The sequence below is a fragment of the Dendrobates tinctorius genome, unplaced genomic scaffold, assembly GCF_039654945.1.
Source record: "Dendrobates tinctorius isolate UK_male_01 unplaced genomic scaffold, ASM3965494v1 ptg000158l, whole genome shotgun sequence".
In the NCBI taxonomy this organism is placed as follows: domain Eukaryota; kingdom Metazoa; phylum Chordata; class Amphibia; order Anura; family Dendrobatidae; genus Dendrobates; species Dendrobates tinctorius.
In genome coordinates, this window is record NW_027361825.1 from 22,164,728 (window position 1) to 22,305,695 (window position 140,968).

At 46.0% G+C, this 140,968-nt stretch overlaps 2 protein-coding genes and 1 long non-coding RNA gene across 3 annotated transcripts; 1 reads left to right on the forward strand and 2 right to left on the reverse strand.

The window, feature by feature from the left end:
- Positions 1-636: 636 nt before the first annotated feature.
- On the reverse strand, positions 637-8,296 carry EIF3K (eukaryotic translation initiation factor 3 subunit K). Its single transcript, XM_073549096.1, has 8 exons — positions 8,159-8,296; positions 7,311-7,409; positions 5,828-5,948; positions 5,202-5,276; positions 5,033-5,099; positions 2,024-2,101; positions 1,623-1,748; positions 637-747 (listed from the first exon to the last, which is right to left on the reverse strand). Exons 1-8 carry the CDS (start codon positions 8,215-8,217, stop codon positions 716-718), a joined length of 657 nt encoding a protein of 218 aa, XP_073405197.1. The 5' UTR covers positions 8,218-8,296; the 3' UTR covers positions 637-715.
- Positions 8,297-14,473: 6,177 nt separating this feature from the next.
- TSPAN15 (tetraspanin 15) lies at positions 14,474-42,710 on the reverse strand. Its single transcript, XM_073549097.1, has 8 exons — positions 41,377-42,710; positions 29,953-30,138; positions 29,795-29,869; positions 29,599-29,694; positions 28,703-28,819; positions 28,259-28,306; positions 27,039-27,155; positions 14,474-18,220 (listed from the first exon to the last, which is right to left on the reverse strand). Exons 1-8 carry the CDS (start codon positions 41,461-41,463, stop codon positions 18,050-18,052), a joined length of 897 nt encoding a protein of 298 aa, XP_073405198.1. The 5' UTR covers positions 41,464-42,710; the 3' UTR covers positions 14,474-18,049.
- Positions 42,711-42,747: 37 nt separating this feature from the next.
- Positions 42,748-96,413, forward strand: LOC141051946 (uncharacterized). The gene is made up of 3 exons (XR_012220716.1): positions 42,748-42,778; positions 88,437-88,530; positions 95,661-96,413. It is a non-coding gene; the product is annotated as an uncharacterized lncRNA (long non-coding RNA).
- The last annotated feature ends 44,555 nt before the right edge of the window (positions 96,414-140,968 follow it).

The following is a 140,968-nucleotide window of genomic DNA, read 5'->3' on the forward strand; positions in this document are numbered from 1 at the left end:
CTTCATGCAAACAGAACACATCTGTAAAAAGCTGAAGGTGAAAAGGATGGTGTCTACAAATGGATAATGCTCCTAAACACAAATCAAAATCCACAATAGACGACCTCAAAAGGTGCAAACTGAAGGTTTTACAATGGCCCTCACAGTCCCCTGATCTGAACATCAGTGAAAATCTGTGGGTAGATCTCAAAATAGCAGATGATGCAAGATGATCCAGGAGTGTCACAGAACTGGAATAATGGATGAAAATCCTTAAACAAGAATTGTAAGACTCTTGTTTGGCTACAAAGAGCATTTACAAGCTGTGATACTTTCAAAAGGGGGTTCTACTAAGTACTAACCATTCAGCGTGGCCAAACTTTTGCATTGGCCTATTTTCCTTATTGTAATTTTTAAAATGTAAAAGATGAATATATATTATATATATTGCATAAAAGACAAAGGAAATGTGTTATCTTTAACTTTAGGCCTGTTAGAGATCATTTCAACTTGCTTAACTGTTCACAATAACAGTAATTTTGACCAGGGGTGCCCAAACTTTGTGTATGCACGCACACACACATTCTCAAACTGAACCTTGAAACCTTGCTTTTAGCCTATGTGTCCTGTGATACAGAAAAGATTATGACAAGTGACTAATTCACTGCAATTTATTCAATGGATGTAACACTCGGGACTGTACATAAAATAAAGTTTATTTTCTTCAATTAGAAAATCACTGAGAAGATTGCATGATTCCAGAGACACCTGTGGATACAAACAGAAGGAAATAATTCCAGCAATCATATTTAATTTAAAACACACACACTTGACTTTTCATGTCTAAACATACAATATGAAACTACCCAGGGGACTAGAATCGCTCAACAGCCTAAAATTAATACTTCTCAGCCTCACACAGTCTACATATCTAAATATTGCACATAGATGTCTTCCACCTTGGTGGGTTTGGGAATGTAATAAGATTTTACAGCTGGAAAAGTAAAAAATTAGCTCTAAATTAGGAGTAATCAAATGCACGTTTAAAGTGTGACCGTCGTTAAAAAATTTCATAAATCAATAGTCCACATGAAAATAATCATATTCATAATATAACGAATTATACAGATCTGCTTCTTTCACCTCCTGGACTGATCTTTCACTCTCATGAATTGTGAATACTGAAAGTGATACATCATTCCACAAGAAGAAAGAAGCGGATTTCTCTGATGAGATATATTACAAAGTTGCTTATCATCATGTGTATTATTGATTTCTGAAATAAAAATTAAATTGATGGTTACACTTTAAGTATAGTTTAATTATCTCCTCTTTTATCCATAGGCGATATGTGCGGGGTGCATGCATTAAATTACGTCCGTATGGAAACTGCCTTGTGACGTTTTAGATCTGCAGCTTGTTAATTTATGCTGCAGAGTTTCTCCCTTTGCAATGCGCAGCCAAAATCCATAAAAATCTGAATATAACTCACAGATTTTTTTTTTTTTTGACAATTTGTGGGGATGTATTTTAAAAGTCTGATTTACTATAATGATGTAAAGTGAAAAAATAAATAAAAGGGAGCGGTCGCTCATAATCAATGAGATTGGAGCTTTCGTTCTCCCCAGTTACTTATAACTTACTGTCAAAATCTATCTTCTCCACAATATTTTTGGGTTTGATGTTCTCTTCCTGGTTACAGATGAAGATTTTGCCGTTTTCGGCTTCTGTCCAGCCATATTTGCTCATCCAGACTCTGAGTTGGGGTTCTGGGAGAGAAGTAATAATGAACTTGTAATCCACAGACAGAGGGGTGTATAGAGCTACACAAACCCCTTGTAGTAATATCTTAAAGGGGTTGTAAGAGACAGCAGGCATCCACAACCATAGGCCGTGTCTGGTACTACAGCTTGGATGGCGAATGGAGCGGAACTGAAATGCTAACCTCATACAACCTCTTTAATACAGAATGTCAGAAGGTGTCACATGGATGCAGACACATGAGCTGCCATATGCAGTATTCATCTACCTTCCTGCCACGTACCTGACAAATCCCCAAGCATCTCGGCCAAGAGCCACCGGTCAATGTGCTGGTAGGTGATCCCCACAACATGGCAGATAACTAATGTAAACAGAACGAGAAGCTTAGAATAGGACGTGATTGGATTAATGCTTTCGCAGAGAAAAGCCCCTGAACTACAATCAGGGGTCCAACTTGGGGGTGGCTGCAGTGTAACTAGCATTTAGTTTGCACAAACTATTTCCAAAATTCTGTTCTAAATAACATTTCTTGATGGTTGGTACAGAGAGTGGTATTCCAGCCGTAGCAAGTGATGAGTGTTTTTTTTTTTTTTGGGGGGGGGGGGGGGAAATCGGGTACCACCAACTAAAACAATATGAAGTCACGCACTTCAACCTATATACTCATTCACAGCATAAAGGAAAAGTTTGCCTTTAACCTCTTCGAGATCAGGCTATGATTTTTTTTTTTACTCCTCACGGCCAAAGATATTGAGGATTTTTTGTTATAACGGCGCTCGCTATTGCAGAAGAAATGTATTTTTTTCATATACAGTATGTATTTGCCCTTTAGGCCTCGCTCTCATCTGCGCAAGATAAATAATAAAAAAAACAAAACTCTGATGTTGTTCCAGAGAATAAGGCCAGGGTCACCCTTTGCTAGTGTGATACGAGAAACTCACGTGAGTCTCTTGCATCAATACCTGGAACTGCCGCTGGCACTCGGGACCGGAGTGTGCAGCTGCATGTATTTCTATGCAGCCTCACACTCCAGTCGGAGTGCCGGTGGCAGTGCCGGGTATTGCGAGTTTCTCGCATCGCACTCGCAACTGTGACCCCTGCCTTAGGACAAGTGTCATGAGAGTGCAATGTTATTTTTCTGAACTAGCATCTGTATGCAATGCGTTTTTAACATCAGCGTTTAGACACTGTCATTCTCTTTGTCATTTACAGCTAGTTTTCAGACTAATAATGCAATCTTATATGCAGACATAGATAGATGGATAAATAGTGGTCGGTGGGATATATAATCAGTGCTTTGCGTGTCTAGTCTTCTGTACTTGTATTTTACTATAAATTAATTAGAAAAATGGTGTGGGGGTCCCGATTTTTAATAATCAGATAAGGAAAAGCAGATGGCTGTGAGATGGTCTTATTAGTCTGGGAAGAGGCCAACATCCATGGTGCTTCACAGCCTATTAATATCAGCCCCCAACTGTCTGCTTAGCCTTAACTGGATATTTAAAAGGGGGATTTAAAAAAAACGACGTGGGACCCACGAAATTTTAATAACCAGCAAAGCCTGATATTAATAAGCTGGTAAGGTTCATATATATTGGCCCCTTCCCAGACTAATAAGACCAACCCTCAGCCGCACCAGAAATCGCACAACCATTAGATGTGCCAATTCTGGAACTTAGCTCCAGTCTATGGAGCTGTGCTCCCTGAACGGGGCTCCATACACTGGATTAAGACAGGGATTGTCGTGGGACCTACATATGGACTTCGGCAGACCACTGTCATTATTTATTTATTTTTTTAATTAATAAAAAAAAGAGGGTTATTGTCTGGGAGTGCTTTTTATAAATAAAGGACATTTCTGTGTGTTTATTTCTTTTGGCTATGAGGTTAGTAATGTGGGTGTCTGATAGACACCTCTCCCATTACTAACCCCTGGTCTTGATGTCAGCAGACATTACACAGCTAACAACTCCAAAACCATTAACCCGATTGACACTGCACCAGGGCAATTGGGAAGAGCCGGGGAAAAGTGCCAGAATTGACGTATCTATTGGATGGACCATTTCTTGGGCAGTTGAGGGATGCTCTTAGTCTGGGAAGGAGACCCTATCCATAACCTCCCCCAGCCTATTAACATCAGCTCGCAGCTGTCTGCTTAGCCGTTGCTGGTTATTAAATATAGGGAGTACCCCACGTCATATTTTTATTAATTTACTAGCTACAGTAAATACAAGTACAGAAAACTACACACGCAAAGCACCGATCATATATCTCACTGATATCCTTCCATCTATTCTTTTCTGATGGTTCGGGCTGTGAATTTACTGTACTTGGCTGATGAAATGTTGAATTTCTTTTTTTGTGTGTGTGTGTGTGTGTGTGTGTGTGTGTGTGTGTGTGTGTGTGTGTGTGTGTGTAAAAATCAGACAGAACGTGCATGCTTCGAGTGCCCTGCAATTTTTTCTCATGCACTGGCAAGTCTCGTCCGGTATACGCGGCCACTCGCAGCATGCTGCACTTTTTTTCCTCTGTCCAATCTGAGCTGAGAAGAAACTAGCAGACGAGCACTGACTCATTGAATAGCATTAGTCATCAGAGTGCAATGCGATTTTTTTTTTTTTTTCCTGGATTACACTCGACTGATTTACACACAGTAGAAAACAGAGCCATTAATTTTTGCCTCAACCCAAAAAAACAAAAACATGGGGACTTGTAGTTTTTACACCCTTCGGGGATGTATATATGTCAGTGTGTAATGGGACCCTGATGTAGGGGCAGTCTCTGAGTAATTACCTGGATGTAATAGTAATGCAAGGCGCTTTAACTACCTTGGTCCCTAGACTTACTGTCACATTAAGGGTTAAAACTATTCTTACATGTCACGGGCATATCAGAAGGCATCCCTGATGGTGGTCTATGCTCGCCAGAGTGAAAATCATTGCATCTCTGACTCCACCTTCAGAATCTTACATTTTTGGGAATGGGAGAGACGAAGCTTCTGCATTGCTCCAAGTCACCAGATGTTTAATTGTGAACCTTCCCTTTAAATGATACAAATCTGTCACCACCATAGGGGGGGGCGCTCTCTGATGTGTTTTTACAGCCTCCATTGAATTCAATAAGCCGCCTTCAGTGAGCGGGTCCTGGAGGAGGTAGCGGTCGACAGAATTTTATCATTTAAGAGGAACAGAGAATCTGTGGCTTGGGGTTGGAAACGAAGCTCAACTCCCCCAGATGATATTTATCAGTACAGAATTTTGTAGACATTTAAATACCTTTTAACAATACTTACATTTTCTAACAGAGTCCTCAAACCCAGCGATACCGTCAAGAAGATCGAGATTCTCGTCCAGCGCTTGCTGCGGAGATGTCGCAGAAAGGAAAGAGAAAGCATCAGAGCAGAGATGAACCGAAGACATTCACACCTGACCAATGATTTATAGAAAGGGGGGGACACTTACCCAAAATGCCTGGAAGTGGCAGGTCTCTAGCAGATCCCCCAGATACAGGATCTGTCTGATTGGACGCTCTTCTTGCTGAGAGTCGATATATTAAAGAAAAAGTAAAAAAGGCAGAAAACATGGTGCCACATGGCAATTCCAACTCATAACCTATCCATGAGACAAGCGAGAAGTTGCTGATCACCGTGGTCCTACCGATCACAAGAACGGGGAATCCGATATCTTCCGCTTGAATGGCGCTGCGGACACTTGCACAGGTTGCAATGACTATGGGACTGACAGAGAAAGATAATTACAGGGCTCGACAACGACTGAAGAGGCAGCGCTTCATGCAAACGCAAGCCCTGATCTTGTGATCGGTGGACTTGAAGCGATCAGACGTTCATAACCTATATGGTAAATGATGACTCGGCCCTCTAATAGATTCCGGTCCCGTTGCACACATCATTCAGCACGTAAACATAGTTGCCTACCCAAATGCTTTAGGGTTGCATTTTTGTTGGGGGGGGCACACTTGGTTAGCACCCGAGCATGCTCAGATAACACCTTATCCCAGCAAGTTCACTCATCACTAGTGCTGAGCACACAGCCATGTACTCCGTGTGCAGAGGCTCCAGGAAGGATACATGGGTCTGATCTATCATACACTTGCACAGGGTGAAGTCTGTGTGCGGGAGGTTGGTCAGAGCTTTGAGCAGGATCTGAGTGGTGACTGTGGTCTGGAAGAATGCTGGATTGAACTGATAGCTGCAAATATAAAAATTAAAAAAAAGAAAACCAAAAAGATTAGACCAGTTAGAGGTAAAGCAAACTGACATTTAATGGGTCAGCCCATTACTTGAACAACTGCTTCTCAATTACTATATTCCTCCATGTAAACATCCTGTACTCCCCCTCCAGTGCACTCGCTGTTCCAGCGATGTTGGCCCCTTGGTCTCCTGTGACACTGTTATGTCATATGAGCCCTGCAGCCAATCAGTTCCTGCTGACGAAACGGAGATCCAGAGGAAATGAGAGCAGCAGCAGTTTTCCCTGGGAGACCTGACTCCAGCCCCGAAGAGGAGTACAGGAGAATTGTATTTTACATCGAGGGATATAGAAATTGAGAAGAAGGAGTTGTTAAAGTAGTGGACAACCGCTTTAAGAAATTTTGAATGTGAGGGGAGTCACAGCGCGGAGCACCGTTCACATTCACTTCAATAGGAGCGGAGCTGCAGTCACTGAGAACGGCCTCTGCACGGTGCGCTGTCCGGTCCTGCAAACAGCTGATCAGTGTCATCTAGAAATAAATAAAATGCAAGAAAAAACATTTTTTTTATATCATTGCAGTCTATGGTATGGAAGAAGATGTTTACATCCATTTTTCCCCAGAAGTCACATGAGCTCCTGAAAGACGTGATTATATATATATATATATATATATATATATATATAAAATAAAAAAATAATCCAGAAATAGCAGGCGGGTTTCCTCCATTTTTAAATCATCAGTTAATAAAAATCTAGAAGAAATAAAATACACTTTCCTTTGTGAAAGAATTATAATGTACCCATAAAAATCAGATGTGATACAGTTGATCCGTATGGAATTTTTTTTTTTGGCGTGCCCATAGCGAATCTCATCCGACACAAGGAGGAAACTAGTGAATAATGCAATGTTTTTAGTCCATTTACAAAAAAATAAAAACTGCTCATCTCAACACCCCAAATGAATAACCTTGGTCAGTTTTTATACAGATCGGTCATGTGAACTTGGCCGTACGCAGTGATTAGTAGTGAGGAGCGAACATGCATTGATGGTGTTATCTGAGCATGCTCGGGTGCTAACCGAGTGTCTCCGGTGTGCTCGAAAAATGTGTTTTGAGTCCTCGCAGCTGCATGTCCCATGGCTGTTCGACAGCCGCAACGCATGCAAGGATAGACTAAAACAGGGAATCCCTGCATGTGCTGCAGATGTCAAACAGCCATGGGACATGCAGCCGCAGGGACTTGAAAATATTTTCCGAGCACTCACACTCGGTTAGCACCCGAGCATGCTCAGATAACACCTTATCCGAGCATGCTCGCTCATCACTAGTGATTAGCTTGTGACGCGCAGACGACACTCACAGTTTTAATACAGCCAGATTTGCTTCTAGGTCATAGGCGTTCTCCTTAGCCTGGGTCTCCACGTAACGCTCTAAAGTGGCCAAATTTTCAGGATTGTACCTGGGGAAAAAAAAAAAAAAAAAAAAAAAGCTTCTTGTAAAGTCATTTGATCCCCTTTTGCTGCCAGGAGGAACAATAGTGGGTACATAGGAGCCTATTCCCCTCCTGGAGCACTTCACAGTACATCAACTTTAGTCATTATTTATCTTTGTTAAAAATCAGTGTTCCGTCCCACCCCTCCAACACCAAAAAGCGACTGTGGCCAATAATCCTCCTCCTGCCGCTGATTATAGCACCTTATAGGACCCCATCGATCACCAAAACAGGGGTCTCAAACCCTTGTTCCAAAATGGAGCGGTGGTCACTTCTCCTAAATAGGGGCTGGAGACCCCTTTTCACTAATCAGTGGAGCCCCCCACCATCATCGCATTTCCTGTGCACAGGGGACGCCCCCTTTAAAGTCACTTTTTTAGAAATAAGTCTAACTTCTTTGTAACTTTTCATGGATCCTGAAGTCTCGGTAGTTAATGATCCATTTTGTCCGTAAAACACCGGTCACTTCCAATAACACTTTTGCATTTCCTTGTCAAGATCTGTGCTTGCTGTCAGTGAATGGGAAGCACTAAATATTTCCATTCACTGACACCAAAGAACTGAAACACAAGGTGCACTACTCAGTGATAACTAGTATACGGTGCTGGGAGGATGGCAGTAGGCTCCAGACTGTGGCAGAAAACAGAGAGTAATAGCATCCAGCATCACAAGGTGTTCAGGCTCTACCCAAAATACCACACTGCCCCGGTAATCACCTGTCGATTCCCCGCAGTAATTTCCCCACATTTGCTCTCATCTGCTCAAACGAGGCCATGTTGCTTTTAGATAGAGGAGGGAGGAGGAGAGAAAGACCGGAAGCGGAACCGGGTTCTCACTTCCTGTTTCCACCCGGCTCTCTTTGCGTGTAACTCTTCCGCCCTCATTGTAGTCACGTGAGGCATAACCGTAGGGGTGCTGGCACTGAGTGTACGCATGCGCAGAATGTTTCTTTTTTTTGTTTTGTATTCCTTTGATTTGCGTCACCTTATCAGGGCAGAGGAGGTGGTGGCAGGCGAAAGTCTTCACGCCCTTGTGCTACGATAGGTAAAAGTTCATCCATAATAAAGTGACAGATGAAGTGGTGGAGCAGGAGTTTTCAAGGCCACTAAAAAGTGTTTGTGCGTGCAGCCTTCGATCCGCATGTGTCATTGGTGTATATATTTAACATGGTGTATGCAGGAACATGCGTCTTTTGTGTGCATGCGTCGTTTCGCGGTGTGCGGCAGTGCGCGGAAAACACAATATGTTGCATTTTTTTAGGCATTAAAAATCCATCAAATATCTGCAGGCATGCGGATGAGTGCGTCAAAAAACGCATTACTGTCTATGTGTACGCATGCGTTATTCAAAATACATATAGAAATCCCATGACATGCCCATTTTTGTCTGGTGTCATATCTAACGCCTGTACATAACGCAAACGCATGCACACGCAGCGTTTTATTCCATCATGCGTAAGATGACGCATTTAAAAAATACTGCGTAAACATGCGTTTTTGCATGCTGATGATACTCTGCGGACTCAAACGCTAATGTGAACCTAGCCTTACTGATGACTTTTTGCCCTGAAGCGTCTTTTTGGTTGTTTTTTTGCATCATTCTGCAGGGTTTTTTTTCACCTCTCTTATGTAGAGTAGCGAGCGTCATTGAAGCAAAAAATGCCTGAAGCACGGTCAGGTCATTTCTTTTAATCACTTTGTGGTTTTGGAAACCTAAAGTGGTTAAAAGAAACTCAAAATCCTGAACATAATGCACAGCAACTAATAACTGTGCCTTATTATAGAGTGCGGTCTCTATAGCGTCCACCACACAGCCCCCCGAGGAAGCCCTGTCTGGCGAAACGTGTCGGGCATCGGTGCCGTACACCTGGCTCCCACATGGGTATGATTTTCTATGTTCAAAATCTGCACTTGGTATAGCACTTTATCTGGGTGGTAAATAGGTCGGGAATATGTGGATATGATTTGAATCTATGAAGCTCTATATATTTATTACATTTTCTAATATGCTTCCCTGACTTTTCTGCTTAGGCTAGTGGTGGCATGGATATTCTTTACGGCATTACTAGATGATATTGTATGTGCCACCACATCGCTGGTGTATTCTACTTGGCCACAGAAAGGACCAGTGTATTTATCCCTTCTTTACTACCATTTTTTGGTTTTTACTGTATATATACTTTTTGTGTTTTTTTGTACATTATATTAGCCTGATGATCCGCTGTTCTCTCACCATAAGTAATACTCATTTTTAGATGTGATGTTCTTAATAATGTATGTGTCTAATAAATGATTACTTCTTTTTTTTCACTATATATGTATGCAGTTTTTCATTTTTGGCACATTTAAATGAATTACTATAAATTTTGGGCATTTGACTCATGTATGAGTTATAGGTTGTTCTAATGGGATAGGTGATCAGATATAGGTATGACACCCTTTGTTAAATTAACATAATGCACCGCAAGCAGATTTCACATAGAAATTAGTGATGAGCGAGTGTGCTCATAGTATCCGACCATGCGGAAGACAACTACGTTCGAGTCCCGGTGGCTGCATGTCTCGTGGCTGCTCGACAACAGCAACACGTGGGGATTTTATATATATATATATATATATATATATATATATTAAACTAATAGCAATATAGAAGGCGCAACACGATCAGAAATATCTAATACAATTGTTACAGTGGGGAAAAAAAGTATTTAGTCAGTCAGCAATAGTGCAAGTTCCACCACTTAAAAAGATGAGAGGCGTCTGTAATTTACATCATAGGTAGACCTCAACTATGGGAGACAAACTGAGAAAAAAAAATCCAGAAAATCACATTGTCTGTTTTTTTTTTATTTTATTTTCATATTATGGTGGAAAATAAGTATTTGGTCAGAAACAAGCTATCAAGATTTCTGGCTCTCACAGACCTGTAACTTCTTCTTTAAGAGTCTCCTCTTTCCTCCACTCATTACCTGTAGTAATGGCACCTGTTTAAACTTGTTATCAGTATAAAAAGACACCTGTGCACACCCTCAAACAGTCTGACTCCAAACTCCACTATGGTGAAGACCAAAGAGCTGTCAAAGGACACCAGAAACAAAATTGTAGCCCTGCACCAGGCTGGGAAGACTGAATCTGCAATAGCCAACCAGCTTGGAGTGAAGAAATCAACTGTGGGAGCAATAATTAGAAAATGGAAGACATACAAGACCACTGATAATCTCCCTCGATCTGGTGCTCCACGCAAAATCCCACCCCGTGGGGTCAGAATGATCACAAGAACGGTGAGCAAAAATCCCAGAACCACGCGGGGGGACCTAGTGAATGAACTGCAGAGAGCTGGGACCAATGTAACAAGGCCTACCATAAGTAACACACTACGCCACCATGGACTCAGATCCTGCAGTGCCAGACGTGTCCCACTGCTTAAGCCTGTACATGTCCGGGCCCGTCTGAAGTTTGCTAGAGAGCATTTGGATGATCCAGAGGAGTTTTGGGAGAATGTCCTATGGTCTGATGAAACCAAACTGGAACTGTTTGGTAGAAACACAACTTGAAGTGTTTGGAGGAAAAAGAATACTGAGTTGCATCCATCAAACACCATACCTACTGTAAAGCATGGTGGTGGAAACATCATGCTTTGGGGCTGTTTCTCTGCAAAGGGGCCAGGACGACTGATCCGGGTACATGAAAGAATGAATGGGGCCATGTATCGTGAGATTTTGAGTGCAAACCTCCTTCCATCAGCAAGGGCATTGAAGATGAAACGTGGCTGGGTCTTTCAACATGACAATGATCCAAAGCACACCGCCAGGGCAACGAAGGAGTGGCTTCGTAAGAAGCATTTCAAGGTCCTGGAGTGGCCTAGCCAGTCTCCAGATCTCAACCCTATAGAAAACCTTTGGAGGGAGTTGAAAGTCCGTGTTGCCAAGCGAAAAGCCAAAAACATCACTGCTCTAGAGGAGATCTGCATGGAGGAATGGGCCAACATACCAACAACAGTGTGTGGCAACCTTGTGAAGACTTACAGAAAACGTTTGACCTCTGTCATTGCCAACAAAGGATATATCACAAAGTATTGAGATGAAATTTTGTTTCTGACCAAATACTTATTTTCCACCATAATATGCAAATAAAATGAAAAAAAAAAACAGACAATGTGATTTTCTGGATTTTTTTTTCTCAGTTTGTCTCCCATAGTTGAGGTCTACCTATGATGTAAATTACAGACGCCTCTCATCTTTTTAAGTGGTGGAACTTGCACTATTGCTGACTGACTAAATACTTTTTTTCCCCACTGTATATTTTACTATATCAAGTAAAAACATATCACATATAAATACAAAAGTGAAAAAATCTATACTCCAAGCTGATTTATAAAGTAAGGACAGGGGTACTATATGACCTGTCACTCATGGAGCATGTAGACAGTGACGGACTAATAAAACATCAGACCATTACATCAAGTGAGAATAAATGCTTAACTAGCACTATGAGTATATATGGTAGCACACAAGGGTGTGTGCACACGGTGCGGATTCTGCCGCAGATCCGCAGCGGATTTGGCCCTGCAGGTCCGCAGCAGATTTGGCCCTGCGGATCCGCAGCAGTTTCTGCTGCGTTGTACAGTACCATTATAGTCTATGAGGAAAAAAAACCGCTGTGCACATGCTGCGGATTACAATCCGCAGCATGTCAATTCTTTGTGCAGAATCCGCAGCGGTTTTACACCTTCTACATTGTAGAGGTGTGAAATCGCAGGGCTAAACCGCAGGGTAATTCGCAGATAAACCACAGGTCTTTTGACCTGCGGATTTACCTGTGGATTTTACCAAATCCGCAGACCAATGCGCAGCGTGTGCACATAGCCTAAATGTATAGCACATATAGTCACCAATCAAATGCTGTTAAACACGTTTATAGATATATACAGTGGTAATGATATGTGCACAGTTGTCATAGTATTTCTCGCTAGTGCAGGTATAAAAGTTAGAAATTGAACTGGCACATTTAAGTCAGAGACACTGTACAGTAAGCAGCGAATTACCTGTAGCCATGATGTGAAAAAGATGTATGGTCCGTGACCGCACCTAACTTGGGATTGCCTGCGAGACATGCAGCCGCGGCGACTCGAACATAGTAGTCAAGCATGCAGACGATACTCTGTTAGCACATGAGCACACTCGCTCATCACTAGTAGAAATTCATGTGTCCATTCTTGTCAGCATTTATTAAAGGGGTTGCCTGAGACTTACTGTAGGGGTACGACACCCAGCACTCCTGCCAAGTGCTGGCAGCAATCGATGTGCAGTACCCAGCCACGGCCACAATACAGATGATGGCGCTATGCTGTGCAGCTCCACAACTGAGCACTTCTGGCCAGCACAGAAACAGCTGCTTAGCCAGGTGTGGCACCCCCGCCAGATATTGGATAGGCCATCATTGTTAAAGACCTGGGCCAACCCCTTGGCCCTTTTTCAGACCGGTTTGGAGCGGACTTGCCTAAAAAACATTGTGCACATTATCGATAAAAATCCTGTTCTCAAAACAGGTATTTTAATTCTATAGTTTACAGCTTGTTGCCTAAGCCTCCGATCTCCTCTGTGGTCTATAAAAAGTGGCCTGTTTCCTAGGCAGAGTATGCTCGTACGGGCGCTGGATTCAGCCAGTTTTAGTCCCCCTGCGTTCCGCTGCAGAGTGAAAGTTGTCTCATCTAGCAGCATGGGATAACACATAGTTTGGGCTAGTGGTCTAAACTGTCAATCATCAGAGCACCACCTCCTCCAAGGAAGAAGCCAGTAGGCAGGGGTGCGGTGCGTTGCAGCAGATAACACAACCCCTTTCTTGTTTTTGTTAGAATTGCTACTTTTATAGAGCTTTTTTTTTTTTTTATAAACAGCATCATCAAATAACTTTAGATTAGCATGTTTTTCACAATACTTTTTTTTTTTTATCTATCTTGAGCTTCGTTTGCATAATACTGACATACATTTCATTCCCATCGATGGAGCTGTGTGAAGCCTTAGTTATTTGCAGTACAAGTAGTAGTTGTTTTTTTTTTTTATCAAATTTTATTCCTCTTTTCATTTGGGTGTGGGCGTTTGGGGAATGAAGACAAAATAACCCCACAGTATCTTCATTTACAAGGTTTACTACATTGGAAATTTATTGTTGGAAAAATTATCTTCAGAGGTACGGTATCTGGGGAAAAAAAGTAGTATTCTATTGTCATCTTGCAGCAAGTGGACAAGGCATTGGTCATAATCATTGTTTAACTTATTGAACATCATCGGACTTCTTATACTCTGAGAGTACAATAGAGTCACTCAGCTATACGTTATTTCCTATTGGTGAATATCTGTTTGCGTAATCAGAATGTTAGTTATTATACAAAAGATACTTGAAGTGATGAGGTTGTCTTGGACTGTCTCTCCCCTGAATATGCCTGCTTATCTTACCCATTAGACCTGTGCAAATCCAAGGTCGCAGTCTCATTCCCTATCCCAGAAACAGATGTTTAATAAGAGAGAATATGGTACATGCCTGGATCACAACCCAAGGCTCAACCACTTTAGCAAAGGCCATTTTTATAAAGTTTCTCAAGAGCCGCTGTTCTGTACCACAACATCAGACCACATATTGCTTGTGCTACTGTGGGCAGCTTGTGTGGCTTAAATGTGCTACTATGTGCTCTGAAAATTGCAAAGGAAGCTGTCAGCAGCGGATCTTGATGATTTGTGCGCCCAAGTGCATTCAGTGTGGCAGAACATTCCTCAGACAGCCATTAATAATCTCATTGATAGCAGCCAAGCCATGCATGTGGCGTTCATTCATACACCATACTGAATAAAGCGAGATGTTTTGCAAATTTTTGTTTCCATATTTTTCACGATTTGCAGATCAGTAACGTCCATCCATCCCGTGATTTCCGTAATTCTTATCAGTTTTCTTTCTCGGTTTCCAATCTCAATGCTGACAATTGTAAATCTGTGTACACCCCATACAATGAATCTTAAGCAATTAGAATACACCATGTACCATACATAATGTTTATTAATCATAAATCATATTTATTAAAATATTTCAATGTTAAAGCTCATTAAACCAAAAAAATATATTTTACATATACACATTTCCATATGCCAACACACTGGCCTAATACAGTGCCATAATAGCAATACTCTTATTGAAATGCACACTATTAACCTGCTACCTCCCAGTATAGGGTGTCTACGGCTCTGTTCACATCTGCGTCAAAGCTAATGTTCGCAATAGAAACCATGATGGTGTGTTGGTCAATAAACCCGAAACATACCTGACCGACCCTTGTTGAGTTATAATGGGATTTCACCATATGCTGGACTAATATTTACTGCAAAAATGATGGTAACCTTTGCGAAACCTTCAAAAGTAGTAGTGATGAGTAAGAGTGCAGACAGACACCTGTATTTCTTGTGCGAGGATCGCATTGCAGTGCACGGACTAGCTCAGCACCTCTCCTGGCCTGAGCATGACACGCTCAGGTCAGGAGTGTCGATGGCCAGTCCAAGGATTGCAATGCGATCCTTGCACAAGAATTAAGTCCGTCTATCTGCCCCCTAAGAGTATGAGCCGCGTTGCTGGGAGTTGTACACAGTCACAAAACCCATAGGTTAAAGGGTTTATCCATGCTTACGATACTGATAACCTATCCTAAGGGTATGATATATCCGGACCACCCTTTTAAAGACCCCTGGTCTAAAGCATCGTTTCCATGTTTTGCTGTACAGTGGTTTTCCACCTATTGATATAAACTGCAATTTTTAAAAATGCTATTCTATTAGTTTTTGCCTTTTTATCTGAGCCCAGTATTTTTTTTTTTTGTTCATTTACACACCATATTGGTGCAACAATTTATTATGTTGACAGATGGGGCTAAATATTAAACATTTGCAGAAACAAAAACATTCTTATTTTTTGTGTGTGAATTAGGCACAGAGCCAGCAGGGCCCCAATGCAAAATCTCCAACAGGACCTCTAACTTTACCTACCTGTCTTAAGGACAGGTGCAGATGACCGTGTTTTCGGTCTGAGTGCGATATGACAAAACATAGGATCGTATCAAACCAATTATATTCTATGAGGCCGTGAATATGTCTGAGAAAAAAAAAATTGCTGCATTCCTGAGTTTCATCTGGTATTCAGATTGCATTCGGCCATGCCGGTCATTGGGTCTGTGGAAACCATGGGACTGCACTTTGATGACATCTGAGTGCAGTTCGATTTCCACCGACTAACACAATGGAGACGATATAGAAAGAAAAATGTCTATCTTCTCCACATCTGAGAAAATTGGCTCATACTTTGATAAGAGTGCACTTAGCATAATTGATCTGATTGTCTCAGATGACAAGAAAATAGGCTCGTCTACACCTGCCCTTAATAGTACTAGTCTTATAAAAAAAATAGTCAAAATATGGCAGCGTACAGACATGGGAGACTCCATGTTCTTCCATACAGGGACTTTGTTATGTCCATGGAGGCCTAATAAATCCCAAAACATAAATAAATCTCTAAATATTAGGCTGAATTATGTACAAGTATTAAAGACCTGGTATATATTCCTAAATTACTTACTACAGGTATTTTGTTAGACGTATGATATTTCTGCCATACAAGTAAACAATTACTGATGGCAGCCATTTTGTGCCCAAGAAGTTGTCCATAGCAACGAGTAAGAGCTTATGTAGTGCTTGGCTGCTGCAGGCGACAAGGCCTACTTTGCTAATTGAGGCCTTGGATTCAGACCCAGAAAATATAATTTCTTTTAAATTCACAGGCTACTAATAGTGGTTGATATGAGGAAAAGCCTGGGCCAGAGGGCTGCCTCAAGTATGGCAGCTACTGGTGACAGAAAAGGGAGCTGTTGTCTATAGCAACCAGTGTTGGTTCATGGCCCTTGCTGGATTTGCTGTAAGATAAAAGTAATATATTACTTTATGTAAAAAGGATGTCCTTCAGCTGACAGACCCTTTAATAAATCGGGCACCTAAAAAGCAGAGGCTCTGGCTAACAGAGATGGCAAACCTAAAAATATGGCAACAGACCCCCTTTATGTTACACATTAGGAGTAGAAATCAATATGGAGAATAGCTCAGCTACAGAAAGTCATTCCTACATGCAGTACAGGTGTCCATTTTGCACAAATGGAACAGATAGTTGAACAAATAGTTGTAAGGGCACGGTATACCAATACATTAGTATTTGCAGCTCGGCTGCCATCTTATAGGCCATAGTACATATTAAAACAATCAAGGCAGCCATTTTGTGGGCTGTGCAAATTTTCAGTTAATTTCTTGTCAAATGAGCTTTGTGTAAGCCGTAGAAATACTTAAAAAAAATAAAATAATAGTATGGTTATTGGCACATTACACCTGAGCACAGACCAGTTAGTCTAGTCGCAAAGTTATAAATTCTGTATGTAAACACGACGGGAGACAAAACATACAAAATGTCAATTTTACAACAAAATCCCTGCATTTTTGTGAGGTTTCAGGATTATAGCACCATAAGTATATCATAATATGATTAAAGTCTGAAAATAAGTCACCATTCTGCCAAAGCAAAAATACATCTGGTTATGTGCCGTCCACGTCGATGGGTTACAATGCACAGTGCACACAGAGTTACTTATAAAGAAGGGTTCAGACTTTTATAAAAAATATATAATTATATATATTGGAACAAGTATAAGAGATACTCATTCCTTCTAATAAATGCCCATCACCATCTAGTCCCCCAGAAGAGGTATTAGGGGGTCGCTGCTATTAAGAAAATTGCTTTCATTGACAACCTATGTGCACATGGACCAGCTTTTGGGGCCCAAATTAGTACAGTAGTTTCTTAGATTATGTGCGCATTTCAAATAACCATTTAGTCTTGTTGGGAACCCCATTAGAATATTAGGACTTCTCTAGTTTGGTCACTCTCTCTGGAGGACTTCATATGTCCGTGCATTTAAATGACATCCTATTGATTATTGATTTCAATGTGCTCCATGTAGTACTTTGTTTCACCTCTAGAAGTGCTGTTGGATAATTGAACACTTGTGATTCCCAGCAGATCACAGTCGATCACTTGGAATACCAGCACTGGTATACCCTGTGATCTGCTCATCTTTGGGGTACTTTTTAAATGAAAAGGGATTCCATTCTGCAAGATCTCGGAATACCGTGGGTGAAATTTTCCCTTTTTCTTCCCAAATGGAGAACATAAAATGCAGATTAATGTTGAAAATTTATGGAGCAATCTCCACATGAGTTGATATTGTTCTTGCCACTGAATTTTAGGTAATTCGCCTGGAAACCATAGAGCGCAGTATATTCACGGCAAAGTTTCCATTTGCCGTACGTAACTGAGATGAGTACTGCTTGGAGGACACATCCAGAAAGTCCTTAACATTGAGAACCAATACAGTAATGTGCTTTACCAGTCACAATATGGTCCTGAACATCACCAGTCAGCCATAGCAGAACATGCAGCAGAGTCCATCACCTCCAATGTTCCAGGTAAGCTCTTGGGGATTAATATTTAGTGTCTGTTAGCATGGCAATTAATGCGAGATGAAGACGCTCAGGCTGTCGATTCCTGGCCTGGATAGCACCGGCAACAACCCACAGTGGAGAACTCAATCTCTGGTTTTGTGGTCTCACCCTCCAGGAGAACATCAGCAGAACTGTTCCAGTCCCTTATCATATCTTCTACCCGGGTCACATAAAGAATTGACAGGAGGACTCCAAGGAACTAGAAGAAAAGTAAAGTATCAATGTAAAGATGCAAGGATACAATATATTGTATGTGGAAAAAGAAAGTTACAAGGTCAAATGCTCTCAATAAAGGGGACAACTGTCATGGCACCCGGTCACGTGCCACCTGTCCTGTTAGGGAACATCCACAATACTTGCCAAGAGGATGACTTAGGCAATGTTGATGGCTCCTTTAAACAGCACTTTTTGGCATATGCAATAATAGTATGGATATAAAAGTGCTTATCCCCAAAGTAAAAAGGACATCTTTTTTGTAGAAACAAAAAAAAACTCTTGCCAAGCTGAATTGATAACATGTATTAGAAAATTAAAATCCTTAAGAAGTTTGCCAGATCTAAATAAAAAAACAAAACGTAGTTACTTACCGATAACTGTGTTTCTCGGAACCCATGACAGCACCACGGAGAGAGGGGATCCGCCCTTCAGGGACAGGAACCTACAGATAAAAGGGTGGTACTTCTCCTCCGCCCCAAGTTGGTTACAGAGCATCAGAGGGCCTCGAGGTTAGTTAAACAACAGAATTATATAACATTATAATATTGCTTATTATCAAAGAACACCGCGCCTAAACGAAAACATTCTACGAACCGTAAAACGTGCCCACTGCACACGTGACGGGGGGGGGGGGGGGAATAAGCGGGTGCTGTCATGGGTACCGAGAAACACAGTTATTGGTAAGTAACTACGTTTTTCTCTCTCACTCATGACAGCACCACAGAAAGAATTACAGAGACTGGTAATTTAGGGAGGAAACACCGCTAGAAGGACCCTTCTCTCGAAGGTCAAGTCAGACATAGAGGCTAAATCTAACCGATGGTGCTTGAAAAAGGTTGAAGGTGATGACCAGGTGGCCGCCTTACAGATCTGTTCTATCAATACCTCAGATCTCTCAGCCCATGAGGTCGCCATTGCTCTTGTGGAATGGGCTCTCAATCCTCCCGGGATGGTATTCCCGCTGGAAGAATAGGCCAGGGCAATCGCATCCCTTATCCACCTTGCCAGGGTACTCTTGGATGCTTTGAGTCCCTTTTCCTGGGCCCCTGGAAACACACAAAGAGAGCCTTCCTTTCTACACCCCTTGGTGGTCTCTAGGTATTGAACTAGGTATCTCTTCACTTCTAGGGTGTGAAATTTCTCTTCTCCCCTATTCCTAGGATTTGGGCAGAAGGAAGGACTACTTCTTGGGACCTATGGAAATGGGACCCATGGAAATGCGATGCTACTTTAGATAAGTAGGCTGAGTCAGGCTTTAGGATGACTATCTTCCAGAAATTTTGTGAATAGTGGTACCGCAGATAGAGCCTGAATATCGCTCACCCTACAGGCCGATGTTAGTGCTACCAGTAGAATAGTTTTTAATGATAATATTTTTAGAGGGGTTGACTCAATAGGTTCAAATGGGGAGCCTGTTAGCGCAGACAGCACCAAATTCAGATATCACGATGGTAATCTTTGACTAATTATCGGCCTAGACCTAGCTGCAGCTTTAATGAATCGTGCTATCCACGGGTTACCTGCCACATCATGGTTATATAGGGCGCATAAAGCCGCCAACTATACTTTTAATGTACTGACTGCTAGACCTTGTTCTAGGCCTTTCTGTAAAAATGCGAGAATTTTAGCAACCTGGAACTCTTACCCCGAAGGTGGACAGGAACTTTTTCCAGGTTTTCCCATAAGCTTTTGTCGTTACCGGTTTCCTACTTTTAAGTAGTGTAGTAATTAGGTTCTCCGAAAACCCCTTTCCCTCAACAGTGTCCTTTCAATTTCCATGCTGTTAAATGAAGGTTCACTGCCCGAGGGTGCGATACCGGTCCCTGAGATAGTAAAACTGGGAGATTCGGTAGGATCCAAGGGTCGGTGATCGATAGCATCCTCAGCCAGGAGAACCAAGTTCATTTTGGCCAAAAAGGGGCTATTAACATCATTCTCGTTTTGTCCTCTGACTTTAATTATGACTGCAGGAATGAGAATAATCGGGGGAAAGGCATATGTCAGGTTCTGTGTCCATGGAAACATAAAGGCGTCCAGGGCCTGAGGACTCATAGAATCGTAGAGATGGAAGGGACCTCCTGGGCCATCTGGTCCAACCCCCTGCTCAAAGCAGGATTCGCTAAATCATCCCAGTCAGATGTCTGTCCAGGCTCTGTTTGAAGACTTCCATTGAAGGAGAACTCACCACTTCTCGTGGCAGTTTGTTCCACTCATTGATCACTCTGTCAAAAAGTTTTTTCTAATATCTATTCTGTGTCTCCTCCCATTCAGTTTCATCCCATTGCTTCTAGTCTTTCCTTGTGCAAATGAGAATAAAGTTGATCCTTCTACAATGTGACAGCCCTTTAGATATTTGTAGACAGCTATTAAGTCTCCTCTCAGTCTTCTCTTTTGCAAACTAAACAATCCCAGATCCTGCAACCTTTCCTCATAAGACAGGGTTTGCAGACCGTTCACCATTCTGGTTGCTCTTTTCTGAACTTGCTCCAGTTTGTTGATGTCTTTTTTAAAATGTGGTGCCCAAAACTGGACACAATATTCCAGATGAGGTCTGACCAAAGAGGAGTAAAGGGAAATAGGAATTTAAAAGTTCGGCCTTCTCAACATCCTGTCTTACCATTTCATCATTTTCATCCTGTAAAAATCCTATAGCATCTTTGACTTTTCTTTTACAGCAGAACTCTAGACTCCCCCTGGGGTCTAGAGAACAGAATGCTTCCACTTTTTTGTTTTTGAAGTCAGCGAACAGATTTATTTCTGGAGTTCCCCACATCTTTACAGTCTGCCTAAAAATGGACTACTTTAGAACCCATTCTCCCTGCCGCAATTGAGTGCAGAAAGTCTGCTTTTTGGTTCTCTATCCCCCGAATATGTAATGCGGAGAGGGATAGCAGATTTTCCTCTGCCAGACTGAGGATTTTGGAGGAGGTATCCATTAGGGCTCAGGACCTTGTTTCCCCCTTATGATTTATATAGGCCACCGTCACTTGGTTGTCCGAGAATATGCGGACGTGATGACCCCGTAGCGAAGGTAGGAAGTGTGATAGTGCATAAACTACTGCCCAAAGTTCCTTCTGGTTTGAGGAGGCTTCTAGTTCCTGACCTCCCCATTTCCCCATAGCCACCCTGCTGTCCATGTGTGCTCCCCATCCCATGGGACTGGCATCCGTGGTGATTATGCGTGATATCTTTGTTACCCAGGGGATCCCCTTGGATAGGTTGTCGGTATTTTCCCACCAGGCTAGGGAATGAATAGTTTTTGAATCTAGGGTTATGTGACTCTCTAAGTGACCCTTTAATACGAATTGACTTGCTAATGTATCCCATTGGAGATCCCTTGTATGTAGTTGTGCCCACTGGACTACCGGTAAGCAGGCGGAAAGGGAACCCAGCAGTGACATTGCTTTTCTTAGCGTCATGGAGGGGTTCTGTATTGCTCGCCACTATCTGCGCAATTTTTTCTCTTTTGCAGTTTGGGAGGAGACACTCTTCCTTGTTTGAGTCCAACGTGAGCCCTAGGAACTCCTGCATTTTGCTGGGCTCCAACCTTGATTTTTTTTAGGTTTAGAAGCCAGCCGAGGTTCTGTAGAGTGTCCATCATTTTGTCCCTCTGTTTGCAGTTTTGGTCCGAGTCGCTTGCTATTAAGAAATCGTCCAAGTATGGAATTATTAGGATGTCCTGCTCCCTTAGGTGGGTCATCATCTCTGCTACTAATTTTGTGAATACGGGTGGGGCGATAGATATTCCGAAAGGCAGGGCTCTGTATTGGAATTCCCTTATCTCGTCCTCTATGGAAACTGCTAGTCTGAGGCATTTCCAAGAGTCTTTGTGAATGGGGACGTGATAGATCTCAGCGACGCATACTAATACTGTCATGAAGCAGTTCGCGAACAGGATTTTGATGGTGGATTTGACTGATTCCATTTTGAATTTTTGACGTACTCGTTTAGTTTCCGTAAATTTATAATTGTTCGCTATGTGCCGTCCAGTTTGGACACTAGAAAAAGCGGGGAGTAGAACCCTTTGCCCACCTCCTGCGGGGGAACCTCCTGGAGGACTGCTTTCTTCACTAGACTTAGGACCTCGCATTCTAGAGCTTTTTGCTCTCATGTAGAGGATCTTAGTGGAGTTACCACATATTTTTGAGGTGGGAGAGAAAGTCTATCCTCAGGCCCAACTCGATCAGATTTAATATCCAAGAGCTGTTTGAGATTTTCCTCCAGGCCGGAAGGAAAAGGGTTAATCTTCCCCCTCTCCACCCCGGGCGAACTGTCACTTAAAGGGTTTTTTTGTCCCGTGAAGATCTGCCGAAGAGGAAACCTCTATCCCTCTTTCTCCCCTCATCCCATCTGTTCCCTTGATGGCCTTTTATTAAAAAACTTTTTGTTCTGAAAGGACCGTTTAAACGCCACAGGTCCCAGGTTCGGAAAGCCCTTTTTCTTATCCCCCGCTTTTTGGAAGATATCATCCAGTGTCTCTCCGAATAAGAATTTTCCTTCGCATGGGATTGAGCACAATTTCATTTTAGTTTGTAAGTCCCGTAATGCTCTCCTGGCTGCCGCTTTCCTTGGATGTTAAACGGACTGAGTCAGCCGATAAGTCTGCCAAAAAGGATGCAGCTCCCCTTATCACTGGGATAGATTCTAGAATCTTATCTCTCGGTGTGCACTCCCTCAGTTGTTTCTCGAGTTGATCAACCCATATCATTAGGACTCTGGAGGTACATGTTGCCGCTATGGCCGGTCTAAGGTTTCCTCCTGTTGATTCCCAAGCCCCCTTGAGGAAGGTGTCAGCCTTTTTATCTATGGGGTCCTTAAGAGTACCCATGTCCTCAAAGGGGAGGGCAAACTTTTTCGGGGCCTTGTTCCAAGATGTGTACGCCTCATCATCGAAGGAATATTTCCTCTTAAGGGGATGGACCGTGAAGTTCTTCCTGTCCGGCTTCTTCCATTCTTTTTTGATCAAGCCCTGTACGTTCTCATTTAGCGGAAACACCCTGCGTTTCTTTTGGCCCAGTCCCCCGAACATTATGTCCTGAACCGACCTATCAGGACGAGGGTCCGACACCCCCATGGTAGACCTCACAGCTTTCACTAGCGTGTCTACCTCGTCTAGGGGAAAACGATGACGCCCCCCCTTTCCTTGTCTGAGGACGAGGAGAAGGAGTCCGATGTATCTGAGTTAACTTCCCCAGATGTGGTGGGATCTGATTGGGAACCCACTAAGGTGTCCTTTTTTACTTTATCCCCCTGTTTTAGGGATGCAAGGGCACTCTGAACCTCTGATCTAATTACAGCTCTAAGATGAGAGGCGAAATCCGGGGTTTCCTCGCAGAGCACTTCTTGTATACAAGATTCACAGAGCTTCTTATCCCATGATTCTGGTAAGGCTCTGTTACAAGAGGGGCATTCCCTGTCCTTCCTTTTCCCCTTCTTCTTTCCCTAATAAGCGAAAAGAAGCCTATTAAAATGGTGAACAATCTCGATGACCACTCACCAGATGGACGCTGTTGCAGGTACCGGTTCGGGAGGTGGAATCAGGTCCTGTATAGGATGATCTCCTGACAGCAATTTGCACCTTGCAGCGGATCTGCTCTGCTGCGAGGAGTGACTACTGGATCGGGTGTCTCGCCTGTCCCGGTCCTTCTGCCGGTGGTGCTGCTGCTGCCGCTGCTGCTCCTGCTGCTGGTCGCTATCCTCCATTATGCACAGGACGCTACCAGCCAGGAGCATATTCAGGTTCCCATTTTTGAATTTCTTGGCGTGTGACGTCACTTCCTCCCATGCTGTACCGCGCTCCCGGGGAGCGCAGACTTTGGGACCCGGAAAGCATCATCTATTTCCGGGGCAGCGGCCATCTTGTTACACCTCTGCTAGCCCCCAGCCCCCTATCTGGAGTGACGGCTCCATCCTCCCTCCCGCTCACCCTGCAGACCCATCGTCCCCAGTGGTGGCGGCTTCGGGCACCACACCTGCCGTGACAGGGGCCTCCCCGCTGCCAGTGCCTGGACAGGTCGGCCCCGGATCTTCATTTCAGGTACCACTGAACTGTAGGTCACCCGTCAGGGACAGGAACCCAACTGGGGGGGCAGTGGAGAGGTACCACCCTTTCATCTGTAGGTTCCTGTCCCTGAAGGGCGGATCCCCTCTCTCCGTGGTGCTGTCATGAGTGAGAGAGAAAAACAAATTGTATTAAGAGTTATGCAACAGCTTACATTTTTCACCATTTGCAAGATCTCCACCTGCTGACAGTGAATTATTAAGTTCTTGTAATCAAAGCCTGTATACACTTATCACTCTTTGCAGTAAGAAGAATTATCTCCAGTCCAGACTCCGACATTCAGGCGCTTCTCACTAAATTAGAATATCATCACAAAGATAATTTATTTCAGTTCTTCAATACAAAAAAGTGAAACTCATATTATATAAAGTCATTACAAACAGAGTGATCTATTTCACGTGTTTATTTCTGTTAATGTTGATGATTATGGCTTACAGCCAATGAAAACCCAAAAGTCATTATTAGAATTAACAAAAAACACATACAAAGGCTTCTTAAATGTTTACAAAGGTCCCTTTGTCTGTTTTAGTAGGCTCCACCATCATGGGGAAGACTGCTGACTTGACAGATATCCAGAAGGCAGTCATTGACACACTACACAAGGAGGGTAAGCCACAAAAGTTCATTGCTAAAGAAGCTGGCTGTTCAGAGTGCGGTATCCAACCATATTAACAGAAAGTTCAGTGAAAGGAAAAAGTGTGGTAGAGAAAAGTGCACAAGCAACTGGGATAACCGCAGCCTTGAAAGGATTGTTAAGAAAATGCCATTCAAAAATTTTGGGGAGATTCACAAGGAATGAACTCATGACTAGACTAGGAGCCACTCATGACTAGACATGAGCGATTATCTTCGGCTCCCTCCTTATTCGGCAAGCTATAGCGCGTACCAGAGAAGCTGCAGCGGGAACCCGGATACCTGGAGCGCTCCCGATAATCAGGTGTCCAGGGCTGCAGCTGATGGTCTGATGGTGCAGGTACACTGTGTTTTATTAAGACCAAAGTCAGTGCAGCCGTCTACCATGAAATTTTAGAGCACTTCATGCTTCCATCTGCCGACAAGCTTTTTGGAGATGGAAATGTCATTCTCCAGCAGGACTTGGCACCTGTCCACACTGCCAAAAGTACCAATACCTGGTTTACAAACAGTATCACTGTGCTTGATTGGCCAGCAAACTCGCCTGACCTTAACCCCATAGAGAATCTATGGGGTATTGTCAAGAGGAAGATGAGAGACACCAGACCCAACAATACAGACAAGCTGAAGGCTGCCATCAAAGCAACCTACTGAAGAAACTGTTTGGAGAGATCAGCACAAATAGGGTCTTATCCGATGTGCAGCGAGATAAAAAATGGATTATACTCACCAGATGAAACTATTGTTGTAGCGTGTACCAATATCCGCTGCAGCAGATCCATGGGTCAGCTATTGACCATACTCTAGATAGATGAAGGGGTTAATATGGATATGTTTCATATAGAGAATGGTGGTTTACTCAATGCATTTCAAAGTCCTAATGACTTCTTCATCAGGAAATACCACACAAATACCTATCAAAGCAACCTGGGCTTCCATAACACCTCAGCAGTGCCACAGGCTGATCGCCTCCATGCCACGCTGCAATGATGCAGTAATTGATGCAAAAGGAGCCCTGACCAAGTATTGAGTGTATTTACTGAACATACATTTAAGTAAGCCACCATTTCGGATTTTAAAATCATTTTTTAAGCTGGTGTTATAAAGTTTTCATTGGCTGTAAGCCACAATCATCAACATTAACAGAAATAAACACTTGAAATAGATCACTCTGTTTGTAATGACTTTATATAATATGAGTTTCACTTTTTGTATTGAAGAACTGAAATAAATTAACTTTTCGATAATATTCTAATTTTGTGAGAAGCACCTGTATATGAGGCTGTCGAGTTTGGGTTAGGAGACCCGTGGGCAGTCTGCACATTGCGGTCCGTTAACTATAAACTGTGCATTATACAGTGATTAAGTGATTAAAGGGGATGTCAACTACTTTAAAAAAGTTAGCCTTAATGAATCTATAGATGGTGTAAGAATTAAAAAACAAAAGACTATATTCACCTACTGCATCGGTGACTCACTACAATACAGAATGTGGAGAGGTGGCACCAGTTTGGTAAAATATTTCTTACACTACCCTGGGTCCATTAAGGTTGATTTCTATGCCAGGTCGATACGTTGTGTATTTGGTGCAAATTTTAAGCCCTTGCATCTAATCAGAGGTCCCTAGCATTTCTGCAGCAAAAATTTGCACACATTTTCTGCATTTTTTATGCACTTCTTCGCATAAAAAAAACAAGCAAGAAAAACGCAGTAAAACAATGCCAAGTCAGTGAGTTTAACCTAGAGAAGTAGAATCCTCAATGAAATTAATGTGTAAAATATTAAAAAGAAGTCCAGTTTCAAGATGGATTCTGCTGCCCCCCCCCCCTGCTTCAAGATTCAGATTTCATGTGCTGAATATTCACTCCAAATATTCGACATAGTGAACCCAACCTTAAAGTAATGGACAACCCCCTTAAGCGTAAAACTGTCCTCAATATAGATTTGGTACTAAGGCATTTAACCAAAGAGCACTGACAAATGGATATCGCCACAAGAATTGCAGACCATATGCCCCATTTCAGCGTAGGTCAGAGAAGGGTTCCCCTATTGGGTCCCGCCGTCTATAAGACGAGACGGCCACTTGGCTGTTCATGTTCATACTGACCTGTGGGAGTAGGATACCCAGCAATGCTCCGGCCATGATTGTGTAATTATCCAAGAACCAGATAATGACAGCATTCGTGCAGCCTCTGACGTGGATAAACTCCTGAGCTGCTTGTCTCTGAAGAGGAGAGGGATGACATGGTGTCAAAAGAACATACATGACAGCAGTAATAGTAAAAAAAAGGGAAGAAAAAAACAATTAGTCCAGAGCTAAAAACAAGAGATTGACAATGTGGCCTCAGAAAAATATTGTTATTATACCAAAATCCATTGCACAAAAGAAAAAAAAAGGAAAAAGAAAAAGCTGCAAATGCAATGATAATAAATAGGACCCATGTGATTGACATTGCCCATACAATGTTAGAGTATGAAAGTCTTCCTAGTTAGCATTAAAGAGGTAAAAAAATGCCTTTCATTAATATTGAGAATGAAGACAAGGTCCACCTTCAGGGACATCATTTAAATGCATGCATTTGTGACAAAAAAATATTTTTGGTAATTAAGCTTCATTAAAAATTTTGTACCCTTCGGCCATGTGCACACTATGCAGATTTCCAGCGGATCCGCAGCGGATTTTACCACGCAGAAACGCTGCATATCCGCATTGTGATGTACAGTAGCTTGTTAATCAATAGGAAAAAAAAAAAAAAAGCGCTGTGCAGACGCTGCAGATTTTTCCCCGCGGTTTTCTTGTGGTTCAAAATATGCAGCATGTCACTTCTTTTGTGCGGTTTTCAACGTGCTCCATTCTCCAAATCCGCAGGGGAAAACCGCAAGAAAAAAGGAAGAAATCCGCAGGAAAAATGCAGGTCATTTGACCTGCGGATTTCTTCAATTCTGCGCGGAAAAATCGGCGTGCACTTAGCCTTAGATTTTCACAGGTTCACTGTTTCTCTGCACAGTCAACATTGAAGTTTATTTAGGACCATAAACCACACAGGACTTCAGAGAAAGATGGGTAGAAAGAGTTACAAACTCCCCGCCAAACCGGGCTGCCTGATTGATTCTCCGTCAACTCATCCTAGGCCAGGAAACACGGAGGCTATAGAAGACTCTGCAAAATGTGTATTGAAACCCAATTAAGAAAATTTTATCCCCAATTTAAGTAAAAAAATAACTAAAAATATCCCAAAAAAAAAAAAAAAAAAAAAAAAAGGACAACCCTTAAGATGCAAGACAATAGTATATAAAAGTAAAGCAATGCTCTCATCAAGTACATACGTTTAGCTTCATGGCTTGGTAACCGCACAATGTATTCATCAATACTGTCTGCAAGAAGGAATAAAGTAGTGATTGGGACTTGTACCAAACTGCTGCAATATGCAATGTTGTTAGACAGGATGCCACAGTTTCAGATTTTTGTTTTGTGGAAGTTGAATAAAAGAGCCAGACAGAAAACAATTAAGTTGTATAAACAAGACAAAAAAAGAAAAAGTGCAAAACTAGTCACAGCCCATGGCCCAGGGGTGGCGCTTTTTCTGGAAGCAAGTAGGCAAACTTTTCTGATCACATACTATCCCACGTAGGCTTTGCTTGAGCCATAGAGAGACAAGCAAAAACCAAAAATTAGACATGCTAGTATTGGGTGCCTGCATGCAGATTCATCCCCACCGCAGAATAGTCATTCATACCAGAAAGGTCTGGTCACAGTTATTATATCATTACCTTGTTGGTGATACAACATGTATAAGGCACGCCGCATGCAAGAGGCCCGGGAGCGGAGCAAGAGTGATACTCATTCTTTTCCCAGTCTGTATACTCTGCTGCGCCACAACACTTGAACTAGAAACCAAAGATTTTGTGTCATTAAAATAATCATACATCATCTATGTACCTACTACCCTCTTTTTTTTATCCCCCTTTTCAAAAATAGTGGTATACCTACCCACAGTTATTGCCGCACAGGCCCATTTAATTCAATGGAGCTAAAGGGATTTTACTGTGAACAAAAGTTGATTTTAGTCAATAGATCTTGGAATAATAAAAACTTCCACAATTGGAGGTGTGTAATTAAAATGTTCTTGTGCTGAGATAATCTTATACATGTGCCCCTGCTGTGTGCGGTGTAATGGTCGTGTTTGACCATACAGGAACATACTTATTTCTCCATCCCCTGCCCAGGAGCTGTGGTATGATCACATCATGTTCCTGTACAGTAATACACAGCTATAACACAGTATACAGCAGGGATACATTTATAAGATTATCTCAGCACAGGGACATTTTATTTAAACACATCCAATTGTGGAAATGATTATTATTATTCCAAGATCTGTTGAGTAAAACGCTGCCTAGTTTGTGTTTATCTATATGTATAAAAAAATATATGTTGTATTTATCTGCATGTGCAGTCTTCTCTCCCATGCATGTGACCTTGGAGTTATTTTTTCCCCCCTGTAAAGCTGCAATACCAAACACAACCTCTGAAGATATGTGGCACTGTTTTTGGAGGATACCAGCAATTATCTAATCTTTTATAACCTACTAATACCTATTACTATTTTTTTTTGTATACCTATGTAATTAAATGCGTGACGGAACAGAATTCAGGAAACAGTCACCTGTTTTTGCACAAAGTCCATGATATTTTTGAAGTCGAGGTCATCGTAGTAATTCTGGATTCCCTTCCGAATGTTTTTATTCAGGAAATCCATGGTCTGGTGTAAAAGAAGGACATCATTAACGGATCTGAGGATTGGATGACTGGCAGCAATGGGCAGGTAGTAGGATGGCACAATGGCAAAGAATGATACACACCTGATTTCTAAAGATTAAGCCCATGATCCCCCCAGTCAACTCCAACAGGAGGCAGACCCCCAGAGTATACATGAACTACAAAAAAGAAAAACCGTAAACGTTAAACATACAGGTACAACACGGTCACGAAAACCGGACTGAACGTCGACAACACTCACCACTTGGAGAAGGCACAGGTTATCGCGGAGTGAGGCCAAGACACCGATGAAGGACACAACAAACATGACCACTCCCAGTAGGATGAGGAGGATGGCAGGAGCAAGGAAGGTGCCTTGTAAAGTCTTGTATTTCTGCCTCTCCACCTCTGCATAGATCCCAATAGCCAGGATGACCGCACCTATGAGCTGGCGAGGAAGAGAGAATTACAGAATGGGCAACGTATAGAATACAAAAACAATCTCAAAATCGCCAATAAATATGGTTTAGCTCTCATTGTGATGGAAGTACCGGTCTACGGCTCGTTCCACTACAGTTCCATCACACGATTAGGACAGATGTAGTAAAAGTACACAGTGAAAGATCCCTAGTGATCGAGCGCAAGCAGATATTTATAATCAGTGAGAAATGGATATCAGAAAATGAACGTTGCAAGGCCATAAAAGAAATGGGGGCAAGATGAAACGTTTCCAGCGATTCTTTATCCTCTGTGACACAGACATTTCTCGAGTAGACGCAGCTCACCTTACGCTGCCTGCTTGATGTGAAGGAATGTCACAATACCCTCACATGCCTGGACCTGATGTAAAGAACAAAAATATGTCCCACAACTGAAAAAAGAAGTTTCTCATAATTATCTTCAGATAGTATCACAACAAAGGTGCTCCGAAAACTGGAGGAGGGGGAAGAAAGTCAACAGCGAGAGAAGGAAGGTGGATAGGCAAGATATCCAGTGTCTACATGTCACAGATGGAAAAAAAAAATATTTTTGTCACTCAGCTCCCCTAGGAATCCATGGAGGGCTCTATCTCAACTATTAACTTCCCATCTATGCATTTCAGGACTAGAAATGATGAAATTACAGTAAAGTGTAAAAGGTCCATTTAGAGGCGCCACAAGCATTATTGACTATATAGTGCATTGAAAAAAATATTCATATCCAGTGAACCTTTTCCACATTTTTTCATACTGCACCCATGTATTTTATTGGGATTTTACGTGATGCCAACACAAAAGTAGCAAATATTTGTGGAGTGTAAAGAAAATACAGGGTTCTCTAAATATCTTAAAAATATAAATCTGACTATTGTGACTTGCATTTGTATTCAGCCCCCTGTAGTCTGATACCCCTAAATAAAATTCTAAGTGACAATCACCTCCAGAAGTCACATAATTAGTAAATTGAGTCCACCTGTGTGTACGGTAATTTATTCCCAGCAAAACTACAGCTGATCTGTGGAGGCCTTGGAGGTTTGTGTGAGAACATTAGGATCAAACATCATCATGAAAACCAAGGAACTCACCAGACAGGTAAAGGATGAAGTTATGGAGAAGAGTAAATCAGGGTTAGATTATAAACAAAAAAAAACTGTATACTTCTGTGTTGCATTCGCACTTGGTCCCTGGAGGCTATTACGTAAAGCCCAGTACTGTTAAAAGATAGAAAAAAGCCAGGCTTACCGTAATGAACATCCTAACGTGTTCGGAACACAGGAAACGTTGTTAAGGCGTGGAGCAATCAAAAACAAGAGAAATCCAGCTCAACGAACTTGTGAACAAACTGCTTTCCTTAATCACCAAAAGTGCTCAGCAGAGGGTAAAACAGCATCAGTGATTAAGGGTGCGTAGCCTCCTGAAACGCGTCGATGTCGCATATCATGTAGCTGTCAACGCTGAAGCTGTTTTACTCTCTGAGCACTTTTGGTGAATAAAGAAAGAAGTGGGCCCTGTTGGAGATTTTGCATTGGGGCGCACAAGCTTACTACTCAATCGGCACGTTTACATGGGCGATGTCTACACAAAGCATCTCCAATATGGCAGGTATTGTGGGGTGCTCCCGATATGCAGCGGGTAGTGTCCAAGGAAAAATAACTAGTAAACCAATGAAAGGCTAATTATTGTCCAAGGATCACTGATGCATATGAGGTAGAATGGAGGCATCTGGTCCCATCCCACAGAAGAGCGACTGCAGCACAAATTGCTTAAGACGTTACTGCTAAGGCCACATTCACACATACGCAGTAAATTTAACAATTTCTGAGAAACAGAGCATTGTTTCTAAGGAGTCATCCTAGTTGTATCTCTTTTTCCCCCCCTTTAACTGAAGAAATATTTGCTCACAAGCCAAGAAAAAGACCCCTGGAAGTGTTTTTTTTCCTTTAATTCAGATTATATTCAAATTGATTACTAAGCAGTGGATTCATTAGACACAGAAGCATTTCAATTTGAATCCACGTTTCATGGATTCCCATTGAATTGTATGGCCAAGTGTTCCGGATAGATCAAAATAGGACTAGTTCTCCTTCTGACCTTAGGCCACTGGATCATCAGATCACTGGATCCAGCCCACTGGACATCAGAACTAGATCATTGAAGCAGGAGGCCTTGTCTCATTAATAAGATTTTCTTTTCCATCATGTGGACGGCCGGGAATAATATGGCACCAGGGTGGCAAGAACATGAGCTGGTGAGGGCAGTGTGATGGGGCAACGTTCTGCTGGAAACCTCATACCCTGGCATCATGTAAATGTGACATTTGTCACCTATGCAACGCTATACAGACCAAGTGCCCCCTTTATGGTTGAGGTATTCCCCAAGTGCAGTGCCTTGTTCAGCAGGAGAATGGTTGGTAAGGATTGGTCTCAGGAACAGAAGAAAGATCAAGCGGATGACTTGTCTCCATGTTCCCCAGATCTCAGTCCGATTGATCATCTCTGGGATAAGCTGGAAACACAAGTCTGATCCATGGAAGCCGCAACAAACAGAACGTATAGAATCTGCCGCTAACGAACTGGTGCCGATATTACAGGACACATTTAGCTAGGTGTATCTATAGAAAGGGTACTTCGGCTGCCATTACTGTGTGTCACCCCTCATCTATAATGCATAAAAACCCTTGCCAAGGGCCACTGCTGGAGATTTAATTTGTACCACTTGATAAATCCCCTTATAGACAGCACTTACCATATATACAGTAACACAAAAATAATGTGCTGCTAGAATATACAGACATTGAAAAGTAAGACAGCACCATACGATGCCGCAAGTTTTCTGTTCCTGACCATTTTCCAATAGACGTGTCATTAAGTTAAAAGACCGTCACTGATAACATGGCACTCCCTGCTGGAGCAGGAACTGATAAAGGGCTTAGAAGAAAATAGAACAATAAACAGCAATTAAAGGTACATGTCCACAAGTTAGCAAGCAGTTATCAATTTGCCAATATCCCCATCTTGATACTTTTAATGTATATTGTTAAAGTGTAAAGGGCCCGTTACACATAGCGATATCACTAGCAATATCGCTGTAAAGTCACCGATTTTGTGACGTAGCAGCGATATTGCTAGCGATATCGCTACTTGTGATACTTACCTCCGACCGGCTCCCCCGCTGCTCATCGCTGGTCGCGTGAGAACATCCTCGACCATTTCTCGTCGGGCGCTTCCTGCTGGCGCCGACGAGCGACGCGTGGACGCGGGCGTGAGGACGTCAGGATCGCCGCGTCTGACAGGTAAGTAGCGACCGCCGACCCCTGCTATGTCGCTGGTGAGATCTGCCTGTGTGGCAGCTCACTAGCGACCACTTAGCGATGCACCAGCGATCCATATCGTTGTCGGGATCGCTGGTGTATCGCTAAGTGTAACTGTACCCTAAGGGGGCATTTATGCAGATCAACCGCCTACTAGTGATGTGTCGGTCGCGAACGATCCGACACAAAGAGCCGGCTCCCCGCGGTGAATGATGGGAGCCGGCACCCCAGTGAGAGCCACTAAAATCCTTGAATGGCTCTCACTGGGCCTAAAATCCCGGTGTTCGGCAGATGTAAGTCCGCCCACCGGAACAAAACCCAGCCCACTAAGCAATATAATTGGTTCCTAGCGAGTGGGCGGGGTTTATGTGGTAGGTGGGCGGAGTTTAGGACGCCATAACACATATACAATAGGGATCCATTTAGGATCCAAAAGGAGTCGAAAAAGAGCCGGCTCTTTTTGGTGATCGGAGCCGTGAGAGCTGGATCACCAAAAAGAGCTGGACTGCCCATCACTACCGCCGACCGGTAAAGCAGGTGGAGGCAGCAATGGGCGGGGAATAGAGCTGGAGTGACAGAAGCTTCGGATGGAAAAATATCTCTTCAGCCTCATTTGCATATCAATTCAAAGGCTGATTGCTCAGCAACAGAGGAATGGACTGTCTAGGTAAAAAGGTATTGTTGCATTTGTCTTTGAAAGAGGTACATGCACATATAAATAGTTTGGGTGTGAAATCCTGCTGACAGATTCTCTTTAAGGGGGCATTGATAAGTGGTCAATTATCATGAAAATGTATTTCCCCTGATTATGAGCCAATGGAACAGGCTGCCGGTCACCCAAAGAATGAGCTGGCCTAAGGTCGCAGTCACACAGCTGTATAAATCGGCCATAGATTGAAATGCAAGGCTTGGACTGGCTGGCGGCTCTCCCGAGAGTGCCAGCTACATAAAAATACACGAAGCGGTCACACTCGTGTCAGAAGAGCCGCCGGCCAGTTTCAGCATTGAGTTCCGATCTACGGCCGTCTGGCTCTTCCCTAAAAATCATAGTTCTCAACAGCACATGACCCTGTGTAAACATGCTACCAAGAGCAATGACAGTTTATGGACACTGAACAATGTATTATCGATTGTTCTACGTGCATTGGAAGTGCGGTTGACCAGTCTAAGCAAGCTATGACTGCAGGTATAATGTGGCGCCCCTGAGGCTCAGTCGCCACAGAGGTACCGCACCTTCTCATAAGGTGTGGTGCCCCACCATGCAGGTAGGGTGGGAACTCCTTTCCACACTCGCACCCCACACACAACAGGGTAGTTCTGCACAACCACATTGCAGCTCAGTGCTTAGAGAGTAGCAGAGCACCTTTGGTGGTTCCCTGCTTGGAACACTGGATGTGCTGGGAGGTGGGTGGAGTTAAGATACATAAAAGAGTGGGAAAGTGTAGGATGACAGGTCAGTCTGATAGAAGGTCAGTCACGTAGGAAGTCACTCAGACAGGATTGAGGATCCCTGGAAGAAGGGATGGAGGAAGGAGTGCTGCAGCTGCCTCAGTGATCTGAGCCAGCTTGCACAGAAAAGGAAAAGAAGGAGAAAGACGTAGAACTGAAACCTAAGCTTCCATAACAAAGAAAGACAAGTACGGAACGAAGGAGTAGAGAGAACAGAGAGGACGTGGGTTGAAGAGGAACCCTGCCTATAGGCACTCAGCACAAGGCCGGGGCCCGGTCCCCGAGGTTGTATGGACACTTATGGTTCTGCAGCAGACACCGGTGGAGTAGTTGGCTGTAAATGCACTACTCCCATCTGAGACTTGGGGCACAGCAGCAATTGGATAGAGAGCTGGGACTCAGGAGAAGGGAGTCCCCGAGGCAGGCTACGGCTGTCTGTCGTACAGGTGGAGTTCTTGGGAACATCTGTCAGGAGGAACTCCAGCGTACCACGGTACTGGAGATCTTCACACTTAAAGGCGTTACAGAGGAGACGTTCAGGAAAGGCACATCAGTTGGCGGAGTGTGGAGGGGAGCTTTCCATCTTGCCTGGGAGTTGGCTGGGTCCCTGACCCGGAGGACACGGCACAGAAGCGGGCACTACTGACTGTGGGTAAAGCTTTGGAACTACATGCCCTGGTGTCCTCCATTCCTTCCTGCGTCCATCTGCCTGACACTGCTACATCCCCCTGCGCCGGACACTACACTACCTAAGTGTCCCCACATCTACACTGTCCTGGGACACAGCCCTGCCTGTGGAGGGCTATACCATCATTGCTGCACCACACCATCTGACCCGGAGGATCTGCATGCAGCGTCGGCTTAACATCTGCATTGCTGAGCACCACAGGTGGCATCACGAATTATTCCATTCCATTAACTACATTCCCCCATTACTTGGGCGCCCAGGGCCACGGACCAGGTCACCGCTGCTGTGACACATTCCCCTGACACCGGCCCGGTACAGAGTACCCCAAGGCCCTGGGAGGGCAACCCATATAATATAGCTGATTAGCGGTTATTTAATGCCGAAAGTCAGCAACCGTAAGACCAACTCTACCCAAAAGAAGACTGTAGTATTTTACACAGTCTAATCTTTGTGCAGACCCTAAAGACACTTTAGAAAACTGGTGGCTGAATAGTGGTTTAATCTGATGGGTCGCCCGACAATTATCTCATCCCACTCACCCAAACACAGGCGCACACGCCTGGTCATGCATGCCAGTACTCTCTATGAGTGAGTGGCTGCCAGACCTCTCTGGAGGTGGTTCATCTCACCAAGAGTAAAAGAATCAGCAGTCCGAAGTGAGACATGTTGGATCCTTATATCCTATATCTTCCATACACACTGTCTGCCATCTGGGCTTATATTGTCGGGTTTAGCTGACGTTAGCCTTCCAACTCCATATACATTGGACTTAGTGCACAGCTTGTTTGTGGGCCCTTCCGTTCATGACACATGACCACTGGTTCAAACTCAGCTGGGTCCAAAAGGCACAAAAAGGTATATGCGGAAGAGGTAGTGCACATATGCAATTGGTATTCCATACTTCCCCGTATGACTGCTAAGCTCAGAGCAGTCCCCATAGATAACGAATAAAGTGGTGGTCGGGCATACTCACAGCCGCTTCAATCGTATGGGGATAAAAGTACCTTGCTCTAGAGGTTTGTCAGCACCTCAACCAATCTAAAAGGTTATCGCCTATCCGGAAACAGATTCTCTCCATGAGACGACAACTTTAAATTCCACACGAACGTGTTTGGTTGGAACACGGTGAAAGATCGAAAGATTGGCGATAGGATTTAAAGTGAAGCTTGAGGTGCTAAAACGCGAGGAAAGATTCATCTCAACTCGGTCACAATTATCTGAGATTTTCAGCAGGTGAAGGTCTCTTTTCTTGGACCATCATCAGATCAAAGAATGAATGTGTGGCGCCCTTGAGTGTCCAGTCGCCACAGGGATACTGCACCTCACCCAGAGGTGTGGTATCCCACGACCAGGTAAGATGGAGGCACCCGACCACATTCCACATCCCACACACGTAGCATAGCAGAGCAACCTTTATGGCCCCTGCTTGGAACACGAAGGGTATTGGGAGGTGGGCGGAGCGTAGTTGGAGAGAGAGAGAATTGTAGGATGTGAGCCGAGTTCCCTCAGAGGGAGGGAAGGAGGAGGACATGTCTGGAGCAGCTCCTGGTAGTAGAAGCTGCTGGACAGACTGTCTTGGACAGAAAGCTCCCTGAAGGGAATGTGGTTCTTCCAGAGGCACGGGTAAAACGTGCACCCCGTGAGCCTTGTTCCACGCTGACCGACGTCAGGTGGAGGAAGGAGCCAGGTCGCAAAAGGGTCTCAGCCCCTAGCCTAGCGGAGCGTACATGAAACTCAACCAGCAAGCTGACAGTTGTGGTCACTTTATGGGCCAGAGCATCTTACCACAGTTACTCTCACCAGAAAGGCAGCTATATAGGATCAAAGAAGCGGATTGTACCCATTGTCTGACAGGATTCGCAGCTGCTGGCCTGGGACACTGACTGTGAAGTGCTGGAAAGGAGGGAAAGTGGAAAGCAGCATTGTGGAGACGGCCAGGGAAGGTACATACTGACAGGGAGTGCTGGAAGGGTGTACTTCATTTTACCTGTAAGTTGGCTGGACCCCTCACCTGGAGGACACAGCACTGAAGCAGGCATCTGTACTGCAGACAGAACTGTTAGTAAAGTATTGGAACTGCATGCAACTGTGTCATCTACCTTCTTTCTGCGTCACCAACCCAGCACTGCTACAACCTTCACTCCACACTACATCACCGCTAAAATTCCTCTCAACTGCCCTGGGACTACAGCTCTGCCTGTGGAGAGCTTTACCAACTCTGCTGCATATTATCTGTCCCAGAGGATCTGCACTGCAGCGCTGGTCACCTCTGACCAGAAACCACAGGTGGCGTCACTAATACACAAACTTTATTCCTATTCAATTCCCTTAATTTTACATGAATGCCTGGGGCCACGGACCGGGTCACTGCCACTGTGACATCCCTTTAAAAACACCGGCCTGGTACCGAGTAACCCACGGCCCCTGGGGCGCTTCAAATGGATTTTGGATATTAAAACCCCTTTGTCATCACCCAGAGATTTCTGGCATTGCACATATCACTACAATTGATTTACATTGCCCTTTTCTTGAACTGTTGTATCAAAGGGAGCAGAGCTAAAGGGAGTGGTTCACCACACGGCTGTCCAAAGTCACTAGCGTGCGGCCAACGTTAGTTTCTTTCTTTATCAAATGACCGTACTTTCCTGAAACCACCAGGGCCAAGCGATACAAGCATTGTGTCAGCAAGGAAAGCTGGGAAATTTCAGCTCTGTAGCCTGTCAAATTATGAATGCAGATGCTTCTCGAGCTACAGACAAAAATACAGATAGTACGTATGTATTCTTATCTCGTGATAGACTGATCTTTTAAGGAAATCTACTTGGCCCTTTCTGTACCTCCATATTCCACCAATTTTACAGGATCAGTTAGGAAAAAATGCATTGTGACATGTTCTATCATGAAAGTTTTTCTGGTGAGAACAGGGTGCAATACAGAGGAACATAGACCAACTACAAGTATAATGAGCCTTAGGCTGGTTTCACATTTGCGTTTAAGGCAGCAGCGTCGGCCTGCGTACGGCCGACGCTAAGCCCTGCCCCCTGCCATGCCTCTGCCAGTAGCTCCGCCTACGGGCGCATGACGCTGCATGCGTCCCCTATCTTTAGCACTGGAGACGCAGGCCGTGCGCAGGTATGCGTTTGTCGGCGCATGCGTCCTTTTGACGCGGCGAGAGCACCAAATTGCAACCTGTTGCGTTTGGCGCTGGTCGGCGCAGCGTCAAAAGGACGCATGCGCCGCCAAACGCATACCTGCTCACGGCCTGCGTCCCCAGTGCTAAAGATAGGGGACGCAGGACGCATGCAGCGTCATGCGCCCGTAGGCGGAGCAACTGGCGGAGGCACTGCAGGGGGCGGGGCTTAGCGGCGGCCGTGCGCAGGCCGACGCTGCGGCCTTAAACGCAAATGTGAAACTAGCCTTAGAGAGTTGGGAAACTTGAAGCTTTTGGGCTCCAAAGTAAACTCGTCAACATGGCCCCCCATCTATCACCAATTTCTAGAAGTATTAATCTTTCTTATAGGCCAAAGTTTACTTTTCGGCCACCCCAAGACCCAAAGCAATGGTGCTTCTGCAACCCATGCACCCACTATAGTTACACCTTAGAGGTTTTATGTGCCACCATGCAGTCTCCGTGCCTAAGCCTTACAATGTACACAATGCCTAAGATTTAACCAAATTGGCTAACTTTACAAAATTGAGGTGAAGCAGATGTTCACATTTTTATTTACCTAACCACGTCCCTTTTTGCCATTCCGCACCATATATGTACCCCCGTTCCCACCCGCTGAGTGGGTCTCTGGACCCCAGCAATTAAAAGATTGGCCAAATGCCGATTTTCTGAGAGGTGCCAGGGGAACGGGCCATCTCTAAAAACAAACTAAAAAAAGCAGAAGGGTGGAGAAACTGCAAGAAACAAGTATTACACTGTCAGAGGTATTATTCATGTAAAGTTAATAGATCATGAGTGAAGAATTGCTGCTCAAGAAAATATTGTGATACGTGTGTAATATGAATACAAAAAAATTGATGAAATGATGTAACAATCAAAGAAGAATACAGACCTGATTTTGGTGTAAGTATCCCTGAAGAAGCTACGCTAAACGTTTGTTGGAGAGCGGGAGGGCAGCATGATTTTCACACCACAACCGGGTCTGTATTCTTCTTGGATTACAAACACGACAAAACAATCAAAGAAGAATACAGACCCGATTATGGTGTGAAAATCACGCTGCCCTTCGTCCCACTCTCCAACGAACGTTTCGCATATCTTCTTCAAGGATACTTACACTGCAATCGGGTCTGTATTTTTCTTTGATCGTTTCGTCATTTTTGTATTCACATTAATACGTATGTAATATGAGTACAAATATGACAAAATAATCAAAGAAGAATATAGACCCGATTGTGGTGTGAAAATTACGTTGTCCCTCCGTCCCACTCTCCAATGAGTGTTTCGCGTAGCTTCTTCAAGGATTCCTACACCACAATTGGGTCTGTATTTACATTATGAACGTATTATCACAATGTAATTACTTTGGGCAGCAATTCTTTGTTCATGATCTACTATTTTTATATCACTAACATTGTAATAATTCTTTCTTGCTTTTCCTCTGTCCTTCTGCATTTTCTACTCAATTTTTATCTTTCTGCTCTTGTGATTTATGTTGTTTTTACACCTTATTGGTCTCTATGATGCTAGTACTGTAAATTATTACCCATTTTCATGGCGGCCCCCCCATCCCTTGTGAACTTCCATTCCTACACTGCAGTTATTTCTTCCATATGTTAGGTTCTATAGAATTTACTCTCTTTCGTGAATCCAAGAGGTCCAATCTGCAAGAATGGTTTACCCTACAGCGATCTCCATTCTGACAAACCCTAGGGGTCCAGTTTCTGTGGTTGTATATAGACAACAAGCTGGTGTTTAGAGGTGGCTATATGCCTAGTGGTTTGGGAGTGGTAGGGACGGACATATGGTGCTACCTATGCAGCCACACAGTGGTTCTAGGAGGTAAGGGGGCCACTTCCATGACTAAAGCAGGTGGAACTGTGCATTATTAACCATCGGGCTGCAATGGGCCCATATACTCTGTGTGCCCCAGGTGGTGGTATACACAGTTCAGAAAGACTTGCACAGAGGGGGGTAATCCTTAAAGGAGTTTTGCACAATTGGAAAAACATGTCTGCTTTGTTCCAAAAACCCTGCTACCCATGTCCACAGGTTGTGTCTGGTACTGCATTTACTTCACTGAAGCTAAGCTACAATACCAGATACAACCTGCAGACAGGTGTGGCGCTGTTCCTAGTAGAAAGCAGACAAGTCCAGATTCTGTATTTTAGGCTGTAGTTGAGCAAGGTGAAACACACCTTGACTACGGAAGTTAGGTAACTGCCTATCTATTGGATCCCCTCCAACTGGTCTGGCTAGTTTCATTGATCTTTGTTTACCTTTATTCAGTGATCAAATATGTAACCGCCCAAAACTATAATACCTCCCTACTGTCAGCCATACAGACAAGACGCATAGGACAGCATTCCTACAATGTGCCCATTTAAAGAACCACAAGGTATGGAAATGGTCACCTAACTGAATCTACCCAGTCTAGAATGGCCGATAACAAAACACCAGCATCCACCGCATAGAAGAGTGTACGTTACCCACTTACCAAGGGTGGGATATAGTGCACGCGTAGTGCAGACTGCTGTCCCATAAGTCATTACACCTGCCCCATACAGTTCATCCAGACAAAAGCAACTTACCCAGAATATAGTACAGTACGCAATCAGGGTGAACTTCAGGCACAGGTATGGGAATCTGGAGCAGTAACGAACCTCTTCATTAGCCATGAGCACAGGTCAGGGGTCTCCGTACACTTCAGGCAAGTGGGACCCTGGACTCTGAACAGCACAGGTGGATGGAACCTCTTCACCCAGGTGGCACTTTGCAGCTCAGGTGGAGAATGACGTTCCCTTCAGTCCACGTGGAGAAGAACTTTTCAGTAGCTGGGGTATAGGAGAGGGGCTGCTGGCAACTCAGGTGGGGTTGAGGAGAGGAGCTAATAGCAGCTCAGGTGGAATGAAAGAGAGGATCTCCTGGCAGCTCAGGTGTAATAGAAGAGAGGAGTGCCTGGCAGCTCAGGTGCAGGATAGGAACTCCTGCCAGCTCAGGTAGAGGAGGGACACTTTCTACTAGTCCAGGTAGAGGAGAGGAGCTCCTGGCAGCTCAGGTGTAATAGAGGAGAGGAGTGCCTGGCAGCTCAGGTGCAGGATAGGAACTCCTGCCCGCTCAGGTAGAGGAGGGACACTTTCTACTAGTCCAGGTAGAGGAGAGGAGCTCCTGGCAGCTCAGGTGCAGAAGAGGAGAGGAGCTCCTGGCAGCTCAGGTGGAGGAGAGGAGCTCCTGGCAGCTCAGGTGCAGGAGAGGAGAGGAGCTCCTGGCAGCTCAGGTGCAGAAGAGGAGAGGAGCTCCTGGCAGCTCAGGTGCAGGAGAGGAGAGGAGCTCCTGGCAGCTCAGGTGTAACAGAGGAGAGGAGCTCAGGTAGCGCAGGGACACTTTCTACTAGTCCAGGTAGAGGAGAGGAGCTCCTGGCAGCTCAGGTGCAGGAGAGGAGAGGAGCTCCTGGCAGCTCAGGTGCAGGAGAGGAGAGGAGCTCCTGGCAGCTCAGGTGCAGGAGAGGAGAGGAGCTCCTGCCAGCTCAGGTGTAACAGAGGAGAGGAGCTCAGGTAGCGCAGGGACACTTTCTACTAGTCCAGGTAGAGGAGAGGAGCTCCTTAACGTTAAGGTAGAGTGGGTTAATTTCTCGTAGCCCGGGTCATGCACTGGAAACTCCGTGAAGCCCTAGTAAAGCCAGAAGCCCCCATGCAGCAGGTCCTTCCTCCCTGGATCAGTGGTCAGCAGCAGCACAGCGTGTATGTGAGCAGGCAGGTGTCTGCGGTGCGTGGAGCTGCACTGGGTGTGATCAGGAGGAGGCAGTGTGTGATGGGCGGCCGTGGATGGGACTTGCAGCTGCAATCTTGTTGTTGATGACTCTTGAGTCACCCTAGGAAACAGGAAGCCGGATTATCCAGGACTGAGCCCTGGGCAGGAGACGTGCGCAGTCATCAGCTGAGCGCAATGTGCAGGAGTTGGCGAAAAGAAATCCCTGTCGGCTTATTCCAATGGGTGGGCTTCCCCTGGCAAGCGACGGGGCTTCCCTGAACTGTGGGCTGGCACTACCGAGGGATTGGTAGGCTGTGCCAGCTTGTTGCACTTGCTGAGCCTCCTCCCAAGGTGTGTCCCTGTATGAGCGCACAGCCTCAGCTGACTCCGACTGATCGTCCTCAGGCTGACGCTACACAGAACCAGCCCTGACTGGCACTGCATAGCCCTACAATCAGAGTGCCTGCTCTGCTGAGTGGCCTCATACTGTCCTGTGAGTGCCTGCTCTGCTGAGTGGCCTCATACAGTCCTGTGAGTGCCTGCTCTGCTGAGTGGCCTCATACAGTCCTGTGAGTGCCTGCTCTGCTGAGTGGCCTCATACAGTCCTGTGAGTGCCTGCTCTGCTGAGTGGCCTCATACTGTCCTGTGAGTGCCTGCTCTGCTGAGTGGCCTCATACTGTCCTGTGAGTGCTCGCTCTGCTGAGTGGCCTCATACTGTCCTGTGAGTGCCTGCTCTGCTGAGTGGCCTCATACAGTCCTGTGAGTGCTCGCTCTGCTGAGTGGCCTCATACAGTCCTGTGAGTGCTCGCTCTGCTGAGTGGCCTCATACAGTCCTGTGAGTGCTCGCTCTGCTGAGTGGCCTCATACAGTCCTGTGAGTGCTCGCTCTGCTGAGTGGCCTCATACTGTCCTGTGAGTGCCTGCTCTGCTGAGTGGCCTCATACTGTCCTGTGAGTGCCTGCTCTGCTGAGTGGCCTCATATAGTCCTGTGAGTGCTCGCTCTGCTGAGTGGCCTCATACTGTCCTGTGAGTGCCTGCTCTGCTGAGTGGCCTCATACTGTCCTGTGAGTGCCTGCTCTGCTGAGTGGCCTCATACTGTCCTGTGAGTGCTCGCTCTGCTGAGTGGCCTCATACAGTCCTGTGAGTGCCTGCTCTGCTGAGTGGCCTCATACAGTCCTGTGAGTGCTCGCTCTGCTGAGTGGCCTCATACAGTGCTGTGAGTGCCTGCTCTGCTGAGTGGCCTCATACTGTCCTGTGAGTGCCTGCTCTGCTGAGTGGCCTCATACAGTCCTGTGAGTGCCTGCTCTGCTGAGTGGCCTCATACTGTCCTGTGAGTGCCTGCTCTGCTGAGTGGCCTCATACTGTCCTGTGAGTGCCTGCTCTGCTGAGTGGCCTCATACTGTCCTGTGAGTGCCTGCTCTGCTGAGTGGCCTCATACTGTCCTGTGAGTGCCCGCTCTGCTGAGTGGCCTCATACTGTCCTGTGAGTGCCCGCTCTGCTGAGTGGCCTCATACTGTCCTGTGAGTGCCCGCTCTGCTGAGTGGCCTCATACTGTCCTGTGAGTGCCCGCTCTGCTGAGTGGCCTCATACTGTCCTGTGAGTGCCCGCTCTGCTGAGTGGCCTCATACTGTCCTGTGAGTGCCCGCTCTGCTGAGTGGCCTCATACTGTCCTGTGAGTGCCCGCTCTGCTGAGTGGCCTCATACTGTCCTGTGAGTGCCCGCTCTGCTGAGTGGCCTCATACTGTCCTGTGAGTGCCCGCTCTGCTGAGTGGCCTCATACTGTCCTGTGAGTGCCCGCTCTGCTGAGTGGCCTCATACTGTCCTGTGAGTGCCCGCTCTGCTGAGTGGCCTCATACTGTCCTGTGAGTGCCCGCTCTGCTGAGTGGCCTCATACTGTCCTGTGAGTGCCCGCTCTGCTGAGTGGCCTCATACTGTCCTGTGAGTGCCCGCTCTGCTGAGTGGCCTCATACTGTCCTGTGAGTGCCCGCTCTGCTGAGTGGCCTCATACTGTCCTGTGAGTGCCCGCTCTGCTGAGTGGCCTCATACTGTCCTGTGAGTGCCCGCTCTGCTGAGTGGCCTCATACTGTCCTGTGAGTGCCCGCTCTGCTGAGTGGCCTCATACTGTCCTGTGAGTGCCCGCTCTGCTGAGTGGCCTCATACTGTCCTGTGAGTGCCCTCATACAGTCGTGAGTGCCTGCTTTGTTGAGTGCCCTCATACAGTCCTATGAGTGCCTGCTCTGCTGAGTGTCCAAATAGTCATGGGAGTGGCCTCTCTGCTGCGTGTCCTTGTGACGTCTGCCTGCGGTCTGGACTGCAGCCAGACAGCACCCCGAGAAACACTGAGACCCTTTACCCCTATACAGGGATCTGGATTTATAGCAGAGCCCAGGAGGCGCTGTCTGAATAGGAGCAATGACCAGAGCAGGACGGTCGCCAGAAAGGTGTTCCAATACAGGACACAGAGGCAATGATATCCGAGACTAAACCAGTCAGGCAGAAATGGTATAAAAACAGTAGACAGTAGCAGAGTCAGATTCCAGGTCGAAGCCAGAGTCATAAACCGGGAGGGCAGCAGAGGTACAGAATCGTTAGGCAGAAGCAGAGTCAGAATCCAGGCCAAAGTAAGAGTCATAAACCAGGAGGGCAGCAGAGGTACAAAGTCGTTAGGCAGAAGCAGAGTCAGAATCCAGGCCGAAGTCAGTGTCATAAACCAGGAGAGTCGCAGAGGTACAGAATCGTTAGGCAGAAGCAAAGTCAGAAGTCCAGGCAAAAGTCAGAGTCAGTAAAACAGCAATTCACACAGTAACACGCAGGGGAACCAAGAATATATCCGGCGGCCTGCAAGAGCAGTCCCAAGGTATTTGAGGGATCAGGTCATCCCTTACAGGCCCGTGGCCTGATGATGTCATCCGGACCACCCCCAGGACCAGGCTGGATGGTAATGCACCAGCCCCTTCATGACTGACCGAGGAGCGAAGCCTGCGTCCAGCGGACGCCTGCGCAGGAGCCTCATGACTATCGCCGCCACCACTCGGGGTTGAAGCACAACGCCTCCCAGAGACCAAGGCCGAGACTGTAGGCCACGGGTCAGACGGTGATAGGACAGTCCGGCGCCTCCTAGTGGTCGAGGCCGGAACAGCAGGCCCTGAGTCTGACGGTGATGTGATAGTCCGGCGCCTCCTACTGGCCGAGGCCGGGACAGCAGGCCCTGAGTCTGGCGGTGATGTGATAGTCCGGCGCCTCCTACTGGCCGAGGCCGGGACAGCAGGCCCTGAGTCTGGCGGTGCCGTGACAGTACCCCCCCTCTAAGAGGGGCCTCCGGACCCTCAAAACCCGGTTTGTCAGGGTGGAGGAGGTGAAACCTGCTAATCAACCGCTTTGCACGAATGTCACTAGCGGGTACCCAGGACCTCTCCTCTGGGCCGTAGCCCTTCCAATGCACCAAGTATTGTACCGAGTTTCTCACTAGACGGGAATCAAATATGCCTTGGACCTCGTACTCTAAGGCGCCCTTGACCAAAAGTGGAGGAGGAGGGGACCGGACGGGACGAATTGGGGAGCGGTATACCTTGAGGAGGGACTTATGAAAAACGTTAGGAATTTTAAAAGACTGCGGGAGTTTTAACCGAAACGCTACTGGGTTAATTACCTCTAATATTTCATATGGTCCGATGAACCTGGGACCCAGTTTGGCTGACGGTACCTTAAGTTTGATGTTTCTTGTAGAGAGCCAAACCTTGTCACCAACTCCCAGGTGCGGCCCCTGGGATCGTCGTCTATTGGCTGCCGAAGTCTGTCTAATTTGAGCCCCTTTTAAATTAGAGTTTACTTCGGACCAAATAGTCTTTAGACGATGTATACTTTGCTCAACCCCTGGGATTTCCGACATCTTGGCCGAAAATGATCCAAAGCGCGGATGTAGACCGAGGTTACAGAAGAAGGGGGTGGTTTTGATGGAGTCTTGGTATCTATTATTGAGAGCGAACTCTGCCAATGGCAAATGTTCCACCCAATCTGACTGATGTGCTGAGACATAGCAGCGGAGGTATTGCTCCAGCGTTTGGTTGGCACGCTCAGTTTGACCATTCGTCTCGGGATGGTATGCCGAGGAAAAAGACAACTCAACACCAATACGTCTACAGAACGCCCTCCAGAACTTCGAGACGAACTGGGTACCCCTGTCGGATACGATATTTGCCGGAACGCCGTGCAGACGTACAACGTGAAGAACAAACAACTTGCTTAAGGTTTCAGAGTTGGGTAAGCCGGACAGGGGAACAAAGTGAGACTGTTTACTGAACCTGTCCACCACCACCCAAATACAAGTTTTCCCCTCGGAAGGTGGCAGGTCTGTAATGAAGTCCATGGAGATGTGGGTCCATGGACTTTCAGGGGTGGGCAAGGGCTGAAGCCAGCCGGCAGGACGGTTATGGGGGGACTTGGCGCGGGCACAGACTTCACACGCTGAGACGTACTCCTTGCAGTCCTTGGCCACCGTTGGCCACCAAAAGTTCCTGGTTACCAGCCTAGTGGTATTATTAAGACCAGGGTGGCCTGCCAGGACGGAGTCGTGAGATTCTTTTAACACTCGTAAGCGAAAAGTAGCTGGGACGAATAATTTTTTGGGGGGCGTAGAGTCAGGAACTTGTTCTGATGACCTACGGATCTCCTCCAGAAGGTCCAGAGATACTGCCGACACAACAATGCCATTTGCCAATATGGGAGCTGGTTCATAGTCCTCGGTGTGTGTGTGACAAAAGCTGCGGGAGAGGGCATCTGCCCTCACATTTTTGGTTCCGGGGCGAAAGGTGATTAAAAAATCGAACCTGGAGAAAAACAAGGCCCACCTGGCCTGCCTAGGGTTTAGTCTTTTAGCCGACTCTAGGTAGGTTAGGTTTTTGTGATCGGTAATAACAGTAATTTTGTGTTTGGCGCCTTCGAGGAAGTGGCGCCATTCCTCGAAGGCCCACTTAATTGCCAATAATTCTCGGTTGCCGATGTCATAGTTTCTCTCCGTGGCAGAGAATTTGCGGGAGAAAAAGGCACATGGACGAAGCTGAGTGAGGGATGCAGAGCCTTGTGAGAGCACTGCTCCCACTCCGACTTCGGAGGCATCCACCTCCACAATAAACGGGTGGTCCAAGTTTGGTTGAATCAACACCGGGTTGGCCACGAAGCACCCTTTTAGTGTGGAAAAAGCCCTGGTTGCCTCAGGATTCCAATTAGTCACGTCCGCCCCTTTCCGGGTAAGGTCCGTGAGTGGCTTGGCAATCTCTGAGAATCCCCTGATGAATTTGCGATAATAATTCGCAAATCCCAAAAATCGCTGGAGTGCTTTCAGCGATTTGGGTTGTACCCAATCCTTAATGGGTTGAATCTTGGCGGAATCCATGCGGAACCCCTTGCCTGAGACCATGTATCCTAAGAACTGCACCTCTTCGGCAAAAAAAACACATTTTTCAAATTTCGCGAACAAAGAGTTTTCGCGCAGTCTTTGCAGTACTGAACGGACGTGTTGAGCATGAGTCACAGGATCAGCAGAATAAATCAAAATGTCGTCCAGATATACGACGACATACACCCCACAAATATCTCTAAAAATATCATTGACGAAGTGCTGGAACACTGCAGGAGCGTTACTGAGTCCGAAGGGCATTACCAGGTACTCAAAATGGCCAAGGGGTGTATTAAAGGCCGTTTTCCATTCGTCCCCATCTCTTATGCGGACCAGGTTATATGCCCCCCGGAGGTCAAGCTTAGTAAACCAGCGAGCTCCCAGTAACTGGTTAAACAGATCAGGAATGAGTGGCAGCGGGTATTGATTTTTTACCGTTATGGCGTTCAGCTCACGGTAGTCAATGCATGGTCTGAGTCCACCATCTTTTTTCTCTACAAAGAAAAACCCAGCTCCTACAGGTGAGGTGGAAGGTCTAATGAAGCCTTTTCGAAGGCTGTCTGCAATGTATTCCTTCATGGCTACACGCTCAGGACCAGAGAGGTTGAATATTCTCCCCTTAGGGAGACTGGCACCAGGGACCAATTCGATAGGACAATCGTATTCTCTGTGAGGAGGTAGTTTCTCCGACTCCACTATAGAGAAAACATCTTCATAATCCCTAAACGCATATGGAATAGAAGGTGTTTTAGTTTTAATCTGGTTCACTGAAAAAGACATACAGTTACTCTGACACCATGCACTCCAGCGTACAACGTCACCTATGCGCCAGTCAATAATCGGATTATGTTGGTGCAACCATGGCATGCCTAACACCACTGGATCTGATAAATTGTATATAACAAAAAATGACATTTGTTCGTTATGTAACGTCCCCACTGACATAGAAATTTCGGCAGTAACGAATTCCACGCCTCCTTGGAATATAGATGTACCATTAATCGCAGTAGTCTGAATAGGCGCTTTAAGCCTTGACAGAGGTACACCAAGACTCTTAGCACATAAAAAATCCATAAGGTTGACGGCAGCACCACAATCCACATAAGCCTTCACACACAGACGTTTCTTAGCAAAAGAAAGGGAAACTGGTAACAACAGTTTGGCCGCATTTGCGGGCAATACCTGACCCCCAGCGCTGTCCAGGGGGCGATGCTCCAAGAATGTGGATTTCCAACAGCCAGCATTTTCCTTGAAGCTTCCAGGCTGCAGCATGTTTGAGCATGAGAGTGACTTCCCAGGCTGAGCAATGTAACAGGTGTTTGGGCCAAGAATCAGCTCAGTCAAGAGGAAAGAAAAAAAAAAGGTGAGGAAAACTGCTTTTATCTGTGTTAAGTATAGACACAAAAAGCCGTTTTATTTTTATGGCCGGATATAATGTGACGTCTGCCTGCGGTCTGGACTGCAGCCAGACCGCACCCCGAGAAACACTGAGACCCTTTACCCCTATACAGGGATCTGGATTTATAGCAGAGCCCAGGAGGCGCTGTCTGAATAGGAGCAATGACCAGAGCAGGACGGTCGCCAGAAAGGTGTTCCAATACAGGACACAGAGGCAATGATATCCGAGACTAAACCAGTCAGGCAGAAATGGTATAAAAACAGTAGACAGTAGCAGAGTCAGATTCCAGGTCGAAGCCAGAGTCATAAACCGGGAGGGCAGCAGAGGTACAGAATCGTTAGGCAAAAGCAGAGTCAGAATCCAGGCCAAAGTAAGAGTCATAAACCAGGAGGGCAGCAGAGGTACAAAGTCGTTAGGCAGAAGCAGAGTCAGAATCCAGGCCGAAGTCAGTGTCATAAACCAGGAGAGTCGCAGAGGTACAGAATCGTTAGGCAGAAGCAAAGTCAGAAGTCCAGGCAAAAGTCAGAGTCAGTAAAACAGCAATTCACACAGTAACACGCAGGGGAACCAAGAATATATCCGGCGGCCTGCAAGAGCAGTCCCAAGGTATTTGAGGGATCAGGTCATCCCTTACAGGCCCGTGGCCTGATGATGTCATCCGGACCGCCCCCAGGACCAGGCTGGATGGTAATGCACCAGCCCCTTCATGACTGACCGAGGAGCGAAGCCTGCGTCCAGCGGACGCCTGCGCAGGAGCCTCATGACTATCGCCGCCACCACTCGGGGTTGAAGCACAACGCCTCCCAGAGACCAAGGCCGAGACTGCAGGCCACGGGTCAGACGGTGATAGGACAGTCCGGCGCCTCCTAGTGGTCGAGGCCGGAACAGCAGGCCCTGAGTCTGACGGTGATGTGATAGTCCGGCGCCTCCTACTGGCCGAGGCCGGGACAGCAGGCCCTGAGTCTGGCGGTGATGTGATAGTCCGGCGCCTCCTACTGGCCGAGGCCGGGACAGCAGGCCCTGAGTCTGGCGGTGCCGTGACAGTCCTCATGCAGCCATGTGAGTGCGCTTTCTGCTGAGTGTCCTCATACAGTTGTGAGTGCCCTTTCTGCTGAGTACCCTCATACAGTCATGTGAGTGCTGTTGTGAATTCGCTTTCTGGTCTACCTCTGGTTACTAGCCCTCTGGTGGTTACTGGAGCTGATCTGATTAACAGAGGCTTGCCACCTGATAATGAGGACGACGATTGGAGATCCGGAGTTTCTGACTGGATTTAAGACAGCCGACTCCCTCTATCTCTGCTGGTGATTTTTTTTCCTGCCTCCTGAGGTCTTAGGACGGGGTAACACTGGCGAGGAATACGGCCGAGTGAGAGGCGCTAAAAGCACGCATTACACACGGACAAATGATTCTCTATGGGGTCCCTCGCACCAGCCGTATATTTCTCATCCGTATTCTACGCTCCGTGCCAATCGCAGCATGCTGCGATTGTCAGCGTACTACGGCCGTAGTACGCCAATGCAAGTCTATGGGTGCGCAAAAAACACGGATTACACACGGACCACACGTGACTTGCGAGAAATACGCACCCGGTGTCTTTTAGCAAAGCCGGCAATTCAGTGCGCTATACAGTAAACTCACACTGACAGGTTTAATAAAGAAACGAAAGAATAGATATAGACACATAGAAGAATATATATAATATATATATATATATACATATATATGCATTCTATGTGTCTATATCTATTCTTTGGTTTGTGTTATAAAACCTGTCATAGGGCTCCATTATATGTCCATTTTGCAAGGCGGCGAGAAAATCTCGCCATACGGATTACATACGGAGCACTGTTTAGGGGCCATTCATCCGTATTACGCATGTAAAATACTGACCGTATTTTGCGTTGGTTAGTGAGACCCCGGCCTTAGTTTCCAGCTCAGTCCCTGCATGCTTAGCTAAGTGTTCTTTTGCTATTGTTCACATTTGATGTGGTTTTGTCTATTTAAGCTTTGTGTGGTCAGTCAGCTCCGGCTGGGGCTGTGCTGAATCTCCATCCATATGTTACTGTTTGTGCCAGTTTGTTTTTGTCCCTTATTAGATTGGCCTCTCTTTGCTCTGTTTTCAGAATATACCAGAGTGCTGATATAGTGGGCGAAGTCGTGCGACTTCAATATTTTTCTATCAGACGTGTTGGACATTTTTTGCAGGGTTTTTTTGCGTGATTGCAGACAGTATCTTTCCTTTCCTGTCCTGTCTAGTTAGTGTGGGCCCCATCGTTTGCTCAGTCTATTTTCCTACCTGCGTTTGTGTTTTCATCTTGTCTCACTGACAATATAAGTTTGGGGGCTATCTATTCCTTTGGGGTCTGCTCTGGGGCAGTTTAGATTTCCCCTTTCTTGCTTTAGGCTTATTTAGCTCTTCGGCTGTGTCGAGGCGTCTAGGACCATCGTAGGTATGCTCCACGGCTACTGCTAGTTGTGTGGATAGGATCAGGGGTCTGCAATCCGCTTAGTTACCAACCTCTCTGGTTTTCTGTGGCTTAGCTTGGTCTTGCTTTCCTCCTCGGTGGCCCAAAAATAACAAAATCACCAGCCTGAACCGCAGACTTTAGGGTACTCAAAGGAAGAAAAGAATTGTAAAAAAATATTTTTTTTTAATATATATATATATATATATATATATTTTTTTTTTTTCCTCTGGGGCTGTAGGAGGATTTTTTTCTTTAATGGAGATTAAGCAATTGTCTGATCGTGTTGAGCAGCTCGCTGCTGAAGTGCGGGGAATTTCCGCCTATCTCGCCCAATCATCTGCTGTTGAACCAAGAATCCCTACTCCTGATGTGTGTTCTGGGGATTGGTCTAAATTTTTGAATTTTAAGAATAATTGTAAACTATTTCTTGCCTTGAAGCCTACCTTGTTGTGAACTCATTTTCTGCTCTGCCTCTGGTTTCTGGTGAGGGAGCTGGTTGTGCTGACAGAGGAGTGGTGAGTTCTCTTTCTGGGCTCCTTCTGGTGGTGGCAGGAGGTAATGAAGCTGATCTAATTGGCAGAGACCTGCCACCTGATAATGAGGAGGAGGAGTGGACATCTGGAGTCTTAGACTGGATTTAAGACAGCCGACTCCCTTGCTGGTGATTTTTTTCCTGTCTCCTGAGGTCTTAGTTTCCAGCTCAGTTCCTACCTTCTCAAGCTAAGTTGTTTTTGCTAATGTTCACATTTGATTTGGTTTGGTCTATTCAGTTTTTTGTGTGGTCAGCCAGTCCACTCTTATGTCACTGTATGTGCCAGTTTGCTTTTTGTCCCTTATTAGATTGGCCTCTTTTTGCTCTGTTCTCAGAATATGCCAGAGTGCTGATATAGTGGGAGAAGTCTAGTGACTTCAGGGTATTTTTTGCTATCAGAAGTGTTGGACATTTTTGCAGGGTTTTTTGGCGTGATTGCAGACAGTATCTTTCCTTTCCTGTCCTTTCTAGCTAGTGTGGGCCCGATCGTTTGCTCAGCCTATTTTCCTACCTGTGTTCGTGTTTTCATCTTGTCTCACCGTCAATACATGTGTGGGGGCTGTTTATTCCTCTGGGGTCTGCTCTGGGGCAGTTTAGATTTCCCCTTTTCTTGCTTTAGGCTTATTTAGTCCTCCGGCTGTGACGAGGCGTCTAGAATCATCGTAGGTACGCTCCACGGCTACTGTTAGTTGTGTGGTCAGGATCAGGGGTCGGCAATCCGCGTAGTTACCAACCTCTCTGGTTTTCTGTGACTTGGCTTGGTCTTGTTTTCCTCCTCTGTGACCCATTCATAACACTAACTCATCAGGGAGCTCTGTGCAGCAGGTTAAAATTGTCATCTCCTTGCAGCGCGGTGATCCCCAGGATTGGGCTTTTTCTCTGACACCTGGAAATCCTATTCTGACTAATGTGGACGCATTTTTTCAAGCCTTGGGGTTGTTGTATGATGAACCTAATGCTATTGATCAAGCTGAGAAAACCTTATTGGCATTGAACCAGGGTCAGGATTCTGCAGAGATATACTGTCAAAAATTCCAAAAGTGGGCGGTCCTTTCTACATGGAATGACGATGCCCTAGCAGCTCTCTTTTGGAAGGGTTTGGCAGAAACCGTCAAAGATATTATGGTGGGATTTCCTGTTCCCTTTGGTCTTGATGATTCTATGTCATTAGCCATTCAAGTTGATCGGCGTTTACGTGAGCGTAAAACTACACGAGAGGTGTTGCCGCCTTTTGAACGAACGTCTGAACCCATGCAATGTGATAAGTTTTGTCTAGGGCGCAACGTCAGGAATTTAGAAGGCGTCAAAAGCTGTGTTTTTTCTGTGGAGACGCCTCTAATACTATTTCTGTCTGCCCTAAATGAGAAAAACGTTTTGCGCACACATTTGCTGTGGGTAGTGTACAAACTAAGTTCCTATTGGCAATTACTCTGATCTGCTCCTTGTGTACATTTTCCGCTAAGGCTTTTGTAGATTCAGGAGCAGCTTTGAATCTGATGGATATAGACTTTGCTAAACCCCAGTTTTGGACCCAGGTGATAATGCGGGTCGCCCCGGACCACCAAGAAAATTGTAAATTTTTGGTGTTGCCCAATTTGCATGATACTATTGTTCTGGGTTTTCCCTGGTTGCAAACTCATAATCCTGTTTTGGATTGGAAATCTGTGTCTGTGGTGAGTTGGGGTTGTCAGTGTGTTCTTAGTGACACTTCTGTTTTCTCCACCTCTCCCCAGTCTCATGATATTCCTGATTATTTGGCTGATTTTTCTGATGTACTTAGTGAGAGAAAGTCTGCGTCTTTGCCTCCTCATAGGAGTTATGACTGAGCAATTGAGTTAATGCCCGGGTGTAAATTTCCCAAGGGTCGGCTTTTCAACTTATCGGTACCCGAACATGATGCTATGCGATCTTATATCAAGAAGTCGTTGGAGAAGGGTCATATTAGACCATCCTCTTCACCTTTAGGTGCTGTTGTTTTTTTTGTGGCCAAGAAAGATGGTTCATTAAGGCCTTGTATTGACTATCGCTCCCTTAACAAAATCACTGTTAAATATCAGTACCCGTTATCCCTGATTTCTGACTTATTTTCCAGAGTTAAAAGTGCTTGCTGGTTTACCAAGCTTGACCTCAGGGGGCGTATAATCTTATTCGCATCAAGCACGGGGATGAATGGAAGACGGTGTTTAATACTCCGGAGGGACATTTTGAGTACCTGGTGATGCCTTTTGGGCTCACTAATGCCCCTTCTGTCTTCCAATCTTTTACGAACGATATTTTCCGGGACTTTGTGGATAAGTTTTTGATCATTTATCTGGATGATATTTTGATCTTTTCCAGTGATTGGGGTTCTCATGTGGAACATGTTCGAACTGTGTTCCGGATTTTGAGGGAAAATTCCCTGTATGTTAAGGGATCGAAGAGCCTCTTTGGTGTACAGAGGATTTCATTTTTGGGATTCATTTTGTCCCCGTCGGCTATTGAAATGGACCCGGCCAAGGTACAGGCCATTTATAATTGGGTTCAGCCCACTTCTTTGAAGGCTCTCCAGAAGTTTTTGGGTTTTGCTAACTTCTATCATAAATTTATAAGTAATTTTTCTGGTATTGTCAAACCACTGACTGATCTGACCAAAAAGGGCGCTGATCTGGTGAATTGGTCTCCAGAGGCAGTCTCGGCATTTCAGGAGCTTAAGCAGAGATTCACTTCTGCTCCGGTTCTACTCCAACCTGATGTCTCACTCCCATTTCAGGTGGAGGTAGATGCTTCTGAGATTGGTGCAAGGAGCCGTTTTGTCCCAAAAAGATCCGGTGACTTCTAAAATGAATCCCTGTGCCTTCTTTTCTCGAAAATTCTCCCCATCTGAACGTAACTATGACGTGGGGAATCAGGACTTGTCGGCCATGAAATGGGCATTTGAAGAGTGGAGACATTGGTTGGAGGGAGCTAGACATCAAGTTGTGGTCCTCATCGACCACAAGAATTTGATTTATCTTGAATCAGCCAAACGCTTGAATCCTAGACAAGCTAGGTGGGCCTTGTTTTTCACGCATTTTAATTTTGTGGTCTCTTTTCCTCCAGGCACTAAGAATGTTAAGGCGGATTCCCTTTCTAGGAGTTTCTTTGCGGATTCTCTTATTGTGACCCAGCCTACTACCATTCTAAATGAGGGGGTAGTTCTTTCCGCCATCTCACCCGATTTGAGACGTGCCCTGGAGGAATTTCAGGAGGACAAACCTGAACGTTGCCCTATGGGAAAATTGTATGTTCCTTACCAGTGGAGGAAGAGAGTAATGTCTGAAATCCATTGCTCCGCGTTGGCTGGTCATCCAGGTATTTTTGGTACCAGAGATTTGGTGAGTCGGTCTTTTTGGTGGCTTGCCTTATCTCGTGATGTCAGGAATTTTGTGCAGTCCTGTGGGACTTGTTCTCGGTCTAAACCCTGTTCTCGTTCTAGTGGGTTGTTGATGCCCCTGCCAGTGCCCAGGAGGCCATGGACCCATATCTCAATGGATTTTATTTCCGATCTTCCTGTCTCTGAGAATGACTGTTATCTGGGTGATTTGTGATAGATTTTCTAAGATGATCCATCTTGTACCACTCCCAAAGTTGCCATCTTCTTCAGAGTTGGTGCCCTTGTTTTTACAACAGGTGGTTCGGTTGCACGGGATCCCTGAGAACATTGTGCCGGACAGAGGAGTCCAGTTTGTTTCCAGATTTTCGAGAGCTTTTTGTTTCAAACTGGGAATTCAGTTGTCTTTCTCCTCTGCATTTCATCCTCAGACCGATGGGCAGACTGAGAGAACAAACCAGACTTTGGAGTCCTATTTGAGATGTTTTATATCTGCTGATCAGGATGACTGGGTCTCATTTTTGCCCTTGGCCGAATTTGCGCTAAACAATAGAGTGTGGACACTGTGGTAGAGAGAATGCAGCAGATTTGGGACCAAGTGGTGGATAAGTTGTCCCTCTCTCAGGAAAAAGCCCAACGGTTTTCCAACCGGCATAGGACCATTAGTCCCTGGTTTAAAGTGGGTGATATGGTTTGGTTGTCGTCAAAGAATATTCCTATGAAGGTTGCGTCTCCAAAATTCAAGCCAAGATTTATTGGACCTTATAAGATTTTGGAGATTCTTAATCCTGTTTCTTTTCGATTGGCTTTTCCAGTTTTGTTTAAGATCTATAACATGTTTCATAAATCTCTGTTGAAAAGGTTTGTGGAGCCAGTAGTTCCTATGGCGGCACCTCCTGACCCTGTATTGGTTAAAGGCAATGTGGAATATGAGGTAGAGAAAATATTGGATTCTCGTTTGGCTAGACGGAGACTCCAGTACTTGGTCAAATGGAAGGGTTATGGCCAGGAGGATAATTCTTGGGTCTCTGCTTCTGACATTCATGCCGATAGATTGGTTTGTGCTTTTCACCGGGCCCATCCTGATCAGCCTGGTGGCATGGAAGAGGGTTCGGTGACCCCTCCTCAAGGGGGGGTACTGTTGTGAATTCGCTTTCTGGTCTACCTCTGGTTACTAGCCCCCTGGTGGTTACTGGAGGTAATGGAGCTGTTCTGATTAACAGAGGCTTGCCACCTGATAATGAGAAGGATGATTAGAGATCCAGAGTTTCTGACTGGATTTAAGACAGCCACCTCCCTCTATCCCTGCTGGTGATTTTTTCCTGCCTCCTGAGGTCTTAGTTTCCAGCTCAGTCCCTGCATGCTCAGCTAAGTGTTCTTTTGCTATTGTTCACATTTGTTCTGGTTTGTCTATTTCAGTTTTGTGTGGTCACCCAGCTCCGGCTGGGGCTGTGCTGAATCTCCATCCATATGTTACTGCTTGTGCCAGTTTGTTTTTGTCCCATATTAGATTGACCTTTTTTTGCTCTGCTTTCAGAATATATCAGAGTGCTGATATAGTGGGCGAAGTCGTGCGACTTCAGTATTTTTCTATCAGACGTGTTGGACATTTTTTGCAGGTTTTTTTGCGTGATTGCAGACAGTAGCTTTCCTTTCCTGTCCTGTCTAGTTAGCGTGGGCCCCATCATTTGCTCAGTCTATTTTCTTACCTGCGTTTGTGTTTTCATCTTGTCTCACTGACAATATATGTTTGGGGGCTATCTATTCCTTTGGGGTCTGCTCTGGGGCAGTTTAGATTTCCCCTTTCTTGCTCTAGGCTTATTTAGCTCTCCGGCTGTGTTGAGGCGTCTAGGATCATCGTAGGTACGCTCCATGGCTACTGCTAGTTGTGTGGATAGGATCAGGGGTCTGCAATCCGCTTAGTTACCAACCTCTCTGGTTTTCTGTGGCTTAGCTTGGTCTTGCTTGCCTCCTCGGTGACCCAATCATAAGAGTGCCCTTTCTGCTGAGTGCCCTCATACAGTCCTGTGAGTGCCCTCATACAGTCCTGTGAGTGCCCTCATACAGTCCTGTGAGTGCCCTCATACAGTCCTGTGAGTGCCCTCATACAGTCCTGTGAGTGCCCTCATACAGTCCTGTGAGTGGCTGCTCTGCTGAGTGCCCTCATACAGTCCTGTGAGTGGCTGCTCTGCTGAGTGCCCTCATACAGTCCTGTGAGTGGCTGCTCTGCTGAGTGCCCTCATACAGTCCTGTGAGTGGCTGCTCTGCTGAGTGCCCTCATACAGTCCTGTGAGTGGCTGCTCTGCTGAGTGCCCTCATACAGTCCTGTGAGTGCCTGCTCTGCTGAGTGCCCTCATACAGTCCTGTGAGTGCCTGCTCTGCTGAGTGCCCTCATACAGTCCTGTGAGTGGCCTCTCTGCTGAGTGCCCTCATACAGTCATGTGAGTGCCCTCATACAATCATGTGAGGGCCCTCTCTGCTGAGTGTCTTCATACAGTCATGTGAGCTCCATTTCTCTGCTGAGTGCCCTCATACAGTCATGTGAGTGCCTGCTCTGCTGAGTGCCCTCATACAGTCATGTGAGTGCCCTCTCTGCTGAGTGTCATCAGTCGTGAGTGCCCGCTCTGCTGAGTGTCCTTATACAGTCATGTGAGTGCCCACTCTGGTGAGTGTCATCATACAGTCGTGAGTGCCCTCTCTGCTGAGTGTACTTATACAGTCATGTGAGTGCCCACTCTGCTGAGTGTCCTCATAGTCATGTTAGTGCCATCTCTGCTGAGTGTCCTCATACAGTCATGTGAGTGTCCGCTCTGCTGAGTGTTCTCATAGTCATGTGAGTGCCATAAGAGGGAGATCTCCCCTCCACTCTTGAAATGTGCCCCCACACTTGCATCCCCCCCAGGCCATAAAAAGCAATACAATGTTTGCTTTAATAGACTCCAGGAAGAAGCTCTTTGAAGCTGGGTCTCCACCAATTAGCACCAGGATGTGAGTTCTCTGCAACTTCACGGCAAATAGGATTCTTTTGTCTGACTCAAGCACGTGGAGACAGCGTGGCACTATAGGGCAGAGCAAGGCTCTGAGGTATTGAATCTGGAAAATGACCTATAATAACAGAATGCAATATCTCTGAGACTAGCCGAGCACATAATCCAAATCATTCCTTCCCCCACACGCCCGTGCCCGGTAGCCACCTCCAGAACCCTGCGTTATGGAATTATAAAGTATGGCTACTGCACTCCTGACTGTAAACTTGTATATTTGTTCTTGTATATTTACCTGTATATTTCTAGTGCGCCTTTTCCGTGATTAAATGTAAAATTAATCTTGGGCTGCTCTTTTATCTCAATTTACGAATCCCCAAGTCCACATGCTCCGTTGGTTATATTATACGCTACCCGGGTTGGTTTCTGACCTGATATAAGGTTGCAGTCGGACGTGGCTTATTTCGAATGAGGAACTGGTGGCAGAATACCATATTGTTTTACTGTACAGTGACAGCTGGGAGGTTTATTTATTTATATATATATATATATGTGTGTGTGTATATATGTGTGTATATATATATATATATATATATATATATATATATATATATATGAGAGAGATATCTATCTATCTATATATATATATATATATATATATATATATATCCCCAACCTGGACTGGTGACATATATCCCTCCTCACTGAGAGCGCCTCATTAACTCGTACCTATAAGGGAAGCCTTTCCGGCGACTATTTGCCCTCGGTGCAGTTCCCTGACTGACCTTGGGCAAGTGGTGGCGCCAGAGAGACGATCTCTGCTGGGTCCTTCCCTCCCCTCACCCGAGGAGAGTAAAGTCGACACCCCCTTCCCCTGTGCAATCCGTCACAGCTCACTCTGCTGAGTGTCCTCATGCAGTCATGTGAGTGGCCGCTCTGCTGAGTGCCCTCACACAGTCATGTGAATGGCCGCTCTGCTGAGTGTCCTCATACAGTCATGTGAATGCCCTCTCTGCTGAGTGCATCCTGTAAAATATGCAATTAGTGAAACCATATTCTAGAAACAGTATCCCTTGTAAATGTATCCAGGTGTTAATATTTCAGGGTCATCGTATTTTATTGCAGTACACACTAAGTCAAAATTAAAGTTTTAATGACCAACAAGCAAAAGAAACAACAGACTTTACAAGACTGCAATATAGCACTAATAACTTAATAAAGAAGCTCAAACCAATGAAATACAAATACCTATAAATCCATGTTCTTGTCTTGTACTGGTTAAAAGTTAAATCATTTACAGTCACAAAAAACATTAAAAATACATAAAAAGATGGAAGTGGAGGAGCACAGAAGATATCATATCGGTTAATAGATTGATGCCTAAATATGATGTGTGCGCGCAACAGAGAGCGGTGAACTAGAGCGCATAAAGGCAAATAAATAATATAATAATGAGATATGTAATGTAACGCCTGTTTCTTACTATAGAGCGTAAAAAAAAGAAAATAGCCATCTATACCCCAATGGTAAGTAATGATATAATGGCCTAATGGCAAATAGAAAATATATATACAGTTGTGCTCAAAAGTTTACATCCCCCAGGCAGAATTTTTGCTTTCTTGGCTTTTTTCAGAGAATATGAATGATAAAACCAAACCTTTTTCTCCACTCATGGTTAGTGGTTGGGTGAAGCCACTTATTGTCAAACTACTGTGTTTTCACTTTTTAAATCATAATGACATCCAAATGACCCTGATCAAAAGTTCACATACCCCATTTCTTAATATCGTGTATTGCCCCCTCTAACATCAATGACAACTTGAAGCCTTTTGTGGTAGTTGTGGATGAGGTTCTTTATTTTCGCAGATGGTAAAGCTGCCCACTCTTCATCAAAAAAAGCCTCCAGTTCCTGTAAATTCATGGGTTGTCTAGCATGAACTGCACGCTTGAGATCTCCCCAGAGTGGTTCAATGATACTGAGGTCAGGAGACTGAGCCACTCCAGTTCCTTAATTTCCTTCTACTGTAGCCAATGACAGGCCGACTTGGCCTTGTGTTTTTGACTGTCATGTTGGAATGTCCAAGTACGTCCTATGCACAGCTTCCGGGCTGATGATTGCAAATTTGCCTCCAGTTGCTAATAACGTGCTGCATTCATCTTTCCTTCAACTTTAACCAAGTTTCCTGCACCTTTGTAGCTTACACATCCCCAAAACATCAGTGATCCACCTCCGTGTTTTACAGTAGGAATGGTGTTCCTTTCATCATAGGCCTTGTTGACCTCTTTCCAAATGTAATGTTTAAGGTTGTGGCCAGAAAGTTCAATTTTGGTCTTCTCACTCCAAATTACCTTTTGTTCCAGAAGTTTTGAGGCTTGTCTCATGTTTCTTGTGTCAGTCTTGGAGATATGTATAGTCAAAAACACAAATGCATGACTTGTATTTTCACCACCAGTCTCTTCAGTCTGCTAATATTGCACAGACTGAACAGAGCAGGGTTCCCCAACTCCAGTCCTCAAGGCCCACCAACAGATCGTTTTCAGGATTTCCTTTGTATTGCTCAGGTGATAATTGCTTCACCTGTGCAATACAAAGGAAATCCTGAAAACATGATCTGTTGGTGGGCCTTGAGGACTGGAGTTGGGGAACCCTGTTCTATGGGATTAAGGTTTGGAGATTGGCTAGGCCACTCCATGACCTTAATGTGCATCTTTTTGAGCCACTCCTTTTTTGCCTTGGCTGTATATTTTGGGTAATTATCTTGCTAGAAGACCCAGCCAGGACCCATTTTTAATGTCCTGGCGGAGGGAAGGAGGTTACCACACAAGATTTTACGGTACATGGCTCCATCCATTCTCCTATTGATGCGGTGAAGTAGTCCTGTGCCCTTAGCAGAGAAACACCCCCAAAACAATGTTTCCACCTTCATGCTTGACAGTGGGGATGGTGTTCTTTGGGTCCATAGGCAGCATTTCTCTTCCTCCAAACACAGCTGGTTAAGTTAATGCCAAAGAGCTCAATTTTTGTCTCATCTAACCACAGAACCTTCTCCCAGTCACTCACAGAATCATCCAGGTGTTCAATGGCAAACTTCAGGCAGGCGTGCACATGTGCCGCCTTCAGCAGGGAGACCTTTATGGCAAAATGTGTTACCAATGGTTTTCTTTGTGACTGTGGTCCCAGCTGCCTTGAGATCATTAACAAGTTCCCCATGTGTAGTTTTAGGCTGATCTCTCACCTTCCTCATGATCAAGGATACCTCGCGAGGTGAGATTTTGCATGGTGCCCCAGATCGATGTTGATTGAGTAATTTTGTATTTCTTCCAATTTCTTACTATTGCACCAACAGTTGTCTCCTTGTCACCCAGCATCTTACTTGTGGTTTTATAGCCTGTTCCAGCTTTGTGCAGGTCTATGATCTTGTCCCTGACATCCTTAGAAAACTCTTTGGTCTTGCCCATGTTGTAGAGGTTAGAGTCTGACTGATTGAATCTGTTGACAGGAGTCTTTTATAAAGGTAACCATGTAAGACAGCTGTCTTTAATGCTGGTAACGAGTTGATTAGGAGCGTCTAACTGGTCTGTAGGAGCCAGAACTCGTAATGGTTGGTAGGGCATCAGATACTAATTTCTCAATGCAAAATGCAAATAACTTTATATAATTTATACAATGTGACTTTTTTTTTGGGGGGGGGGGATTTTATTGTTGACTAGCTGAAGAGCCTGGCGTTGCCCAGGCATAGTAACTAACTACGGTTGGTTATAACAAATTACAATGGTATATACAGTATACTAGATGGTAGCCCGATTCTAAAGCATCAGGTATTCTAGAATATGTATGTAGTTTATTTATTTTGCTATTGTGGAGTTGGTAATTACATCAACTCTTTTCTTAGAGTTTTGTGCATATATGATACATACGGCCAGGGCTAGTCCACGTGTCCTCTTGTACTGCTGCATTTTGTTATTTCTGTACACATGTTCCCCACTACCCATCTTGTATTATTATTTTTCAATAAAGTATTTAATCTTAACTTTTGACAATTGGATCTATTGGTCGTAATTTATGTGGTTTCCACATCCTCTTATTCTAGAATATGTATGTAGTTTATTTATGAAGTTTTAATAATAATGCAATAATGCACCCCCAATCCTGATATGTATGGTACCCCTTCCCCCCTATCCTGGTCCCCTCATGCCCCAATCCTGATATGCATGGTCCCCTCACCCCCCAATCCTGATATGCATGGTCCCCTCACCCCCCAATCCTGATATGCATGGTACCCCTTCCCCCCTATCCTGGTATGCATGGTCCCCTCACGCCCCAATCCTGATATGCATGGTCCCCTCACGCCCCAATCCTGATATGCATGGTCCTCTCACCCCCTCAATCCTGATATGCATGGTACCCTTCACCCCCCAATCCTGGTAAGCATAGTCCCCCTCACCCCCCCAATCCTGGTATGCATGGTCCACTCACCCCTCTTTCCAGGTAAGCATGGTCCCGTCACCCCCTTTCCTGGTATGCATGGTCCCCTCACCCCCCAATCCTGATATGCATGGTAGCCCTTACCCCCCAATCCTGGTAAGCATGGACCCCTCACCCTCCAATCCTGGAATGCATGGTCCTCTCACCACCCAATCCTGGTAAGCATGGTCCCCCTCACCCCCCTTTCCTGGTATGCATGGTCCCCCTCACCCCCCTTTCCTGGTATGCATGGTCCCCCTCACCCCCCTTTCCTGGTATGCATTGTCCCCTTCACCCCCCTTTCCTGGTATGCAAGGTCTCCCTCACCCCCCTTTCCTGGTATGCATGGTCCCCTCACCTCCCTTTCCTGGTATGCATGGTCCCTCTCACCCAATTTCCTGGTATGCATGGTCAACCACACCCCCCTATCCTGGTATGCATGGTCACCCTCATCCCCCTATCCTGGCATGCATGGTCACCCTCATCCCCCTATCCTGGTATGCATGGTCACCCTCACCCCCCTATCCTGATATGCATGGTCACCCTCACTCCCCTATCCTGGTATGCATGGTCACCCTCACTCCCCTATCCTGGTATGCATGGTCACCCTCACTCCCCTATCCTGGTATGCATGGTCACCCTCACTCCCCTATCCTGGTATGCATGGCCACCCTCACCCCCCTTATTCTGGTATGCACGGTCAACCTCATCCCCCCTATTCTGGTATGCACGGTCCACCTCATCCCCCCCTTTCCTAGTATGCACGGTCAACCTCATCCCCCCCCTTTCCTGGTATGCACGGTCAACCTCATCCCCCTTTCCTGGTATGCACGGTCACCCTCACCCCCTTTTGCTGGTATGCATGGTCACCCTCACCCCCTTTTGCTGGTATGCATGGTCCCCCTTACCCCCCCTTTGCTGGTAAGCATGATCACCCTCACCCCCCTTTCCAGGTATGTATGGTCACCCTCACCCCCCTTTCCTGGTATGCATGGTCCCGTCACCCTTCTTTCCTAGTATGCATGGTCTCTGTTAAAATAAAAAATAGTTATATACTCACCTTCCAACGGCCCACGATCTCCACTCCACGCGCCCGGCCTCGCAGTCCCAGTAATGCATTGTGCGAAACACCGCTGATGACGTTGTGCTCTCGTGAGAGTGACGTCATCTTCGGCTAAGGCGCAATGCATTACTGGGACCGCGAGGCGGGGCGTGTGGAGTGGAGATCGCGGGGCGTTGGAAGGTGAGTATAACCTTTTTCTATTTTAATTCTTATTTTTGCAGAGCCCTGCACCCGATTGAGCACTGCACCTGCCGCTGATTGGTCGCGGCCGCCATGTGCAGCTTACCGTTACAAACAGCTGCGCCTGTCGCTGATTGGTCGCAGCCTGGCGGCCACGACCAATCAGTGCCGCGGGATTTCGGTTACAGACAGATAGATAGATATCTATCTATCTGAGTGTATAGCCCCGCCCACTCCGTATAGCCACATTCACTATAATATCCCACATCATCCCATCAGCCAGAGCTACCGGACTACTACCACTAATATCCTACATCATCCCGTCAGAGCCACCCGACTACTACCCATAATATCCCACATCATCCCTTCAGCCAGAGCCACCGGCGAACTACCACTAATATCCCACATCATCCCATCAGAACCACCGGATTACTAGCACTAATATCCCACATCATCCTGTCAGAGCCACCAGACAACTACCCCTAATATCCCACATCATCCTGTCAGAGCCACCGGACTACTACCACTAATATCTCACATCATCCAGAGCCACCGGACTACTACCCCTCATATCCCACATCATCCCTTCAGAGCCACTGGACTACTACCCTTAATATCCCACATCATCCCGTCAGCCAGAGCCACCGCACTACTACCACTAATATCCCACATCATCCCATCAGAGCCACTGGACTAATACCCCTAATATCCCACATAATCCCGTCAGCCAGAGCCACCGGAATACTACCACTAATATCCCACATCATCCCGTCAGCCAGAGCTACCGGACTACTACCACTAATATCCCACATCATCCAGAGCCACCGGACTACTACCCCTCATATCCCACATCATCCCTTCAGAGCCACTGGACTACTACCCTTAATATCCCACATCATCCCGTCAGCCAGAGCCACCGCACTACTACCACTAATATCCCACATCATCCCATCAGAGCCACTGGACTAATACCCCTAATATTCCACATAATCCCGTCAGCCAGAGCTACCGGAATACTACCACTAATATCCCACATCATCCCGTCAGAGCCACCGGTCTACTACCCCTAATATCCCACATCATCCCGTCAGAGCCACCGGTCTACTACCCCTAATATCCCACATCATCCCGACAGAGCCACCAGACTACTACCCCTAATATCCCACATCATCCCGACAGAGCCACCAGACTACTACCCCTAATATCCCACATCATCCCGACAGAGCCACCAGACTACTACCCCTAATATCCCACATCATCCCGACAGAGCCACCAGACTACTACCCCTAATATCCCACATCATCCCGACAGAGCCACCAGACTACTACCCCTAATATCCCACATCATCCCGACAGAGCCACCAGACTACTACCCCTAATATCCCACATCAGCCCGTCAGCCACAGCTGCTGGATAACTATCCCTAATATCCCACATCATCCTGTCAGCCTGGGGTCACCACCAGAGCGCTCAGTGGAATTGCCCTAACTTCCATACCGGGGATCCCTTTAAGAGAGGCATGTGGTCAGAACCAGAGTGCTGAGTGGAACGGTCCTAACTTTCATACTGGGGATATCTTTGAGAGGCCTGGGGTCAAAACCATGGCTCTGAGTGGATTTGCTCTGACTTCCATACCAATGATTCCTGTAATAGAACCATGGGGTCAGAATCAGAGCGCTGAGGGATTTGCCCTAACTTCCATACAGGAGATCCCTTTAAGAGGGAAGATGTGCCTATGGGACTATGGGATGGAGGATGTGTGATGGGTATATGGGCAGGGAGGGCGTGATTCATTTGTCATGTGCTCTCTGCTCCTTTCTGGGGGGCAGACAATGGCTGGGAGGTTATGTTCCCGGGGATGCTAGATTTCTCCCACCCGGTCAGTGTCTGCAGAAGTGTTGTGGAGTGGGAAAACTGTTGCTCATAGCAACCAATCACAGCTCAGCTTCTTTTAAACAGCTCTGGTGAAATGAAAGATGCTTAGTGATTGGGTGGGGCTATGTGGAGTGGGTGTGGCTGATACATATATAAATTCCTTTTTATATATAGAGAAGAGAAGATATTCTATCTCGCATTGTTAAAATTAATTTAACCTTAAAATTATAGACTGTTCATGTCTTTGTCAGTGGGCAAACTTACAAAATCAGCAATGGATCAAATATTTATTTCCTTCACTGTATATACTGCATTTATATGATTGCATTCTATTCTCTCTTGATACAAGTGCTTATCACAAAATTAGAATATCAAAAAGTGAATATTTAAATTCTTCAATACAAACAGTGAAACTCTTATATTATATAGAGTCATTACAAACAGAGTGATCTATTTCAAGTGTTTATTTCTGATAATGTTGATGATTATGGCTTACAGCCAATGAAAACCCAAAAGTCATTATCTCAGAAAATTAGAATACTTCATAACACCAGCTTGGAAAATGATTTTAAAATCTGAAATGTTGGCCTACTGAAATGTATGTTCAGTAAATGCAGTCAATACTTGGTCGGGGCTTCTTTTGCACCAATTACTGAATCAATGCGGCGTGGCATGGAGGCAATCAGCCTGTGGCACTGCTGAGGTGTTAGGGAAGCCCAGGTTTCTTTGATAGCAGCCTTCAGCTCGTCTGCATTGTTGGGTCTGGTGTCTCTCATCTTCCTTGACAATACCCTATAGATTCTCTATGGGGTTAAGGTCAGGCGAGTTTGCTGGCCAATCAAACACAGTGATACTGTTGTTTTTACACCAGGTTTTAGTATTTTGGGCAGTGCGAACAAGTGCCAAGTCCTGATGGAGAATGAAATTTCCATTTCCAAAAAGTTTGTCAGCAAAGGGAAGCATGAAGTGCACCAAAATTTCCTGGTAGATGGCTGTGCTGACGTTGGTCTTGATAAAACACAGTGGACCTACACCCACAGATGACATGACTCCTCAAACCATCACTGATTGTGGAAACTTCACACTAGACCTCCAGCAGCTTGAATTGTGTGCCTCTCCACTCTTCCTCCAGACTCTGGGACCTTGATTTCCAAATGAAATGCAAAATTTACTTTCATCTGAAAACAGCACCTTGGACCACTGAGCAACAGTCCAGTTCTTTTTCTCCTTGGCCCAGGGAAGTGGCTTGACACAAGGAATGCGACACTTGTAGTGCATGTGTAGGAGGGAGAGTCCCCGCTGTGTAACTGGGCCGGAACCAAGGGGACTGTCACCAAGGATCCTAGGGAGACTGTTTCCGGGGGACACAATTAGAGGACGGGCCGGAGAGAGTTCTAGAAGGATTGGGGACGGAGCCGATGAAAAGGAGCTGAGGAAGCCAGCAGGGGGCACTTGACAGAGTGGGAGAGAAGGAGCAGGAAGACTGGAGGGCGCCAGAGAGCCAGAGCTAGAAGGAGACGACTGGAGACAGACTCACCACGGACAGGAAGGTGACGGCACTAAGCCAACCAGCAGAGGGACCCCGACTGCACGACCACGCTTCCCGCGGCCCACACGTCTCGGGCCCTGGCTGTCGCGGCCCCGTAGTTACCGGTTCCGACCGGGTGGTCGTGTTCGAGTTACCTGTGTATTGTTGCGTGTCCTTCAAGAATTATACACGGCCATTGAGGGGAAGGACAGTGTGGGCGTGGGGCTCATTGGCATAACCCTTTGTGACCTTTTAGTGACCGGGCTCCGAGACCCTCTGACTAAACAGGCATTACGGGAGCGAGTCCGGGTAAACCCGCTCATGGCTTTCTCCGAGGTAGGGAGTCAGGCGCGAGCACGGGAGCAAGAACAAGGGCTGATAGTCCCTGTGGGAAAGGTCCAGAGCACTGAAGTCTCCATGAACGCCATCAGGGAGCCCCAGTGGGTGGAGGAAATGAAACAAGAATTGAAGAGCATCAGGGGTGAACTGGCCGAGGTTAAGAGGAGGACCGAGACCACGAGTGGACGGCCTGGAGCGGGCCCGGACCCTGGGGTCCCCTTAACCCCAGAGGCGGTCGGTCCCTGCAGCCCCAGGAATGTTTTGAATGTGATGAACTGGGCCACTTTGCCTGAGAGTGCCCGCGGCGTGGGAGATACCCACCCCGGCAGCCATTAAACTAAAGGCCTCTGAGTTGGGGGGACGCCGCTCGGAGCCAGAAACCACGACGTGGGGTGGTGGAAGTCCCGAAGATCTGATTGCGAAGTGTCCAGTGATATGGGCAGAGTTCGAAGGACGTGCAGTACGCTGTCTGGTAGATACAGGGTCGCAAGTCACGGCCATGCCAGAGACGTATTTCCGGCAGCACTTTCCCGAGACGGTAAGTCCCCAGTGGGGGTCCGTGATAAGGCTACTAGCCGCTAATGGGCTCCCAGTCCCTGTCGTCGGAGTAGCCTGGATGCAAATCTCATTGTGCGGAAAACAACTCGGCCGCCAAGTGGTGATCCTGACCCAAGGAGACCCAAACGACAAACAACCTGTTACCCTGGGTATGAACATCTTGAGGGAGTTCGGCAGTCTACTCCTTAGTGAGCCTACTCGAGACCCTAAGCCAGTGGGGCTCCTGCACTCCCCAAGGGCAGGTTTTCCAACAGCTGGTACAGGGGCGTGGGTCCTACAGGATTGCCAGGAGGGGGAGGTGTTGGGGAGATTGATCGCGGCGGCCCCTCACCTCGTGCTGCCGCCAGGAAAGACGATGGTAACCCTGCCTATCCGAGCCCACGTATCTCTGGAGGGAGTAGAAGTGAAGGTGGAGCCGTGCTTCTCGGAGCGTCTACCCCCTGGGGTCCTGGTGGCCCGCGCCTTAGCCACTGTGAGGAAGGGGACCGTTCTTGTGTGCTGTGTCAACCTAGAAAACCAAGACGTTGTTCTCAAACCACGTGCCGAAATGGCGAAACTGATGAAACCTCTGGAGGAGGTGCTTCCAACCCCGGAATGCCAACTAAAAGTGCAGGCGGGGGACCCATGGGCGGTAACTATTCGATCCATTCAAACCACCGGATCCTCGGCTGAAGAGAAGGGCCAAGCCATCCTAGAGAAAATGCGAGCAGAACTCTCTGGCCTCACCCCGGCCCAACTACATCAGGTAGAATCACTCCTGGGCCAGTACGAAGAGGTATTCGCCAATCATGAGGACGATTTCGGGTGCACCACGGCCATCATGCACGGCATCCCCACTGAAGGAACGGCCCCTATCAGAGAGCGATACCGACAGATACCCCCGCAACTATACCAAGAGGTCAAGACACTGCTGGGCCAAATGCTGCGGAAAGGAGTTATCCGAGAAAGCCAGAGTCCTTGGGCGGCCCCCATCGTTTTAGTCCGATGTACCATCAAAGACTCGTACCGCTGCCCCGTATAGAGGAGTCCCTATCAGCCCTGGGGAAAGCAACATACTTTTCTACCCTAGATCTGGCTAGCGGGTACTGGCAGGTGCCAATGTCGGAGGAGGACTGCGCCAAGACCGCGTTCATCTTACCTATGGGACTGTTCGAATTTAATTGTATGCCGTTCTGGCTAGCCAACGCCCCCGGGACCTTCCAATGGCTAATCGAGCGGTGTCTGGGAGATCTCAACTTCGAGGCCACGCTGATATACCTAGACAACATCATCATCTATGGGGCCACCTTTGAAGACCACCTGCAGCGGTTGGGGCAGGTGCTCGGTCGGCTGCAAAAGTACAGGTTGAAGGTAAAACCCCAGAAATGCCACCTGTACCATACGCAAATTGAATACCTCGGACATACCGTCTCTGCTGAAGGCATTAGACCGTCCGTGGAAAAAGTCGCCACAACACAGGGGTGGCCTACTCCCGAGACAGTAAAAGACGTACGAGCCTTCCTGAGGTTGGTCGGATATTACTGTCGCTTTGTAAAGAACTTCGCCCGACGAGCCAGAGCCCTGCAATACCTGCTGAAGGGGGCCCTGCCTGAGCTAATAGTTGGAAAATTCAGTGGAGGGAACCGCAGGAAGAGGCCTTCCAAGATCTCAAAACCGCACTCTTAGACGCCCCAGTGTTGGCCTACGCGGATTTTTTGCTGCCGTTCATACTGCACACCGATGGGAGTCTACACAGGCTGGGAGCTGTATTGTCACAAATTCAAGACGGCCGGGAAAAAGTGATCGCTTATGGGAGTCGATCACTCCACGACTCTGAACTTTAATCCAGACAATTACAGCTCCTTTAAGCTCGAGCTTCTCGCCGTGGTGTGGGCCATGACAGAACGGTTCACGGAGTACCTGGCAGGCTCTGAGGTAGTGGTCCGGACTGGCAACAACCCACAAGCCCACCTCAACCATGCCAAATTGGGGGACCTAGAACAACGGTCGGTGGCCCGAATGGCCAAATTCAAATATAAAATCATCTACAAACGGGGAACGGAGAATGTGCATGCCGATGCCCTTTCCAGGATTCAATGTACGACTGCTGGGCGAAGCCGAGACGACGAGCTTGAAGAAGAAACGCCGTTCACTTTAGCCCCCACCGGGATCACAGCTGTGACCCGAGAACAATCCCATGTAGGACCCGCTAGGGGCCTATTAGAACAATCCCAGGATAAATAGATCCAACAACAACAGGAAGAAGGAGAAATTGGCCCTCTACGTCAATGGGTGGCCACGGGCCGGCTACCCAGCGACACCCAAAGACAGACACTGATTCGGGACACTTTGCTAATGCTAAGTCACTGGGAGAGGCTGGTGATCAAGGGAGGACTGTTATGATGAGTCACCGAAGGAGGAAAAAACAAAATACCAGCTAAGTCCAGAAAAACCAGAGAGGTTGGCAGCTATCGAATTGCAGACCCCTGAACCGATCCACAACAACTAGCAGTAGCCGTGGGGGGTTCCTACGGTGCCCTAGACCCCTCGATCACAGCCGGAGAGCGACATAGCCTAAAGACAGAAAGGGGAAAAACTAAACTGCCCCAGAGCAGACCCCAAAGCAATAGGCAGCCCCCAACATATGACGGTGAAGCAAGATGAAAACACTAACACAGATAGAAAGATAGGTTGAGCAAATGATGGGGCCCAAGCTAACTACATAGGACAGGATAGGAAAGCTGCTGTCTGCCATCCGCAAAAACCCTATCAAAATGATCCAACCGACTGATAGGAAAAACAGGCCCTGAAGTCGCTAGGCTTCAAAAGACTATACCAGCACTCAGGTATATTCTGAAGACAGAGCAAAAGATCAACAGATCAGAGACAAAAATGGAATTCAGCTCACCCCCGGCCGGGGATGGCAGAACTCCCAAAAAACAAGGCAAAACAAAACTGAAGTGTACAAAGCAGAGCAGAAAAACTTAGCTTTGAGATGCAGGAATCAGACTAGTCTCCAAGAATCCAGCTGGAAAATCACCAGCCACCCAGTTATCATCTAGCTGCCCAGGTGTTTGGTAATCAGTCTCACTACCTTCCTTCACCAGAGGAGGGAGTTCATCAGACCTCAATGGTGAAGGGAAAAATGAACTCACAAAAGAGGACTATTGTACCGAAAAGCAGTGCTGCGCACAACATCAGCGACAGCCTGGCAGATAGTAATACCGGGGGCCCAGCTCACTGAACTTGCTCGGGAGGCCCATGAAAAAGGGGCTCATTTTGGGGCACAAAAGACTTTTCAGTGGCTACAACAAATGGCCTACCATCCCCGCTTGCAGGCCACAGTGGAAGAAGTTTGCCGTGCGTGCCACCTATGTGAGTTAACTAAACCACCAGAACAACAGGCTCCAGTACAAACAATAGTAACATAGTAACATAGTTATTAAGGTTGAAGGAAGACTTTAAGTCCATCTAGTTCAACCCATATCCTATCCTAACTTGCCCTAACATGTTGATCCAGAGGAAGGCAAAAAAAACCCATGTGACAAACAGTAAGCTTCACATTGGGGAAAAAAATTCCTTCCCGACTCCACATACGGCAATCAGACTAGCTCCCTGGATCAACGCAATATTAAGGAAAATACAGTCATGGCCAAAAGTTTTGAGAGACACAAATATTAATTTTTACAAAGTCTACTGCTTCATTTTTTCTAGTGGCAATTTGCATATACTCCAGAATGTTATAAAGAGTGATCAACTTAACAGCAATTACTTGCAAAGTCAATATTTGCCTAGAAAATTAACTTTATCCCCCAAAACACATTTCAACATCAATGCAGCCCTGCCTTAAAAGGACCAGCTAACATCGTTTCAGTGATTGCTCCATTAACACAGGTGTGGGTGTTGAGGACAGGGCTGGAGAACAATCTGTCATGATTAAGTAAGAATGACACCACTGGACACTTTAAAAGGAGGCTGGTGCTTGGCATCATTGTTTCTCTTCTGTTAACCATGGTTATCTCTAAAGAAACATGTGCAGTCATCATTGCACTGCACAAAAATGGCCTAACAGGGAAGAGTATCGCAGCTAGAAAGATTGCACCTCAGTCAACAATCTATCGCATCATCAAGAACTTCAAGGAGAGAGGTTCCCTTGTTGCCAAAAAGGCTCCAGGGTGCCCAAGAAAGACCAGCAAGCGCCAGGACCGTCTCTTAAAAGTGTTTCAGCTGCGGATCGGGCTACCAGCAGTGCAGAGCTTGCAGCAGGCAGGTGTGAGTGCATCTGCACGCACTGTGAGGCGGAGACTCTTGGAGCAAGGCCTGGTCTCAAGGAGGGCAGAAAAGAAGCCACTTCTCTCCAGAAAAAACATCATGGACAGACTGATATTCTGCAAGAGGTACAGGGAGTGGACTGCTGAGGACTGGGGTAAAGTCATTTTCTCTGATGAATCCCCTTTTTGATTGTTTGGGACATCTGGAAAACGGCTTATTCGGAGAAGACCAGGTGAGCGCTACCACCAGTCTTGTCTCATGCCAACTGTCAAGCATCGTGAAACCATTCATGTGTGGGGTGGCTTCTCAGCCAAGGGAATGGGCTCTCGCTCAGTCTTGCCTAAAAACTCAGCCATGAATAAAGAATGGTACCAGAATGTCCTCCAAGAGCAACTTCTCCCAACCGTCCAAGAGCAGTTTGGCGATCAACAATGCCTTTTTCAACATGATGGAGCACCTTGCCATAAAGCAAAGGTGATAACTAAATGGCTCAGGGAACAAAACATAGAGATTTTGGGACCATGGCCTGGAAACTCCCCAGATCTTAATCCCATTGAGAACTTGTGGTCAATCATCAAGAGACGGGTGGACAAACAAAAACCTTCAAATTCAGACAAAATAAAAGCATTGATTTTGCAAGAATGGACTGCTGTCAGTCAGGATTTGATCCAGAAGTTGATTGAGAGCATGCCAGGGAGAATTGCTGAGGTCCTGAAGAAGAAGGGTCCACACTGCAAATATTGACTTGCTGCATTAACTCATTCTAACTGTCAATATAACCTTTTGTTACTCATAATATGATTGCAATTATATTTCTGTATGTGATAAAAACATCTGACAAACACACATAAAAACCAGAGGGCAGCAGATCATATGAAAATATAATATTTGTGTCATTCTCAAAACTTTTGGCCATGACTGTAGTGTATATACCCTGTAATATTATACTTTTCAAGAAAGGCATCCAGTCCCTTCTTAAATTTTATTAGGGAATCACTCATTACAACATCATATGGCAGAGAGTTCCATAGTCTCACTGCTCTTACAGTAAAGAATCCGCGTCTGTGAGTATGCTTAAACCTTTCCTCCAGATGTAGAGGATGCCCCCTTGTCCCCGTCACAGGTCTAAGAGTAAAAAGATAATTAGAAAGGTCTTTGTATTGTCCCCGCATATATTTATACATTGTAATAAGATCATCCCTAAGCCTTCGATTTTCCAAACTAAATAACCCCAAGTGTAATAACCTGTCTTGGTATTGCAGACCCCCTAGTTCCCTAATAACCTTGGTCACTCTTCTCTGCACCCGCTCCAGTTCAGCTATGTCTTTCTTATATACCGGAGACCAGAACTGTACACAGTATTCTAAGTGTGCTCACACTAGTGACTTATATAGAGGTAAAATTATGTTCTCCTCATGAGCATCTATGCCTCTTTTAATGCATCCCATTATTTTATTTGCCTTTGCAGCAGCTGCCTGACACTGGCCACTAAATGTGAGTTTGTCGTCCACCCATACACCCAGGTCTTTTTCAGTGACAGTTTTGCCCAGTGTTTTACAATTAAGCACATAATTATACATCTTGTTTGTTCTACCCAAGTGCATGACCTTACATTTATCCCTATTAAAGCTCATTTGCCATTTATCAGCCCAAGCTTCTAGTTTACATAAATCCTCCTGTAATATAAAATTGTCCTCCTCTGTATTGATTACCCTGCAGAGTTTCATGTCATCTGCAAATATTGAAATTCTACACTCTATGCCCCCTACAAGGTCATTAATATGTTAAAAAGAAGCGGGCCCAAAACTGACTCCTGTGGTACCTCACTGCTAACCGTGACCCAGTCCGAGTGTGCTCCATTAATAACCACCCTTTGTTTCCTATCCCTGAGCCAGCTCTTAACCCACCTACACATATTTTCCCCTATCCCCATTGTTCTCATTTTATGTATCAACCTTTTGTGTGGCACCGTATCAAAAGCTTTTGAAAAGTCCATGTACACCACGTCTACTGTATTCCCTTGGTCCAGTCCTGAACTTACCTCTTCAGAAAAGCTTTCAGATTAGTCTGACAGGAACGGTCCCTTGTCAACCCATGCTGATATTGGGTCATGAGGTTATTCTTCTCCAGATACTCCAGTATAGTATCTCTTAGAAAACCCTCCAGGATTTTACCCACAGTTGAGGTTAAACTTACTGGCCTATAATTTCCAAGTTCAGTTTTTGTACCCTTTTTGAATATTGGCACCACATTTGCTATACGCCAGTCCTGTGGTACAGGCCCTGTTATTATGGAATCTTTAAAGATTAAAAATAATGGTCTATGATTGTGCTTAATTCCTGCAGTACTCGGGGGTGTATCCCATCCGGGCCTGGGGATTTGTCAATTTTAGTGATTTTTAGATGCCGCCGTACTTCCTGCTGGGTTAAGCAGGTGACATTTAATGGAGAATTTTTATCCCTGATCATGTTATCCGTCATGCAATTTTCTTGTGTAAATACAGTTGAAAAAAAGTCATTTAGCATATTGGCTTTTTCCTCATCCACCATTTCACCCAGACTATTTTTAAGGGGGCCAACACTATCATTTTTTAGCTTCTTACTATTTATGTAGTTAAAGAATATTTTGGGATTATTTTTACTTTCTCTGGCAATGAGTCTCTCTGTCTCAATCTTTGCTGTCTTGATTTGCTTTTTACAGAATTTATTTAATTTTCCGTATTTATTTAATGCCTCATCACTAGCTACTTGCTTTAATTCTCTAAATACTTTTATTTTGATCTCTTATTGCACCCCTTACAGCTCTATTTAGCCATAGTGGTTTCCTCCTATTTCTAGCATGTTTATTCCCATATGGTATATATTGTGCACAGGTCCTATTCAGGATGCTAATAAACGTCTCCCATTTTCTTTGTGTATTTTTATGTCTCAGGATATCGTCCCAGTTAATTGCACCAAGATCATCTCTCATCCGCTGGAAATTTGCCTTCCTGAAGTTTAGTGTCCTTGTAACCCCTCTACTACACATCTTATTAAAGGATACATGAAAACTTATTAATTTGTGATCAATATTACCCAAGTGACCCTCAACCCTTATATTTGATATGCGGTCTGGCCTGTTGGTTATTATTAGGTCTAGCAGTGCCCCCCCTCTTGTTGGGTGCTGAACCAGTTGTGAAAGGTAATTGTCTCTCATAGTTGTCAAAAACCTATTACCTTTGCTGGAACTGTAGGTTTCGGTTCCCCAATGTATTTCAGGGTAGTTGAAGTCCCCCATAATAATGACTTCTCCTTGAGTCGCTGCTTCATCTATTTGCTTTATGAGGATATTCTCTGTTGCTTGCATTATTTTTGGAGACTTACAACAAACCTCTATCAGTAATTTATTATTTTCCCCCCCTCCCCTTATCTCTACCCACAGGGACTCTACATTTTCATTAGATTCATATATATTATCACGAAGGATGGGTTTTAAGGATGATTTTACATATAAACACATGCCTCCCCCTCGCTTATTTGTTCGGTCATTTCTGAACAGACTATAGCCCAATCATGGCTCTCATCCAGCCATGTCTCAGATATCCCCGCCATGTCATAATTATTTTCCAACAACATTAACTCCAATTCCTCCATTTTGTTGGCGAGGCTTCTGGCATTAGTATACATGCACTTTATGTATCTCTCTGTACCTCAATTCTTTCTTAATTTATTAACTGTTCTAACACCACCCCCCATGCCACCCCCACCCCCCAATTTCATTATTTGTGCCCAGGTCTCTATCTGCACTGTCTTCCGCTCCTATAAAAGGAATACCCTCCCCCCCTCCCTAGTTTAAACACTCCTCCAACCGTCTAGCCATTTTCTCCCCCAGCCCAGCTGCACCCTCCCCATTGAGGTGCAGCCCGTCCCTAGCGTAGATCCTGTAGCCAACTGAGAAGTCGGCCCAGTTCTGCAGGAACCCAAACCCCTCCTTCCTACACCAATTCCTGAGCCACTTATTAACCTTCCTAATCTCCCGTTGCCTCTCTGGCGTGGCACGTGGTACAGGAAGTATTTCCGAAAATACCACCTTGGAGGTCCTTGCTTTGAGCTTACAGCCTAATTCCCTGAAATCATCTTTAAGGACCTTCCACCTACCTCTAATAGCAGCACCCTTCGAACTCTTGATAGACTATTTAACCATCGGTCCCACTCACCAGGGGTATGAACATTGTCTAGTCATGATGGTCCTTATTCCCAAATTCGCCGTGGTGATTGTCACGATCCATGCTGGATTGTGACAGATAAAAGCACATGTAACCTTTTTTTTTCCTTTAAGCTGTTTGCTTAAAGTTAGTTTTGCCCCCGGTGGCCATTAGGGTCATTACACAGTGGTGTCTTTAGTTCTAGTTTTGCCCCCGGTGGTGGCTAGTATTATTACACGGGAATCACTAGCAGGTGTGATGGCTCTGCCTCTTGCCTATAAATGAGAGTCAGGTGGTCTCACTCACTGTTGGTGATACTGGTCATTTCCAACCATCCTTGGTGGAGGAAGGAGCTAGAGAAGTGTTCCTTGCAGCTCAGAGTTCTGGTGTGGAAGGAGCAACAGTGAGAAGTTCCGAGCAGCTCTGACAAAGCTTTGGTGAAGTAGCCGCTATACAGGAGGAAAGCTGCACTCAGGTGCTGGACTCTGTTGCTGGGAGCAATAGCAACAGAGCAAAGCTAAGTGGTTTTTCCTTGTTTGTAACTTTCTTTATGTGTGTTTTAGTGCAGTGGTGGGATTAGTTTCTGCACCGTCCAATTCTTTAGAAAGGGATAGGTGCAAGGCGAGCTAGGGTTTTTAGGTATCCTGCTCGTCGCCAGGTGCGGAACCTGCCTGGGGACCGTCAGGAGTGTAGAGACACTGACTCAGGGGAGTGCAGGAGGTCTCCCCATTCCCTATTGCAGGGCCCTCCATTGTATCGGTTTCCCTGGTGTTTCCCTTATCTCTGTAAATTCGCCCTGCTGGAGGCGGTGTATCCAGATACACGTGTAACTATTGAAATTCGCCTGCTGGAGGCAGTGTATCCGGCTGCACGTTTCATTGTTTAAATTCACCCTGCTGGAGGCGGGGTATCCAGGGTCACGGGTGTCATAGAAATTCGCCCTGCTGGAGGCGTAGTATCCAGTCACCCGTGACATCACAGTGCTTTTACGGTTCTGCAGCACAGGACTAGGGTAGGAGGGGGAAAACTGACCCTGCACTGCGACTAGGCTGATGCCCTACGATGGAGTGGATGACCCAATCCTTGTGAATAGACCCACCGACGATCCAAGGCTAATCTCAAGCGAAGACCTATAGATAGGGGGAAGGGGGTCCCTGAAAGAAGGACTGGGTCACCTCCTAACAGAAAACACAAAGAAGGCTGCAGAAACAAACTGAAAGCAGAAACTAAGACTAGCAGAACCAGAGGTCCCAAAACTGCACTAATTAAACACACAGAAAGCAAAGCAAGGTCCAAGCCAGACTTCAAGCGGATTAACACTGTTGTTCAGCAAGGAATGGGAGACAGGTGCAGGCTAGTAAAGGGTGATACAATCAACTGAGCAAAGGCAAACCCAGCACCAGGGAAAAAAGACCAGCAGTCAGAACACTACAAGAAAATGGCAGATAGTCACAAACTGAGCAGATTCTAACTGGTGACCCCTACTCGAGATCAAACTGCGGAATCGGCCGCCTACGCGATTTGTAAGAATTTTATTCAAGTATACGGCTGCCCCCAACGTATCCATTCAGACCAGGGTGCATGCTTTCTGGGAAAAGTAATGGAAGAATTACACCGCTTATATGGTATTGATAAATCCCAGACCACTCCATACCGCCTGCAAGGAAATGGGGCTTGCGAGCGCTTTAATCGGACATTAATCTAAATGCTACGCACCCTGGAAAGCGACCGGAAAGCTCGCTGGCCCGAATACGTCCCCGAACTTGTCTGGGTTTATAATAACCGGGTACACCGAGTTACCGGCTACACCCCGTACTCGCTGCTATTGGTCCGGGAAGGCAAAGGAATCACTGAGGTGGAGTTAAACCCGGAGGAGAAACAACCGTGGACAGGAGTCTCCTCGTGGGTCCGGAATCATCGGTATCGGCTGCACCTTGCACCGAATTGTCCATACAAAACTTCAGGACATGAAACACCCGGGGAAAACCCCGTCCCAACCCACCGAATTCCAAGCAGGAGATCGTGTACTCGTACGAGATCAACGCCCCCAGAATAAATTGGGACACCGCTGGGAAGAGAACGATGTCACCCCGGAGGGTCCACAGCTGGGAAAACCCATGAACACTACGAACAGGACCAGTTCGTATGGCAGAAAAGACTTTTACACCAAAAAGCAGGCCCAGGCCCCTCCTATCCCCCGCCCAGGGAATGACGAGCATACAGGATAGGGGAGTGTAGGAGGGAGAGTCCCCGCTGTGTAACGGGCCGGAACCAAGGGGACTGTCACCAAGGTTCCTAGGGAGACTGTTTCAGGGGGACACAATTCGAGGACGGGCCGGAGAGCGTTCTAGAAGGAGTGGGGGCGGAACCAATATAAAAGGAGCTTGTTATGATTGAGTCACCGTAGGAGGCAAAAACAGAAATGCTAGCTAAGTCCAGAAAACCAGAGAAGTTGGCAGCTATCGGATTGCAGACCCCTGAGCCTATCAACACAACTGGCAGTAGCCGTGGGGGGTTCCTACGATGCCCTAGACCCCTCGAACACAGCCGGAGAATTAAATAGGCCTAAAGAAAGAAAGGGGAAATCTAAACTGCCCCAGAGCAGACCCCAAAGCAATAGGCAGCCCCCAACATATAATGACGGTGAAGCAAGATGAAAATACTAACACATACAGAAAGATAGACTGAGCAAAGAGGGGCCCAAGCTAACTACATAGGAAAGGACAGGAAGGCTGCTGTCTGCAATCCGTGAAAAACCCTATGAAAATAAGAGCCAACAGACTGACAGTGAAAAAGGCCCTGAAGACGCTAGGCTTCAAAAAAGCTATGTCAGTACTCAGGAATATACTGAAGACAGAGCTACAGGCAAAAGGAGATTCAGCTCACCCCAGCAGGGAATGGCAGAATACTGAAAAGCAAGGAAAACAAAAAACAAAACAAAAAGCTAACAGGCAAAACAGAAACTTAGCTTTAGAGGAGGAGGAATCAGACTGGTGTCCTAGAAGTCCACAGAAAAATCACCCGCAGGGCAGAAGGGCGTCGGCAGCCTTATATCCAGTCCATGACTCCACTCAGCCAGTCATCCTCATTAGACTCAGGTGCCTGATAATCAGGCTCATTACCTTCCTTTACCAGAATAGGGAGTTCACCAGACCCCAGTGACGAAGGGGAAAATGAACTCACAACAGGAGCTGAAGATGCCAGCAGGGGGCACTTGACAGAGTGGGAGATAAGGAGCAGGAAGACTGGAGGGCGCTAGAGAGCCAGAGCTAGAAGGAGACTACTAGAGGGACTGGAGAGACTCACCACGGACAGGAAGGCGACCAGCAGAGGGACCCCGACTGCACCACTGCGCTTCCCGCGGCCGACACTGCCCGACTCCAGCCCGCGGCTGCGGCCTTCCCGCTGCTGCCCGCGGCTGCCACAGCCCGACTCCAGCCCGCGACTGCGGCCTTCCCGCTGCCACCCGCGGCTGCTGCTGTCCAGATCCAACCTGCGGCTGCAGCCTGTCCGCTGCCACCTGCGGCCTCCGCTGTCCGGCCCCAGCCCATGGCTGTGGCCCACGTCTCGGGCCCCGGCTGTCGCCATCCCGCCTCCGCCGGGAGGCGCAACGCAGAGGGGCCTGTTGTGCCCACACTCCGCCTAGGCGTAGGAACGCCAGAGGCCTGCGTCAGACCCTCATCGGCTGGGCCCAGCAGCTGAGACGCCGATGAGACACCGACCACCACTCTGCCGGACATCAAGGGAGGATAAGTGACATGTTGTAGTTGATAACCTGTAGTTTCTGGACTCGTAGTCGGCCACACCGTGGCCCCATAGTTACTGGTTCCTACCTGGTAGTTGTGTTCGAGTTACCTGTGTATTATTGTCCTGATCCCTGCGAGGATAACTGTTGTTAGCTTTTCGGTTACTCAAGATAGCCCTTATAGATACAAATATATATATAAAAGTTACATTTTTACTCAGACTCCTCTCATCAGTGCATCCCACGTACCTGCGATACCTACACATGTCCTGTGGTGGCTCTTGAAGCAATGACTCCAGCAGCAGTTCACTCCTTGTGAATTTCCCCAAAATTTTTGAATGGCATTTTCTTAATCTTTTCAAGGCTGCAGTTATCTGGGTTGCTTGTGCACCTCTTTCCACCACACTTTTTCCTTCCACTCAACTTTCCATTAATATGCTTGGATACAGCACTCTGTGAACAGCTAGCTTCTTTAGCAATGACCTTTTGTGGCTTACCCTCCTTGTGGAGTGTGTCTTCTGGACATCTGTCAAGTCAGCAGTCTTCCCCATGATTGAGGAGCTACTGAAACAGACTAAGGGCCCTTTTTAAACATTTAGGAAACCTTTGCAGGTGTTTTTTTGGTTAATTATTCTAATTTACTGATATAATGACTTTTGGGTTTTCATTGACTGTAAGCCAGAATCATCAACATTAACAGAAATAAACACTTGAAATAAATCACTCTGATTGTAATGACTCTTTATAATATGAGTTTCACTTTTTGTATTGAAGAACTGAAATAAATGAATTTTTTGATATTCTAATTTTGTGAGAAGCACTTGTATATGTTCTTTTTATGTGTATTTACCATTATTGAACTTGAGTCTTTTTGTCTATGATCTACACTACTAATGCAATCGTGAATCATGCTGCATTGAGTTCAGGATTTTTTTTTTATTTTTGATTACACTAACTCTGTAATTGTGTACTATTTTGCACATGCATTTATTTACTTTTATGCACTCTAAGCTATGTGCACACAGTGTGGATTCTGCTGCAGATCCGCAGCAGATTTGGCCCTGCGGATCTGCAGCAGAACTGCATGTGATGTACAGTACCATTAAAGACAATGTAAATCAAAATCCACAGTGCACATGGTGCGGATTTGTCCACGCAGATTTGCTGCGGATTGAAAACTGCAGCATGTCACTTCTTTTGTGCGGATTTGCTGCAGTTTTCCACCTGCTCCATTCTAGAAATCCGCAGGTGGAAAACTGCAGAGGAAAACCGCACAAAAACTGCAGTAAATCCACACGTCATTTTACATGCGGATTTAGCAAAAACTGCAGGGAAAATTCCTCAGCAGTTTCAACACCATGTGCACATAGCCTTATATAGTTACCTTGAACTCATGCTTTATATGAATATTTTTGCGGGTTAAGATAATGGATCTAGGTGACGCCCTCTTTTTGTCTCTCACACTGTGGACTCAACTCCTCTTATTTCAATGTCTCTTGGCCTCTCTCTCCCCATTAATTGACCTATGTTATGTATTTTAAATATTAATCAACTTTATTCATTTATCTTATTTCTCTTGTTGGCCTCATATTGCTTTGTCCCAATTATTTTTTGGGTGGTTTATATTACCTTGTATCTTTTTAAGAAAAATTGGACTTTAGGTTTTGAAGTGGTAATTATGTAATAAATTAAAGGTATAGATTGAAGAACACCTAGTTCCAATAATCAGTGTAAAAATAGTATAAAATATCATTGTACTAAAAGTACCACGATTTAATGAGAAACAATCTATTCCTATAAGGAGCTGGAAAAAAAATGGAAACCTAATCTTTCCAGCTAGATGGCAATCAATAGCATGTAATATTTAGGTTTCTTATAGGTTATCTCGAGCCATGGTGACTTGATGGATGAACTCTTTGTATGAAAATCGATCTTGAACCTAGTTAGGTCCATCTGGGTCTACTGTGTCATTGTTTGATAGTATCAAGCCATCAGTTTGATGGTCGTCTTCTTCGCCCTGTTCTTTCTATTCTTCTCCAGCACCACATTTTTTTTTCATTATTCAATGGAGTTAAAGAGACCACAACCAGAAAATGACCGTAAAAAAAGATGACAGAAAAATCATGGTTAAAGCCTCAAACAAAAAGTTTGAAAAATGCTCGACCAAAAAAAAAAAAAAAAAACACTAAAAGATGCTTTAGGGAAAAAATATTTTTTTCTGCTTAAAAAAAACTCAGTGGGTTCGCCTGAGTTTAACCCCTTCACCCCCAAGGGTGGTTTGCACGTTCATGACCGGGCCAATTTTTACAATTCTGACCACTGTACCTTTATGAGGTCATAACTCTGGAACGCTTCCATGGATCCCGGTGATTCTGACATTGTTTTCTCGTGACATATTGTTCTTCATGTTAGTGGTAAAATTTCATTCAAATAACTTGCATTTATTTGTGAGAAAAACAGAAATTTGGCGAAAATTTTGAAAATTTTGCAATTTTCCAACTTTGAATTTTTATGCCCTTAAATCACAGAGATATGGCACCCAAAAAACTTGATAACTAGCATTTCCCACATGTTTACTTTACATCAGCACAATTTTGGAACCAAAATTTTTTTGTTAGGAAGTTATAAGGGTTAAAAGTTGACCAGCGATTTCTCATTTTTACAACACCATTTTATTTTTACGGACCACATCACATTTGAAGCCACTTTGAGGGGTCTATATGATAGAAAATACCCAAAAGTGACACCATTCTAAAAACTGCACCCCTTAAGGTGCTCAAACCCACATTCAAGAAGTTTATTAACCCTTTAGGTGCGTCACAGGAATTTTTTTGAATATTTAAAAAAAAAATGAACATCTAACTTTTTTTCACAAAAAAAATACTTCAGGTTCAATTTTTTTTATTTTACCAAGGGTAACAGGAGAAATTGGAATGCAAAAGTTATTGTGCAATTTGTCCTGAGTACGCTGATACCTGATATGTGGGGGGGAACAACTGTTTCGACACATGGCAGAGCTCAGAATGGCAGGAGCGCCGTTTGACTTTTTCAATGCAAAATTGTCTGGAATTCAGATCGGACGCCATGTCACGTTTGGAGAGTCCCTGATGTACCTAAACAGAGGAATCCCCCTACAAGTGACCCCATTTTGGAAACTAGACCCCCCAAGGAACTTATCTAGATATGTGGTGAGAACTTTGAACCCACAAGGGCTTTACAGAAGTTTATAACGTACAGCGGTACAATTAAAAAAATCATATTTTTTCCACAAAAATGATCTTTTCACCCCAATTTTTATTTTCCCAAGGGTAACAGGACCCTAAAAGTTATTGTGCAATTTGTCCTGAGTATGCTGATACCCCACATGTGGGGGTAAACCACTATTTGGGCGCATGGCAGAGCTCGGAAGGGAAGCAGCGCCATTTGACTTTTTGGCTGGAATTGAGATCGGACACCATGTCGCGATTGGAAAACCCCTGATGTACCAAAACAGTGGAAACCCCCCACAAATGACACCATTTTGGAAACTAGACCCCCTAAGGAACTTATCTAGATGTGTGGTGAGAACTTTGAACCCCCAAGGGCTTCACAGAAGTTTATAACAAAGCCGTACAATTAAAAATTCATATTTTTTTCACAAAAATGATCTTTTCACCCTCAATTCTTATTTTTCCAAGGGTAACAGGACCCTAAAAGTTATTGTGCAATTTGTCCTGAGTACGCTGATACCCCACATGTGGGGGTAAACCACTATTTGGGCGCATGGCAGAGCTCGGAAGGGAAGCAGTGCCATTTGACGTTTTTGGCTGGAATTGAGATCGGACACCATGTCGCGATTGGAAAACCCCTGATGTACCTAAACAGTGGAAACCCCCACAAAAGACACCATTTTGTAAACTAGACCCCCCAAGGAACTTATCTAGATGTGTGGTGAGCACTTTGAACCCCCCAGTGCTTCACAGAAGTTTATAACGCCCGGGCGTGAAAATAAAAAAATTCGTATTTTTTCCACAAACATGATCTTTTAGTCACCATTTTTTTATTTTCCCAAGGGTACCAGGAGAAATTGGACCCCAAAAGTTGTTGTCCAATTTGTCCTGAGTACGCTGACGCCCCATATGTGGGAGAAAACTACTGTATGGACACACGTCAGGGCTCGGAAGGGAAGTAGTGACGTTTTGGAATGCAGACTTTGATGGAATGGTCTGCGGGTGTCATGTTGCCTTTGGAGAGCCCCTAATATACCTAAACAGTGGAAACCCCCCACAAATGACCCCATTTTGAAAACTAGACCCCCTAAGGAACTTATCTAGATGTAAGGTGAGGATTTTGAACCCCCAAGGGCTTCACAGAAGTTTATAATGCCCGGGCATGAAAATAAAAAAATCGTATTTTTTCCACAAACATGATCAATTAGTCCTCAATTTTTTTATTTTCCCAAGGGTAACAGGAGAAATTGAACCCCAAAAGTTGTTGTCCAATTTGTCCTGAGTACGCTGACGCCCCATATGCGGGAGAAAACTACTGTATGGACACACGTCAGGGCTCGGAAGGGAAGTAGTGACGTTTTGGAATGTAGACTTTGATGGAATGGTCTGCGGGTGTCATGTGCGTTTGGAGATCCCCTGATGTACCTAAACTATTGAAACTCCCCACAAGTGACCCCATTTTGGACACTAGACCCCCCTCGGAACTTATCTAGATGTGTGGTGAGCACTTTGAACCCCCAAGTGCTTCACAGAAGTTTATAACGCTCGGACGTGAAAATAAAAAAAATCATTTTTTTCCACAAAAATGATATTTTATTTTCCTAAAGGTAACAGGAGAAATGGGACACCAAAAATTGTTTTGCAATTTGTCCTGAGTAGGCTGATACCCTACATGTGGGGGTAAAACACTGTTTGGGCGCATGTCAGAGCTTGGAAGGGAAGGAGCACCATTTGACTTTTTCAACTCAGAATTGTCTGGAATTGAAACCAGGCGCCATGTTGCATTTGGAGAGCCCCTGATGTGCCCAAACAGTGGAAACCCCCAATTCTAACTCCAACCCGAACCCCAACACACCCCTAACCCTAATCTCAGCCCTAGCCCTAACCCTAGCCCTAACCGTAATGGAAAAATGGAAATACATTTTTTTAATCTTATTATTTTTCCCTAACTAAGGCTAGTTTCACACTTGCTTTTTTTTGCAGCGCGTTTTTCCCGCAAAAAAACGCATACAAAAGCATACAACTGCTGCGTTTTTTTCAAGCATTTTTATGAGCATGCATGAAAAAAACGCAGCGTTTTTATGCGTTTGTATGCGTTTTTAGTGCGTTTTTACCGCGTTTGCGTTTTTTCCAACATTAGGTGGCCCCTCACACTAACCCAAACCATGACTTTACTAACCCTAACCCTGACCCTGACCCTGACCCTGACCCTAACCCTTAACCAAACCATACTTAACCCTAAACCCCCTTAACTAACCCTAACTCTAACCCAAACCCCTAAATTCCATGGTTAAAAAAAAAAAACGCATGTGCAAAAAAACGCATACATGAGCATGCCAGTGCGCATGTATGCGCATCCATAGGCTATAATGGCCATTTTTAGCGCAAAACGTGCGCATATGTGCGCATGCGCTTTTTTGCAGGGCCAAAAAATGCAACATGCTGCGTCTGGAAAATACAAACGCACACCCCAAAAAACGCAGCGCATGAAAATCGCATACATGCGCTTACCAGCGCGCAGGTATGCGCACCCATGTTAAATATAGGGGAAAAAACGCATGCGCACATATGCGTTTTTTTCCAGCGCAAAAAAACGCAAATGTGAAACCAGCCTAAGGGGGTGATAACGGGGGGGGGGGGTTTGATTTACTATTTATGGCAGTTTTTATGTTTGGCGGCTGTCGCACGCTAAAAGACGCTTTTTATTGTAAAAATAGTTTTTGCATCACCACATATTGAGAGCTATAATTTTTCCGTATTTTGACCCACTGAGTCATGTGAGGTCTTATTTTTTGCGGGACGAGTTGATGTTTTTATTGGTACCATTTTCGGGCACGTGACATTTTTTGATCGCTTTTTATTCCGATTTTTGGGACGCAGAATGAACAAAAACCAGCGTTTCATGAATTTCTTTTGGGGGGGTGCGTTTACACCGTCCCGCGTGCTGTAAAATTGATAAAGCGGTTTTATTCTTCGGGTCAGTACGGTTACAGCGATACCTCATTTAGGTCATTTTTTTATGTTTTGTCGGTTTTATGCAATGAAAACTATTTTATATAAAAAATAATTATTTTTGCATCGCTTTATTCTGCGAGCTATAACTTTTTTATTTTTTCGCTGATGATGCTGTGTGGCGGCTCGTTTTTTGCGGGACAAGATGACGTTTTCAGCGGGACCATGGATATTTATATGCGTCTTTTTGATCGCGCGTTATTACACTTTTTGTTTGGCGGTATGATAAATCATTTTTTGCTTCGTTTTTTATTTTTTAAGGGGTTCACTAAAGGGGTTAACTAATGGGACAGTTTTATAGGGCGGGTCGTTACGGATGTGGCGATACCTAACGTGTACTTTTATTGTTTTTTTTTGTTCAAAAAATGGATTTATTTGGGGGAATATTTTTTTTTTTTTTTTTTGTAATTTATTTTGCGATTTTTTTTTTAAAAAATTCTTTTAACACTTTTTTTTTTTATTTTTTTTTACTTTATTAAATAGTCCCAGGTGGGACATCACTGTTCTGTGACAGATCGCTGATCTGTCACATCACAGATCACTGTGACAGATCAGCGATCTGTCACAGGCAGTGCACAAGGCTTCCTCATGCCTGCACTTTGCAGGCACTGAGGAAGCCAGCTTCCTGCAGGCGCCCGAAGGCCCCCGTCGCCATCTTGGATTCGGGGGCCTGCAGGAAAGGAGCCCCCGGCAGCAGCGCTGCACATTGCGCTGCCGTGGGGGGCTCAGGGAAGCACGGAGGGAGCCCCCTCCCTGCCGATGCTTCCCTTTAACCCCCGGTACACCGCGATCATGTTTGATCACGGTGTGCAAGGGGTTAACGTGTCGGGGGTGGTCCGTGACCGCCCCTGACACATTGTGCCGGGTGTCAGCTGTGATAATCAGCTGACACCCGGCCGCGATCAGCGGCGCTCACCACGTTGGCGCCGCTGATCGCGGTAGACGTACTATCCCGTCCATGGGCATAGGGGCCCGGGTCCCATGGACGGGATAGTACGTCTGATGTCAGGAAGGGGTTAAAAGACATCATGAACATGTCCTAAAAGTGTTTTGCAATTTTGGAAACTCAACTCCCCAGCGCTGCAGCCAGTCACTGAGGTGTGTGGCTCCTGCTGTCAACTGAGGCAGAGCCACTGAACTTACTGATGCGCTGCAGTGCTGTCGATCCGAGGAGGATCAGTAATACAAACTGCAGGGGTATTCCAGTTTAAGCACCTGCATTTTTTTTTTTTTTTTTTTCACCATCGCTGTCGAAGAGTCAAACCATCTATATTTGTCAACTTTTTTTTTTGCAGGATTCGTCGATGCTGCTATTAGCGCCATTCTCTATGATTTATTAGTCACTTTTTATTATTTTTTTAAAAGGCAGGATGATAAAAAAGAAACAGCAATTCTGCCACTGAATTTGATTACGAGGGGGCAGTGGTGGATGACAAGGAGCAGACTGTTGTCCATACAGGTAAGTGCAGTAACTAGTAAACTGCTTGGAGACTGTAAGCACAGATACTACTGTGTCCTCTACTTTCCCTGTAAATAAAACAGAAGCAGATAGTACTGTGTCCTTGTCGCTTGCTGTAAATGATGTACAAATTTATCAACAATTACATTGCAAAATTCAGGACCCAGAAATGCAGACCTGTTTAGTGGCCACCAACCATAATGACTGGTTGCAGGTAAAATGAATTGCCCAAATATTGGTCTCTATGACTATGGGAAAATCACCTTAATTTTCTATACAGACCATTCATATCGTTGGTACATAAAGCTCTACCAACAGAAAGAAACTGATGTATGGAGCTGAGCTGCATAACCAGACATAAGCTATGGAGAGGGGTGGCGCTGTTGCTTGAAAAAAGCAGGCATGTTTCAGTAATCCTGCACAATCCCTTTAAGGGAGTATTTCTATTATTAGTGCTTTAGGAACGGTTGTATAATCAATTCTCTAATGTATGAGCAGGTGATAGAATAGTGTACACAGGAGACTGGGATTAGACACGCGATAGCAAAGACTGGGCTGAAAGGTAATTAACCAATAAAAAGTAAATGTAATAAAAGGCTTAGGGTAATCTAATTACTAATTCGCTGCTATAAAGCTGACATAAGTTGATTTTCCTGTAGTCACAGGGCTATGTTTTTGCTTCTCATAAAAATATCACACGCAGTCCTGTAATTTTTAACGGAGGCAATCTGCACCCACAGGAGTGGCAGTGGTTGGTACCTAAAATTAGCGGCACATTATGAATACTTTCTTTGTAAGCATAGTGCAAAACCAAGGGCTATAAAAGCTGTACTCGTGGCTGATTTGGAGCCCTTTAGATGAAGGAAGACCATCCTCGGTTAGTCCTGTCGTTTGCAATAAATTGAGGAGTGAAGTCCCCTATACACACTGCGGCCTGTCCTAATTAGAGTCTTTGAGCGCTCAAGAAAGAAAAAAAACTGTGTACACACGTGAGAGGATGTCTCCCCCCCCCCCCCCCCCCCCCCCGCTGCAGAGGCAGATGAGGGACAGGTATATCAGGCAGACCGTACATTTTCACCCACGTGGAATTATAATCCTCATGCACTGCCACTGCAGCAGGAAGGGGGGGGGGGGAGACATCCTCACATAAAAAGGCAACTTCTACAACCAGATACCTGCCTGTGCTTGACCGCAATACACAGTATCACAATCCTTCCTCTGATGACAATGACGACGGAACATCATACTTGCTGCCAAGCACTAGGAAGAGAGACCCACAGGCACCACGTAGACAGGGGAAGTTAGAGGCACCACCCTTACACTATGTGCACTTCACCCCAAGTCAGGTGACCACTGTTCTGAATAATCTGCCAGACCCAGAAATGCACTCCATGCCATTTTACCGAAGAATGCAGCAGAACCAGCGTATATACGGTTAGGTCCATATATATTTGGACAGAGACAACATTTTTCGAATTTTGGTTCTAGACGTTACCACAATGAATTTTAAACAAAACAATTCAGATGCAGTTGAAGTTTAGACTTTCAACTTTCATTTGAGGGTATCCACATTAAAATTGGATGAAGGGTTTAGGAGTTTCAGCTCCTTAACATGTGCGACCCTGTTTTTAAAGGGACCAAAAGTAATTGTACAGATTAAATAATTGTAAATAAAATATTCATTTCTAGTACTTGGTTGAAAACCCTTTGTTGACAATGACTGCCTGAAGTCTTGAACTCATGGGCATCACCAGACGCTGTGTTTCCTCCTTTTTGATGCTCTGCCAGGCCTTCACTGCGGTGGTTTTCAGTTGCTGTTTGTTTGTGGGCCTTTCTGTCTGAAGTTTAGTCTTTAACAAGTGAAATGCATGCTCAATTGGGTTGAGATCAGGTGACTGACTTGGCCATTCAAGAATATTCCACTTCTTTGCTTTAATAAACTCCTGGGTTGCTTTGGCTTTATGTTTTGGGTCATTGTCCATCTGTAGTATGAAACGACAATCAATCAGTTTGGCTGCATTTGGCTGGATCTGAGCACACAGTATGGCTCTGAATACCTCAGAATTCATTCGGCTGCTTCTGTCCTGTCACATCATCAATAAACACTAGTGACCCAGTGCCAATGGCAGCCATGCATGCCCAAGCCATCACACTGCCTCTGCCGTGTTTTACAGATGATGTGGTATGCTTTGGATTATGAGCTTGTATGATGCCTTTGCCATACTTTTCTTTTTCCATCATTCTGGTAGAGGTTGATCTTGGATTCATCTGTCCAAAGAATGTTCTTCCAGAACTGTGCTGGCTTTTTATATGTTTTTAGCAAAGTCCAGTCTAGCCTTTTTATTCTTGATGCTTATGAGTGGCTTGCCCCGTGCAGTGAACGCTCTGTATTTACTTTCTTGCAGTCTTCTCTTTATGGTAGATTTGGATATTGATACGCCTACCTCCTGGAGAGTGTTGTTCACTTGGTTGGCTGTTGTGAACGGGTTTCTCTTCACCATGGAGACTATTCTGCAATCATCCACCACTGTTGTCTTCCGTGGGCGCCCAGGTCTTTTTGCATTGATGAGTTCACCAGTGCTTTCTTTTTATCTCAGGATGTACCAAACTGTAGTTTTTGCCACTCCTAATGTTGTAGCAATTTCTCGGATGGGTTTTTTCTGTTTTTGCAGCTTAAGGATGGCTTGTTTCACCTGCATGGAGAGCTCCTTTGACTGCATGTTTCCTTCACAGCAAAACCTTCCAAATGCAAGCACCACACCTCAAATCAACTCCAGGCCTTTTATCTGCTTAATTGAGAATGACATAAGGAAGGGATTGCCCACACCTGTCCATGAAATAGCCTTGGAGTCAATTGTCCAATTACTTTTGGTCCCTTTAAAAACAGGTTGGCACATGTTAAGGAGCTGAAACTCCTAAACGCTTCATCCAATTTTAATGTGGATACCCTCAAATGAAAGCTGAAAGTCTGAACTTCAACTGCATCTGAATTGTTTTGTTTAAAATTCATTGTGGTAAGGTCTAGAACCAAAATTAGAAAAATGTTGTCTCTGTCCAACTATATATGGACCTAACTGTATGTAGCAACCTGGAATGATCTCTGGGCCGTGATGGAAATAAAAGCAGGTGACGCATTCTGGCCAATCATGAAGGAACACTTCAAACCTCCAGCAGGACTAAATGTAGACGCTTGGGAGTCAGGGGCGAGAGTGGGCCAAAGGCAGATTGACTGGACAAGCCCTCAGCTTTCAGGACATAAGACAAGACAGAGTCTGTGGAGAAGTTTCATGGCAGAGTAATGCAAGTCTTCCAAGACCTGGGCTTCACCATACGTGACCAGATACACAGGCAAATGCTGGCACAGGCCTTTGTGCATGGACTAAGAGAACCAATCAGGAAACCGCTAATAGTGGCCAGACCAAAGTACAGGTCAATAGCAATGGGCACCCTGCTCACAGAGGCCAAAGGCATTGAATCTCAGCCAGGAGTGCGGAAGACAGCCCCCCTGATGGTGACCACGGATGGGGAAAAGCAACCACCGCACAGAGTCAGGAGAGCTGTCAAGTGTTTCAACTGTGGAAAACCTGGCCATTTCCAGAACCAGTGCAGAGCACCTCCACAACCCAAGACCTTGCCCAGAGGAGCAGGCCATGGACAGAACACAGAAAACAACTAAGAGTCCCGTCCATAGGACAGGGGCAAGCCAGGTCCGCAAGACACCACGCTTCTACCATGTAAGAGACCCCCGGTAGGACCAGTACCCCAAACTACCCTGAAAGTGTATGGAATTGTCAGATCTTTTCTTGTGGACACTGGTGCAGCCAGAAGTGTGATGAGACATGTGGAACTCCCCGACCCCACCTGCCTGTCAGAATCCTCTGTGTCCTGCGTGGGGATTGATGGTCAAGTCAGACATTCCCAGCTTACAAAGCCCCTGAGCGTCCCATCCTGTCCCAGTTTGTGGTGTCGAAAAGCTGCCCACTCAACTTGCGGGGAGCAGATCTACTGCAGAAGCTGAAAGCAACCATAGTGTTCCAGGAAGATGGGACTGTGACACTCTCCTCACCTCTGACCCAGGAGGAGTCAATCATGCTGGCGGCCCTGCAGGAGCCTCAAGCAACCGAAGCAGGCCTACCCCAGGAGGTGCTGGATGTAGTACCAGAAGATCTATGGTCCAAGGGGCCCCAGGGTGTGGGGAAACTTCAAGTGGCCCCGGTGCGGGTGACACTCAAGCCAGGTACCCCGTACCCACGCAAGGCCCAGTATCCCCTGTCCATTGCCCAGAGTCAAGCCGTCTCTGACCAACTGAAGGTCTTCCTGGCAATAGGAGTCATCGTTCCCTGCACATCACCCTGCTATACCCCACTTTTTCCAGTCAGGAAGAAGACTGTGAAAGGAGAACCCGCCAAGTTCAGAATGGTGCATGACTTGAGGGCGGTGAACGAAGCTACCGTCTTTGTAACCCCAATTGTGCCAAATCCGCACACTCTGCTCTCCAATGTGCCAGCCACGGCAACAGTGTTCACAGTGATCGACCTGCCCAACGCTTTCTTCAGTGTCCATCTTCACCTGGACGACCAGTTCTTGTTCGCCTTCACGCACCAAGGTGTGCAGTACACATGGACAGTGATGCCCCAGGGGGCTCAAAATAGCCCTACACAGTTTACCAAGGATATGTCCTTCATTCTCACTAACTGGATCACAGACCATGCAGAAGTTGTTCTTCTACAGTGCGTGGACGATTTGCTCCTGTGTGCAGCTGACGAAGACACCTGCGCTGCACATTCCTTGTTTCTCCTACTCTACCTGGCGGAGCAACAATGCAAGGTCTCAAAGAACAAAGTCCAGTGGTGTCAGAAGAGAGTTACGTTCCTGGGTCACTGTATTGCTCACCAAACGAAACAACTGACGGATGACCGGAAGACCACTGTGGAGCAGATGGCTCCCCCAACAACTCCAAAGATGCTGCAGGCCTTCCTTGGTCTAGTTTCGTATTGCAGAACTTGGATCCTTGATGCTTCAGTCTTAATGCAGCCTCTGTACGATTGTATCAATGCAACCCCGTTCCTCCTATCGGACGCAGCTTTCATCTCGTTCAGGAAATTGAAGGACTCCATAGTCTCCGTGCCAGCACTAGGCCTACCTGACTACGAGTAGCCATTCCGTCTTTACCTAATGGAAAAAGAAGGCCATGCCACTGGCGTCCTGACACAGATCCACGGAGGAAAACAGAGGCCTCTGGGCTACTTCTCAGCCCGCCTGGTTTCAGTTGCAAGGGGGGCCCCCTCCTGCATGAGGGCAGTATTTGCAGCATACGCCCTCCTGGACTAGACTGCTGACATCATCCTTGGACACCCACTGGAAATCCTGGCTCCGCATGACATCTCAGCAATTCTCAATCAGACCCAGCCAAAACATCTCTCCACCGCCAGACATCTATGCCTCCAGTGCTCTCTGCTGTTGCCTGACAACGTCACCATCTCCAGATGCACAGTCCTCAATCCGGCCACTCTACTCCCTCTCCCAAGGGGGGTACGGATATGGACTCCTCAGAACAAAATCTGCAGGATACCTTTCACAAGGATCTGGATTTGCTCCGCACTGATGACCTTGACTGTTTCAGCATCATGCAACAGGAAACAGCAGGACTACCCAACGTGGTGGAAGAGCCACTGACCAACCCAGAGTTGATTCTCTATGTGGATGGCTCCAGATTTGCAGATGATGAAGGAAAATTTTACATGGGATGCGCAGTGACCAGCAATCAAGAAATCCTATGGTCCAGAAGTTTGTCGCCTAGTTTGTCAGCCCAAGAAGGGGAACTGATAGCGCTGACGAAGGCCTGCCACATTGCGAAGGGCAAAACTGCAAACATCTATACCGATTCCAGGTACTCGCATGGCATAGGACATGACTTTGGACCCATCTGGGCTGCGAGGGACTTCATCACAGCAAGCGGAACAACCGTGAAGCATTATGGAGCCATCAGGGACCTGCTGGATGCACTCCAACTTCCGAAAACAGTGGCAGTGTTAAAAGTCAAAGCACACGGAAAACTGAACACAGTAGAGGCACGAGGCAACAACATGGCAGCCAAAGAAGCAGCCAGAGGAAGACAATATGGAGAAGTGGGAGAGATCGTAGAGCCAGACAGTTACTACGTGACGACTGAAGACAAGAAGCCTGAAGACAAAAAACCTGACAAGATGACATCCTGGGATCTGTTTAAGAAGCTGCAAGACCAGGCCCCGAAGGAAGAGAAGGAAAGCTGGATGCGGAAGGGGGCAACGCACCAAGAAGGAAGGGTATACGCAATGGACTGCAAGCCCTGTCTACCTCGAAGCATGTACCCAATGGTGGTCCAGTGGGCACATGGGCCCATACACAGATCGAAGACACAGATGAATGATCTGATTGGTGCTTACTGCTTCGCTCCATGGATCTCCACCCTAACAGCCAAGTTTACCAGCAGCTGTTTGACTTGCGGCAAATGCAACCCTGGACAAATGGAGAAGGTTCCCCAACATCATCTGGTCAGGCCACTATACCCCTTCCAGAGGACCCAGATCAACCCCATCCAGATGCCGCCAAGTGGAGGTTTTGAATATGCCCTAGTGGTCGTGGACATGTTCTCAGGATGGTCCGAAGCTTTCCCAGTAAGAAACCAGTCAGCAAAGACTACTGCCAAGAAGCTGCTCTAAGAAATAGTGTGCAGATACGGGGTTCCAGAAGTGATAGAGAGTGATCACTGACCCGCATTCACAGCAAACCTGACACAAGAGATCTCATCAGCAGTAGGGTCAGACTTAGGCCTACACAATCCTTACCACCCCCAGAGCAGCGGGAAGGTAGAAAGCCTGAATGGTACACTTAAGAACAGAATGTTGAAAGTTGCCCAAGAGACAAACAAACCATGGCATGAGACACTCCCAATTGCACTCTTTAGTGTGAGGCACACTCCCAGAGGCCCAGAAAAACTGTCACCATTTGAGATTCTGTTTGGGTCTAGCCCCAGGTTAGGGATATTTTTCCCCCAGCAGTTGACTATGCAGATACCTTGTCTGCTTATGTAATTGAATTGACAAAAAAGCTTGCTGATGTCCATTCTCGAGTTTTCTCTTCCCTACCAGATCCAGGATCGGTACCCGGCACATACTCCCTGAAGCCGGGTGACTGGGTGTTTGTGAAGAAGTTTGTGAGGAGAATACTCGATCCCAGATTTGACGGTCCCTTCCAAGTGCTGCTGACGACACCAACCTCTGTGAAACTAGAGGGAAGACCCACTTGGATCCACGCATTGCACTGCAAGAAGGCTCCAGTACCAGAAGACACCCCTAAGCCAGAATGATTTTGTTTATTCTTTGTGTGATACAAATTCTGGGGGTGGGAGCACCTTATACGGGAGACGTCACCAAAGATGGGGACTATACGGTTTTCTGGTTTGACACATCAGCACACATAATCACATACCTATTCGATTACTGTGATATAGTGCACTGCTCTCCCACACTGCTAGAGAGGTTGGGAGGTGGGACCCAGTATATTTGTGTTGTGGATGATCATTGGGGAGACAACTGTAAGTACTGGGGAGCTGCCGCATGGAATACTGGAGAGAGTTGGGGCTACAAACCTCAGTCAGCCCTGGACAGAAAAGATAAAGATGGTAAATCACTAATTGACTGCATGCGCCTTACTAAGCAAGCTTTTGTGAGAGGGTGCAACACCAATGGCGAATGTAACCGACTCACACTCTGCATTGAGAATCCCTCCCCAGGCGATGCAGGTACATATATACTGAGTAGTACCTGGTCGACAGATGGGCGTCGCCCTCCCGTACACTACTCAGGAGAATTCAAGCTAGCAAACATAGCTCACAAACCCAAGGCACCCCAACAGACCCCCAGTAACATGAGAGTGTTGATAGATCCAACCTATGAGGAAACTCTAGCAGTGGAGACAGGGTTCGCTGAAACCAACTACTGGCTAGAATGGGTGAAGTATATGGCCCAACAGCACAATGGGAGTGGCTTTTATGCATGTGCTGGTGCCAGACCCCACCTAGGCACAGTGCCACTTAACATCCCAGTGTCCCAACAGGCCTGTTTCCTCAGTATATACACCAACTCCTCTGACTCCACATCTTGTGAAAACAGGAAGTCTAAGTACCCACTCATGGTTAAAGATACACCCCCTGGGGTAGGGATAACAATATACCCCGGTAATTACACCTGCTACACACGCACAGGAGCTAGCAGTGGGTCGCCCTCCCAGGGCTGTGGGGTACTCAGTACCGGGCCGGTGTCAGTGGGATGTGTCACAGCAGCGGTGACCCGGTCCGTGGCCCTGGGCGCCCAAGTAATGGGGGTTGTAGTTAATGGAATGGAATAGTTCGTGACGCCACCTGTGGTGTTCGGCAAGGGAGATGTTAAGCCGATGCTGCAGACAGCTCCGCTGGGACAGATGGTGTGGGGCAGCAGTGATAGTATAGCCCTCCACAGGCAGGGCTAATGTCCCAAGGCAGGGTAGCGGTGGTTGGCACGGTGATGTAGCAGTGCCGTAAGGGTAGGAAGCAGACAAGACACAGCGGGGTGCAATTTCTGTACCTTTTCTTGAAAACTGCAGTCCAGGGTCCTGACTACAGATTGTATTGGAGCAGGCTAGCCTGGAAGCAACTCAGGGATTCTCTCTCAGACGGGCTGTGCAGTCTCCTTCCTAGCGCCTTGTGGTGTGAAGCACTCCAGTACTTAGTTACTCTAGAGTTCCTCCTGTCAGATGTTCCCAAGAACCTCACTTGCATGACAGACAGCTGTAGCCTCTCTCGGGGACTCCTTTCTCTAGTCCTGGCTCTCTATCCGAGCTGCTGTTGTGCCTCAAGTCTTAGATGGGAGTAGGGCATTTACAGCTTCCTACTCCTCTGGTATCTGCTGTAGGACTTTTAGTATCCGTACAGCCGTGGAGACCAGGCTCCAGTTCGTGCGCTCTCAAGCTGAGGGAGCTCTCCTTCCTAGCTCAACCTCCAGCTTCTTTCCACACTTCACCCTCCACAGACTAACTAACCACTCCTTCCTCTTGGCCCTCAGGGAGCACCCCTCCCCTTAACCCTGGGTCAGAGTTGCCCCTGGTGGCCTGGAGTGGAACTGTGTTGCATGTATGGATTGACTGTGAGAGAGACCCATCATTGCCTCCAAGCCTGGAGGAAGGCAAAGCCACTGTGGCGACCATACTCCTGGGGGCACCACATTCCCCCCTAGTGCAAGTCAGCACTCCTGGGCTGAACAAAAGCAAACATGAAAATATAAACAGTTAAACAATAAGAATTGTACAAGATTTAAAAATGAAAAATGTACAAAAACCAAGTGTTTCCAAAAATGGTCCTATGATCATAAGTCCAGCATCAATGTCCATGGTCCATTCCTGGACAAATGGTAAAAGTTTGTGACCACACACAACTCCTGTGGTTCAGTGTCCATAAAACAAAACTCCAAAGGAAACTCTTACAGGCTACCTGTAGGCACAAAAGCTTGAAAAACAGTTACATATTTACAAAATTTCAACATTTACATTAACTTTGCTATATACGATATCTAAGGGGTGGTATACCTTGTGTGGTGCGGGTAGACCTGCGTAACTCTAGTGTGGGCAAACTGGGTAGCATTCTCCTACCGACTCTAAGACTCACCAGGGGTACAACAGGTTCACCACTGGCAGGGCGAGGGTTCTCTGGCTCCACTGCTGGTGTGGCATCTGCTACCTGATTTTCCTGATTCTCTTGAGTCACATCTTCCTGTGCTACCACTTGAGGAAACAGCAACACGGGTACCACTATAGCATTGTTCACTTTAGTCCAATTCGCAGGGAATTCCCCAATCACTGTGCTGACCTTCTCTTCTTCCACTATGGGCTGGATGTTATCTGGTTTTTCTCTTCTTTCTTTCAACTGGTCAGGACACAACTTCAAGTGATCTCTCGATACCGCTGCCGAGGTCTCTCCTCCATCTTTACTCACAAGGCATACCTTAGTATTATCAAAGTTCGAGGGCAGAATATTATTGTTATGATCCAAGGTGGATCTGACAAGTAAATGGACAAAGTGAACTTTTTTCCCTTTGGCTTGGTGCCAAAGTGGGTTGATTGCCCCCGGTGGCAATTAGAATTATTACACGTGGTGTCGTTTGTTCTAAGTTGCCACGGTGGTGGTGAGTGGTATTACACTTTAGTTTTAATGTACACATATTACAAATCAGGTGTGAGGCTCTATAAAAGAGTTTCAGGTGTGTTTGCTGATCGCTAGTGATATTGATAGTCCGTCATTTGGGAAGCAAGCCTGGGTGATGAAGGAGCTGAATGAGAGTCCTGGGCAGCCCAGCCAGAGGGGTTGAGTCAGCTATGGAGTCTGCAAGGAATGCTGGCATGGATTGGTGGAGTCCAACGATGTGGTCTGCAAGAGGGGCTGGCATGGCGTCGTGGAGTCGCAGTTTATGTGTCAGCGGGAAGTGCTTGCATGGCTTGGTGGAGTGGCGACTATGGTGAGAGTTGCACTCAGCATGCTGGACTTGGTTGCTGGAAGCTGGACTCAAGCATGCTGGACTTTTTGGCAGAAGCTGGACTCATCTTTGGGACTCTGTTTACTGGGCAGCTGCAACTGGTGGTGGACTCTGCTCCAAGGCTGCACTGTTATGATTGAGTCACCGTAGGAGGCAAAAACAGAAATGCTAGCTAAGTCCAGAAAACCAGAGGGGTTGGCAGCTATCGGATTGCAGACCCCTGATCCTATCACAACAACTAACAGTAGCCGTGGGGGGTTCCTACGATGCCCTAGACCCCTCGATCACAGCCGGAGAATTAAATAGGCCTAAAGAAAGAAAGGGGAAATCTAAACTGCCCCAGAGCAGACCCCAAAGCAATAGGCAGCCCCCAACATATAATGACGGTGAAGCAAGATGAAAACACTAACACAGACAGAAAGATAGACTGAGCAAAGATGGGGCCCAAAACTACCTAGATAGGAAAGGACAGGAAGGCTGCTGTCTGCAATCCGTGAAAAACCCTATGAAAATAAGAGCCAACAGACTGACAGTGAAAAAGGCCCTGAAGACGCTAGGCTTCATAAAAGCTATGTCAGTACTCAGGAATATTCTGAAGACAGAGCAACCGGCAAAAGGAGATTCAGCTCATCCCAGCAGGGAATGGCAGAATCCAGAAAAGCAAGAAAAACAAAAAAAACAAAACATAAATGCAAACAGGCAAAGCAGAAAACTTAGCTTTAGGGAAGCAGGAATCAGACTGGTGTCCTAGAAGTCCACAGAGAAATCACCCGCAGGGCAGAAGGGCGTCGGCAGCCTTATATCCAGTCAGTGACTCCACTCAGCCAGTCATCCTCATTAGGCTCAGGTGCCTGATAATCAGGCTCATTACCTTCCTTTACCAGAATAGGGAGTTCACCAGACCTCAGTGACGAAGGGGAAAATGAACTCACAACAGTACCTCCCCCTTGAGGAGGGGTCACCGAACCCTCAACCACGCGACCAGGGCGATCGGGGTGAGCCCGATGAAAGGCACGCACCAATCTTTTGGCATGAATATCAGAGGCAGAGACCCAGGAATTATCCTCCTGACCATAACCCTTCCACTTAACCAAATACTGGAGTCTCCGTCTAGCCAGACGGGAATCCAGTATTTTCTCTACCTCATATTCCATGTTAACTTCAACCAATACAGGGTCTGGAGGTGCCACCCCAGGAACAACTGGTTCAACAAACCTCTTCAACAAGGACTTATGGAACACATTATGGATTTTAAATGTGACAGGAAGAGCCAAACGAAAAGAGACCGGATTAATAATCTCCAAAATCTTGTAAGGTCCAATAAATCTAGGCTTAAACTTAGGAGAAGCCACCTTCATAGCAATATTTTTTGATGATAACCACACCATATCACCAATCTTAAACTGGGGACCAATGGTCCTATGTCGATTGGAAAACCGCTGGGCCTTTTCCTGGGAGAGAGATAACTTATCCACCACTTGGTCCCAGATCTGGTGCATTCTCTCCACCACAGTGTCAACACCTGGGCAGGCAGAAGGCTCCACCTGCCCTGAAGAAAATCAAGGATGAAACCCAAAGTTACAAAAAAAAGGTGACATCAAAGTGGCAGAACTAGCTCTATTATTTAAAGCAAATTCGACCAAGGGCAAAAATGAAACCCAATCATCCTGATCAGCGGAAATAAAACATCTCAAATACGACTCCAAGGTCTGGTTTGTTCTCTCTGTCTGCCCATTGGTCTGAGGGTGAAAGGCAGAGGAGAAGGATAACTGAATTCCCAGCTTGGAACAGAAATTCCTCCAAAATCTAGACACAAACTGAACTCCTCTGTCAGATACAATGTTCTCAGGAATCCCGTGCAAGCGAACCACCGGTTGCAAAAACAGGGGCACCAACTCAGAGGAAGATGGCAACTTAGGGAGTGGTACAAGATGAACCATCTTAGAGAACCTATCACAAATCACCCAAATAACAGTCATTCTTTGAGAGACCGGCATATCAGAGATGAAATCCATTGAAATATGGGTCCATGGCCTCCTGGGGACCGGCAAAGGCATCAACAACCCACTAGAGCGAGAACAAGATTTAGACCGGGAGCAAGTCCCACAGGACTGCACAAAATTCCTGACATCATGAGACAAGGTGGGCCACCAAAAAGAGTGACTCACCAGATCTCTAGTACCAAAAATACCTGGATGACCAGCCAATGCAGAGCAATGAACTTCAGACATCACTCTCTTCTTCCACTGGTCAGGAACATACAACTTTCCACTGGGACAACGCTCAGGTTTGTCCTCCTGGAACTCTTGCAGAGCAAGTCTCAAATCGGGCGAGATGGCAGAAAGAACTACCCCTTCGCCTAAGATGGTAGCAGACTTGGTCACCACAGGAGAATCAGCAAAGAAACTCCTAGAGAGGGCGTCTGCCTTGACATTCTTAGTTCCAGGAAGAAAAGAGACCACAAAATCAAAACGTGTAAAAAACAAGGCCCACCTAGCCTGTCTAGGGTTCAAGCGTTTAGCCGACTCAAGGTAAATCAAATTCTTGTGGTCAGTGAGGACCACAACTTGATGTTTAGCTCCCTCCAACCAATGTCTCCACTCCTCAAATGCCCATTTCATGGCCAACAGTTCCCGATTCCCCACATCATAGTTACGTTCAGATGGAGAGAACTTTCGGGAAAAGAAAGCACAGGGATTCATTTTAGATGTTACAGGATCCTTTTGGGACAAAACAGCTCCTGCACCAATCTCAGAAGCATCCACCTCTACCTGGAACGGGAGTGAGACATCAGGTTGCCGCAAAACCGGGGCGGAGGTAAATTTTCGCTTCAGCTCCTGAAAGGAAGCAACAGCCTCCGGAGACCAATTCAACACATCAGCACCCTTCTTAGTCAGATCAGTCAATGGCTTGTCAATACTAGAAAATTTTGCTATAAATTTCCGATAAAAATTAGCAAAACCCAAAAACTTCTGGAGGGCCTTCAAAGAAGTGGGCTGAACCCAATCGTAAATGGCCTGTACCTTGGCCGGGTCCATTTCAATAGTTGACGGAGACAAAATAAATCCCAAAAATGAAATCCTCTGTACTCCAAAAAAGCATTTCGATCCTTTGACATACAGGGAATTCTCCCTCAAGATCCAGAACACAGTCAGAATATGTTCCACATGAGAATCCCAATCCTTGGAGAAGATCAAAATATCATCCAGATAGATAATCAAAAATTTATCGACAAAGTCTCGGAAAATATCGTTCATGAAGCACTGGAAGACAGAAGGGGCATTAGTGAGCCCAAAAGGCATCACCAGGTACTCAAAGTGTCCCTCCGGAGTATTAAACGCCGTCTTCCATTCATCCCCCTGCTTAATGCGGATAAGATTATACGCCCCCCTGAGGTCAAGCTTGGTAAACCAGCAAGCACCTCTAACTCTAGAGAATAGATCCGAAATCAGGGGTAACGGATACTGATATTTAATAGTAATTTTATTGAGGGCATGATAATCAATACAAGGCCTTAAAGAACCATCCTTTTTGGCCACAAAAAAAAAACCCGGCACCTAAGGGTGAAGAGGATGGTCTAATATGACCCTTCTCCAACGCCTCCTTAATATAGGACCGCATAGCCTCGTGCTCGGGTACAGATAAATTGAAGAGCCGACCCTTGGGAAATTTACACCCCGGGCTTAGTTCAATTGCACAGTCATAACTCCTATGAGGAGGCAAGGACGCAGACTCATTCTCACTAAATACATCATAAAAGTCCGCCAAATAGTCAGGAACATCATGCGACTGAGGAGAGGTGGAAAAAACCGGAGCCTCACTAAAGGCACACCGACAACCCCAACTCACCACAGACACAGACTTCCAATCCAAAACTGGATTATGAATTTGCAACCAGGGAAACCCCAGAACAACGGCATCATGCAGACCATGCAACACCAAAAATCTGCAATTTTCTTGATGGTCTGGGGCGACCCGCATGACCACCTGGGTCCAAAACTGAGGTTTATTTTTAGCCAAAGGCGTAGCATCAATCCCCCTCAAAGGGATAGGCGTCTGCAGAGGTGTCATCGGAAATCCACAACGTTTAGCAAAATCCAAGTCCATTAGGTTTAGCGCTGCTCCCGAATCCACAAAAGCCTTGGCGGAAAATGTGGACAGGGAGCAGATCAGAGTAATTGCCAGAAGAAACTTAGGTTGAACACCACCAACAGAAAACGTGTGTGCAAAGCGTTTCTCTCGTTTAGGACAAACAGAAATAATATGCGAGGCATCTCCACAGAAAAAACACAGCTTATTACGCCTTCTGAACTCCTGACGTTGCGCCTTAGACAAAACTCTATCACATTGCATAGGTTCAGACGTCTGTTCAACCGGTGGCCACACCTCTCGTGCAATCCTGCGTTCACGTAAACGCCGATCAACCTGAATGGCTAATGACATAGAATCGTCCAGACCAGAGGGAACAGGAAATCCCACCATAGTATCTTTTACAGCTTCTGACAAACCCTTCCGAAAGAGAGCAGCCAAGGCATTATCATTCCAGGTAGTAAGGACCGCCCACTTTCGGAACTTTTGACAGTACAACTCTGCAGAATCTCGACCCTGGTTTAATGCCAACAGGGTCTTTTCAGCCTGATCAATAGCATTAGGTTCGTCATACAACAACCCCAAAGCTTGAAAGAATGCGTTCACATTAGTCAGAATAGGATCATCTGGTTTCAAAGAAAACGCCCAATCCTGGGGATCGCCACGCAGCAAAGAGATGACAATTTTAACCTGCTGCGCGGAGCTCCCTGACGAGTTAGGCTTCAAGGCAAAAAATAATTTACAATTATTTTTGAAACTCAAAAATTTAGATCGATCCCCAAAAAATACATCAGGTGTAGGGATCTTTGGTTCAACAGCATGCGAACGAGCAAGGTAGGCGGAAATTCCCAGCACTTCCGCAGCGAGCTGCTCCACACGATCAGACAATTGCTTTATCTCCATTGAGAGAAAAAAAAATTCCCCCTACGGCCTCAGAGATATAGATGAAAGAATATACACACATTTTTTTTTTTTTTTTTTTTAAACAATTCTTTCCTGCTATTGAGTACCCTAGGATCTGCGGTATGGCGGGTGATTCTGTTATGATTGAGTCACCGTAGGAGGCAAAAACAGAAATGCTAGCTAAGTCCAGAAAACCAGGGGGGTTGGCAGCTATCGGATTGCAGACCCCTGATCCTATCACAACAACTAACAGTAGCCGTGGGGGGTTCCTACGATGCCCTAGACCCCTCGAACACAGCCGGAGAATTAAATAGGCCTAAAGAAAGGGGAAATCTAAACTGCCCCAGAGCAGACCCCAAAGCAATAGGCAGCCCCCAACATATAATGACGGTGAAGCAAGATGAAAAAACACTAACACAGACAGAAAGACTGAGCAAAGACGGGGCCCAAACTACCTAGATAGGAAAGGACAGGAAGGCTGCTGTCTGCAATCTGTGAAAAACCCTATGAAAATAAGAGCCAACAGACTGACAGTGAAAAAGGCCCTGAAGACGCTAGGCTTCAAAAAAGCTATGTCAGTACTCAGGAATATTCTGAAGACAGAGCAACCGGCAAAAGGAGATTCAGCTCATCCCAGCAGGGAATGGCATAATCCAGAAAAGCAAGGAAAACAAAAAACAAAACATAAATGCAAACAGGCAAAGCAGAAAACTTAGCTTTAGGGAAGCAGGAATCAGACTGGTGTCCTAGAAGTCCACAGAGAAATCACCCGCAGGGCAGAAGGGCGTCGGCAGCCTTATATCCAGTCAGTGACTCCACTCAGCCAGTCATCCTCATTAGGCTCAGGTGCCTGATAATCAGGCTCATTACCTTCCTTTACCAGAATAGGGAGTTCACCAGACCTCAGTGATGAAGGGGAAAATGAACTCACAACACTGCACTATGGTGATGGATCCGGTTATGTGATGGATCCGGTTGGAGGAGAAGATGCATGCAGGTGGTGGGCTCTGTTGCTAGGAGCGGATGCAACAGAGCAAAGCTAAGTGGTGTTCCCCCTGTATTGTCATTTTCCCTTATGTGTGTTTAGTGCAGTGGTGGGATTAGTTTCCGCACCGACCAATTCTCTAGTGAGGGTTTAGGTGCAGGGCGAGTCAGGGTTTGAGGTACGCGTGCGTCGCCCGGTGCGGAACCGGAATAGGGAACGTTAGGAGTGCAGGGACACTGGCTCAGGGGAGTACAGGACGTCTCCACGTCCCTATTCCCTATCGCAGTGCCCACCATTGTTACCCAGGTTTCCCCTTTATTGATTAAATTTGCCTTACTGGAGGCAGTGTATCCAGCTGCTGCGCCCCACTAGAGGCGGTGTATCCAGGGTCACGTGTGTCATATGGGTTCGCCTTGCGGTACTCGCTGCGTCCAGACACACGTGACTGTGACAGGTATAAGGTTCAGCCTCCCATTGATCATCCAACTTGTGCAATCTTCTCTTCCTTTTCAAGACTTGCTCCCCGGCGACAAAGGAACGGCAGGTGCATTTTGATTATAAAGCTTCTTTTGCCTTGCCTGAGCCAAACTCCTTTCCACGCATTCTTGAACTCTCCGGTACTGTTGCTGCCTCTCCGTGTCCCAATCAGCATCTGGGGACGCTACTTCAGGCATCAGGACTCCCATGTCTAAGTCAATAGGCAGTTTACCAGGTCTGGCTCTCATTAAATAGGCTGGGGTACAGTTGGTGCAGTTCACTAGGATATGGTTATAGAGGTCCACCAGATCGGGCAACTTCTCTGGCCACAGATTCCTCTCCTGCAAGGGCAAAGTCTTCAGGAGGTTAATCACTACCTGGTTCATCTTCTCGCACATGCCATTGGTCTGTGGGTGATACGGTGTTGTCCGGATCTTCTTACAACCATACAGGTTACAGAATTCTTGGAATACTTCTGCCTCGAAGGCTGGACCTTGATCTGTCAGCACTTTCTCCGGGTAGTCATGTGGTCTACAGAAGTGCTGCTGGAACGCTCTGGCTGCTGTCCTGGCAGTTTGATCTTTGACAGGCACAACTACCAGGAATCTTGAGTAGTGATCCACAATGGTAAGTGCATAGATGTAGCCTGACCGGCTTGGAACCAGCTTCACATGGTCCAGGGCTACCAACTCAAGGGGCTGCTTGGTGATGATTGGCTGTAGAGGAGCTCTCTGGCTGTCCCGATCCTTTCTGCACAGGTTACATTGTCCACACTCCCGGCACCACCTCTCAATGGCTTTCCTCATACCAGCCCAGTAGAACCTCTCTCGGAGCAGTACTTCCAACTTCTTCCATCCGAAGTGTCCAGCTCCATTGTGGTATTCTTCCAGGACCATTGATGCGTCTCTCTTTGGGACTATCACCTGTCAAACCAGCTCATGAGTGCGGGCATTGATACTCCTCTGACACAGCTTCCCTTCATAAATGAACAGCCGGCCTCTCTCCTTCCATAACTGCTGAGTTTCTTCAGGAGCATCAGACTCTGGACGTGAGTCAGCTCGTGTCAGCCGCTCCTTCACCAGGCGGACTGCAGGGTCACTATCTTGCGTTTCTGCCCAATCATGATGGGGCAATGGGTTCAGGGTGACCTTCTTCAAGCCATACCATCTGTTTCTCACTCCTTGAGCACGCTGGGCCGCAAGTGGCCGGTGGAAGGGAGGTAGCTCTATCTCTTCAAGAGCCTCAGAGTCTTCTCCAGCATCTGGTAGGTTAGGCATTCTGGACAGCGCATCAGCATTGCATTCTTGTGCCCTGCCCGGTACTTGATGGTAAACTCATATTTCGATAGCCGAGCCATCCATCGCTGTTGTGAGCTCATCTGTTCATTCACCTTTTGTGTCCGAGGATCTCCCTCTTCTGGTGAAGGAAGGTAGTGAGGCTGATTTGGATGAAAGAAACCAAACACCTGATCAGGTGGATTGTGACTTAGTAACGGGAACTTCAGACTGGATATAAGGCAGCCGACACCCTTCTGAGTGGCTGGTGATTTCTCTGCTGGATTCTTGGAGACCAGTCTGATTCCTGCTTCCCAAAGATAAGTTTTTGCTCTGCTATTGAACTTATTAGTTTTGGTTTTGTTTTCCTTGTTTTCTGAGTTCAGCCATCCCCGGCTGGGGGTGTGCTGGATTCTTTCCTTTTTCAGTGTTCTCTTTTGCTCTGCTTTCAGAATATTCTGAGTGCTGATATAGGGTTTGAAGTCTAGTGACTTCAGGGTCCTTTTTGCTTATCAGTTGTGTTGGTAATATTTTTAGCAGGGTTTTCTCGGATTGCAGACAGCAGCTTTTCTGTCCTGTCCTTTTTAGTTAGCTTGGGCCCCATCGTTTGCTCAACCTATCTTTCTATCTGTGTTAGTGTTTTCATCTTGCTTCACTGTCATTATATGTTGGGGGCTGCCTATTGCTTTGGGGTCTGCTCTGGGGCAGTCAGTTTTTCCCTTTTCTCTCTTTAGGCTTATGTAGATCTCCGGCTGTGACGAGGTGTCTAAGATCACCGTAGGAACACTCTACGGCTACTGCTAGTTGTGTGATAGGATTTGGGGTCTGCAATCCGCTAGTGTCCAACCTCTCTGATTTTCTGGGCTGAGCTTGTGTTTTGTTTTTTCCTCCTCGGTGACTCAATCATAACACATCGCTGTTCCAGTGCACCTAGTTTTGCAGTGTCCAAATGCGTCAACGGATTGTTGTCTGTGAAGATAGTGAACTTGGCAGAGGCTAGGTGGTGTTTGAACCTTTCGGTGACAGCCCAGACTATGGCAAGGAACTCCAGTTTGAAAGAACAGTAATTATCAGGGTTCCTTTCTGTGGGGCGCAGCTTCCTGCTGGCATAGGAGATCACTCTTTCCTTCCCATTCTGTACCTGCGACAGTACTGCTCCTAGTCCCACGTTGCTGGCATCTGTGTACAGCACAAAGGGTTTGTCATAATCTGGGTAGGCCAGAACTTTGTCTCCTGTGAGAGCCATCTTCAATCTGGTGAAGGACCTTTCCAACTCTTCAGTCCATTCAAAGGTGGAACTTTTCTGTTTTGTCTTCTTGGACTGCCCCACCAAGAGATTTTGCATAGGGGTGGCTATTTCAGTAAAGCCCTTGATGAATCTTCGGTAGTAGCCTACCAGTCCAAGGAATTGGCGTACTTCATGAAGGTTGCTGGGCTTCGGCCAGTCCCGGATGACTGTGACCTTATCAGGATCTGGTGCCACACCTTCTGCACTGACCACATGACCGAGGTACTGCACCTTGGGCTTCAGGAGGCGGCACTTGGAGGGCTTCACCTTCAGGCCAAAATTGGACAAAGCTTCAAACACCTCAGACAGGTGCTCCAGATGATCTTCATAGGTTTTGGAGAAAACAATGACATCATCCAGGTACAACAGGACCGTCTCAAAGTTCATGTGTCCCAGGCAGCACTCTATCAGCCATTGAAATATCCCTGGAGCAGTGCAGAGCCCAAATGGCAGATAATTGAACTCACAGAGACCCAATGGAGTGGTAAATGCGGTTTTCTCCTTGTCTGCCTCTGCCACGGGAACCTGCCAATACCCACTGGTGAGATCCAAGGTGGAAAAGTAATTAGCAGTTTTAAGTTGTAAAATAATGCTTATCCTGTAAAATACTCAGGACTAGTTACCAGATAAAAATGTAGTGGTTTATTTGGTTTCTTCCATCAAAGAAAAGATTATTACAGAAAAACATAAAAATAGGTGAAAGAGAAATTGTCCATTAGTTATTGCAAAAGCTTGTCATCTTTCTCTGAGATCCCACATGGCAAATGGCCTCTGTCTCTCTTAGGCTTCTTTGTAGTAAAGTAACATACCAGTTGTTCAGTTATGTCATCTTGCGTCTGTGTCTCATGATGGTGAGGGAAGGAACCAGCGACCTCTACAGTTAACCATGAATTATATACGTCTCTTGAAGCACGTGATCCTGGTATATGGAGTTGTCCTGTACCATGAGCCAAGCTTAAAAATAGCCTATGTCGTGTAAGCTAAAGCAATGTACAGAACTGAGTCTTATAAGAAATTAACGGATTATTAATATTTAACATAAGTGCAGCCAATGATTCCTCAATCCTAGGTAATGGGTAGGCATCTTTGTGTAATGCTGTTAATTTTCCTGTAATCAACACACATTCTCATGGTACCATCCTTTTTCTTTACAAACACTGTTGGAGCTGCCCAGGGGCTACAACTGTCTCTGATGACCCCTGCCTCATTCATCTCCCTCAACATACTCTTAGCACAGTGGTACTGTGTTGGGGGTATAGGTCTGTACCTCCTCTTTATGGGTGGATGGTCTCCTGTGGGAATATGATGTTCCCTTTTGCCTCCAAAAATCTAGTGGGTGTTTGCTGAATATCTGCTCATACTCTTGTGTCACTCTGTAAACCCCATTTTTCTTGTATGAAGGTGTAGAGTCAGTTCTCACCTGCAGTTGCTGGCACCACTCATCTGGCTGCTTCACAGAGCCATTGTCCTCCACCTGATTGGATGAGACCAAGGGTTCTGCTGCCTGCAAAGAGTTGTTATTAACGGTGAGCAGCTCAGCAACTGTGGCGTACCGAGGTATTGTGGCTTCCTCTTCCCCACAATTCAAAAGGCGTACAGGCACTCTCCCCTTTCGTACATCAACCACCCCTCTGGCTGTCAGGACAGTGGGCCTGCTCTCGGAGTATACTGGTTCTACCAACACCTGGTAATCTCTCCCTCTAAGACCTATAGCTGCCCAACACCAAACCAACATTTCACATCCGGGGGGTATTGCAATGGGAAAAGCATCACTCACTCTGATGCTGCCAATCTCTCCGCCAGAGAGTTCTACCTGTTGCCTTTGCATCAGGGCTCGGATCTCCTTCTGCAGGACTCGTTGTTCTCCGGAACCAGCAGTCTCAGCCACCTGTTGCAACAAGACAATAACCTCGGACAGACAGTTTTCAATTACATTTGTACCAAGAGTCATCATGGGATTACATTCGCGTCGGTCAATATCAACAACTATTAAACCTTGAGACTTTAGCTCTACCCGCCCCACTTTGACAGTAATTTCTTTACATCCTATCTGCGGTAAAGACTGACCATTACTAGCAACTACTGTCAGTTCATCAGTTGGGCTACGAGTAAGCTCTGAATCAGCCCAATATCTCTTGTACAGAATGTACGGCATAGTGGTCACCTGGGAGCCAGTGTCCAGCAAAGCGTTCATGGGGATGCCGTCAATCACCACAGGAAGGATTGGTCTCCCTCCCACATACTTGGCTCTCCAGTTCTTTGGGCCTGGGGATCCTAGTCCTGGGGGTTGGCCCTTTGCCCCAGGGGTTGCTCGTTTAAAGGACAGTACCTGGCAAGATGACCTGCCTTGTAGCAGCGACGACAGATGGGACGTCCGTCCTGGTCATAGCGATCGCTGTTCCTTCCTCGAAGTGGCGGGGTTCTCCTCCGGAGCCATGGGACATCCTCTGGACTGGAAGCAAGCTGGATCTTTTCTTTGGAGGACACTTGTAGGGACTGCACAGTTTTGGTAAGTGCAGTCATCGCTTTGGTCAGCTCCAGGACTTGAAGACGCAGCTCCTCAGTTGGATCTTTATCCAGAGTCTGTGCATCAGCCTCCACAGGGATGGAAGGGAAAGATGTTGCTTCCTGATGGTAGGTGATCACTAGGCGCCTAGGGGGCGCTGGATGGCTGTCAGTGGACTCCTGCAGTACCCGAATAGCCCTGTCCTTAAAATCAGCAAAGTTCAGATCAGGGTTTTGCAGGGTTATAATACGCAACTGTCCTCTGTGGGTACTAGATAGGAGTCCTTCAATGAACTGCTCCTTTAACAATTTATCTTCTTCCTTTACACTGTCAGGATCAACTTGCTTAACTGCTCGCAGTGCCTCCTGCAGGTTGAGAGCATAATCCCTGATACTGTCCTGCGCCTTCTGTTTACAGCCAAAGAACCTCATCTTGATTTCAGCTGCAGTGTGGGTGTCAAAGGTGCTCTTCAGTTTGGCCAGGACCTTTGCAACAGTCTCTTTATCAGTGTCCTGCCAGGCTTTCACTTCTCTCAGCGCTGCACCCGTTAGCTGTTCAATCAGGATATTTACTTTCTGGCTTTCAGACAGAGGGTAGACTTTAAACAAACTGCACAGTCTCTCTTTAAATTTACTCAGGGGGTGTGACTCATCCGAGTACTAGCTCCCGGGATGTAGGGCATGGATAGCGGCATTATGGGGACCGCTGCGACGGGCGCTCCTCCTGGCGGTACCGCGGGGTTGGCAACGGCGCCTGCATCGCTGTTTGGCGCGGACATCTTCTCCCCCCCAGTTAACGTTAGCCAGGGCCGGGGGTTGTGTGAGCTCACCGGCGGCCGCTTCACAGGCCCGACGCTCCGGGCTGTAGGCCTCAGCATTTCCTCTTGCACGCTGTCCTGTCTTCCCGCGCGGCACTTCACTTCTTTGCGCTCTGCGGCAGGCTCCGCCCACGAAGGCCCACCTCTTTCTTCCCGCGTGCGCCAAGCAGCGCGGCAATTGCGGCAACTGGCGCCAATTTCACACACAGTTTTTTTGCACAAACAGTCTATGGCACACAGGACCCGGGGGGTACAGGGCTCCGTAATCCTATTCGTGATGCCAAATTGGGTCGCCCTCCCAGGGCTGTGGGGTACTCGGTATCGGGCCGGTGTCAGAGGGATGTGTCACGGCAGCGGTGACCCGGTCCGTGGCCCTGGGCGCCCAAGTAATGGGGGTTGTAGTTAATGGAATGGAATAGTTTGTGACGGCACCTGTGGTGTTCGGCAAGGGAGATGTTAAGCCGATGCTGCAGACAGCTCCGCTGGGACAGATGGTGTGGGGCAGCAGTGATGGTATAGCCCTCCACAGGCAGGGCTAATGTCCCAGGGCAGGGTAGCAGTGGTTGGCACGGTGATGTAGCAGTGCCGTAAGGGTAGGAAGCAGACAAGACACAGCGGGGTGCAATTTCTGTACCTTTACTTGAGAACTGCAGTCCAGGGTCCTGATTACAGATGGTATTGGAGCAGGCTAGCCTGGAAGCAACTCAGGGATTCTCTCTCAGACGGGCTGTGCAGTCACCTTCATAGCGCCATGTGGTGTGAAGCACTCCAGTACTTAGTTACTCTAGAGTTCCTCCTGTCAGATGTTCCCAAGAACCTCACTTGCATGACAGACAGCTGTAGCCTCTCTCGGGGACTCCTTTCTCTAGTCCTGGCTCTCTATCCGAGCTGCTGTTGTGCCTCAAGTCTTAGATGGGAGTAGGGCATTTACAGTCTCCTACTCCTCTGGTATCTGCTGTAGGACCTTTAGTATCCGTACAGCCATGGAGACTAGGCTCCAGTTCGTGCGCCCTCAAGCTGAGGGAGCTCTCCTTCCTAGCTCAAACTCCAGCTTCTCCACACGTCTGCACACTTCACCTTCCGCAGACTGACTAACCACTCCTTCCTCTTGGCCCTCAGGGAGCACCCCTCCCCTTAACCCTGGTTCAGAGTTCCCCCTGGTGGCCTGGAGTGGAACTGTGTTGCATGTATGGATTGACTGCGAGAGAGACCCATCATTGCCTCCAAGCCTTGCATTACCCTCCCCTGGAGGAAGGCAAAGCCACTGTGGCGACCATACTCCTGGGGGCGCCACAGCAGAGATGTGAAGAACTTTACCAAGGGGTTTTGCTCAGAATTTAGTACCACTACTGCTAACCTGGTCAATCATGTGGTTTCTCTGGGTGACATATACTGGATCTGTGGTGACATGAAAATACATAGTAGACTAGAAGGTGTCTGGGTAGGCCAATGTGCTCTGGCAAAAATCCTGATGCCCTTCCACCTTTTTCCTTACACACATGAGTGTACACCAAGTGCCGGGGTAAAAAGACCAAAAAGGGAAAATGCTCCCAAACCAGTTTTGATCCACATATATACATACAGTGGTGGCCAAAAGTATTGACACCCCTGCAATTCTGTCAGATAATACTCAGTTTCTTCCTGAAAATGATTGCAAACACAAATTCTTTGGTATTATTATCTTCATTTAATTTGTCCTAAATGAAAAAACACAAAAGAGAATGAAGCAAAAAGCAAAACATTGATCATTTCACACAAAACTCCAAAAATGGGCCAGACAAAAGTATTGGCACCCTAAGCCTAATACTTGGTTGCACAACCTTTAGCCAAAATAACTGCGACCAACTGCTTCCGGTAACCGTCAATGAGTTTCTTACAATGCTCTGCTGGAATTTTAGACCATTCTTCTTTGGCAAACTGCTCCAGGACCCTGATATTTGAAGGGTGCCTTCTCCAAACTGCCATTTTTAGATCTCTCCACAGGTGTTCTATGGGATTCAGGTCTGGACTCATTGCTGGCCACCTTAGAAGTCTCCAGTGCTTTCTCTCAAACCATTTTCTAGTGCTTTTTGAAGTGTGTTTTGGGTCATTGTCCTGCTGGAAGACCCATGACCTCTGACGGAGACCCAGCTTTCTCACACTGGGTCCTACATTATGCTGCAAATTTGTTGGTAGTCTTCAGACTTCATAATGCCATGCACACGGTCAAGCAGTCCAGTGCCAGAGGCAGTAAAGCAACCCCAAAACATCAGGGAACCTCCACCATGTTTGACTGTAGGGACCGAGTTTTTTTCTTTGAATGCCTCTTTTTTTCTCCTGTAAACTCTATGTTGATGCCTTTTCCCAAAAAGCTCTACTTTTGTCTCATCTGACCAGAGAACATTCTTCCAAAACATTTTAGGCTTTTTCAAGTAAGTTTTGGCAAACTCCAGCCTGGCTTTTTTTATGTCTCGGGGTAAGAAGTGGGGTCTTCCTGGCTCTCCTACCATACAGTCCCTTTTCATTCAGACGCCGACGGATAGTACAGGTTGACACTGTTGTACCCTCGGACTGCAGGGCAGCTTGAACTTGTTTGGATGTTAGTCGAGGTTCTTTATCCAACATCCGCACAATCTTGCGTTGAAATCTCTTGTCAATTTTTCTTTTCCATCCACATCTAGGGAGGTTAACCACAGTGCCATGGGCTTTAAACTTCATGATGACGCTGCGCACTGTAGACACAGGAACATTCAGTTCTTTGGAGATGGACTTGTAGCCTTGAGATTGCTCATGCTTCCTCACAATTTGGTTTCTCAAGTCCTCAGACAGTTCTTTGGTCTTCTTTCTTTTCTCCATGCTCAATGTGGTACACACAAGGACACAGGACAGAGGTTGAGTCAACTTTAATCCATGTCAACTGGCTGCAAGTGTGATTTAGTTTTTGCCAACACCTGTTAGGTGCCACAGGTAAGTTACAGGTGCTGTTAATTACAGAAATTAGAGAAGCATCACATGATTTTTTGAACAGTGCCAATACTTTTGTCCACCCTCTTTTTTATGTTTGGTGTGGAATTATATCCAGTTTGGCTTTAGGACAATTCTTTTTGTGTTTTTTTTCATTTAAGACAAATTAAATGAAGATAATAATACCAAAGAATTTGTGTTTGCAATCATTTTCAGGAAGAAACTGAGTATTATCTGACAGAATTGCAGGGGTGTCAATACTTTTGGCCACAACTGTAGACACCATAGGTCTGCCTAGGGGGTAACTGATGAATACAAGGCCAGAGACCAGGTTAAGGCAGGATTTGAGTCACTACTGCCAATAACTGTAAACAAGAATGTGGATTGGATAAATTACATCTACTATAATCAGCAGAGATTCGTTAACTACACCCGAGAAGCTTTGAAGGGTCTAGCAGACCAGTTAGGCCCCACTGCCATCATGGCATTCCAGAATACGATGGCCTTAGACATGATTTTAGCCGAGAAAGGAGGTGTTTGTAAAATGATCAAGGACACATGTTGCACCTTCATTCCAGACAACACTTTTGCAAATGGTAAAGTCACAGTAGCCATACAAAAACTCACTGAGTTATCTGAGGAACTGAAACAAAACTCAGGAGTCACTGATCCTTGGGACCAATACTTTGGGTGGATGATCGGGTGGCAGAGAATGCTAGGACAGGTTGGAGCAGCAATACTGGTGGTATTTATTTTTGTGATGATTGCTGGCCGTTTTGTTATCCCTTGTATCCGCAGGATGATGGAAAAAACTGTTCATGAGACAACAAATCTGATGCCACTGCCTGCCTTGGATGTTTCACCTGTCAAGATCGACATCCCGCCTCCACTGCCTGACAACCTCGTCGAACTGCCAGAACTGCCTCACGAAGAGTACACACCCCTGCCCAAGCATGCCACCGAATATAAGACTATGATTGCACCAAACCCCCATTTGCGAAAAGTCTGTACAACGGAGGATGTATGCGCTAGGCATGTGTCAGTCCACTGGCAGCATAAAAGAGTTGCAGCGCTTTGGGACAGGAGCAGGATTTTAGGGCAAGTGATATCTAAGGGGCGATTGTGATGGAAATATATATGTATTCCATATAGATCTCACTTGCATGCTATATACTCATATCTATTCACAGCTATCTTGAATTTTATAATCAATTGCTGAAAATGACCTACTAACCCCATGAGCCAGCCAGGAGAACCAACATTGTCTTGTGGTAGCATTGTCTTGTTATATATTTGCCAGACATGAGAAAGAGGAAGTTGGACCAGATGCACCAGCCGATATTTGAATTTTGCTGACATTGCAGAACAATGGATGCAGTAAATTATATTGCTAGAATCAGCTTTTCCAGGTCACCACCTGACAGCACACTGGAGGACGTCCTTCTCATCTGTAGTGGGACAGGAAACCACAAGAGCTTAAAAGGATCCTCCCATTACCATCCCTCAGTGTTTATCCTGTCCCACTGTGGATAGGAACGACGAGAGGAAGATCCGACCGTTCCACGCAGATGGTCAGGATCGGGGGGCCCAGCCTTTCCCTTCCTACCTTGAGAAATCTGCAGCTGACACCCGACAGAAGGGTCCCTCAGCTTATCCAGTGTAGCGCTGCTCCTGGACACCGGGTCGCTTCCTCCTCACGGGGGCTCTCGACCCTGGATGCCACCACCGCCAAGCCGCCTCTAGGGAGTCCACTGGCCCCACAAGCGGACCCCGGCAGCAGATCACCACGCTTCCTCCCTTTCCCGGGGAACGTGGCACATCAAGAACAGGGCCGCCGTGCCCGGAGAAACAGGGCGCCTCTCTTCCGGTCGCCTCATTGGAGCTGGGGACGCGCCACAGACCGGGCACGCGTCACAGACCGGGGGCGCATCAGTTCCGGCTGCCCATCAGAGCGGGGGCGCATCACAGACCGGGGACGCGTCACTTCTAGTTGCGTCATCAGCCGGGGATGCGTCACTTCCGGTCACGCCTCCACTGAGCTACTTCTGGCGGCGACCGCCCGGAGTCACAAACCGCAGCGGTATAGGCCCACCAGGAAGGTGGGCAGGCGTCCGAAGGAGCAGATCGGCAGCGCGCAGCCATACCAGCTAGGAGCAGAGATAAATATTGGGCAGGGAAGAAGCCTACCATAACTTGGACGTAAGGGAAACTGTACTCAGGTACCTGGACGCAACCAGACCCTGGAGGCAGGACAGCAATCTCTTTGTCCAGTATAGAGGCCCTAATAAGGGGAAAAAGGCGTCAAAATCGACAATAGCAAGGTGGATTAGATCCACTATTAGCATAGCCTATAGAGCACAGGGTCAGATTCCCCCGGGGAGCCTTAGAGCCCACTCAACTAGGGCCATGGCCGCATCATGGGCAGAAAGGGGGGGAGCCTCGGCAGAACAGATCTGCAGGGCAGCGTCTTGGGCCAGTCTTAATACTTTCTCCAAGCACTATAAACTAGACGTAGCTTCCACACAGCTGGCATTTGGGAGAAAGGTACTCCATGCAGTAGTCCTGCCCTAGGACCAATATACTTTGCTACTACTCCAGTGTGCTGTCAGGTGGTGACCTGGAAAACGGTAATTAGACCTACCGGTAATTGTGTTTCCAGGAATCCATCCTGACAGCACTGTTACATCCCTCCCTATGACACTTTCCATACAACTGTGATGTAACATGTGTATGAAGAATGTTGGTTTAAATAAAGTCTATGTTTGCATCCATCCAGACGTGTTACTTTGTGAAATCACTGAGGGATGGTAAAGGGAGGATCCTTTTAAGCTCTCATGGTTTCCTGTCCCACTACGGATGAGAAGGACGTCCTCCAGTGTGCTGTCAGGATGGATTCCTGGAAACACAATTACCGGTAGGTCTAATTACCGTTTTTGTTAAACGCTTCCATATATGTTCATGTATTCAAACCAGCCAATTAGATAGGAAGTTCAGCCTTATGATAGTTGACTAACCACCCCTTTCTATATGCATCTATAAATATATGTGTTAGGAACGGCGGAACGCACTAAATAAAAATAAATAATAAAGTGCGTTCACCGCTCAGGGTCCACTGTGCAGTAGGTGTGACAACCGCTGCTGAGTGATGACAGAGGAGCAATATAGCAGTATGATGCACGCGGGTTCAACTTCACCCGGAGTGTGCAGACCAGGCTCTGTTCACACACAGAGGTGCCGCAACAAAAACATACAAAACACTGAACCTGTTAGTGACACAGGCTTCAGGCAGCATACAAAATGCTGAGCCTGTTAGTGACACAGGCTTCAGGTAAATGCACACACGGTATCTGGTCACAGGAGCAGGACCCAAGACAGAGGAGCTGCGTCCCTCTAGACCTACCATGTGTGCGGCGTCGCTGCTGCGAACGCCAAGAAGGGCTGCAACTGCAGCGCGGCGTAGGACACTGCCGCTTGACGACAAAGCCAGATAGCAAGCACGATGTCGGACGTTAGCTTAGCGGTGCGGTGAGCACAGTGGCTTAAGGCTTGCCACTGACTGGCGCTGACTGCTAAACTAATTCCCTATCACCATGCGTAATATCAGAGGGAAGGGGTTTCAAATGAGTCAGTCACCAGAATCATACATCCGTCACCATTCACACATAGCGAGTATAGTCTATACTAGTGCCTGGCAGAACGGCCATGCGCGCTTTTTATAGCAGCCGGGATCTTCCGGAAGCTTCCAGATCTCCGAGATGGACCAATGAGATCTGGAGCAGGACCTGAGCACATGACTCCTGATCTCCAATGGGAGATCGTCTCATGAGCATGCTCAGTAGGAGCACAGAGGAACTTAGTCTCTGGAGCCGTCTGCTGCAAAGTAATCTCTGCAGTAGATGGGCAGCAGTAGACCTCATAATGTAAGGCCCTGGATTCCTGCAGAGCAGACGCAGAAACCAGATGCCTAACAATATGTATGCACAATAAAGCTTCAGAGCATTGAAAGGATTGCTGTCACATGTGTACAGTTTCTTTCTTTCTTGAGCGCTCAAAGACTCTGTCTAATTAGGACAGGTTATCCCTGTGTGCTGCGGCCTGTCCTAGTTAAACAAAGTCTAATCGAGTTAACTCAATTTTTTGAGCAACAGATAGGTCCTTTTTAAAGGTATGTTCTGATGGTGGAATTGTTCCTTTGTAAAATATAAAGCATGTGTCACAAGTGTGTCACATCAATCTGGGAGATCTGGGGGTAAAAGATCACTGCGTATTGTGAATCACAGATCTTCCATTTAGCCTGTGTGGTTTAATCCCATATTAAATGAATTTGGTTTCCTTTGATGCTGAAGAGGTTAATGACCCTTTCAATGCTCAGAAACATGCAGCTCCATTCCAGCTGCTTCTGATCTGATGTCTGTCCTGTTGGTGAAAGATCTGCTTCCTTGCTCTTAGGAGATGTTGTTGCTGTTGGAAATTCGTCTTCCTGTGCTGTGTGACAAAGCTGAGTAGCTGTAGTTTGCTGTAGTACGTGTGTATTTATCTCCTGGTCCCAGTTCCTATTTAGTTTATTTCTCCCTGTCCCTGTCCTCCTCCCTATTGTTGGTTAATGCTTTTGTATTATAAAGGTTTTCTGTTACCCCTGTTTGGTCTTTGTGTCTGGTTTACCTTATATTTGTGTCCCAAGCCTCATGGAGTGGGGGAGGGGACAGATAAGGGTTTTTACAGGAGCATGATAAGGTCAGAGACTCGGGCTGCTCTACCTTTTAAGTGTACCCTCTGGAAAGGGATAGTTGGGGTACCAGCTCCATGGACAGTTTGAGGCCCTTTTTCCTTACTATAGAAAATGTATAATTTCTAGAAATGCTATTCACTTGCAAATATAGAGCTATTCTGCAGATAGTGTTTAAATCATGCATGGTAGGCTTAATGGAGCCGTGGCTACAGGGAGCACTTGAAGTTATATTTTCCCTGAAGCCACTCACTTCCAGTCATTGACGTGGTGCCAGGACCCACCACTCACTACTGTATACAGTGTAATCACTTCCCAGCACTTTGCTTGACAGTCTGCTTTGCACACACAAGTTGCAGATCAGGTTGTCAAAGTGCCGGGGAATGATTTCAGCCGCACTCATTGTGTAGTAAGTAGTGACTGTTACAGCCCCCTGTACTGCTTCTATGACTGGAAGCGAGCAGTGGCAGGGAGGATATACGGTAACTTAATTTCCTCCCTGTAGTCGCAGGTCCATTAATCCGGCCATTCATGATTTACCACTGTATCTGCAGGTAAATAGCGTTTCTGGTGGTGACATCTTTCCTTTAAATAACCCAGCCTAGAATGCTTTATAATATGGGTCAATACATGGGAATCTCCAGACGTCTCTGTGGTTGGGGTTGGTACATAGCTACAGTCTGTAAACTAGGTGTCTCATTACTCAAGACATAGCTGAGCAGCATGACCTGAAAATAACAGCTGAGTTCTATGTATAGACACTGGACACAAACAGATGTGCTGCGACAGATGTCACTCTGTGGGAGCCCAAAATGTCCCTTTGGTCCATGTGAAAAGACTATTCCTATGCCCATTTCAATATTTTGTGGTTTAAAGGGAATATGTCACCTAATTTTCGGCCTATCAGCTGCTGCCACAGCCATCAGGGGCTTATCTACAGCATTCTGAATGCTGTAGATAAGCCCCTGATGAAACCTGAAAGATAAGAAAAACACGTTAGAATATACTCACCGGGGGGCGGTGGGTGTCGTGGTCCGGTCCGGCGCCTCCCATCTTCATATGATGACATCCTCCTCCTTGCTTCTCCCTCAGCTACTGCGCACGTGTACTTTATCTGCCCTGTTGAGGGCAGAGTAAATTACTGCAGTGCGCAGGCGCCAGGAAAGGTCAGAGAGGTCCGATGCCTGCGCACTGCAGTACTCTGCTCTGCCCTCAGTAGGGGAGATAAAGTACACGTGCGCAGTAGCTGAGGGAGAAGCAAGGAGGAGGACGTCATCATATGAAGATGGGAGGCGCCGGACCGGACCACGACACCCACCGCCCCCCGGTGAGTATATTCTAACGTGTTTTTCTTATCTTTCAGGTTACATCAGGGGCTTATCTACAGCCTTACAGAATGTAATAAAAGCTTTACATCAATTGCTCTCATGCTGTATGTAAAGAGGTGGTGGGGACCCTCATGTACAGTACCTTCTCTCCTGAACCCTGTTTGCACGATTACATGCGGCACCTCATTGTTATTAATGTGTAATGTAATGTTTATGTACTGTGATGTCGTGTATTTGCCATGTATTGTGTATATGTTTAGGATAGATAATGGTATTAGTTTAGGCACAGGCAGCAAGGAGTTAAGTAGATGGGAGGGGCACAGAGCATGAAGATATAGGAAAGGCACTTCATGTTTAGAAGCAGATGCCTGGGCAGTCTGCCCAAGGGTAGGACATATGCAGTGGACAGTAGCAAGTTTTGGGGATAAGTCTGTGGATGGCAGTAAGGGGCACCCAGCTGAAGAATAGTGTAAACGGGCACCAGCTTAAAGGAGTCATCCCCAGGAAGGATTTGCGGTCTAAGACCTTGGCGAGATGGCGTTCCCGGCACCATTCCCTATTGTTCCGGACAAGGGGCTGACAGAGAGCTGGTGACGCTGAATGTACAGATGGGACATGGACTGTCCAAAGGGACTGCCCGTATGGCAGAGGAAGGGAAAGTACAAGAAACGGTGCCCTGTGTGAACTGTGCTGCTGATGTGATGAATGCCTTGCCGTTCAGTAAAGTTCAACTGTTAGGCCGGAGTCACACTAGAGAGGAATATGGACGAGTGAGAGGCGTTAAAAGCACGCATTACACATGGACCAATGATTCTCTATGGGTTTGCTCCCAACAGCCGTATATTTCTCGTCCGTATTCTACGGTCCGTGCCAATCGCAGCATGCTGCGATTGTCAGCATACTACGCCCGTAGTACGCCAATGCAAGTCTATGGGTGCGCAAAAAATACGGATTACACACGGACCACACGTGTGACTTGCGAGAAATACGCAGGTCTTTTGGCTGGTGACAGGAAATGGGCCAATCCATCATCAGGAAGCCTAGACATGCAAATGAGCTCAAAAATCGCTCCAGACATCCAGGAAGTACGCCTCCACGGGGTACAGCAGCATCATGGCGCCATATTTCCTCAATGTGGAGATGCTCATTGTCCTGGTGCAGGAGCAGCCAGAACTCTGGGACCAACGTGATGCCCATTATGCGAACCGGGCAAGAAAGGAGGCGTCATGGAGGCGCATATGTCGCCAGATGTTCCATGATTTTGGTGATCGGCCACGTGAGGAGCAGCAGAAACTGAGTAAGTACAAGCCAAAAAATGATTAAAATTACCCCACATCAAAAAATGTATATAGAATCAGCCCCCCCCCCTTCCTGTGCTTGTACTTTTTTCCTCATGAGCCGGGTAGATTTTGATGTGACACATGGTTTGACACTGCCATAATTTGGCCCCCAGGCCACAAGCTCCTCATCCTCTTAGCCAACCAAGTTATTAAGTGTAGTTACTTGATACATGAACTATTCTGACCATGTGTATCTGGCCTGGATGCCCCAATTAGGTATGCCACCCTGGGTAGAAAGCACACCTCAGAAGGCCACATGCCTAGACTACTGGTAGCAAATTTGATCGATCAAATATGTTAAATTGAGAATATTTCCTGTCACATTGCAGTGGAAGATGTGATGAAACGCTGGCGCAGCATCCGCGATCAGTACAGGCGGGAACGTCAGCAGCGGTCCAGGAGTGGTGATGCGGGCTACGTCAAGCGAAAATACATCTATTATGACCGCCTCTCCTTCCTCGCCCCTATTCTGGATCTGAGACCATAAGTAGATACCTCACACCACATTACACCGATACTTTACAGGGCCAAAAATATTAATGTATTTTTGGCTCTGTTCTATTTCATAACAGAACTCAGTCCAACCTTACGGATAGAGGAACGGGCTCAGATACAGAGCCCATCATTGATCCTGTAGGGGATGAGGTGGCTGGCCCATCTTCTCCCCTTACAAGAAGCATGGGTGAAGAATCCTCTCAGGAGAACCCATTGCCTGCGCCACAAACCCCACCACCAGGACCGTCTGCTGCTGCACCATCAGCTATACTGGAGGAGCAGGGCAACATGAGCAGCAGCCCAACTGCCCAGATACGGGGCTCCCCACAGCCTGCTGTAACATCCCGGCGAGGATGAAGAAGGCGCCAGATCCCTGCCCAAGATACCCGGACCAATGTGGACACAGGGGTCCTCAACTATCTGGCTAGAGTGAATACAGATGATGGGGAGGAGGCATACTCACGTAGCCTGGCCCTTTATCTACATCCCCTTTCCCGTGAGGTGAGGCTCCGTATGAGGATGTTTTCAGATCCTGCTTGATGCAAGCACACCCCCCAATACACCATATGAGCTGTTTGAATATCTGGAGAGGTGGTAGCTTTCCCCCCCGAAATCTAATGCGCATGAGACCACCTACACAGATGCTTACTCAAGCAGATTCTGAGGATCCTCAAATACGTGGGCCTACAGCTCACCCCCTTCCTCCCCCTACCCAACCTTTACAACACCAGCAACATATGTCTGCCTCTAGCCAACCCCAACAATGTGGCCACTTTTTCCCACCCAGTGTTGGAGGCTGGTCCCAACCTGGTTGGGGACGACATGGCTATATTGGTGGGTATGAGACACGGGCCTACCCGAGCCAACAAGATGCCCCTCTTCATTATTACTTTGGCCAGTACCCCCAACAATCCCAGGAGGAAGGACACTACCCACATCATGGGCAACAGTATGCCCCCACAACACAGGGCGATGTTGGGCAAAGTAGCCAGCAGCAACCACAGGCTGCTCTTCTGCCTTCTCCTTCCCCAACTTTCCACAATTTATAAGAGCATTAAAACATGCAAATTCTTTACGCATACCGTACATCAGTGTCCATAAGCGGTCTGATGCCAGGAGATGTCCAGTGTGGTTCAACTGGTGCTCTAAATCCCAATCCAAAGGAAAAAAAGAGGTGGTCTCCATCATCAAAATTATATAAAAAAGATAAAACTCACATTTATTAGGAAGGTTTGCAAATCATATTAATAAGCCACCATGACAGGCAGGGCTACCTTACGCGTTTCTCACACATATTACATGTCTGTAGAAAAGACAATATTTCACCGCGCTATACTGGGAAAGTCAAAGGATCAAAATAGACTACTCACTTGATAATACAGAGAGAGCGTGATGTTCTTGAGTCTGTTCGCCTTGATTTGGGAATATAGTTAGCTGCCAAAAAAGTGACTAATTGAATAAGGGCAGCACGCCTTTTCTATGCATTATCAAGTGAGTAGTCTATTTTGATCCTTTGACTTTCCCAGTATAGCGCGGTGAAATATTGTCTTTTTTACAGACATGTAATATGTATCAGAAACGCATAAGGTAGCCCTGCCTGTCATGGTGGCTTATTAATATGATTTGCAAACCTTCCTAATAAATGTGAGTTTTATCTCTTTTATATAATTTTGATGATGGAGACCACCTCTTTTTTCCTTTGGATTCAAAATGTCTAATGTAGCAATTTTGTTCTTGCATTCTGTTTTTTTTGGGATATGTGTGAAAATTGTATTTTTCTAAAATGTTCACATCTGCAAAAAGGCCAATTTGGCCCATTGCCCCAGTTATCATATGGCAATAATATGTTTGCCTTTAAAAAAAACAAAAAAAGGCAAAAGTAAAAATTTGTCTACTACAGTTTACGTCTCTGTCTCCATTCTCAAAAACCGTGTCAGCATACTAACATACGCTTACCAATGCAATTAAACAGTCATAGAGTCAGAAGGGGTAGAAATATATATATTTAGACACACATAAAACCAAAAATTATAACATAGATACAGCATGCTCTTGCCAAGAAGTTTTCCCCTCAGGTGACAAAGTAATTAGTGAAAATATCACGCACTTTGAGCCCAGAAAGCGGTCTACATTGAGGGTTGACAGGTGGTCTCACCCTATGCACATTGTCCGGCCTACGCACAACACCAGCAGAGGAGGAACAATCATGTATCCTGGTGAAGTTACGAAGAACCACACAGGCTTTAACTACTTCATTAACAGTTTGTTCACTCAGCTGAATGGCAGACTGGAGTGAATGGCAGACTGGAGTACCTGCCATTTGGCACAAAGAATGCCAAAGGAACACTCCACCAGTCGCTGAGCACGTGATAGGCGCAAGTTAAAAATTCTGCGCCTGTGGTCAAGGTTGCGCTGGGGATATGGCCTCATGACATTACGTGATAACTGAAACGCCTCATCTGCCACAAGGACATAAGGGACTGATTCTTGAGTGGAGCATGGTAACTGGCGTGGTGGTGGTAGATCCAACTGGTTGGTGCGTAGCCGCCGAGCCATAATGGAAGTATTGAAGACTCGAGAGTCTCCCGTCCTTCCATAGGCCCCAATGTCAACAATTATAAACTTGTATTGAGGGTCAGCCAGAGCCAACAATACAACAGAAAAGTATTGTTTATAATTGAAGAATTGGGAGCCAGAGTTCGGCGGCTTACGAACCCGGATATGTTTTCAATCAAGGGCCCCAATGCAATTTGGAAACTGGCATTCCTCCTCAAAGTCCCTTGATATCCTCAACCAGTCTTCCATCCTGGGCTCGGGCATGACGACTTGATGTAGTCTTGTCCAGATTTCAATACATGTTGACCTGACTATGCCAGAAATGGTAGATCTTCCAATGAGAAACTCATGGTGGAGGGCGGCATAAGACATGCCAGTGGACAAGTGGACAGGAAGCTGAAGAACAACAGAAAAGGAAGATTTTAGAATGCACAAATTCCAAAAAAAGCAGGTACATACATACCAAACTTGTTAGGAATTCAGAGCGACTAACACACACATATTTGGTTGCACAATTACTAAGTGAGATTCAGTACATATTACACATAACATTCTGGTCTGTAAGTTGAAACATATGTGGACTAAGATGAGGGCATTAAACTTAGTACAATAAGCCAAAAATACATACTTTGGCCAACACATTATGAACATAGAGAATGTGGTTGGGTAGTACATACCGTATTGTGAGTAGAAGTCGCTCCTCTGCAGATATAGCTTTGCGCATCCTTGTGTCCTGAAAGGATATCACAGGGCGCACTGTCTCCAAGAGTCAATCAAATGTTGCAAGGCTCATGCGACAGTATTGGTAGAATTTTACAGGATGCTCCCGCATAGAAGAATAGAGGCGGTGAAAATGACTTCGAGTCTTTGCCTCAAAAGTGGATGGACCCACATGCGTCTCCTCATCCGCGGATCCACTATCACTGGGTATGGTTGGCCAAAGCGGCGTGACAAAAGCCAGTTGAAGAGAACCTGCTCAGTTGTGTTGAAACTCAGACTGTCTGCCATGTTGCACATACAACAGCAACACACCTAGGCAAGGTCACAAATGGACAGAATGGAGGCAGCCACCTGTTCCTGAGGCAATAAATAGGGTGCAGGCTAATGATTTAAATAGTTTGCAGGCCTCAAAACCGTTAAATGTCCATTTTGCAAGGCTGCAAGAAATTCTCGCCATACGGATTACATACGGATGCAGACTTGCGCAAAATACGCGACCACACCTTGCTTATGGTTGACATACGGAGCACTATTTAGGGGTCATTCATCCGTATTACGCATGTAAACTACGGACCGTATTTTGCGTCGGTTAGTGTGACCCCGGCCTTAGAAAAGAACTTTGACTCTGTGGTGTTCCTGGAGACTTGGAGTTGGAGACTGAGGGAAATCCAGCGACAGAAGTGAGTACCTGCCTGTATCCATCTCTCCATGTGCAAGGTGCCGGGGTGCTCACTGACTGTGACTTAGTGAACTCGCCCACGACTACCACCCCATGCCACCTTGTTACACTGTACACAGGAATGTAAGAGACAGAGCGCGCAAGCTGTGACAGCTCCACCACAGGAGAAATTAAGTACTACACTACTCCATTAAATTTAATGAGATATAAGCGTAATACATGGACGTGCCTGGGTCTCTATAGTGAGGAATGCGCTTTGTTGCTGCTCCTCATTCTGGTTGATACATGAGGCTACAACAGAATGTACTGAGAAGTAGAAATGCTTTTATGGTGAATATAAGGGGACATGAAGTGGATTAAACCAGTCCTTCCTCCCAGTGCTTTCATGAAGTTAAAGGTCAGCTGCCGCCTCCGCACTGGGAGCAGACAGCCAGTTGGATGAACTAACGTGCCTATGTCTATGAATTCCTTCAATGTCTGTTTTCTTTACATGCAGTTTCAGTTTGTAAAAACTACTTGCAGTGACTGAATGATGAGCTGAGTGGTTTACTAACCCTGCACCAAATACGGGGAGCTGGAGAGGAACAATAGCCAGCCACTACTGTCCCTTCATTCCAGGGATTGGTGGGGGTCTCAGTATCCAGAATTTAATTGGTAAAAGCAAAGTATCCTTATGGCATGTCAAACTATTGAAAAGGAGTCTTCTAATCCCCGGACTTTCAGGCTACTTGATTCCATGATTTAATAGATAATGTGATACAAAAATCACCTTTTTAAAAAATTATGTGGCCCTAAAAAAATACCTCAGACTTTCAAACTGGGTGTGTCCACTCTGTTTATGTTGCTACTTAATGCCTGTTGTCAAGTGTAATCTGTCTCTTGAAACGGATTACAAGACTTGGGGATACACTGATGTTTCTGCTCTCGTGTGTTTCTGATCCTGTTCTCCTATCTGTTTCTTAACCTCCTCTTTTGTTTCAGATTCTCCTCTCTTCTCCGTTTCTGAATTTCCTTTCCTGTCTGTTTCTCATGCTGCTCTCCAGTCCATTTTCTTATGCTGAGCTCGTCTGATCTCATGCTGCTCTCCTGTTTGTGTCTCACGCTGCTCTCCTGTCTGTTTCTCACGCTGCTCTCCTGTCTGTGTAAGGCGGCTAGGATGGTATTCGTGGCAACAGGCTGTATGGATCCCACACCATGGCGCCGCACAGATAAAACACAATGTCCCTTCTGCTGCATGTGCTGCATGTGCAGCGTGCGCAGCAGAACACTTACCGTCACCGACAGAGTCTTTAACAGTTCTGTCACTCCGGTTTCACATAACATCACAGAGTCACAGTTCTTTTCCAACAGTTGAACTATACGGAACAACAGGACATCCACTACATTGGCAGCACAGGTTAAAGACAAGAGTCTTCTTATCTTTCTCTGGTGTCTGGGCAGGCCCTAGACTCTCTATCAGCTTTCTTTTCCTGGCAATCCCTGCTGTATCTCTGGACAGTCCATATCCCCTCCGTGTCTTCAACGTAACCAGCTCCCTGTCAGCCCCTCATCCGTTTCCAATTTGGAAAGGTGCCGAAAACGCCATTTCAGCTGCTTCCGCCCCGGTCGTAGACCCCGGATCCTTCTTGGGGATGGTCCCATTGAGCTGGTGCCCGACTGCACTATTCTCCGCCTGGGGCCACTGACTGCTGATGCAGCTTTATCGTCACATCTATCAATCCGTCTGGACTCACTACTGCACGCACCCTGCCTTGGGCAAGGCTGCCTGGACTCTGCTGTCTGATCAGGCAGTGTCCTGACTATATCCCTGGCTCTGCACTGCCCTGCCCTGTAACTCCTCCCAGCTGCTAAACCCCTATGCTAACCGACACTCCTTTCTATTCTGTTCTCTAATGTGCCCCCCTCTATTATAATCCCCCTACGGTCCTATACTATCTAAGATCCTATCCTAACCATAAGCCTATACACAGTACTTGACAGACACATGACATTACAGTGCAGAAACATTTCATTTCACATTAATAAACATGTGCCATGCCTAATCCTGTGAGCTGTTACCAGGCAAGAGGCGGCACGCGAGTGTCCCCACTACCTCCTTACATCTTTTTGTCAAGCAGCTCTCCGGTTTTTCTCACGCTGCTCTCCTGTCTGCTTCTCACGCTGCTCTCCTGTCTTTCATACTTCATGCAGGCAAAACAGAAAGGCATGGAAAATGAGTGAAAGGAAATACCAACACCTATATTGCTGGAAGAATGCAAAAGAAGAGGAACTGACCACTCTGAGACAGTGGATGACAAGTTACACAGCCTGAGAATTGGGACTGTTCCTGAACATATTATACTGGTATGTGCACCAAGAGATCATGCTCAGGAACTGTCCCAATTCTCATACTATCCACTGTTTCTTAGTGGGTGGTGCCTCTCGTTCGCCATTCTACCTGCAATATAGCTGTTGTAACTGTTTCCCTCATTGAGGGTCTGGGATCTGTCAACCATCAAAGAATCATCAAAACTTGTAACAAATTACCTTGCACTAAGGAATCAGGGCATAAAGATGATTTTTTCCTACAATTTTTGTGTTTATGATGATCGATAGATCCCTAGATCCCTGGACCATCACCAATCAGTAGAATGAGGGTCCACTCATCGGGCTTAGCTAGCCTACAGTCACTTTATTTTAAAGATGGGTGAGAGTTTAGCCAGTCCATCAGAATTTATATGCATTTTTTTTTAGCTTGCTTTGGACTCAAATATGTTTTGCTACTAAACAATTTTAAATTGAATGGAGAAAAACTGCAGTAAAAATGCTGAATGAGTGTAATGCTGTTTTTTTTTTTAATAGAAATGAAAAAAATGCAATAAAAAAGCACTCCATGTGAATTAGATTTTAGAAATCTAATTTGTTTTGCCGTTACTTTACAACTCTGTTGTTTTTTTCAGCAGGTAAAAAAAAAAATGCCACAAAAAAGCAAAGTGTGAACAAGTACATAAGGAATGATTATAGTAATTAGTTGTTTCCTTTTGCTACAAATTTTGGTACCAGCACCGATCTGGGTATATTGGGTGAAGGGGTTAAAGGGATGAGGATTTATCATTCCCTTTAAACTAATATCAAAAAGTTGCAACATTTTAAGCGAGACACTTTCACAAAAAAGTATTAATTTTTTGGCCTGACAGTAGTCTTTTGCTTTTTGCTGCCTCCTGTAGACAAATACATCTACTGATATAGTGAGACCCGCGCAGCTTTGGCCTGACGCCAGAGAGAGCCGCGCAGCTTTGGCCTGACGCCAGAGAGAGCCGCGCAGCTTTGGCCTGACGCCAGAGAGAGCCGCGCAGCTTTGGCCTGACGCCAGAGAGAGCCGCGCAGCTTTGGCCTGATGCCAGAGAAAGCCGCGCAGCTTTGGCCTGAGGCCATAGAGAGAACCGCGCAGCTTTGGCCTGATGCCAGAGAGAGCCGCGCAGCTTTGGCCTGATGCCAGAGAGAGCCGCGCAGCTTTGGTCTGATGCCAGAGAGAGCCGCGCAGCTTTGGCCTGACAACAGAGAGACCCGCGCAGCTTTGGTCTGACGCCAGAGAGAGCCGCGCAGCTTTGGCCTGAAGTCAGAGAGACCCGCACAATTTTGGCCTGATGAGAGAGCCGCGCAGCTTTGGCCTGACAACAGAGAGACCCGCGCAGCTTTGGTCTGATGATAGAGAGAACTGTGCAGATTATCAAGTACAGCTGCACAATCCACTCTACTGATCTACTGTATATGGCGACATTTTGTGGTCACTTCATGGATATTCTTTAGCCACTCTATGGCAATATTATTTGGTCTCTCCAAGAAAGTCTAATTTAGATATGAAAATGCAGTATTGTGTGAGTTGTAAGACAGTGCTTACTGCTTGTGTTGGGGTACACTCGCTTGACAACTGGATAAAGGCACACAGGCACGTTTTTCTCACAAAAACAGTCTATTTGGTTTATTTAGAAATCATAAACCACTTGAGGCCATGTTATATATCACAGGCTTAACACATAGTCCATAACACTTCTTAGTACACGACTTTAATTCCCAGTCACTAAACACGCCGAACCTCACTTCGCCCAGTTACCGTGGGTGACCGCACAGTTCATTAGCATCCTTGGAACATAACAAGCACCAACAGTCTGTTCCAATGGTAGTTACTTGTCTGCCCATAACCCCCTTGTCTGGAGTTACCTTATAGGAGCTCCTGCTCAACACGCTGACTCCTTGTCAGTCCAAGGTCACCGAGGAAGCTGCCTAACTGGGATCACTGTCCTGGAGCTCCGCTCCACACGCTGACTTCTTTCCACAGGCCAAACCCAACAGCCCAGACCCTCTGAAGGACGTAACTTCCCCAACACAGTAGCCGTCACAGGCTCTGCAGGTCCATGGCCTCACCATGTACTCTCAGGAATCTGGTCCACACACACACAGGACCTTCCAACACAGAGACCTTCAGTACCTTACACACTGATCATGTGACCCAAACCACAGCCACATTATGTTGCTGAAACCACCCCCATACGTGGGAGGTGTGTGTGGTTAGTCAGTCCCGCCCAGCTCTCTGGCTAACCCTGTAAGTCCCCCTTATAAGTAAACAAACACTTGTGGAACTACAAGTCCCAGATCAGCAACATTTCGGGCTTACAGCGCAGAGGACCTCCTCTGCGACACATACCGGCCATTTACAATAATGCCGGTCACTGTCTCACCATCACAGTTATGCCTCCATGCGTATCCTGAGGAGCACATACAGCTCCCCCTAGCTGTAACAGAGGTCACTGCCTCACACAGTCTTATATTGAAGTGTTATAACACAGTATGCGGTAGTAGTATCTGGATATTGGATGGCGGCATTATTTCATATAGACTGCTTTTGAAAAGATGAGAAAAGCTGGCTAAAATGATTAGTTAGATACTATTATTGTAGCCCAGGGCCCTTGCTTCATGCCCCAACACCACTCTGGCTGTGACATCACAGCCCCCCTCCATTTTGACCCCCAACTTTCTGATGTCACTTACATTGACACGTCCTTTAACCCCTTTCTGCCATGAGACGTACTATGCCGTCCATGTGCCCTGGGACTTAATTCCCAGGGACGGGATAGTACGTCATAGCGATCAGCGGCGCTCACGTGGTGAGCGCTGCTGATCGCGGCCGGGTGTCAGCTGATTATCACAGCTGACACCCGGCACAATGTGTCAGCGGCGGTCACGGACCGCCCCCGACACGTTAACCCCTTGTACACCACGATCAAACACGATCGCGGTGTACCGGGGGTTAAAGGGAAGCATCGGCAGGGAGGGGGCTCCCTCCGTGCTTCCCTGAGCCCCCCACGGCAGCGCGGGGGGCTCTTTCCCTACAGGCCCCCGGATCCAAGATGGCAACGGGGACCTTTGGGGGCCTGTAGGGAGCTGACATCCTCACTGCCTGCAAAGCGCAGGCATGAGGAAGTCTGCAGCTGTGCCTGTGACAGATCGCTGATCTGTCACAGTGATCTGTGATGTGACAGATCAGCGATCTGTCACAGGACAGTGATGTCCCACCTGGGACAATGTAATAAAGTTAAAAAAAAAAAAAGTGCAAAAATAATTTTAAAAAAATCGCTAAATAAATTAGTAAAAAAAAAAAAAAATTCCCCAATAAATTCAATTTTTGAAAATAAAAAAAAAAACAATGAAAGTACACATCTTTGGTATCGCCGTGTCCGTAACGACCTGCCCTATAAAACTGTCCCATTAGTTAACCCCTTTAGCGAATTCCTTAAAAAAATAAAAATAAAAAACGAAGCAAAAAATAATGATTTATTATCATACCACCGAACAAAAAGTGCAATAACGCGCGATCAAAAAGACGCATATAAATATCCATGGTACCGCTGAAAACGTCAGCTTGTCCCGCAAAAAACGAGCTGTCATACAGTGTCATCCGCAAAAAAATAAAAAAGTTATAGCTCGCAGAATAAAGCGATGCAAAAATAATTATTTTTTATATAAAATAGTTTTCATTGCATAAAAGCGCCAAAACATAAAAAACGACATAAATGAGGTATCGCTGTAACCGTACTGACCCGAAGAATAAAACTGCTTTATCAATTTTACTGCACGCGGAACGGTGTAAACGCACCCCCCCCAAAAGAAATTCATGAAACGCTGGTTTTTGTTCATTCTGCGTCCCAAAAATCGGAATAAAAAGCGATCAAAAAATGTCACGTGCCCGAATATGGTACCAATAAAAACGTCAACTTGTCCCGCAAAGAATAAGACCTCTTATGACTCAGTGGGTCAAAATACGGAAAAATTATAGCTCTCAATATGTGGTGATGCAAAAACTATTTTTACAATAAAAAGCGTCTTTAGCGTGTGACAGCCGCCAAACATAAAAACTGCCATAAATAGTAAATCAAACCCCCCGTTATCACCCCCTTAGTTAGGGAAAAATAATTAAATAAAAAAAATGTATTTATTTCCATTTTCCCATTAGGGTTAGGGCTAGGGCTAGGGCTGAAATTAGGGTTAGGGGTGTGTTGGGGTTAGGGTTGGAGTTATAATGGGGGGGGTTTCTACTGTTTGGGCACATCAGGGGCTCTCCAAATGCAACATGGCGTCTGATCTCAATTCCAGCCAATTCTGAGTTGAAAAAGTCAAATGGTGCTCCTTCCCTTCCAAGCTCTGCCATGCGCCCAAACAGTGTTTTACCCCCACATATGGGGTATCAGCATACTCAGGACAAATTGCAAAACAACTTTTGGGGTCCAATTTCTCCTGTTACCCTTAGGAAAATAAAAAATTGGGGGCAAAAATATCATTTTTGTGGAAAAAAAATGATTTTTTTATTTTCACGCCCAGGCGTTATAAACGTCTGTGAAGCACTTGGGGGTTCAAAGTGCTCACCACACATCTAGATAAGTTCCTTGGGGGGTCTAGTTTCCAAAATGGGGTCACTTGTGGGGAGTTTCAATAGTTTAGGTACATCAGGGGCTCTCCAAACGCACATGACACCCGCAGACCAATCCATTAAAGTCTGCATTCCAAAACGTCACTACTTCCCTTCCAAGCCCCGATGTGTCCACATACAGTAGTTTTCTCCCACATATGAGGTATCAGGGTACTCAGGACAAATTGGACAACAACTTTTGGGGTCCAATTTCTCCTGTTACCCTTGGGAAAATAAAAAAATTGGAGACTAATTGATCATGTTTGTGGAAAAAATACGATTTTTTTATTTTCATGCCTGGGCATTATAAACTTCTGTGAAGCCCTTAGGGGTTCAAAGTGCTCACCACACATCTAGATAAGTTCCTTAGGGGTCTAGTTTCCAAAATGGGGTCATTTGTGGGGGGTTTCCACTGTTTAGGTACATTAGGGGCTCTCCAAAGGCAACATGACACCTGCAGACCATTCCATCAAAGTCTGCATTCCAGAACGTCACTATTTCCCTTCCGAGCCCCGACGTGTGCCCATACAGTAGTTTTCTCCCACATATGGGGTGTCAGCGTACTCAGGACAAATTGGTCAACAACGTTTGGGGTCCAATTTCTCCTGTTACCCTTGGAAAAATAAAAAAATGGGGACTAAAATATGATGTTTGTTGAAAAAATATGATATTTTTATTTTCACGCCCGGTCGTTATAAACTTCTGTGAAGCACTGGGGGTTTCAAAGTGCTCACTACACATCTAGATAAGTTCCTTGGTGGGGCTAGTTTCTAAAATGGGGTCATTTGTGGGGGGTTTCCACTGTTTAGGTACATCAGGGGCTCTCCAAAAGCAACATGACACCCGTAGACCATTCCATCAAAGTCTGCATTCCAAAACGTCACTACTTCCCTTCCGAGCCCCGACGTGTGCCCATACAGTAGTTTTCTCCCACATATGAGGTATCAGCGTACTCAGGACAAATTGGACAACAACTTTTGGGGTCCAATTTCTCCTTGTACCCTTGGGAAAATAAAAAAATTGGTGACTAAAAGATCATGTTTGTGGAAAAAATACGATTTTTTTTAATTTCACGCCCGGTCGTTATAAACTTCTGTGAAGCACTGGGGGGTTCAAAGTGCTCACCACACATCTAGATAAGTTCCTTGGGGGGGTCTAGTTTCCAAAATGGTGTCATTTGGCGGGGTTTCTACTGTTTTGGTACATCAGGGGCTTTCCAAACGCGACATGGTGTCCGTTCTCAATTCCAGCCAAAAACGTCAAATGACGCTGCTTTCCTTCCGAGCTCTGCCATGCGCCCAAATAGTGGTTTACCCCCACATGTGGGGTATCAGCGCACTCAGGAAAAATTGCACAATAACTTTTAAGGTCCTGTTACCCTTGGAAAAATATTAATAATAATAATCTTTATTTTTATATAGCGCTAACATATTCCGCAGCGCTTTACAGTTTACACAATTTTCATCACTGTCCCCGATGGGGCTCACAATCTATATTCCCTATCAGTATGTCTTTGGAGTGTGGGAGGAAACCGGAGTGCCCGGAGGAAACCCACGTAAACACGGGGAGAACATACAAACTCCTTGCAGATGTTGTCCTTGGTGGGATTCGAACCCAGGACTCCAGCGCTGCAAGCTGCAGCGCTAACCACTGAGCCACCGTGCTGCCCAAAAAATAAAAATTGGGGGTGAAAAGATCATTTTTGTGGAAAAAATATGATTTTTTAATTGTACCGCTGTATGATATAAACTTCTGTGAAGCCCTTGTGGGTTCAAAGTTCTCACCACATATCTAGATAATTTCCTTGGGGGGTCTAGTTTCCAAAATGGGGTCACTTGTTGGGGGTTTCCACTGTTTAGGTACATCAGGGGCTCTCCAAACGCGACATGGCGTCCGATCTGAATTCCAGCCAATTTTGCATTGAAAAAGTCAAACGGCGCTCCTTCCCTTCTGAGGTCTGCCATGCGCCGAAACAGTGGTTCCCCCCCACATATCAGGTATCAGCGTACTCAGGACAAATTGCACAATAACTTTTGCAGTCCGATTTCAACTGTTACCCTTGGTAAAATAAAAAAAAGTGAACCTGAAGTATTTTTTTTGTGAAAAAAAGTTAAATGTTCATTTTTTTTAAATATTCAAAAAATTCCTGTGACGCACCTAAAGGGTTAATAAACTTCTTGAATGTGGTTTTGAGCACATTAAGGGGTGCACTTTTTAGAATGGTGTCACTTTTGGGTATTTTCTATGATATAGACCCCTCAAAGTAGCTTCAAATGTGATGTGGTTCGTAAAAATAAAATGGTGTTGCAAAAATGAGAAATCGCTGGTCAATTTTTAACCCTTATAACTTCCTAACAAAAAAAAATTTTGGCTCCAAAATTGTGCTGATGTAAAGTAAACATGTGGGAAATGTTATTTATTAAGTTTTTTGTGTGCCGTATCTCTGTGATTTAAGGACATAAAAATTCAAATTTGGAAAATTGCAAAATTTTCAAAATTTTTGCCAAATTTCCATTTTTTTTAACAAATAAACGCAAGTTATATGAATGAAATTTTACCATTAACATGAAGTACAGTATGTCACGAGAAAACAATGTCAGAATCACCGGGATCCATGGAAGCGTTTAAGAGTTATAACCTCATAAAGGGACAATGGTCAGAATTGTAAAAATTGGCCCGGTCATGAACGTGCAAACCACCCTTGGGGCTTAAGGGGTTAAAATGACTTCATTTGCGAAAGTGTACCATGCACATTTTTCCCTTTTTTTTTTCGGGTAGACCCCAAAGTACCTGAGTCAAATACATCTTAAGTTAAAGAAGTTGTCTAGGACTGAACTATTCATGAGCTAAAAATAGAGGAGGTCATCAAAAGCATCTTGGAGAGGATCTCTTAAATTAGAGATAAAGTGCACTACTCGTTCGTGGCCACTCATCAATGCACGAGGCTGCAGTGTTTCACCTCATATATTTCTTAGATACTGCTGCTCCTAGAGCAGTTTTCAGCTAATTGATGGTGTCTTGTGTGTATAGGTCAACTATATCTCAGTTTTGGACAGCCCCTTTAAAGATGAGTCCTTTTTACTCTTTATGTAGAGCCATGGCAATCCACTGATCCGTCTGGGTCCATACTGAAATAATGAGTACTTTTTTTGACAGTTTTTCTTTTTAGAAAGTTTTGATAAATTTGCCCCATTGTCTTGTTTGGAAACCCTTTAAAGGGAGCTTGTCAGCACCATTCTTCAGGAAGTAATGATATGGCTGTAAAGGCACTTGTTTTCCTGATAAAGATCATCTCTTTTTTTTTTTAAGATCTGATATTCCAGTCATGAGAAATCCATCACAGAATCTATACGTAGATCAGGCTGGAAATGCACTGGGGGTGTGTCAATGAATTTTCAGTGCACTGACACACCCTCAGTGCACTTTCAGGATGACTTATATATGACTTCTACATTGGATTTCTCAAGACTGGCACATCGTATCTCTACAAAAAAGATAGAATTTTCATTGGGAAACAAGCACATATACAGCCATACCACTGCTATGATAAGTAAAAATATGCTGACAGCTCCCCATAAAGGATTTATTTTAGGATGTCTGTAAATAAGGTGATGGTCTGTGTGAATGAAGCTCTGTATGTAGTTTGCACTGCTCGGCTTTGCAGCGAGCCTCCTCCGTCTGTATAGTACAAGTGTGTAGTTCCATAATCTGTTTTTGGATCTAATCTTCATTTGTGTGTAGTGCTTCCTCTTTCTGATTATAAATAAATGCAATTTATACATTTTCACTTCTGCTTTCAATGGCGTTAAATAGGTCAGTTATTGTAATCACCAGGAGCCCCCACCAGGCCATGTGACGATAAAGAAACCACTGTAAATGTGGAATGAAAGGAGATGTGTTCATGTGTGCAAGCACGTAAATGATCCCTACTGGTACATTAATGGGGTAATTCATTGATTGCTGGGAGTCCGACCAGTGGTATACATGGAAATCATAGCAAAAGTCCTAAAAGGTACACAGCAATACTGAAGCCCCTTGATGTTCTCACTACAATACGCCTTTCAGGGCCCTTAGAGTATAATGCCCTAAAAATGCTCTTCATCCTGCATAATACCCCCAAAAGTGCATTCCCCCACAGTGCCCCCTTGCGCACATTATGATGACACCACAATGCCTCCAGCAAAGTATACCACCACAGTAACCCAAACATAGGATAATTCCCCCCCACAGCATGTTGCCCTTAATGTGCCCCCACACAGTATAATGGCCCCCATACATAACCCACCTATATTTAGCATGGAGGCCCTACAGCTCCCTATACACAGTATGATGGTCTCCACAGCCCCCCACACACTGTATGAGGTCCCCCACACACAATATGATATCCCTCATAGATCCCACAGTCAGTGTGAAGTCCCCCACACACAGTATGTCACCTACAGTCCCCCACAAAGTATCAGGGCCCCCACAGCCCCACACATATGATGTTCCCTATAGCCCCAACATGCGGTTTGATGGCTCCCACAGCTCTTCATTCAGTGCAGCAGCCCCAAACATAGTATGGGAACCATCACAAATAGTTTCATAGTCCTGCAGCCACACACACTCACTCTGTTCAGCGGTATGTGATACAATCAAAATTGCAACAATATGCGAGTGGAGTTGTGGGTGGGTGGTGTCACTCAGCACAGGGCACCTATAGCTCACGGGCCCCAAAGTTGCAGTACACCCCTGGGTCTGACCACTGGGACAACTGTCAACCCTGAAAACTAGGCTTTGAAGAGCCACTATTGAATGAAGTAGAGGTCGAGCATGCGGCTATCTCTGGCAGTCCCAAAAAGAATGAATAGAGTAGAGATGCACATGCTCGACCTCTGATCCAATCAGACAGGACGATGCAGATCCTCATTTTCAGGATCAGTGGGTGTCTTTGTGGTCAGACCCCAGCTATCAGTAATTTGTCCCTATTCCATAGACAGCAAATAACATATTTGACACAATTGTTAGCGTCGTTCCAATTCACTAATTGTGAGAAATGGTGGGAATATTATACATGCCTTCAAAAATTCAAATTTTCAGGCTTGAAAGGTCAGGATAGGTGATGATTTCTGGCATTAAATGGGTTGTCTGATATTTGTACTTCAGGAGTGCATCACTCCTCTCAGAGGTGTATCTAGTTCTTCTGGCACTTGGGGCAAGAATTCAGTTCGGCGCCCTCCGTTCCCCTCAGCACATATGCGATTTGCACAATTAGGGTGTGTGCGCACGCTGTGGATTCTGCTGCGGATCCGCAAAGGTTTTGGTCCTGTGGATACAGTACCATAATACCCTATGGGAAATGGAAACCGCAGTGCAGACAGTGCGGATTTTTCTGTGCGGATTTACTGCGGTTTCTAATCCGCAGAAAGAATTGACATGTCACTTCTTTTCTGCGGATTCCGCTGCGGTTTACCATCTCCTCCATTGTAGAGGTGATAAACCGCAGGGCAAAACCGCAGGCCAATCCGCAGATAAACCGCAGGTCTTTTGACCTGCGGATTTATCTGCGGATTTTGCTAAATCTACGCAGATCAATCCGCAGCAGAATCCGCAGCGTGTTGCACACACCCTTACAGTCACATGCTGACGAGCTGCCCGTCCTAATTCTATCAATGTTCAGTGAAAAACAGAGACGCAGGAAGAGCATCTCATTGTCAGGTGACCGTAAGTATGAAAATCGCATGAGTGACGCGGCCATGTGATGACTGCTGGAACCTGCAAGCAGAAATGAATCCTGACAGTGAGGATATTACACTCTGTCAGGATTGGCTGCAGTGGTTTGGTTTATAATTAAAGGGCTCGTCCAGGTTTCAGATGAAAATGTTCAGTCACTATAAGTGACGGCAGCTTCTGAACTCTCACTGCCCATGCACTTTTAGGATTCTCCCTTGGACAAAAATGTGATCTGTGTACTTCTGGCCACATTCCGGCTATACATGTCCGGCCTCGCTCGATTAATTTTAATTAAGTGAGGCCATGCATGTCTAGTCGGCCTGTGACCGCATATATGCAAATCGCCGTTACGAAGGAACCCTGACAGCGTGTAGTGCACACTGTGAGAAATCAGGTGTTGGCAGTCACATAGAATGACTGCAGACTCATCACAAACCTAGACAACCCTTTAATGCTCCTTACATAAAAAAAAAATGAGAATTAGTCAGTATCACAAATAATATTCACATCCAGATACCATATTGATGACGTCGTCTCTGGAGTAGTGCTCTTTTCTTCTTCATCCTGTCCAGACTCCATGAGTTTTCTCATCCACAGCCATCTTTGCAGACTTTCATCTTCTCCGGTCTTCTGCAGCAAATCTCCACATGATGCCCTTAAAGATAGCAGTGTCATTATAATGCTTCTGAATAAAAATATCCTCCCTACACTGAGCCACTGAATAAATAATTGTCCCTCGCTTTATTCCCTGCACTAATTATGACCCCACGCTGTCCCTTTTATGGTACATGCTCTCCACACTGCCCCCTCCTTTCCATACTGGGCCCCCTCTTCACACTAGGTTCCCCCTATAGGGCTCAGTCTCTATACCAGGGATCCCCAACCTGTAGCTCGGGAGCCACATGTGGCTCGCGGTCCCATGAATTATGGCTCGCGACTGTCTGCCAGCTTGGTGCATTACGTCCAGGTCTAGCAAACAGGTATGAAAAGTACATCACAAAATAGTGAATTGTGTGAGTAGGCCTGCATAGAAGTGCAAATCTGGATGCACATTTACTGGTCTTAGGGGTTTAGAGATGTTTTAGGAATGGTACGCTGGAGGATGGTACTACCCGTTAGAGGAGGTGCTCAAAGCTGGATGCGACAGTATGTTGGGAGACCTTGATGTGAGAATACTGAATGGGGGTATTGTGGGAACCCCTGGATCTCAGTGTACTGCTTTGGAGTAATTTCTGTGGAAAAGCTTTGGTTATCATTATATCTGTAACTAGCTGAAGAGCTCGGCGTTGCCTGGGCATAATAACCAACTGTGGTTAGTTATAACAAATTATAATGATTATATTGCACATAAAAACCGTGTATCTAATCCTATCCTGTGTGATACTGTCTGCTGAGCCGTGTATCTAATCCTAACCTGTGTGATACTGACTGCTGAGCCATGTATCTAATCCTATTCTGTGTGATACTGGCTGCTGAGCCGTGTATCTAATACTATTCTGTGTGATACTGTATGCTGAGCTGCGTATATAATCCTATCCTGTGTGATACTGACTGCTGAGCCGTGTATCTAATACTATTCTGTGTGATACTGTATGCTGAGCTGTGTATATAATCCTATCCTGTGTGATACTGACTGCTGAGCTGTGTATCTAATCCCATCCTGTGTGATACCGACTGCTGAGCCATGTATCTAATCCTATCCTGTGTGATACTGGGCTCCCCCTGCAGTCTGTGTCAGAGGGTGGTCTGTGTTGGCACGGTAATAAATTGTGTTATTTCCAGCTTTACAGAAGGAGGATAACACCACAGAAATTATAACAATAATAGGCCTCTGTTACCACAACTGTCTACAAAGAAAACTGTTGCTGATAGCAACCAATCACAGCTCATTTTTCATCTTTTAAACAGCTCTGGGACAGCGTGGCGAGTTTTGAGTGGTGACTTTTGTGTTTCGACTTTTATGTGGCGAGGTTGGTGTATGTGTGGTGAAATGTGTGGTGGTATATGTGTTGAAGCACGTGGTAGCATGTGGCGCATTTTGTGTGTGTGTTCATATCCCCGTGTGTGGTGAGTATCCCATGTCAGGGCCCCACCTTAGCAACTGTACGGTATA

Bases quoted from the DNA above. Each gene is read 5' to 3' on its own strand.
- TSPAN15 (XM_073549097.1), bottom strand. From the start codon at position 41,463: ATGGCTAATGAAGAGGTTCGTTACTGCTCCAGATTCCCATACCTGTGC. The intron at 28,820-29,598 runs GTGACTGTTTCC...TTTGGTTTCTAG, and splicing joins TGGACTTTGTGCAAAAACAG to TTCAAGTGTTGTGGCGCAGC. The intron at 27,156-28,258 runs GTATGTACTTGA...TCTCCTCTTCAG, and splicing joins ACCAAGCCATGAAGCTAAAC to AGACAAGCAGCTCAGGAGTT.
- EIF3K (XM_073549096.1), bottom strand. From the start codon at position 8,217: ATGGCCTCGTTTGAGCAGATGAGAGCAAATGTGGGGAAATTACTGCGG. The intron at 5,949-7,310 runs GTGAGTGTCGTC...TTATATTTGCAG, and splicing joins AATCTGGCTGTATTAAAACT to CTATCAGTTCAATCCAGCAT. The intron at 748-1,622 runs GTAAGTTATAAG...TTGTATCCACAG, and splicing joins GGAGAAGATAGATTTTGACA to GTGTCTCTGGAATCATGCAA.